The sequence below is a fragment of the Salvelinus sp. IW2-2015 genome, linkage group LG2, assembly GCF_002910315.2.
Source record: "Salvelinus sp. IW2-2015 linkage group LG2, ASM291031v2, whole genome shotgun sequence".
NCBI classification, from domain to species: Eukaryota; Metazoa; Chordata; class Actinopteri; order Salmoniformes; family Salmonidae; genus Salvelinus; species Salvelinus sp. IW2-2015.
The window spans coordinates 33531691-33639190 of record NC_036839.1 but is presented as its reverse complement, the minus strand read 5'-3'; the positions used below and the strand labels follow the sequence as shown (position 1 = coordinate 33639190).

At 43.7% G+C, this 107500-nt stretch overlaps 9 protein-coding genes across 15 annotated transcripts; 7 read left to right on the top strand and 2 right to left on the bottom strand.

Annotated features, from left to right (window-relative positions):
• Positions 1-26232: 26232 nt before the first annotated feature.
• On the top strand, positions 26233-42004 carry LOC111978731 (2-Hydroxyacid oxidase 2-like). 4 transcript variants are annotated; one of them, XM_024008967.2, is made up of 9 exons: positions 26233-26340; positions 27342-27402; positions 38218-38370; positions 38516-38667; positions 38785-39068; positions 39439-39657; positions 40100-40258; positions 40346-40415; positions 40810-42004. In XM_024008967.2, exons 2-9 carry the CDS (start codon positions 27383-27385, stop codon positions 40863-40865), a joined length of 1113 nt encoding a protein of 370 aa, XP_023864735.1. In that variant the 5' UTR covers positions 26233-26340; positions 27342-27382; the 3' UTR covers positions 40866-42004. The 4 variants fall into 4 exon arrangements, with proteins under 4 accessions (XP_023864735.1, XP_023864727.1, XP_023864743.1 ...); XM_024008959.2 differs by having other exon boundaries at positions 38785-39074; XM_024008975.2 differs by having other exon boundaries at positions 26321-26340; positions 27342-27432; positions 38785-39074.
• A 518-nt stretch (positions 42005-42522) lies between these two features.
• On the top strand, positions 42523-58653 carry LOC111978717 (kelch-like protein 9). The gene is made up of 9 exons (XM_024008937.2): positions 42523-42749; positions 43373-43426; positions 43933-44278; positions 44844-44976; positions 52348-52544; positions 52879-53701; positions 53827-53940; positions 56294-56502; positions 56995-58653. Exons 1-9 carry the CDS (start codon positions 42694-42696, stop codon positions 57280-57282), a joined length of 2220 nt encoding a protein of 739 aa, XP_023864705.1. The 5' UTR covers positions 42523-42693; the 3' UTR covers positions 57283-58653.
• A 712-nt stretch (positions 58654-59365) lies between these two features.
• hsd3b1 (hydroxy-delta-5-steroid dehydrogenase, 3 beta- and steroid delta-isomerase 1) lies at positions 59366-61146 on the top strand. The gene is made up of 3 exons (XM_024008949.2): positions 59366-59793; positions 59908-60072; positions 60221-61146. The coding sequence occupies exons 1-3, from the start codon at positions 59643-59645 to the stop codon at positions 61027-61029; spliced, it is 1125 nt and encodes a 374-aa protein (XP_023864717.1). The 5' UTR covers positions 59366-59642; the 3' UTR covers positions 61030-61146.
• Positions 61147-61514: 368 nt separating this feature from the next.
• On the top strand, positions 61515-65848 carry pla1a (phospholipase A1 member A). 3 transcript variants are annotated; one of them, XR_011481463.1, is made up of 11 exons: positions 61515-62016; positions 62233-62446; positions 62566-62743; positions 62836-62944; positions 63414-63515; positions 63693-63785; positions 64038-64193; positions 64622-64711; positions 64897-65005; positions 65178-65329; positions 65441-65848. XR_011481463.1 is itself a non-coding variant. In XM_024008884.2 (11 exons), the coding sequence occupies exons 1-11, from the start codon at positions 61947-61949 to the stop codon at positions 65529-65531; spliced, it is 1368 nt and encodes a 455-aa protein (XP_023864652.1). In that variant the 5' UTR covers positions 61515-61946; the 3' UTR covers positions 65532-65848. The 3 variants fall into 3 exon arrangements, 2 of the variants coding, with proteins under 2 accessions (XP_023864652.1, XP_023864668.1); XM_024008884.2 differs by having other exon boundaries at positions 65174-65329; XM_024008900.2 differs by lacking the exon at positions 65441-65848 and having other exon boundaries at positions 64897-65009; positions 65174-65259.
• A 359-nt stretch (positions 65849-66207) lies between these two features.
• LOC111978695 (popeye domain-containing 2-like) lies at positions 66208-78821 on the bottom strand. Of its 2 annotated transcripts, none has more exons than XM_024008914.2 (4): positions 77000-78821; positions 75659-75767; positions 74949-75551; positions 66208-67131 (listed from the first exon to the last, which is right to left on the bottom strand). In XM_024008914.2, the coding sequence occupies exons 1-3, from the start codon at positions 77488-77490 to the stop codon at positions 74997-74999; spliced, it is 1155 nt and encodes a 384-aa protein (XP_023864682.1). In that variant the 5' UTR covers positions 77491-78821; the 3' UTR covers positions 66208-67131; positions 74949-74996. The 2 variants fall into 2 exon arrangements, with proteins under 2 accessions (XP_023864682.1, XP_023864679.1); XM_024008911.2 differs by having other exon boundaries at positions 66208-67089.
• Positions 78822-78924: 103 nt separating this feature from the next.
• LOC111978708 (cytochrome c oxidase copper chaperone) lies at positions 78925-80769 on the bottom strand. Its single transcript, XM_024008925.2, has 4 exons — positions 80660-80769; positions 80049-80169; positions 79826-79935; positions 78925-79135 (listed from the first exon to the last, which is right to left on the bottom strand). The coding sequence occupies exons 2-3, from the start codon at positions 80159-80161 to the stop codon at positions 79851-79853; spliced, it is 198 nt and encodes a 65-aa protein (XP_023864693.1). The 5' UTR covers positions 80162-80169; positions 80660-80769; the 3' UTR covers positions 78925-79135; positions 79826-79850.
• A 472-nt stretch (positions 80770-81241) lies between these two features.
• Positions 81242-85583, top strand: LOC111972376 (potassium/sodium hyperpolarization-activated cyclic nucleotide-gated channel 2-like). Its single transcript, XM_023999419.2, has 5 exons — positions 81242-81970; positions 82381-82521; positions 84687-84924; positions 85139-85303; positions 85410-85583. The coding sequence occupies exons 2-4, from the start codon at positions 82462-82464 to the stop codon at positions 85282-85284; spliced, it is 444 nt and encodes a 147-aa protein (XP_023855187.2). The 5' UTR covers positions 81242-81970; positions 82381-82461; the 3' UTR covers positions 85285-85303; positions 85410-85583.
• Positions 85584-86669: 1086 nt separating this feature from the next.
• Positions 86670-91326, top strand: LOC111978670 (potassium/sodium hyperpolarization-activated cyclic nucleotide-gated channel 1). The gene is made up of 10 exons (XM_024008871.2): positions 86670-87051; positions 87306-87492; positions 88203-88307; positions 88423-88566; positions 88781-88942; positions 89031-89124; positions 89295-89422; positions 89575-89721; positions 90014-90251; positions 90574-91326. The coding sequence occupies exons 1-10, from the start codon at positions 86867-86869 to the stop codon at positions 90747-90749; spliced, it is 1566 nt and encodes a 521-aa protein (XP_023864639.1). The 5' UTR covers positions 86670-86866; the 3' UTR covers positions 90750-91326.
• Positions 91327-93918: 2592 nt separating this feature from the next.
• ska3 (spindle and kinetochore associated complex subunit 3) lies at positions 93919-98763 on the top strand. Its single transcript, XM_024008852.2, has 10 exons — positions 93919-94605; positions 94719-94783; positions 94899-95070; positions 95893-96328; positions 96501-96792; positions 96925-97107; positions 97231-97416; positions 97609-97700; positions 97845-97975; positions 98180-98763. The coding sequence occupies exons 1-10, from the start codon at positions 94500-94502 to the stop codon at positions 98350-98352; spliced, it is 1836 nt and encodes a 611-aa protein (XP_023864620.1). The 5' UTR covers positions 93919-94499; the 3' UTR covers positions 98353-98763.
• The last annotated feature ends 8737 nt before the right edge of the window (positions 98764-107500 follow it).

Sequence of the window (107500 nt, the reverse complement as noted above, 5' to 3'; positions counted from 1 at the left end):
AAAACACCCTCAATATTATAACACCTAATTTTCTCCAGTTAGAAAGCCAGAGAAGGAGTGAAGGAAAGGTCAGAATTTTTTTGCACTGTACAGATGTTCAAAACACGTCAATTTACAGCAAAGTTTCAACTGGAATTATCTAGATGAATTAGTGGTCGTTAATTGATGATTAATTAAAGATACAGTCCGGGATCTTAAGCACAAAAATTCTTAACATATTGTACGAATTGGATTCGTAACATATAATACCAAATATATATACTTTTTTTTTGTAGGACGTAACGTAGCATACGAAATGTACACAAAAATGTACACAAAAAATAGGGATTTCAAACCCAGCTGAAATCATACTAACATTCCAGAGCATCACTTTATAAAAATAAAACACAGGAAATCACGTTTTTGACTGCACTGGGCCTTTAACAAGATCTATATGAATAAGACTGTTTGGTCGGTAGAATGTTCCTGCTCCAGGCTCACCTGGTGCAAAAGTCTGGCATCACCTGGTTCATAGATCAGACATGAGTAAGCACAAATCAAGATGTAGACTGTTGTAGTTCTTTACACTCGTACCCGTGTACGGGTTGAAAATGGCAGATTTGGACACTGATAAGCGCCTAAATTGGAACTCGATGGCTGAACAGTAAGCAACATTTCCTTTCGTAGGACACCTGGAGGCAAAGTCATTCATATCTGTTGGGTTGAGGCTTCTTGGGTGGTTTCTTGGGAGGCTTCTTGGGTGCTTGACATCACTCCGAGACCTTACCAAAACACAAAACATGGCAGAAAATTTATTTTGCCTCGGATCTGAAACCAGTAGTAACCACCAACTTCAATTATAAGTTGGTGGACTAATCTAACATTCTCGCGCGCAAATAACATTGTCTCTCTCTGCATCATCAGCCTCTCTCTGCATCTTCCTCTGCTTCTCTCTCTCTCAAGGTACTGATGTGCCCTATCACTCCTAAAACTCTCCTAGAAAATGAGTATGCTTAGGTCCAACAAACACTGCCACCAACAGAAACAGTCCTACAGTCCTCCAGCACTGGCATGTAATTAGATGCGTAATTACAGCACACAATAGCCGGTTCTGAGACACACAGGATCTACCGGCTGCTTTTACAGGCCGCTTAGTTTAAGGTTCTTTCTCGGGATAATGAAGCGTAGAGGAGCCCAGGCATACCCGCCCCAGTTGGAGTTCATCCTGAAATCCTAAATATGACTGCTCTCAGATTCACAGGTTTTTAAAACAAACCATAAACATTTCAGACAGATCATTACACGATCATTAGTGGTGGCTGTGTAGTGGCGGGAGGAAAGGCAATATATACTGGTTGTAAGGTAAGAATGTCGTTAACAACGCAAACGTTGTTGTTTATGTCACCAACTAAAAGTCACAAGTTCACAGGTTGTTGTTCTTTCAATTAAAGTTCAGTCTGAAGATTTGACTTTGTGTCAGTTTTCTGTAAAATGTATATTTTGCTCTGCAAATGTATTAATTATGGAGTGGTACTGTCCACAGACACACATTTACACAGAAAAATGCTGGAATATTGAAATTATGTATTATTTAAAACATTTATCAAATTTCTTTTGAAAATAGAAAATCACAAATTAGGAAAATGTACACAATATGAGCAAATTTGTATTTATATTAATATTTTGCAAGAATGTTATTCATTTTCTGAAATTATTTGTGCAAAAATAAATATAGATAAACTGAAATAGTTGTCACGATCGTGTGGAAGAGATTCGGACCAAAACGCAGCATGAGGAAAATAAGCCATCTTCTTTTAATTAAATGAACGAAGATGAACATGAAACGAAAACACTAAACAAACAAACAAAACAACAAATGATCGTGAAGCTAAATAACGCAAGTGCACATACAAGCAACAAACGTTAAACAAGACAACTACCCACAAAAGCCTACTGCCTATGGCTACCTTAAATATGGCTCCCAATCAGAGACAAATGAATGACAGCTGTCTCTGATTGAGACCCAATCTAGGCAGCCATAGACATAACTAGACAACCTAACAATACTCTATCCCATACACATACAACACCCATAGACTAACCAAAACACACACAACATACAATGCCCACCCCAACTCACGCCCTGACCAACTAAACATAATCAAAATAACATAAAAATAGGTCAGGAACGTGACAATAGTCTTATAAAAAGCATGCTAACACACCTTTCTTTTCTCCATTGGTATTGTTATACTCTTAGCAGTATTTATTCTGTTACTAATTACTTGATTCACATCTACAGTATGGTCTCAGATAAGTCAATGAAAATCAATTTATCATTTTTATAATAATTATATAATTTGGATTATGTAAGTAGTATATCAATCATAACTAGCCACAATATCTCTCTTTGAAACTAGGAAAGTGTCATCTAGCGGAAGGGACCATCCTTTTTACATTTCAAAGCGACTGACAGTTAGGGGGATAGTATTCTCACAGAGAGCAAGACAGAGAAATGGATCCTACACATCTGCCTGATCTAAGCAGTGCCGCTTCCTAACGGCCTGCCTTTGTAACCCACATCCTCTAATGTGACTATACAGATGCAGGATCTTCATTTGACCAGCATTGTCGCAGCAAATTAATCCTGCTGCAACAGGATTTCAATGTTTAATCCATATTCACACTTTTCCACCCACCGCTGTAATGTTGCTTGATCGGCCAAAATAAGGCTACAAGAAAAGTTCAATACTGTTAATATAACTTGTGTTAGTGCGGGTTTTCAGTGAATTTATGTAAATCCTGCAGTGCAGCAACAACAGAAGATCCTATATCTGTATGTTATCCAATGACTCTATTGACTTAGCATTTCAAACATCTCCCACATTCCTCCAGGCGTTTGTTCAGCTGGGTCCATACCTCAGGTTCAACAGTTTCTCAGCTCACAAGGGATTCGCACACCCACAACCCTCTGGCCCGAGGCTCAGAACAGACTGCCTCTGCTAACTGTCCACCTTGCCCGCAGCAGCCTGAGCAAATACGTTAACAATAATTACATTTACTGATTTCCCCATTTAAAAGAGGTCACAGGTGCTCCATGTCTTACGGCTGAATAATGTGTTTGTCTTTAGAGTAGTGAATTATTTGATTCATGGAGGTATGACATCTAATAACATGTTATAGTTTAATTAGTTTAAAGAATGAGGTGTTGGCGAGAGAGGTAGGGCCCTCTACTGATTCTGATTGGTCAGCCGGTCTCTCCTGACACTACTGGGGTTGTCCAGATGTTGTACACTCAATCCCAAATCCACCTATAACCCCTACCTCCGCCACCCCTAACCCCTAAACTTTAAATGTGTAAATGTGCAATCTGGCAAATATTCCAATAGCCTATCAGAGGGCAAGGTAAAGATATAACCCATCGAATAGTTCAATATACACAAACAAAGACACATCTTTCTCTGGTATATTTTCTGGCAACAAGAGTCAGACAGAGATAGTCAGGTCATAAAAGCAGAGACATATTGAAGGTCTACAAGACTTCTACGTCCCACGTCTGCTTGTCTTCTCCTCAGTCATGTCACATTTCATCTGCAAATCTCCTCACTAGGAGAGATGCCTGAGGCCAGCAGGCTGAAGCCCTGACTCCACTCCAGGGGCAGACAGCAAGCCTTGGCAGAACACTACTGCAACTATAGCAACCCATGTCAAACAATCCTCCACTTTAGATGGTGAAAGATAACAGCTTTTATCAATTCCCAAATGGAGCAGAAGATGTACTGTATATATACAGTAATGCACCATTTATTTCACCGTTATGTTAACATTTTCCAAAAGCCCCCCAAAATTATTGTTTTCACTAAAATACCAAATGTGACTACTGAACAGAGTAAATATTTCACTAGTTAAACCTCTACAAAATATGTGGCATTCCTGATGACGTGGATGTCGATTAAGGCAGCCTCCCGCACCTCTCTGATTCAGAAGGGTTGGGTTAAATGTGGATGACACATTTCTGTTGAACGCATTCAGTTATACAACTGACCAGGTATCCCCCCCTTTGCCTTTCCCTTTCCCAAAACATGTAATGTACAAGCAGACAGTGTATCTTTCCTGTGTGAAAGGCTTCCGCCTACTGGCCAGACTGAGAAATATCTCAGAGAGCAGGGCCCCCATCCACCAGGCTCTTCCCTGAGCAGGAGAGACAGAGAAAAACAACGAAGTGTCATGAACAGAGTTAACCATCCATGACCGCTCTGAGAGAGCGATAAGGTAATCCCAACGCCGACCACAGTTTACTGGTGAACGAAGCAGAGGCGCGCTACACTAATGGCAGCAATACAGAGTGATCAGGCTTTAATGTGTTCTCAACCCAGGTGGCTTGAATATCATAGTGAGGGAAGTGTGTGAGCGCGTGCATGTGTGTGCGTGCGTGTGGCAGTGTGTGCGTATGCATGTGTGAGGGAATGAGGGGTATACTGTATTCAAGAGAAGGTGCATCAAGTGTGACACTACATCTGCGCATCAGCAGTCTCATCCCTCCATGAAAACGATCTTCAATCCTGCTAATCAAGGGCCCTGGAAGAAGAGGATTCGGGTCAGAAGCCGTGTAAATGGAGCTGGGTTGCCGTGGAAACCGAATACAGTACATATAAATTACGTGATCTATTGGTGCCATCTGGAATAGATTGGACCAGGGTGCCGTCGCTGCCTTCCTCTCTCTATATGAAGGGATTCATTACTGTATTTATTTGTGCAACTAAACCCTGGTCGGCGAATGAGATTATGTAGTGGGGGATTGAGAGTATATCCTAAACAAACAGAGCTATTAAAGCTGGATCTCAGCTATATCCTGAACAATAATGCATTTACAAGGCAAGAGTTTTCACTTTTCACAACCTCTTCATTTTCCAGAAATTGAAACCAGACCCAGAAAAAGAGAGAGTTCCCTGCTATGTGCACAGTGAGAGGGAGGGACCTGGCCAGTTTAGTTATCATAGTTTTAAAAATCTGAAGTGAGGGAGAGACGGAGATGGACTAGAGAGAGAATACTTACAGAATGAATGTACATGCTCTACCGTTCTGTCTTCATATTTTTTTGTGTTCCTCTGAACAACTCTCTTGCCTTTCTCATGCCAACTGATCAGTGTCATTTTCACTTATTAAAAAACACTCAGGCAAGCAAACTCATGTTAAACTCAATCATCTCTCAGTCAGCAGTAGCGAGGGCTTCCTACGGTGGTGGCGGTAGCTAGTGAAGACTGGCTCTGGATCTGGCCTCCTCTCCATCAACAGACCGGGAGGAATCTTTATCTACTGTTAGTTACTCACTGCATGCTTTTTCAATCTGAGCCGTGTCCAGAGGCCTGCTGTAGTGTACTGCTCTCTGCTGTGTAACCTCCTCCAGGGCCTCTGCTCTGTGTTCAATTCTCCGACCTCTACCTGAGCAGGGCCAGCTATGCTGTCCATCATGTACTGTACCGTACTGTACTGTACTGTCCATCATGTACTGTACTGTACTGAACTCAGCTACACACATCTGTGTGAGATGTACAATATGCTTTAAAAACATGTGCATATTGTATTTCTTCATGAGAAATATGTGCGTTTATATGTGTGTGTGTGTGTGTGTGTGTGTGTGTGTGTGTAACAGTACAGTAGGCCTAATGCTCAGATGTATCTTTACATTCTTCTGTTAGTCTTGGAAGAGTAAGTCAGGTCCTGTCCCAGCCCTGTGAGTGAGGCTGGTGATATCCCTGACCAGCTCTGAGTGAGTGAGACTGGTGATATCCCTGACCAGCTCTGAGTGCGTGAGGCTGGTGATATCCCTGACCAGCTCTGAGTGAGTGAGGCTTGATATCTCTGACCAGCTCTGAGTGAGGCTGGTGATATCCCTGACCAGCTCTGAGTGAGTGAGACTGGTGATATCCCTGACCAGCTCTGAGTGAGTGAGGCTGGTGATATCCCTGACCAGCTCTGAGTGAGTGAGACTGGTGATATCCCTGACTAGCTCTGAGTGAGTGAGAATGGTGATATCCCTGATTAGCTCTGAGTGAGTGAGGCTGGTGATATCCCTGACTAGCTCTGTGAGTGAGACTGGTGATATCCCTGACCAGCTCTGTGTTTGTTTCTGATTGTAGCGGACCGCCAACCTCAAAGCCTTGTCTCCATGTGTGTGTCAGCGCCAGGAAGGACCAATCAGGGTGTTGATCAGGAGCGAGGGGGAAAACTGCCAGCTATCACGCACACACTGAAGATGACAGGCCCAGATCACAGACAGGAGATAAGAGGGAAATAAAGTGAGACAAAAAACTGGACCGAGGTAGCTACACCCCCACCCCTTTACTCCCACCGCTATCTACACCCCCACCCCTTTACCCCCACCCCTATCTACACCCCCACCCCTCCACAGCTTCCACTCTACCTCTCCAATCAACACCAGAGGAACATAGACAGAGATGGAGAAGGAGAGTGAGCACAGAGTCTTTGGAACCTGTCCACAACACAGCTCAGTGGATCGAGCATGTCAACACCATCAGTGTAACATCTAAGGTAAGTCCTAAACACGGGCCTGGGATTCTGAGCTGATTTCTATTATCAATCTAGAATCCAGACAGAGACCAAGACAGTTAAGGAGAGTCTGTTTGGAATAGATACAGATTAGCACTCATGATTTCTGTTGTCTCCCTCCCTCTCCTCCTTGGTTCTCATCTGGTCTTGATTTGTCTCTCTGCATCCTCCTCCTGTCTCTTAGTGCTGCAGCGTCTTCCCTGCCAGCCAGGAACAAGCCAGGAACCAGCCAGTCAGCCAGCAACCAGCCAGCCAGGAACCTGCCAGCCAGGCCAGACCCAGGGAAAGCCGAGAGGAGGCTCTGCCTAATTGGACCTCTTCCACAGAGCCAAGAGGAAGTGGAGCTGCCAGGTTCCCTTTCCCCCACGATCCCTCACCCTGGCTGGGCACAGACCGCCCGGGGCTGGGCCCCTTCAATCTGGAGCTCTCTCCAAGTGCGAGGTGCCAGCTCCAATCTTCCCGATTTTTCCTCATCAATGCTGGGATGCCCTCACCCCACTATCTGGGGTTCTCACTGTGGTTATCCTTCCCTCTCTGTCTAAATTAGTTGTGTTTGGGTCTCCTGTCTTGGGTTACGTGTTGACTTGTTAATGTAACTTTTTTTAACAAACAGAGATATGTCTAGGAGTGCAGCTGCATCTCAATGGTTGAACAACACACACACAAACACACACACACATATACACACACTATAGTACATTCCCATACAGTTCACACACTGACACGCACATGCCTGACAGACTCCCGAGGCAGATCGATGTCCACATGAAGCCGAGCACCCCGATACTCAATGTGCTCTACAGATGTGTGTTACCAGAGTTAACAGTTCAGCACAGCATGAGAGGTGTTCACATTTTTATCTGAGACTGTGGAGCCGTCAGATTTTACTGGCGTATCTGACACTTTTGTGAAGTTTGAAGCTCGAAGACTGAGATGGCTCAGGATAAGCAGAGGATCAAAACCTGAAACATATCTGAAGTCTGGTAGATACCCACACTTACCCTATTTGTCTGGTCCATTCCACACCACCTCTCTCTCTCCCTCTCTCTCGATCGCTCTCTCCTGTTCTCTTATTCCAACAATCATTCTCTCTCTCTCTGAGACATAGTTAAAGTGTTAGTTTGTGAACCAAGTCCAGGTCTCTCTACTTCCCCTGGAGGTTTCCGTCGCTGGCACACACACCAGGGGACCCCTATGGAGTAGTCTCCACAACAGAAACAACACTCTGACATGTCTGTGTGGGTCCATTGTCTTTGTACATGTGTGACTCATACTATAACAACAGCAATAACACATGGCTGATATTTTGATATCATATTAATCAAAGATGTACTGGAGTATGTCTTTAACGGCATGTTGTGTAGAGCTACACAAACACAACATGTTTCTATATAGTGCCAATTAAGGGTTATGGCTTGTAACCAGCAGATCCCTTGAGCCTTCAGAAAGTATTCACACCCCTTGACTTGTTTCACATTTTGTTGTGTTACAGCCTGAATTTAAAATGGATTACTTTGAGATTTTGTGTCACTGGCTTACATACAATACCCCATAATGTCAAAGTGGAATTATGTTTTTATAAGTTTTTACAAATTAATAAAAAATGAAAAGCTGAACTGTCTTGATTCAATAAGTATTCAACCCATTTGTTATGGCAAGCCTAAATAAGTTCAGGAATAAAAATGTGCTTAACAAGTCACATAATAAGTTTAATGGATTCACTCTGTGTGCAATAATAGTTTTTAACATGATTTTTGAATGACTACCTCATCTCTGTACCCCACACATACAATTATCTGTAAGGTCCCTCAGTCGAGCAGTGAATTTCAAACACAGATTCAACTACAAAGACCAGGGAGGTTTTCCAATACCCCTCAAAGAAGGGCACCTATTGGTAGATGGGTAAAAAAAACGGAATATCCCTTTGAGCATGGTGATGTTATTAATTACACTTTGGATGATGTATCAATACACCCAGTCACTACAAAGCTACAGGCGTCCTTCCTAACTCAATTGCCGGAGAGGAAGGAAACCGCTCAGGGATTTAACCAATGAGACCAATGGTGACAATAAAACAGGAATAGAGTTAATGGCTGTGATAGGAGAAAATTAAGGATGGATCAACAGCATTGTAGTTACCCCACAATACTAACCTAAATGACAGCGTGAAAAGAAAGAGGCCTGTACAGAATAAAAAAGATGACAAAACATGCATCCTGTTTGCAACAAGGCACTAAAGTAAAACACCTAAAAATGTGGCAAAGAAATTTACTTTATGTCCTGAATACAAAGCGTTATGTTTGGGGCAAATCCATCACAACAAATCAGTACCAGCATGATGGTGGCTGCATCATGTTATGGGTATGCTTGTCATCAGCAAGGACTAGGGAGTTTTTTAAGATAAAAAGAAAAGGAATAGAGCTAAACACAGGTAAAGTCCTAGAGGAAAACCTGGTTCAGTCTACTTTCCAACAGACACTGAGAGACAAATTGACCTCAGCAGGACAATAACCTAAAGCCAAATATACACTGGAGTTGCTTACCAAGATGACATTCAATGTTCCTGGGTGGCATGGTTACAGTTTTGACTTAAATCGGCATRAAAATCTATGGTAAGACTTGAAAATGTCTGTCTAGCTATGATCAACAACCACCTTGACAGAGCTTGAAGAATTTTAAAAAGTATAATGTGCAAATATTGTACAATCCAGGTGTGGAAAGCTCTTAGAGAGTTATCCAGAAAGACTCACAGCTGTAATCGATGCAATAGGTGATTTTAATATGTATTGACTCAGGGGTGTGAATACTTATGTAAAATGTATATTTCTGCATTTTATTTTCAATGAATTGGCAAAAATGTCTAAAAACATGTTTTCACTTTGACGTTAAGGGGCAAAAATATCGATTGAATCCATTTTGAATTCAGGCTGTAACAAAATGTGGAATAAGTGAAGGGGTATGAATACTTTCTGAAGGCACTGTATAACCATTTTTGAAGGTTCTATAAAGAACCATGCTCATAAGGTTTTAAATAGAACCTTTATGATTCTAGAAAGAGCCTTTATAAAATATTCTATATAGCACCAAAAAAGGGTTCAACCTATTTTGGGGCTATATTGAACCCTGTTTTATGGTTCTTTAAATAACCTTTATGGAGAATGGTTATATAAAGAACCCTCAATCTCAAAGGTTCTTTCTAGATCCTTTTGAAGAACCATACAAGGTTTTTTATTCTGGTTAGCAATATTATATTGTTAAATTCCTTAGGCGTTATTGTTGTATTAATTCAGTTGAATCAGGTGTGCTGGCTCTAGAACACCTGGGGGTTCCTGAGGAGAGATTTGAGAACAACTGATTTAGTCAACAGTTCTCGATTGACACAAGGCCTTATGAGAGTCTTTCACAAGACACTGTCACGACCATTGAAAATCAGGGAATTTATGCATTGAATTAATTGTAATGAATATATTACAAATAAATACATTTCTATTAAATAGAAAAAGCGCATCAGCCCAATGTGAGAAGCCTACATGGCTATTTTAGCCCGCATTGGGCCCACATCATGCCAATGTGGGCGGCAGGTAGCCTAGTGCATTGGACCACTAACTGAAAGGTTACTGGTTTGAATCCCTAAGCTGACTAGTTGAAAAATCTGTCGATGTGCCCTTGAGCAAGGTACTCAACTCTGGCTAAAAGCGTATGCTAAATGACTAAAATGTAAATGTTTGCTGGGAAAAGATGGGCTTATTTCAGGCAAAGTGAGGGCTGCCTTCACCAGATATGAGCTGGCCACACTGGGAAAATTCCTTGGGGGCAAACGTACAGCTGATGCGCATTGGCCCAATGTTGGCAGCTTAGACATGGGGCTAATATTTTAGACCGCATTGGGCCCACATCGTACCAATGTGAACATGTTTGCTGGTATGAGGACTGTTTGTACGAAATCTCCAAGTCTGTCAACACCCATTTTTGACAAACACAGTGGCTTCACTCCAGTCCATTCTACGTTACCATACTCAGCATCAGGCTAGCAGAATACCAGAACAGCAAAGGCTCTAACCAAGAGTTAAATAAAGATAAAGATGAAGAGGGGAAGAGCCAGGAGGTTCAGGACATGAGTATCTCTGCTCTAGAGGAGCAGTGGAGAGGTTCTCTATCAAAGATGCTTTTCCTTCCGCTCATAAATACCAAGTCAATGAATAATATCCCTCACTCCAAACGACGGCGGGCATAGAGTCAAAACCTCAGATCTGGTCAACACATGAGCTCCATCCCCCCTCACTCTCTCTCAAAGATAAGTCCAAATCTTTCTCTGAGTATTGAAGACATTCAACATTTACTTACCCACAGTTCCTTTCCTAAGTCAGGCTTTGTGATCATTATTATTATTCATCAGTATAGAAATGGACCAGCTAGTCAATTTAGAGTAAGTAGGATTCTGTCGAAGAGCAACAATGAAAGTCAGTTGCTCATCTGGCGACCAGTAGTGATGCGTGGGTAAAATCACCGGGGAAGCAAAGCCATGGGGAAAAAGCCATATTACAACCTATGTGTTGTGATAATGTTGGTTATTGTTGTTAGTTCATATGCTTTGACACCGTGATATATAGGCCTAAGGCCGAGACAATAAGAAGACACAGTTGCAGAATGAATTCAACCACACCTTTGTTTCATTAGAGCAACATCTGTCCGGTCCACAAAAGTCCACAAAACATATTGCATGACCTACAGCATGGTCAAGTAAGTTAATGTTTCCGACATTTTCTGACCACTAAACAACTATTGATTTTGAACCACGAAGAGTTACTGCAAGTCGCGAAGAAAATAGGAGCTGCCTCCACTATTCCAGCACCATTTCAACTTCAACATTTCAACATCATCAAATCACCTATGCTTAGTCTAATATTTTTGATAACTAAAATATACCAAAAACGATTTAGTCCAATCAATGTAAGCTAAATATTGGCTGTGGCTGTCATGGTAAACTGATTTGTGTGTGTGTGTGTGTGTGGTGTGTGTGTGTGTGGTGTGTGTGTGTTGGTGTGTGTGTGTGTGGTGTGTGTGTTGTGTTGTTGTGTTGTGTGTGTGTGTGTATGTGTGTGTGTGTGTGTGTGTGTGTGTGTGTGTGTGGTGTGTGTGTGTGTGTGTGTGTGTGTGTGTGTGTGTGTGTGGTGTGTGTGTGTGTGTGTGTTGTGTGTGTGTGTGGATGCGTGCGTGCGTGCAAGTACAATAACAAGTTGACTCACCCTACTTGTAGAGAAACTCATTTTTTCATTTAGTAATTTAGCAGACACTCTTATCCAGAGCAACTTACAATAGTGAGTACATACATTTTAATTCATACTGGTCTCCCTTGAGAATCTAACCCACAACCCTGGCATTGGAAGTGTCATGCTCTACCACCTAAGCCACACAGGACCCCTATGCCAAACTCCAATGCCATCCTCCTCTTTCATGTTTCCTAAACGGTTTTTGACTCTGTCATGCAGTACACATGTGTAGTTTTTGTTGTCCTAGGCTACATGGCTAAAATGCTTGCTTGCTATCCTAATTTCCTGTAATGGGCAACGATGCACCAGGCCAGCTAGTTAACAATAGCGTATTAGCTACATGTTGAGCTTCCATCCACTCAGGCTCACAATGTATGAAATTATGGTTGGATCAGAATCACCGTTATAATCATTGGTCAGTACTGAGAATTAAGTAAAACCGCATGTCCAAATCCCTATCTCCGTCCATAGATAATTTAGGAAAGGGACGATTTTAGCTAGCTAGCTAGTCACCGGAAGACAATGACACAACCAGATGCAACAATTAATTTTCTGTCAATGACGTTTGGCTTCTGATGTGATGTGATTGGTGTGAAGCCAAATCCAAAACTGGCTTCACTTGACACTTTTTTTGGTGAGCCAGGACCATTCACAGCTGAGCTCACTCAGTTTAGCTCAAAGCTGATTGGCTATTATTTTATAATTGTTTTATCAAGGGAGGCCAAATGTTCGATGGCTTCCCTTCCATTCAATGCTACAGGTGAAAACAATGTCATACTCTTTTTGACCAGACAGCATCAGAAAGACGGGCTACACATACTGAGACAGAGGGGYGCKGTTTCATTCCCTGGGATGCTTTCTCTGGTGAGATACATTCAGCCTCTTGTGAATTTAAGTAMATTTATGAAACAGAGAGACGAAAGATGAATGGGGAAGGTTTCCCTTGGCATCCATCAACACACGCCACTCCTAGTGACTCTATTTCCATGCTAATGRCATAACCAGGATGTGGGCTCTGACAGACGGAAGCTGAGGTCACGCCTGACTTAGTGCAGCTCTGGCTGCAACCCCGGGGGGCTCCAACCAACCACCCAACCTCTGTCTCTCTGAGTCTGAGGAGGGGAATCCTCTAAGACGTCTTAACCAGACAAAGAGCCCAGTGGCCTTAAACACTTCATCGGAGGATTACCCCAGGATGCTCTCTGGCTGAGCCAAGACCGCGGAGAGGGGATATATTGGCCTCAAACAACCCTGCTGCTTCCTTTATTCTGTATCCTGTCTTTATCACGGGGCCAGGCTGAATAGGAGGAGCAGATTGGATTGTTTTTCTCTTTGGAAAAACGGAGCGGGTGGATGGGAGCTTTCCTTCCTTCCAACAGAGATTCAGCGCCGAGGACCTTTGCCAGCGAGCAGCGCTTTGAAAGTGAAACACTAGAGTGGCAGATCACAGAGGCCAAGAAAAATGATATTCCTCTCGTTACGACTCCCCCAGCCGATTCCTTTGTTGTGGGGGCTTCTGCTTTTAACTGGAAACAGGTCTTCCTCTGCTGTCCTGTGTTTTGGAGCAGCCCTCACAGACACAGACACACCACCATCATCATTTCTCCATCTTCTATGGCCTAGTGACAGCTTGTTAAACCTGATGCCACATGCACACTCTGTCTCTATGCAGGAACTTTGTCCTCACCTGTCAGTGAGACGTGGGGTGGTGAGGTGGAGGGGTGGGGGGTGTCGACTGCCATAGTAGGCAGCTGGTTGGGGGACATTGATTGTAGTGTACTGTATGAGACCCAAGGGAGGTCTGACCAGGTAGATCTGCTGCAGCACAGAAGGTGAGGAGAGGGAAACCAGAGAGAGAGAGAGAGAGAGAGAGAGAGAGAGAGAGAGAGAGAGAGAGAGAGAGAGAGAGAGAGAGAGAGAGAGAGAGAGAGAGAGAGAGAATATAACATCCCTTCTGAGCGTGTTAACCTGTCAGCGCCATTTTTCTCTCTCCACCTGTTACACACCATACTGGGGTCTGGTATTCAATCAAACACAACCTAAATTTGTTCTGGATTATTCAATAACACATTTTCTTTACACTGCACTAATGCGCTAATGCACTAATGCACTAATGCACTAATGCACATGTGGATTCATGTTCTCATCAATACCACGTTTAGAGTGTGAAACTCAAAACAAGTTCAACTGCATATTCATTCCAAGAGCATTGATGTGTCTCTACAGAGCAACGTGGCATCTCATTTTCACCCCCAGCAGCCTGGCGCAGGGTGCTTCTGGCTGCCTGTTTTATGGCTGAAGCTGAGCCTTCCTTTCTGGCTGTGTGACGGCGTTGGGAGGCCCGTTACTAACCCAATGGTTAAATGAAACACCCGTTCTCTGGCTCGGAATGGAAAGCCATACCAGAGCACTGCATCCTTCCACAAGTCCATCCTCCAACACTCTTTAACGCTCATGTTTTTGATTTGCCATCTGATATTGTTGATTTGGGGGATTTCATGCTTTGTTTAATAAAACAAAAAATTGTGTAAAGCAAATCTGGCGCCACTTTCTACTTGGCAAAAATGCTTTTGTCTCTGTCACCCTGGTTCTATTTTCTGGAGGGGAGAGATCGGCAGACTTCAGAGGCTGTGCCGAAGCCTGTAGCGTATGAGTGTGTAGCGTGTAGCATGTGATCGCTCATCTTTTTAGCATTAAAGGAGATTGACAGCTTTTGGTGGAAGCCGGAGGGTGGGATTTGGGACCACTTTTGGTTCAAAATACACACACACAAAACATCGACTCCCCTGTTCCCAAAGCGGCACAACAGATTTGTCTTCATAACAAAACAGCTGTTGACTCATTTCTTTTGACATTTAGGGGGGCCATAACCAAGGTCCCAAACTCATATCATCTTGAAAATCGCTGAAACAATGCCACTTTGACCCCTGACCCTTCAGTAAAGGTCACAGGACTCGTTGGTTCCTTGTCATTAGTTTTTCACTAACAGGGCCTTCATAAAAGCCGGAGTTCCCATGCCTTTCCTCCACATCTGCTGCATATCGTTAAACAGAGAAAACCAGTAAAACATATTTACTTCCCTCTGCCTCTTTGAGCTAAATATACTTGTGGAGACGTGGGAGTGATTGGGCTCTGAAAAATGGCCTTTCTGTCTCTGTGTGCAGCTGTAACAAATTGACTGGTTGATTTTCATCAGGTGGGTTTTCTCTCAGCCCTGTGATAAATTACTGTAGCACAACATCGCATCGCAACGCAACACGTGAACCGTGCTTGAGATTGATGCCTTCGCACCGCCATGAGTATAAAGCCAGAGATATTCAATTGCTAGACTATTAGAGAATGAAACGACAATGAGCTCTGTGCTTAGAAATGGACTAAAAACTCAATCAAGATCAGATTGTTATATCCCAGATGACTGCGTTCTCTCAGAGGTAGTCAGACTTCAGAAAACATTGGCAGCTCCAGCTTAAGCACTAAAGATCCCAGACTAGCCAACATGCTGGGCCAAATAAACTGTAGTTGATGCAGTCAGACCTGGGCTTGAGACTGCATCAATAATCCAGACCAAAAAAAGACCAAGACAGATGTGGACAAACAGAGCACATCACTTGTACAGTGTATGAGTTGGCAGAGGGCCAATGAGTCAAATTGTCCAGCGTATCGCATAGTAGTTTGCATAATGTGTGAGTGGAGTGCACACAGAGAGTTGATTAGGGGAGATGTCAAAGTGGATTCAGATTTCAGCAGCAACTGATTGACCATGAAGCCTCCCAAATTAGCCCAGAGGACATGGAAAGTCCTCTGGGCTAATTTGAAAAAGAAAAGAGAAAGAGAGAGAGAGACAGAGAGAGACAGAGAGAGAGACAGAGAGAGAGACAGAGAGAGAGACAGAGAGAGACAGAAAGACAGAGAGAGAGAGACAGAGAGACAGAGAGAGAGACAGAGAGAGACAGAAAGACAGAGAGAGAGAGACAGAGAGACAGAGAGAGAGACAGAGAGTGCTGGAGCATTGTTATCCTGCTCTTATTTCATAGGCATACTAAATCAAAAAATTGGGATTGAAACTTGCTGGATTTTGGATGATCTGACAGATTCATTCCAAGATATTTACAACAAACGGCAAAGTTATAACGAGTCAGGCGTCATCATGTCTTTCAAGTCGTTCATGTCTGCTTTCATCCTGTCTGTCTCTAGAGGCACGCACAAATATTCACCCCAGTAAAAAAGTGGACTAAGATAAGAGGACATAAAAGGTTTATTGTCGGCTTTATACTTTCACTTTGGATAAGGAGAGGCAGACAAATAGATTTTAATCGAGTAGAACTATAGGGAGACCTGTTCTATCTGATTTATATATAGAGGCTGGAGTAGGGCTGATGTCCAGTGTAGATAGATGCTGGCAGGACTTTAGAGAGACTCTGGCTCTGGGCCTTTGGCTCTCCTGTAAAACTAACTGACGTGACAGAGAAGTCTCCCTTGGTGTCTCAGACAGATGGCATTAACACACACAGGCCTGACGGACAGGCCTGAGAAACACACACACACCTACGGAATACACTGTACTACATTTGTCCAAAGACATTTAAAAGTTACCCCTTGTCCCGCATGAGAGCTGTCCAGAGTGCTGAACACTACCAATCAACCTTTCTTAGCACAAGAACATCAAAAGAACCCTGAAAACAACCTGAAAATATTGTGACAGCTTAGGGAGCAGTATGAACCCAGCTAGCACATAACGTTCTGAGAACCATATGTTTCTGATATCTTGTTGAGAGCGTGGTTGTCCTATGGTTATTTTGCATATAACCTTCCCACAACTTTCTGGGAATTGTTCAGGATAGTTGCTTGGCTTTGGAACAGTCTCAGCACATTTAAGGAACTTGACAAAAAAATGTTTTTTTCTTGGTGTTTCRTTACTTTAACAGGACTTTTCCAAAAAGTTCAAATACGATTACATTTAATTTCAATTTTAGGTAATAGTAATGTTCTAAGAACGTTCTCCAACTGGTTTGACATTGATAAGGTTCTGAAATAGTTCAGAGAATGTTAACAAACAACATTCTTCTKTGGGAATTTCAGCACTTCAGCATAAYGTTTCCTACAGGTTACCTCATGGTTCTATTTAAAGTCATGTTCTCAAACTGTCCCAAGAACGTTAAGACAACTTTCCATGAAAACCACAAGAAAACTTTAGTAACATTCAGAGAGCATTCTAAGAATGTTATTTAAAAACATATACAGTACCAGTCAAAAGTTTGGACACACCTACTCATTCCAGCAAAGCTGTCATCAAGGCAAAGGCTGGCTACTTTGAATAATCTCAAATGTAAAATATATTTTGATTTGKTTAACACTTTTTGGGTTACTACTTGATTCCATATGTGTTATTTCATCGTTTTGATGTCTTCACTATTATTCTACWATGTAGAAAATAGTAAAAATAAAGAAAACCCCTTGAATGAGTAGGGGTGTCCAAACTTTTGACTGGTACTGTACATTCCATTCTCAGCATCAACAAAAATCTCACTATTCTCTATCTTGTTAAGTGTGATCAGGTGTGTTGGCTGCGCCCACTAATTGGCCACACCTGATCTTAATGGGTGCTTGTTTCCTTTGAACTGGGGTCTGTTTGAATAGACTAAAATGAACATCTTTGTATGTGTAACAAAACATGGCATGCTATATTAATCTTGGTGGCGCAGTGGACTCATTCCATGGATAGAGAACAGAATATTATTTGTTTGACTCTCACTGATATCGAGTCACAATAAATAAAAAAATGTGTTTGTGTTAGGGCTGTCCCCGACTAAAATAATATATTGGTCGACAGAAAGTCGTCTGTTCTTTCAACCAAATTTTTTAAACGTGTATTTTTCCATATATAGACACACTCTATGTGTTTTAATAAATCAACAATATGCATTGACCTTGTCTGATGCTTAAAGTTTACGGTTTGATGAATAAGACAAATGCCTCAAGAGGGCGCCAGAGATCAAGATAACCAGAAGAAGAAAAAACTTCACCTGACCGAACTGTTCTCCTCCCGCTCCTGCTGGCTTCGCAGATTCTGCCATTACTCTCCTGTCATGTGGTTAATCAAAATTCTATAAAAATCTAAATGAAAATGATACAAACCTAAAAAGTAACTTCTATTGCCATTGCCAACTATGTAAAAATAGCCTACATAAAGCCGACAAATAAAAACATTGCAGCCTGCAGGTAGAAAATATCCTGATAAAAATAAATATTCTATRAATCACATTGTCTACTTATGGCCTGTCTGCAACAAACTTGAAACATTGTATCAATTATTAACTTGGGTCCGACCAGAAGCTTGCCCTAGCGAACTAACAACATTGTGTAAAATATGCTGGGCCCTCAGAGTTTCCTGTGCCAGTGAGCTCGGGACAGACACAGCTGTCGGCTATTTGCGCAAGGGATAAGAAGCAGTGCTCGACTTGGGCAGGAGCTCACCAGAGCTGAGGACCGGCACCTCAAATGTTCTACTGCTTGAGCTCCTGTTGCTCTTGTAGAATATTAGCTCAAAAGTATTGTGTAGCTCTTGCACCTGAATATAAACAGTACCAGCACCCAAAATGAGTACCAGCACCTATTTCAGTCCAAGTCAAGCAATGATAAGAAGTAATCAGGTAGGCCTGTTTTATGACGTTTCCAMTGGATCAGAGCATGACATTTTTCCCTTTCACGCTGAGTGGTTATCGAAAGAGAGAGGGCTGGAAAGATTTTTCAAATACATTGAGGAACTATTGCAATTATCAATGGATGTAAAAACAGACTTTGTTTGCTTGCTGTTTGAGGTGAAGAAAACATTACTTTGAGAAGCTACACAGGTCATTAGTCGTGGTGCGTTAAGCCGATCAGAAATACTATCAGATCCCCAAATGTACACATTTATATGCCTATGTTTAGCCTATGGGCCTACTTCTATGCATGTGCGTCCTAACTCGACATTGACAGGAGCGCTGCAAACAAAAGATAATTAATAAATTGACAAAACCCGTAAATGGAATTAAATAAATCAATTCTTTCTCACAAGTGTAGAATATGTTTTACGCTCTGCAAACAATGTGTCCACTCTGACAATGATAACAGAAAGACTGGAATAATAATATTGAGTGCATTAACAGAAATTCCCATTAACAAAGTAACAAACTTTGTAGATGAGAAATGACAGGAATTAACAGTAAATGTACTACTGGTGATATATGTAAAGGGGAATTGATATACACTAACAATCAAATACAAACAATTCACACAATGATGTTATGAAACAACGAATGTGCACAAATTGGCGGGAGAGAGCGCATTCTGGAGAGAGAAGTGCATTTTTATTTATTTTTATTTGTTTAATTTCACCTTTATTTAACCAGGTAGGCTAGTTGAAAACAAGTTCTCATTTACAACTGCGACATGGCCAAGATAAAGCACAGCAGTTCGACACATACAACAACACAGAGTTACACGTGGAATAAACAAACATACAGTCAATAATACAGTAGAAAAAAGAAAAATCTATTGTGCAAATGTGGTAAGATAAGGGAGGTAAGGCAATAAATAGGCCATGGTGGCGAAGTAATTACAATTTAGCAATTAAACACTGGATTAAACACTGGAATGGTAGATGTGCAGAAGATKAATGTGCAAGTAAAGATACTATGGTTCAAAGGAGAAAGATAAATAAATAAATACAGTATGGGGATGAGGTAGTTGGATGGGCTGTTTACAGATGGGCTATGTACAGGTGCAGTGATCTGTGAGCTGTTCTGACAGCTGGTGCTTAAAGCTARTGAGGGAGATATGAGTCTCCAGCTTCAGTGATTTTGGTTCCAGTCATTGGCACCAGAGAACTGGAAGGAAAGGCGGCCAAAAGAGGAACTGGCATTGGGGGTGAACAGTGAGAAATACCTGCTGGAGCGCGTGCTACGGGTGGGTGCTGCTATGGTGACCAGTGAGCTGAGATAAGGCGGGGCTTTACCTAGCAGAGACTTGTAGATGACCTGGAGCCAGTGGGTTTGGCGACGAGTATGAAGCGAGGGCCAGCCAACGAGAGCGTACAGGTCGCAGTGGTGGGTAGTATATGGGGCTTTGGTGACAAAACGGATGGCACTGTGATAGACTGCAATCAATTTGCTGAGTAGAGTGTTGGAGACTATTTTGTAAATTACATCGCCGAAGTCAAGGATCGGCAGGATAGTCAGTTTTACGAGGGTGTGTTTGGCAGCATGAGTGAAGGATGCTTTGTTGCGAAATAGGAAGTCAATTGTAGATTTAATTTTGGATTGGAGATGCTGTCACGCCCTGACCGTAGATTGCTTTGTATGTTTCCTGTGTCTGTGTCTGTACCATACGGGACTGTTTCGGTTGTTTGTTTGTACTTTTGTTAAGTGTTCTGTTGATTTATTAAATATCTCATTATGGACACTTACCACGCTGCACATTGGTCCGATCCTTGCTACTCCTCTTCAGACGAAGAGGAAATCCGTTACAGAACCACCCACCAGAAAAGGACCAAGCAGTGTGGTAACCAGGAGCAGAGGGTTCTGGACTCCTGGACATGGTGAGGAAATTTTGGACGGCAAAGGACCCTGGGCACAGCCGGGGGAGTATCGCCGTCCGAAAGAGGAGCTGGAGGCAGCTAGAGCGGAGCGGCGCCACTACGAGGAATTGGCGCGAGGTAACGGGCGCGAGAGGCAGCCCCAGAATTTTTTTTTGGGGGGGGGGGGCACACGGGTAGATTGGTGGACTCAGGTAGGAGACCTGAGTCAACTCCCCGTGCTTACCGTGGCGAGAGAGTGACTGGGCAGGCACCGTGTTATGCGGGGGACGATGTCCCCAGCRCACRATGTCCCCAGTGCGCACGCATAGCCCGGTGCGCTACATCACAGCTCCTCGAATCGGCCGGGCTAGAGTGGGCATCGAGCCAGGAGGGATGATGCCGGCTCAGCGCATCTGGTCTCCAGTGCGTCTCCTCGGCCCGGGGTATACTGCACAGCCCTACGCACGGTGTCTCCAGTTCGCCAGCACAGCCCAGTGCGGCCTGTTCCAACTCCCCGCACTTGCCGGGCTACAGGGGGAATCCAGCCAGGACGAGTGGTGCTAGCTCTGTGCTCGAGACCGCCAGTGCGCCTCCACGGTCCAGTGCATCCGGTGCCTCGGCCAAGGACAAGGCCTCCTGCATGTCTCCCCAGCCTGGTGAGTTCTGTGTCTGTGCTAAGCACTAACCCTCCTGCATGTCTCCCCAGCCTGGTGAGTCCTGTGCCTTCTCCCAGAGCCAGGCTTTCTGTGTGTCTCTCCAATCCAGTGATAATCCATGGCAAGAAGCCTCCATTGATGATCCATGGCACGAAGCCTCCAGTGATGATCCATGGCACGAAGCCTCCAGTGATGATCCATGGCACGAAGCCTCCAGTGATGATCCATGACGAAGCCTTCAGTGATGATCCATGCACGAAGCCTCCAGTGATGATCCATGGCACGAAGTGATGATCCATGGCACGAAGCCTCCTGTGAGGATCCATGGCACGAAGCCTCCGGTGAGGATCCATGGCATGAAGCCTCCGGTGAGGATCCATGGCATGAGGCCTCCAACGAAGGACGTCAGTCCGGAGCCTACAGCAACGCATTCTAGACCGGAGCCTCCAGCAACGCCCTCTAGTCCGGAACCTCCAGCGACGCCCTCTAGTCCGGAGCCTCCAGCGTCGCCCTCCTGTCCGGAACCTCCAGCGTCGCCCTCCTGTCCGGAGCAGCCAGAGTCTCCCTCCTGTCCGGAGCAGCCAGAGTCTCCCTCCTGTCCGGAGCAGCCAGAGTCTCCCTCCTGTCCGGAGCAGCCAGAGTCTCCCTCCTGCCCGCTGCGAGGGTCCCCGGTCCGGGGTCGGCGGTAAGGGTCCCCGCTCCAGAAGCGCCACCTAAGTGGGCCAAGACTAAGGTGGAGCGGGTTCCACGTCCCGCACCAGAGCCGCCACCGCGGTGAAATGCCCACCCAGACCCTCCCCTATTGGTTCAGGTTTTGCGGCCGGAGTCTGCACCTTTGGGGGGGGGGGTACTGTCACGCCCTGACCGTAGATTGCTTTTTATGTTTCCTGTGTCTGTGTCTGTACCATACAGGACTGTTTCGGTTGTTTGTTTGTACTTTTGWTAAGTGTTCTGTTGATTTATTAAATATCTCATTATGGACACTTACGACGCTGCACATTCTTGCTACTCCTCTTCAGACGAAGAGGAAATCCATTACAGATGCTTAATGTGAGTCTGGAAGGAGAGTTTACATTCTAACCAGACACCTAGGTATTTGTAGTTGTCCACATATTCTAAGTCAGAACTGTCCAGAGTAGGGATGCTGGACAGGGGGGTAGGTGCGGGCAGAGATCGGTTGAAGAGCATGCATTTAGTTCTACTTGCATTTAAGAGCAGTTGGAGGCCACGGAAGGAGAGTTATATGGCATTGAAGCTCGTCTGGAGGTTAGTTAACACAGTGTCCAAATAAGGGCCAGAAGTATACAGAATGGTGTCGTCTGCGTAGAGGTGGATCAGAGAATCACCAGCAGCAAGAGCGACATCGTTGATGTATACAGAGAAGAGAGTCGGCCCAAGAATTGAACCCTGTGGCATCCCCATAGAGACTGCCAGAGGTCCGGACAACAGGCCCTCTGATTTGACACACTGAACTCTATCATAGAAGTAGTTGATGAACCAGGTGAGGCAGTCATTTGAGAAACCAAGGCTATTGAGTCTGCCAACAAGAATGTGGTGATTGACAGAGTCGAAAGCCTTGGCCAGGTCGATGAATACGGCTGCACAGTAATGTCTCTTATCGATGGCGGTTATGATATCGTTTAGGACCTTGAGCGTGGCTGAGGTGCACCCATGACCAGCTCGGAAACCAGATTGCATAGCGGAGAAGGTACGGGGGATTCAAAATGGTCGGGGATCTGTTTGTTAACTTGGCTTTCAAAGACCTTAGAAAGGCAGGGTAGGATAGATATAGGTCTGTAGCAGTTAGGGTCTAGAGTGTCTCCCCCTTTGAGGAGGGGGATGACCGCGGCAGCTTTCCAATCYTTGGGAATCTCAGACGATACGAAAGAGAGGTTGAACAGGCTAGTAATTGGGGTTGCAACAATTTCGTCAGATCATTTTAAAAAGAGAGGGTCCAGATTGTCTAGCCCGGCTGATTTGTAGGGGCCCAGATTTTGCAGCTCTTTCAGAGCATCAACTATCTGGATTTGGGTGAAGGAGAAATGGGGGAGGCTTGGGCGAGTTGCTGTGCGGAGTGCACGGCTGTTGACCGGGGTAGGGGTAGGCATGGCCAGCCGGAAAGCATGGCCAGCCGTAGAAAAATGCTTATTGAAATTCTCAATTATAGTGGATTTATCAGTGGTGACAGTGTTTCCTAGCCTCAGTGCAGTGGGCAGCTGGGAGGAGGTGCTCTTATTCTCYATGGACTTTACAGTGTCCCAGAACTTTTTTGAATTTGTGCTACAGGATGCAAATTTCTTCTTGAAAAARCTAACCTTAGCTTTCCTAACTGCCTGTGTATATTTTTTCCTAACTTCCCTGAAAASTTGCATATCACGGGGGCTATTCGATGCTAATGCAGAACRCCACAKGATGTTTTTGTGCTGGTCAAGGGCAGTCAGGTCTGGAGAGAACCAAAGGCTATATCTGTTCCTGGTTCTACATTTTTTGAAAGGGGCATACTTATTTAAGATGGTGAGGAAGGCACTTTTAAAGAATGACCAGGCATCCTCTACTGACGGCATTGTGCATCTGGACGCATGGTCAATCCGACGTCTGCATTGGCCGTGCAGCATTTACGGTGATATGGCCTCAGCAGAAGTCAGGGCATTCATACTTCTTGCGCTTCGCGGAGCAGTGCTGAGCTGTTGTCAAATAAGTGAGTTTGTGTTTTCTACCGTCAACCGAGGCGCATGGCGAAGCCGTACGGAACTTGATTTGGCCTCTGCATGCCTCTGGAGGCTCTGCAATCGCATCACACCCTCCATATGGAGCCTCCGACCACATTTTCGGATCAAGCATAAATTGGCATTTAGTCTAGGCCTCCACAATGGATTAGTTCACTGAGATGGGCGCAAATATATACAGTATATATTTATTACTGCTCGACTAAAACAATCRAACAACAGCCTAACAACCAAACAATTGACCAGTAGACTAATTGGGGTCAGCCCTAGTTTGCATAATTAATGCCTAAGGAAATTAATTGAATGTGTCCTGTTTCATGTGAGTTGTCATGTGTCCTTGGAGTTCAATAAAGTATACCCAAAATAAGCTAGCAGTGTTATGAAAACTCTAATTGAAACATTCAGCGAAAGTTATTTAACAAAACTCCAAATAGTGTTAATTAAACCTCCCTGGAAAACTTTCAGAAACCATAGTAAAACATTCTCAGAACCTCCCTGCAAGTAATAGATTAATGTTCAATTTTCACTTCTTTTCTCAGAACGTTAAAACTATCAGTTTTACCAGTCAGGAAACGTATGGCTTTGTTCCCGGAACCAATTGGAAACCAAAAACGTACATTCCCACAGCTTCCAAGGAACCAAATGTGCTGGCTGGAAAGTCTCCCATGCAGTTACTGTAGATGAGAGGAGTGAGAATACAGAGTATAGATGAATCATGACGGCTCATTGTCAGTTAAACTGTGAGTTATGCTCCCTGTCTCTCCCAGGCATTAAACACTGGAGACATCCATCATTCATCCAGTACATGACATTTACAGCAACTCATGTGTTCACTTTAGGGCTTTTTCACTCTACTGTTCACTCTACAGTAGAGAAGCAGAGAAACAACTACTGTATATCTGTGCCTGTGTAACAGATGGGGCTTACACCTGCTGTCACTGCATTGTGGATTTCTGTATAATGTGTTTATTTTGATTGCTGCATTCTTAGAACAGGTCTCCAATATTTTTTTATTTTTTTATCAGAGTAAAAATGTAAGAACTTTTATTGGCCTAAAATCTGACCGTCTTTCGTTCCCAATTTTTAGCCTCACAATTTAGTCAACTGCATGTACAGTTCACAACGCAATCTGTTGGGTGGGAAATCTGCCACACATTTGACCCCTAGTCCCTGGTCACATACTGCTTTCCCCTGATCTAAGAACTGTGAYCAACAGCCAGCTTTATGGMCTCAATGCAAGGTGGAATGAAACAATGAGACCCAAACACCTGACACTACAAACCTACAAAGTAATTAATTTTTTTCTCAGACTGAGAAAAAGAGGGCAACTTCGACAGAGGTATAGAAAGAGTTTATAGAAAGAGTTGAGGATGCTTGTCAGGGCAGGAGAACACCTTAACAATTCAACAAACATGTTCTGGGCTAGCCGAGCAATAGCCTGAGGGAGAGACAGCATGTGGAAGAAGTTTTCTCCCCTCCTCTCCTAACGCGTCTGAGGAGTTGGGAGCGAGATAGACGCAGTGATAGGCATCAGAGCCAGCTGTGGAATAACACAATTTACACTTCACTTAGAGCAGGTAACAGAGCCACCTCCCCATGGCCCTCAGAGGGGCCGCCAACGTGTGAGACTTGGCCAAAGCTTTAGAGTCCCAACCCCAGTCTCAACCCCCAGCCCCTGGCCTGCACCTTCACAGTCTTCCAATTAAAACAAAATAAAACACTCAGCAAAGAGCTGTTTTAAGAGACCTGGCTCTGTTACTGCAGCGGTAAAATTGACTAAGAATGAACCGAATTCCAAGGTAGTAATGAAATAGAGAGACAAAATCTAATGTAGCACCACTACACCCACTGCTGTTTTAGAATGCTKGAACAACATTTCGGGGAGTTTTGTTACGTTCGTGGCAAGTTCAGACGCTGTGACATTTATTGAATTCACTCTTATTTTCTCACTCTCTCTCTGTGTCAATCAATCTCTGTTTCTCTCTCGCTCTCTTTCTCTCTACTCCATCCTCCTTTCTATGTAGTGAAAAGATGTGTAGTGTGGGTATACAGCCTACTTTGTAGGACATTTCCAGAGGACTTTGACACTAATGATTTACAGTCAATGGGGTACTGTGCACATGAAAAGATTAAGACAATAATGAATCAAGAATCCAAAAAGCGGTAGTCATTCAACTGTAACCAGGAGGACAGGATACACATGAATGCACACGGACACTGTCTCGTAAGTAATGTGACTGTCGGTCACTCACCCACTCACTCTCACTCACTCATTCAGTCACCCACCCATCCATCCATACACCCATCAATACAATTGAAGAGAAGGGTTGCTATGCTATCCTATCTGCCCCCCTTTATCAGGCATGTACAAAGAGAGAACAGGGGCCCCATACTGCTGACAGGGGAGGTTAGTATTGAGCCAGTGTGTGTGAATGAGTGGTGGGCGGTATCAAAGGAATTCTCCCAATTGGAGTGAGTGGAGCTAGAGTTGCCCTKCCCCTGACACTGTCCTGCCCTGCACACTTGTGTCATATGAGAGGTGACAGGCTACGAGAGCAAACTAGGACAGGTTAAAGGACAAGGTAAGACACCTCACATTTTCCTCCTGTGTGGTTGCCCCCAGGGCCTTTTTACATCAGCTACTGTAGGACTACATCTATTAACATAGTAGAGAGAGGGAGAGAAAGAGAGGGAGAGAGGAGAAGACACTGTAAACAAAATGTACAAGATGTACATTGCTCAGTACCACCATCACTGCCTGATTCTTTGGAAACTGATATGTAGCTGCTTTCTTTGATAAATATCAAAACATCTGAAGTCATAATCATTTACATGTGATGTGATCTACAGTAAACCAAACCTTGATTTTTTTTTCAAAAGGTCATTTTATTTTCTGTTATATGTATGCTATTTTCCATAGACGTTTATTATAATACACACAGCTGGTCTTCTAGAAATGTACCATAACAATGTGCTTTGAACTCCCATTGAGAGCGCCTAAATGACCAACATTGACAGGTGTAGAGAGGGAGGTAATTTATCATTCACAATCTATAGGACACAGGTTAACATTCCTTTAACATCATGTTCATGGAACTTGACTGATATTTGTGGAGAAACACTTTAGAACTGATCGGATCTGAACCCTACCTACAAGTCTATCTTGCAARTTCTATAGAAGACATAATTGATGGGAAATAGTATGATCATTGTTTAATCAACTAATTTAAAGGTTTTTGATGTCACCTCATCTAAAGGTTTTTAATGAAGGCCTCAAAATTCAACATAAATCATTTTACAGTAGGCTGCTATGCATTTGAGATACAGTATTATGTCAACAGCCATTTTCATTTGAATGGCAGCTCAGTATACAGTATACTGTTGCTGAACAGTAGGTATTGTATATGTCATGTTCTCTCGTTGAATGTGTGATAGCCTGGCATATTATACAGGTAGAGATTGAACAGCTCTGTTTATAATCCCTTTATTCTGTATTGCACTGCCCTCAGGTGTTCATAGATCACATTGTTGTCAATCACAGCATGGGAGATGTACAGTCATTTGTATCTTAATTTTCTTCCAGGTTATGACTCTGCCAGGAGTATTGAAGTTCATTCAGAGACAATGAGCACCAGCTGTAATCGGTGAGTGGTTCTCCATGGATGGCTACTCAGGTCAGCAGGTGAACTCAGCGACTGTCAGATACAGTCACATACAGTAAACTCAGATAAAATTGCACAATAAAAATCTCTGTCAGGCAAACTCAAAGATAAACCTATGTCAGTTGAGGAGTCACTAACAACCCTGTGATAATTTGGTATGTAGACTACAGTAGTCGTTCAAGTTATTGTGTGCAATGTACTCTAGGTCTAGGTCACTGACCACCCTGCTATACATGTACTGTAGTGCTGTGTGTTACTGACCATAGTGCGGCTTGCCACATTCTGTGTGTTTTATGTGTAGGCCTAGTATGTATGTCCCCATCTGTGCTGTAGTATGTAATGTGCGACCCCCCTCCCTTCTCTATGGCTTGCTGTGCCATCAGCACAATTCCAGCCTCTGTAAGCACAATAACTCCAAAGGTCACAGCGGGGTCACACTCACTGCCAGTGTTAATCTCTATGATAGTTTTATTTAACTCACACAAAAGCACACAATCACACAATTAGAATAGATCTAACTCTGAGCTGCATTGCTCTGTTAACCAGACATTTCCGAATGGATTTGTGTGTGTCTATGTCACTGAGGTCTAGAGTGATTAGTTGTATCAGAATGATATTAGTAGACCCTTCATAATGTAATTTGACACGTTGCTGTGTGTGTTGCATGTCAGCTGCTTTGCTCACATGAGCACCTCTATTGATGTGAGTTTTTTTCATTTTTTTTCATTTTTTTCGCAGATTGACATTTCATGAAATGACAATGACTAGATGAATACATTTWTTTTTTTWWATGTATACTGCCTGTTAAATGTCCAGACCAGTCTAAATCCACTTTTTCTCACTGAAAGAGGATGGCCAGAACTTACCCATGCTGTTGCACAACGATTTAAATCAATGAGTCATCGTTTTAGTCAAAGTATGATATTTTTTCGCTTTGAGTGACAAATCCGACCTGCCCACTTCCTGCAAATCCATGTGAATGCAGTATTTTTTCTTATGCTATTACATCCAAATTCTTTTCAGCCTACATTTAGTTTCAGGGCTGAGTTTTATTTGAATGTTACCATCCACCAGCATGGCGTTGTTTATTAGTCAGAAACAGCTGCAAAGTTCCTCTTCATGACTGAGATGAGCCAAACAGCCTTGTGTCCACTTGGCCGCCTGAGCCATGGAGCAAATTAAAATAGTGGGTGTAAACTTGTGTTTTTGCACTAGGGCTGTTCTAGTCACAGTATTACCGCAACACCACAGTCATGAGTCAACACCACAGTCATGAGACCGCAGTAAAATTCCATGTGACCATTGAGTCACAGTAATCTCCTGTTATGCACTCTGGACATCCATTGGTAGTACGTACCCAACTTACTAACTACCATCAGGTCCTAATGGCCTGGTACTCAGCACTCTATTGTCCCTCTAACCACTCTGATGTCAATGCAAATGCAATCAAAAGTCACATCAATCACTTGTCATCAAAACAGTATCACACTTTTAAAACTCACCTTACTGTGATGACCAATTTGAAGAAAGAAGTTCAACARCAGGTTGAAACTGAGTGGAAAACATGGTAATTGTGAATGTTGTTTTCAAGCCTAACACAACGAAACAGATTTGACTTGGTTTCCCAAATTAAGCACTGGGTAGATGCAGGAACAAGGTTGGAGAGCCCATGGTATACAGTTTKGGCGGAATATAACCAGTAGTTGATGCTTGGATTTAAATAAGTGTTCTCATATTTATTTGTCAGCTTGCTCATATTAAGCACATGATCTGCTATAAAACCGAAGTAGCCTACCAGGCATCATTGAAAAACGGACGACGGGAAAGCGGGAAAGCATCGACGGGAAAGACGGGAAAGCATCCATTCTCTATTCCAGTGCATACAGATGACATGTATTTTTTCTCTGCCCCTGTTCCTGACCATTTGATAATGGGTCATTCTAAATTTAAACTAATTGTACGTATTAGTAAAGACAAGATTAAATTGAGAATAGTCTGATCCAGAACATCCCAAACATGCTTAGTGGGTGACATTTGTAAGCAGGCCATGGAAGAACTGGGACATTTTAAGGTTCCAGGAATTGTGCACAGATCCTTGCGACATGGGGCCGTGCATTATCATGCTGAAACATGAGGTGATGGCGGTGGATGAATGGAATGACAATGGGCCTCAGGATCTCGTCACGGTATCTCTGTGCATTCAAATTGCTATCAATAAAATGCAATCATGTTCGTTGTCTGTAGCTTATGCYTGMCCATACCATAATCCCACCGCCACCATGGGGCACTCTGTTCATAATGTTGACATCAGCAAACCGCTCGCCCACATGATGCCATACAAGTGGTCTGTGGATGTGAGGCCGGTTGTACATACTGTCAAATTCTCTAAAACGACGATGGAGGCCGCTTATGTTAGGGAAATTAACATTAAATTCTCTGGCAACAGCTCTGGGGGACATTYCTRCAGTCAGCATACCAATTGCACGCTCCCTCAAAACTTGAGGCATCTGTGGCATTGTGTTGTGTGACAAARCTGAACATTTCAGTGTGGCCTTATACTGTCCCCAGCACAAGGTAATGATCATGCTGTTTAATCAGTTTCTTGATATGCCACACCTGTCAGGTGGATGGATTATCTTGGCAAAGGAGAAACACTAACAGGGATGTTAACAAATTTGTGCACAATATTTTTGAGAAAAAGATTTCGTGCGTATGGAACATTTCGTGGATCTTTTATTTCAGCTCATGAAACATGGGACCAACACTTTAAATGTTGCGTTTATATTTTTGTTCAGTGTATATATATAGGAACATTTTATAAATGGTATAATTGGGTGAAATGATCCCGCCGTCACCCCAAGATGAATGGTTTTGACCACCAAAGTTTTGCTTCACTATTCGCTACCCTGCTTTGATTGGTGTAACAGGTAGAAACGACAAKTGTGTAAAGGGTGAAATGGCACCCTTGAAAGAAAATTCAAGGAACTTACAGTATATAGTGCCTTCAGAAAGTAGTCATACCCCTTGAATCATTCTATTTGTTGTGTTACAGCCTGAATTAAAAATTGATTTAAATAAAACACACAATAGCCCATAATGACAAAGTGAAAACATGTYTTTAGACATTTTTGCAAATGTATTTAAAATAAAATACAGAAATATCTAATTTCCATAAGTATTCACACCCCTGAGTCAACACATGTTAGATTCACCTTTGGCAGYGATTACAGCTGTGATCCTTTCTGGGTAAGTCTCTAAGAGCTTTGCACACCTGGATTGTACAAYATTTGCCCATTATTCTTTTCAGAATTCTTCAAATTGGTTGTTGATCATTGCTAGACAACCATTTTCAAGTCTTGCCATAAATTTTCAATCAGATTTAAGTCAAAACTGTAACTCGGMCACTCAGGAACATTCACTGTCTTCTTGGTAAGCAACTCCAGTGTAGATTTTGCCTTGTGTTTTAGGGTATTGTCCTRCTGAAAGGTGAATTAATATTCCAGTCTCTGGTAGAAAGCAGACTGAATCAGGTTTTCCTCTAGGMTTTTGCCTGTGCTTAGCTACATTCCATTTCTTTTTTATCCTGAAAAACTCCCCAGTCTTTAACAATGTCAAGCATACCCATAACATGATGAAGCCACCACTATGCGTGAAAATATGGAGTGTGCCCCAAACATAACACTTTGTATTCAGGACAAAAATGTATTGCTTTGCCACATTTTTTGCAGCATTACTTTAGTGCCTTGTTGCAAACAGGRTGCATGTTTGGAATATTTGTATTATGTACAGGCTTCCTTCTTTTCACTCTGTCAATTAGATTAGTATTGTAGAGTAACTCAAATGTTGTTGATCCATCCTCAGTTTTCTCCTATCACAGCTACTAAACTCTGTAACTGGTCAGGTTTTGGCCAAGACTGTTCGGGTTTTGGTCACTAGATGTCCCCATTGCACCTTTTTTGTACCTTTTGTTTTTCTTGCTCTAATTATTGTTTGCACCTGTAGGTCATTCCCTTGTTAGTATTTAAACCCTGTGTGTTCCTCAGTTCCTTGCTCAGTGTTTGTAAGTTACACCCAGCCCCAGCCCAAGCCTTGTTTTATACAGATATTTCTCTTGTTGGATTTTCCAGAGGTTCTCTGGTTTAGTTCTTGTGTATTATTTGAGTAGTCTTTTGAGGTGTTTTTCCCTGCTGTTTTTTACCACTTTGGAGTTTCTTTTGTATTTTGGAGATTTCCATTTTGTGCCTCTTGGCTTTATTTTTGGACATTGTGGATTTAGTTTCTTTGCCTGAAGATTTTGTTCTTTAATTAAACCACCATCTCTAGTACTGCTGTGTCTGCCTCATCTTCTGGGTTCTGACGATTATTAGTGACTGTTTCTCGCACCGGGTCCTGACATAACTGTTTTAAAGTCTACATTGGCCTCATGGAAAATCCCTGATCGGTTTTCTTCCTCTCCGGCAACTGAGTTAGGAAGGACGCCTGTATCTTTGTAGCGACTGGATCTATTGATATTCCATCCAAAGTGTAATGAATAACTTCACCTTGCTCAAAGGGATATTCAATGTCTGCTTTTTTTACCCATCTACCAATACATGCCCTTCTTGCGAGGCATTGGAAAACCTCTCTGGTCTTTGTGGTTGAATCTGYGTTTGAAATTCACTGCTTGACTGAGGGACCTTACATATAATTGTATGTGTGGGGTACAGAGATGAGGTAGTCATTMAAAAATCATGTTAAACACTATTATTGCACACGGAGTGAGTCCATGCAACTTATTATGTGACTTGTTAAGCACATTTTTACTGCTGAACTTAATTAGATTTCCCATAACAATAGGGTTGAATACTTACTGACTCAAGACATTTCAGCTTTTCATTTTTAATTTATTTGTAAACTTTTTGAAAAACATAATTCCACTTTGACATTATGGGATATTGTGTGTAAGCCAGTGACCAAAAAATCTAAATGGAATCTATTTTAAATTCAGGCTGTTGTAACACATCAAAATGTAGAAAAAGTCAAGGGGTGTGAATACTTTCTGAAAGCACTGTAATTACTGAACATGTCATTTGCGGCGTGCATGATCATGAGCAAAGTCATTGTAGTCTATAATTTAACTTCCCCTGTATGAACCATGAGCACGGGCTTGCTTGGTCCTGTGTTGCTCAGTTAGTAGAACATGGTGCTTGCAACGCCAGGGGTGTGGGTTCGATTCCCACAGGGACCAGTACGAAGACGTATGCACTCACTATTATAAGTTGCTCTGGATAAAAGTGTCTACTAAAGTATAAAATGCTTTACTGCAGCCTACCTACMAAAGGTTGCACCATGTCCATTACAATGTAGAAAACACGTATCTTTCAATAGTTATCAATATGCCCAGAGTTTCATCTTATTCTTTTTAACTCTTTCAATGACAGATTCACGGCTGCAATTTATGGAGGATGCCAAAACTTAAAATAGCAATAGATGGCAAAGACAAAGATAGACCAGTGGTTTCCATCTGTGGGAAGTTTTCCCCATGACAAATCCAGCTCCAGAACCAGTCATAGAGCCAGCTGGCTAATCCTTTGAATATGGAGTAGTAAAACAAAACACAGCGACAACAGATAGCATTCGCTAGCTAGATAAGATTAGCAAGATAGCTAGCTAGYTAGGTTTAGATTTAATTTATTTGCACCAAAGAAAATAAGTGATAAACAACAATACAGATAAAAAACAAATAAATAAAAAACGGTGTGCGGGTGGGTTTGGAAGCCCAAAGGCTTAAATAAAAACCACAAAACAATATACAATACAKAAGTACAAAGATAAAACAGATAACAAAACCCACCAATCATAAATGTACAAATAAACCGATCAGCAATCACAAAAAATAATAAACARTATGTGTTTTGTTGAAATGTGTGTGTGTGGTGGTGTGAGTGTGTGAGAGTTGGGCTATATGGAGGAGATTACTGAGTAGTTTGGTTCATCAGGCTGACCCCCAGTCTTCGTTATTGAGGGAATTCTGGCAATGTGAAGATAAGAATTCCAGAGTATGGTACCTCTGTATCTGATAGAGAATTGACTATGTGAGGTGCGACAGAGGGGAAGGTGAAGGTTATCGCAGCGGCTTGTGTTATATAGATGGATTTCAAAATGAACCTTGAAGAATCCATGGAAGGGTTTAGGTAAACTATTTTTGAGGCATGAGTATTTGTAGACGAAAATGCATAATTGGCGTACATTGATGTCGTATATAGGCAATATTTTGAGTTTCTTAAACAAAGGTGCAGATAGAGCCAGGTAATTAGAGGAGGTGGCTAGTCTTGCAATTGTATTTTGTATGATGAGTAATTTTTGTATGTAGGAGGCATATTTACTGGCCCAGACAATATAACAGTAAATGAGATATGGGTCAATTAAGCTATAGTAAAGAGTAAGGAAGCAAGACTGATGAACCAAACCACTAATCTTCCTGATGACACCAACAGATTTCATCACTTTGCTGCAGACCAACTGAATATGATCTTTCCAGGACAACTTTTCATCAATAAGAACTATGAGTAATCTAGTGGATGTGACTTGATCCATATCAGTCCCACCAATTGGGATTCTGGCTTTTTCTTTTTTACAKTTCTTGTTCTTACTGGTGAATACAATAAAGCTAGATTTTTTTTAACATTTAAAGATAATTAGTTTATCTGAAACCATTCAGGAAATTTGGTCATGCCTGAGTTGGCTTCATTAATTAGTGAATCAAAATTCTTGTGTGRTAAAATCTAATTGGTATCATCAGCAAAGAGAATGGGAAGTAAGACATTTATTTTGTATGATTTTTTTATTGAAACTTTATTTAACTAGGCATGTCATTCTTATTTAAAATGACGGCCTACCCCAGCCAAACCCGGACGGCGCTGGGTCAATTGCGCGCCGCCCTATGGGAAATAACTATATAACCAATTATATGTATAATCAGCTATATACGGTTAGCATGCTAGCTAGCTACACTGACAGCTGTCAGTGCCCTATTTGTTGATGTTTATCAACTACACATGAAAATTCCAACACCTAATTTGTGAATATGTATAAGTAGCCTTCGTCATTCTTCGGAGATGAAACCTAAACCTGCATTTCCTCTCTAGGACAGGACATTACATTGAAATACTGGCGTACACCCTATCCTATCCAATGCCGTAGAGAAAGAGATAGGTGAAGTCAAACTAGCCCGGTTCATTGGAAAAGGTACATTGTTAATATTTTGTGGTAGCCAGGCTCGGCAAGGGAAGATTCTGCAAATGGAAAAGCTTATTTGGAAGAAGATTAAAAGCCATGTCCCTTGTGCTTWTGCTAGGTTGAGGATAGTCATCACTGGGGTCCCAATATCTATGTCCACAGATGATATTAAAAAACATGTGAAGGGAGGAAGAGKGATAGAGGCCAAAAGGTTGATCTGTAGAAAAGAGGGTCAAAGAAGTGAAAGCTTATCAGTGCTACTGTAACGCTCTGGGTGTCGGGGGTGTGAAGTCAGGCGCAGGAACAACAGAGARTTCAATATAGTGCTTTTAATGCACACACGGTAAACAATGTCCCCACGAAAACACTGGGTGTACAAACAAATGCCCCATACACGGGGGACAAAAAAACAGTCCAAATACACTCTACGAACGAAATAAACAATACGTTCGTCTACTCCCGATACCAAGGTACAACTGATCAATCCCGCACAAAGAAACGTACGGGCTGGCTGACTAATAAAGCCCAACTAATTATAATCACCTCAACACAGGTGTAACAAATAAACACATAAGGAGGRGGRGGAAAAAGAGTCAGTGGCAGCTAGTAGGCCGGCGACGACGACCGCCGAGCGCCACCCGAACGGGAAGGGGAGTCACCTTCGGTCGGAGTCGTGACAGCTGCTGAGGTTTGAAAAGGTTTTACCTGGAAAAGTACAGATAGTTTCAATGTCAGAGAATTTGTCCCATCCCCATGGCAGTGTTTGAATGCCAAAGAATGGGTCATGTAGCTGTTCAGTGTAAAAGAAAGAAGAGATGTGCCAAGTGTGGAGGGGAACATGATTATGGTGAATGTGGAAGCAATATGAAGGTCAAGTGTTGTAATTGTGGGGGGGGAACATAGTGCAGCATTTGGTGGATGCCAGGTGCAGAGAGAGGCTCAGAGATATAGAATCATTCATGATGTATCATATGCAGAGTCTGTAAAACAGATTGGTGGAATGAATGTGCTGTGTCTCTTTGACACTTTGATAGCGAACATAGTTTTCATTGGTAAGGTTATCAACACGACTCGGTTTGTGGAAAGCACAAATGCCAGGTTGAAGGTTATAGTGGATACGACAAAATAGTTATTGGGGGTAACATATGTTACTGTTGAAATGGTAGAAGTTAGTAGGGATTTATTTGGTCTTTTAATGTTATTTTCTTAGTAGTACAGAATTAAGCAGACCATGATTGATTGCACACTCCAGCAAAGTAGGTGGCGGCATGCACCTTAAACGTTWGTTTGCGGACCGTGATGTCAACTTCCTCTGGGGGGGTCTATAATAGTTAAACTACTCAAATGAAGACAATGAGATTCATAGGCTGCTGTAATTATTTTTTTGAAAATAAAAAATAATATGACTGCACTGTTATGTTTTCTGGCATTTTGATTGTGTAGATTTGTTTCTCTGTTGTGATAATTGCTTAGTATTGTACTAGTCCAGTAGGCATATTTACAAAAAACATGGGTGTTGACAAGTTGGCTAGTTTTGTATTGTGTCCTTAATTAACTTTAGGTTATTTGAGGTCATCTCTGTGCATACAGATCCAAGCCCAGCTGTATTTCCAATGCAGTGTGTAATGCAGTGTAGCTTAGTTTTATTCACCATCCCAGCAGCGCAAAAGACTCGCTGTTGAGACAAAATCATTTGGGTCGAAAGCTCCGAAAGCCAGGTTCTGGTGACACCACAAAATGTTCCACACTGTATTCTTGTGAAAAATGCACCAGAAGCTGTTTGCAGTTATTGTATGTGTTTCAATTGCACAATTTACAACTCCTTTCAGCTCACAATARAGTACAGTGTTTTTACTGTGTTAAATCTCCATCAATGCCATAACTATTTCTCCAGTTCTGCTTTTAATACAGGCTTACCTGGTAGTGTAATTGACATATTGATGACATTGCTTTACATCTGCTGTCCCTGACAGTGATCATATACAGTGGGGCAAAAAAGTATTTAGTCAGCCACCAATTGTGCAAGTTCTCCCACTTAAAAAGATGAGAGAGGCCTGTAATTTTCATCATAGGTACACTTCAACTATGACAGACAAAATGAGAGAAAAAATTCCAGAAAATCACATTGTAGGATTTTTTATGAATTTATTTGCAAATTATGGTGGAAAATAAGTATTTGGTCAATAACAAAAGTTTATCTCAATACCTTTGTTATATACCCTTTGTTTTGCAATGACAGAGGTCAAACGTTTTCTGTAAGTCTTCACAAGGTTTTCACACACTGTTGCTGGTATTTTGGCCCATTCCTCCATGGCAGATCTCCTCTAGAGCCAAGTGATGTTTTGGCTGTTGCTGGGCAACACGGACTTTCAACTACCTCCAAAGATTTTCTATGGGGTTGAGATCGGAGACTGGCTAGGCCACTCCAGGACCTTTGAAATGCTTCTTACGAAGCCACTCCTTCGTGCCCGGGCGTGTGTTTGGGATCATTGTCATGCTGAAAGACCCAGCCACATTTCATCTTCAATGCCCTTGCTGATGGAAGGAGTTTTTCACTCCAAATCTCACGATACATGGCCCCATTCATTCTGTCCTTTACACGGATCAGTCGTCCTGTGTCCCTTTGCAGAAAAACAGCCCAAACATGATGTTTCCACCCCCATGCTTCACAGTAGGTATGGTGTTCTTTGGATGCCAACTCAGCATTCTTTGTCCTCGAGTTGAGTTTTTACCAAAAAGTTCTATTTTGGTTTCATCTGACATATGACATTCTCCCAATCTTCTTTTGATCATCCAAATGCTCTCTAGCAAACTTCAGACGGGCCTGGACATGTATTGGCTTAACCAGGGGGACACGTCTGGCATGCAGGATTTGAGTCCCTGGCGGCGTAGTGTGTTACTGATGGTAGCGTTGTTACTTTTGGTCCCAGCTCTCTGCAGGTCATTCACTAGGTCCCCCCGTGTGGTTCTGGGATTTTTGCTCACCGTTCTTGTGATCATTTTGACCCCACGGGTGAGATCTTGCGTGGAGCCCCAGATCGAGGGAGATTATCAGTGGTCTTATATGTCTTCCATTTCCTAATAATTGCTCCCACAGTTGATTTCTTCAAACCAGCTGCTTACCTATTTCAGATTCAGTCTTCCCAGCCTGGTGCAGGTCTACAATTTTGTTTCTGGTGTCCTTTGACAGCTCTTTGGTCTTGTCATAGTGGAGTTTGGAGTGTGCATGTTTGAGGTTGTGGACAGGTGTCTTTTATACTGATAACAAGTTCAAACAGGTGCATTAATACAGGTAACGAGTGGAGGACAGAGGAGCCTCTTAAAGAAGAAGTTACAGGTCTGAGAGCCAGAAATCTTGCTATGTTGTAGGTGACCAAATACTTATTTTCCACCATAATTTGCAAATAAATTCATAAAAAATCCTACAATGTGATTTTCTGGATTTTTTTTCTCATTTTGTCTGTCATAGTTGAAGTGTACCTCTGATGAAAATTACAGGCCTCTCTCGTCTTTTTAAGTGGGAGAACTTGCACAATTGGTGGCTGACTAAATACTTTTTTGCCCCACTGTATCCCACAGAGAGGGGATCCGCTGTGCTGAGATGGCTATGGTATGTCTCACAGACTTTGAGGAGTATGCCAAAGAGCACCTCTCCAAGGCAACCTGGGACTACTACGCAGCCGGAGCAGATGAGTGCTGCACCAGGGACGACAATCTGCTGGCCTACAAACGGTAGGTACCTCTCCCTGTCCTGTAAACTACAAGATATACAATTTTATGTCACAAAAACCACTCAACAACACCACACGTCAAACTAGAGTGCTAGGAAGAACTGGTAACAATGTGACTCAAAAAAATCAATTTGTCTCTGTCCCAGGATCCGTCTGCGACCACGGATTCTACGGGACGTGTCGGTGAGTGACACCAGGACCACGGTGCAGGGCACAGAGATCAGCTTTCCTGTGGGCATCGCCCCCACTGCCTTCCATTGCCTGGCCTGGCACGAGGGCGAAATGGCTACTGCCAGGGGTGAGCACTAGAAGGGGTTTAACAGCTGTAGAGGTTGAGCTCTGCAGATCAATAGCTTTGTTGTCACTGAGTATCCTAGGGGTGATCAACTCAAAATCTCTCTCTCTCTTTCCTCAGGTACGGAGGCAGTGAACACCTGTTACATCACCAGTACCTACTCCACCTGCTCTGTGGAGGAGATCGTGGCTGCAGCACCTAACGGCTACCGCTGGTTCCAGCTCTATGTGTACCGGGACAGGAAGCTGTCTGAGTCAATCGTTCACCGTGTGGAGGCCCTGGGCTACAAAGCCTTGGTCCTCACCGTCGACGTGCCCTACACTGGAAAGCGCCGCAACGATATACGCAACCAGTTCAAGCTCCCGCCGCACCTCAAGGTCAAAAACTTTGACGGGGTCATCCAGGTAATGGTAAAATAAACATATTTTTTGCTTTCTTTTCTAGATTAAATATTTTTAACAGTAATGATTTAACCGTAAAATCATATTGGGACTATTTCTCAGACAAAGATTCATCATAATTTTGGACTAAGAAGCACTTTCAATGAAGAATCTCTATTGAACATTTAGTCCTTTTTAGTCCAGGACTAGGCTTAATCTGTGTCCAGGAAACTATCCCACAGTGCGCATAGCAGAGAGACAGTAGCTGCTTTTGAATGATTTAATAAATCCAACGAATGCATTTCCCCTGAGGCGTCCTTCTGTGTGTATATGTTACTGTACTGTATATGTTACTGTACTGTATATGTTTGTGTACTGCATTTTATGTCTGTAGGAGGCTGCGAGTTCTGAAGAGTATGGTATCCCTTCCAACACCCTGGACCCCTCCATCAGCTGGAAGGACGTATACTGGCTGCAGTCTCTCACCCGCCTGCCCATCATCATCAAGGGCATCCTGACCAAGGAGGATGCTGAGCTGGCCGTGGAGCACGGCGTCCAGGGCATCATCGTGTCCAACCACGGAGGACGCCAGCTGGACGGAGGGCCCGCCACGGTAAGAACGGGGACAAATTACACCACCTCGTCCTCATGTCCCCTCTATTTCACTCTACAATCAGCAAGCCAAACAATATTTAGTTAATGAAATGGTGATATTAAAGGACAGTTCATTTGAGGACTCCTACTGTACAACAATGTAGGTTGAACTCTAAGGGAAGATCTCAATTGCATACTTCTCGCATTCTCTCTCCTTGTCTCCTTCTCAAAACCCATTGGATGAAATGCCAGTTCCTCCTCTCTGACCTTCTTCAATGGGTTTTGAGAAGGAGGCTAGGAGACTAGGAGAGAGGACGCGAGGAGTATGCAATTGAGATCTTCCCCTAGAGCTTAACCTCCATTGTTGTACAGTAGGAGTCCTCAAATTAACTGTCCTTTATGTCATGGCTAAGTAGGCTTTTCTTCTCTACCTCCCTCTGCTCTCTCTATCTACCACACAGATAGATGCCCTATCTGAGATCGTGGATACGGTGCAAGGGCGTATCGAGGTGTATCTGGACGGGGGGATTCGCACCGGTAGTGACGTGCTGAAGGCCGTGGCTCTGGGAGCCAAGTGTGTGTTCATCGGGAGGCCAGCCGTGTGGGGCCTTGCCTATAAAGTAACTATTAACGTTGTGTGTCATTGACCTATTAAGTTTAGATACTGAGAGTAACGACTGTCTTGCTGCCTGTGTTTGTTTACTCAGGGTGAGGAGGGGGTAAGGGAGGTACTACAGATCCTCAACGATGAGTTCCGTCTGTCAATGGCTCTGTCTGGTGAGTGAGGAACAAAACTTCTTACATATAAATGAAGGATATTCATTTGAGCCAGTTTGCTACAACAGGAAAATAATTCTACAGCAATAGGAAATGTGAATTATTATGTGGATTATAATTAATGGACATTGTTGTAAGGATTGATCCATTTTTCGTTGGAGGAAATCAAGTCAGAATTTTCTAAGTGGAAATGACTAACTTTAGAAGCCTTTTTAAACCTCCAATACACTACACATTTGCATTTCCTGCTGTGCAAAAAAATTCTTAGCAACAAATTAAGATTCTACATCTGTAATTATATTTTTTCCAGTCTGAGATTAAAAACCCTTAGCTATCATTACATCAACCTCATAACAATGCAACACTAATGTTTTGTTGATCTTTCCTCCCCCAGGGTGCAGGAACGTGGCTGAGATCAACAGGAACCTCATCCAGTTCTCTAAACTGTGACTTGACAGCAGGGGTTGCCAGAATCAGCCAGACAACTATGACGACGCAGCAAAACGGAGCTATCTTCTCAATCAGTATAACTTCGAACTAAACCGGAATTTGGGACAACAAAACAATACCTGTCACATGAATCATAATGAACTTAAACTGAATCTGACATCAATCTAAAACATCCTCAACATTAATAGTGGAATCCAATGTGGCTGCCCGAGTTCTTGTGGGGAAATAACTGGACATTGCAATACAAGCAGCTTCCATATGATATAACCAGCAAAATATGGTTATCACTCAGCTGAGATATGTTGACATGATATAGATCATGCCGTTTACCCTATTCCTAACTCTCAATGGCTGCAGGCCCAGTGTTAACGCATGTATGAGTGAGAGAGGCCTGATATTGTGTCTCTGATATGGTGACTAAAGTTTAGTGAATTGTGAAGGTGGTCTGCCTTTAGATCAATGTCTAACAGAGATCCCTCAGTCAAAGCAGATCTGAAGGTGAAATGATTGATCCCTTCTGGTTTGATTGTAATAACTGTTCTGGATGGTGAGGTGGAATACGGTTGTGAATGCAGCAGTGAGAGGAGTGTGGTTGATTGGTAGATAGAGTGATGTAACATGGCCGTTTGGCATTCCAGTTCCTAATCCTCTGAGAACAACAGTGTGATTTGATTCAGAACCCTGGAGACACAATGACATGAAAACTCATAGAAATAAGAATTAATAGAATGGACTTGGAAGCGCTAACCCTGGCAATTGACTGGTAAACTCATGGGTACACTCGCAATGGCTGCCTGGTGTTATGATACAATAATTTCCATGGTATTTTGGAATGTTCCATCAACTGATTCTGGAGTGCCGTGGTAATGTAGAATGTTCATTAAAATGATGCTAACTGATGTGGCTCATGCAATGGAGTGTGTTTTTATAATGTCATTTGAATTGACTCAACAAATCATAGCACAGATTGAAGGGATTCTTCCTGATTTTACATCCTGGGATGGGTACACTCAAAATGGCTGCCAGTCCACCCATTATGCCATCATTGACTTGAATTGAGATGCCCTTTTTATTTATTCTTATTTCTGTGAGAACTACTGTAAAACCACATTGAGAGTAAAATATCATATTTTAGAAGACTTTATGCCTCGTATCTTTCATTCAGTTTGTTTGTGTGTTTGTTATGGTGTTTGTTTGTTATTTGTTTCCCCGTACAATTGAACTCACATTTCTTTAGATACTAATTATTTGAAACATGATATTATAAAAAAAAAATTATAAGAAAAATAAACTTATGACACTGTAGTGCCACATTTGACACTAAAGAAGTATAGTATAGGAGTCTCTGGAGTTTGAAAGGATGAGCAACAAGTCATTGTATACATCTGTCAAAGATGGTGGTTAAATGAAGATGTCCCAGCCAGGTCGTTTACCATGAAAGAAAATGTCAGTTTTGGTCTGCTTAGGGGGGGGTGGCTCTCCCATAGGCACCAATGCATTAGCAGCTGAGTCTGGTCTGCTTAGTTCATTGTCTTTATATGAACCAGAAAAAAATTGCATGTGGGATGTCTCGCTTTCTCTTCCATCTCTGCATCTGTCTTTACAACACCTAATGTGTCAAAATAAGGGTGGGGAGGGTTARACGAAATGAGCAAGAAAGAGAACTGACACAGGAAGTGGCTGAGCTCTCGGTTTGCTGTGAGAAACTGACTGTGCTGCTGTTTACCACGCTCTACATAACGGTTCCACTTTGCATCCAGCTGCTGCAGGAAGACATTTAGTGATCTGTAAAGCATTAAACAGATTGCTGTATGTTGGTTATGTGTGTATGCCGGAAGAAGGCCGYCCGGTTAGGGAGAACCTGTTGAAAATAATAACTTCAAGGTAGGTTCCTTCCTTTCCTCTCATGTTTGTTAATGCAAGTGTAAAGTGTGTACACTTGATATAGAGCACAAAGTCTTGCACAGAAACATCCATGATCCAAAAATAGAATATAAACAGAAATTATGAATATGCAGTGAGGTGTAAGTTCAGAGTTCAGAGGCTACTGTTAGATGTAAAAAATACTATTGTAATCCACTAGAAACATCAGAAAATGTATTGAAGTATTGAAGTTACACCATAGCAACATACTGCCACATAAATGTTGAAGTTACAGGAATGTGTGAAGTTACAGGAATGTCTTAACATTTACAGCGTACACGTACATGTATACACTAACACAGAGACAGTATGGTAACGATATGATCAAGAAAGCCCCACATTGCAAACATGCACCTCTAGCCCTGGGCCTGTTCTGATGAAGTGAGTCATACTATAGAGCATTGAGTACCAGACAACCTATGTATGAAACAAAGACATACTCAACTGTTTCATTTCCCAAATTGTAGCTTGTTCAGAGTGAAGAGGCTCTGAAAGAGAGAATAGAAAAGTATATTGTACTGACAGACTAAACATCAATTTAATCCTGCCCTGTTTTAGTTTTGTCTCATCTCTCTGTTTCTAAGGAACCTTTCACAGAGGGGCAGCAGGAAATCCAGCAAGACACCAACAGAGATGGGGTAGGCTGATCCGAATATTTGTCATTTTTAGGTTTAAGTATTTTGTCAGGGGCACAACTTTCACTGGGGACGGGAGACATGTCCCCACCACATTCTGAAATTCAATTTTTGTCCCCCCCCAGTTTTATAACTGGAATGTGATACAAAATGAGGCAACGGTGTGCTTTAGGGCCATGCAGACGCCTCCGAGCGGTCGGGTAGGCTGTTTGGAGTGTTTATCCGACTGGATAAAAAAAWKTATTATAATTATGCCCCCCCCACTTCTAAAACCAAAGTTGCGCCCCTGATTTTTGTATATGAATCAATGTGAGAATACAAAAGACGAGCCACTGTAAACCTTAATGTAAACGGACAAAAATCCAATAAATGCACTTTTCAGCACTGAAGATATGAGTTTATGTGAAAAACAATGTCATAGAAAGATGAATGTGATAAAGGGTGGAGTTAACTTATACTGTAGCTGAGGATGATACAGCAGCTCTCAGACCCCTGTCGTTGTGTTCCAGGGGCAGTGGAGAGGAGAAGGAGAGTGTGCAGGGGAGGTTTCACAGGAGACTGTCTCGTCTGGGGAGCAGAGGCTCTCTTAGAGAGCCACCCAGACCTCCACCACAGCCTGTCCAACCCTCAGCCACATCTCCGCCCCCAGCCCCGGCCCCAGCCCCGGCCCCAGTCACGGCCACAGTTGACAGTCCCACTCCCCCAGCAGCGAAACCTCCAACCCCTACAGCCCCAGCCCCTAAACCCTTGGAGCTTCCCCCGAAACCCACTGATATAAGCCTGAAGCCAAGCCTCCCTCCAAGGCCTCTAACCAGGTGGTTCAGCAGCAATGAGCATGGCACCACAGTCCTACAGGTACAACCCAACCAGCCCTCATACACCAGGCAGAGATATTAAAGGTGTAATAGGGTTATCCCACATAACAAATAATACATTTTACTATAGAATACTATCGTACTTACTATAAAATTCTATAGTGTCCTGTAGTAAACTGTAGTATACTGTGAAATACTATACTATACACTGTCGTATCCCTCGATCGTGTAGTGCTTACTGTAGAATTGTGTTGTATACTGTAGAATACTATACTACACACTGTACTGATACGCAAATGTTTAATATGCATATACCCCGCCCATTTCCCTCCCCAATATCCATATCCCAACAAATACACTACAGTAAATACTACAGTATACTACAGTCATATCCGCAAAAACACTGCAGTAAATACTACATATAAAAAATATTATAGTATACTATAGTCATTTTTTTGTAGGATTATTTAGCTGTGAGGGTTGCCAAGATGTATAAGAATCCTAGGACGATTATTTCAGTAATCTATCTGAATGGTTGCTAAAACCATTTAACATGGAGCGGATCGAGACCATTGATGGAAGATGAATGTTATTCTTCCTTCCAGGGGTTTGAGTTGTTCCGTGGTGATGAGACTCTCTGTGATGTCATCCTGGTGCCTGGGGACAGCAGTGACACCTTCCCCGTGCACAGAGTCATTATGGCCTCTGCCAGCGACTACTTCAAAGCCATGTTCACTGGTTAGTCTGTGATAAATAACATTCAAAGAGGGCTTTCAATTCATGCAATATGTCAATATATTTTTATATGTCAAATTATTTGGTGATTGTTTTAAAATGAGAAAAAAGAAGGAACCCGCACACTGCTCTTGATAGTATCACTGCTCTTTAATAAGCTTAACGTATTGGCCTCACGTCCTTCTCAGAGATTTTGTGAGTTTTTTWAAATTAGCACACTCAACCTAGCCCCACCCACATCCGTTCCACGCATCGAATGGGGTTGGAGTCGGAGGAAAACAAATAAGTGCTACCAAATATAACAATATGCATTTCATAAATATTCTTATAAAGTGTGGACATAAAACACGTCTGTAAAACCACAATGACCTACCAAGCAAGTTTTCATAAACCATTGGGTACAGCGCGAGAAAAACGTCAGGGTAATCTGAAAGCAGCACAACAAGGCTCCACGAAGGAAAAGATGTGGGAGAGGCAAGTGGTCAAAGAGGGGACCAGGAACACAGGCTGTGGACACGGAGCTACAGCAGGACGCGGTAATTAACCTCTCCAAAAAAGTCTGACACGCAAATCTCAGTCTTATCTAAGGACCTCTCTTTTGTACCTACATGTACAGACCAACCATTTGATACGAAAGTAGATCTGTTTATATTCTTTCGCAAGAAGTAAACTTAAGCACGTGTTTTCTCAAAACACTGTTTCGTGCCTAGAAACTCAACAAAGAACTGGTACCCATTTTAAGCCCAAAAGCAAATTCTGTCCTATGGTTAACAACTCCTCAATTATAGTCGAACAAGATGCCATGTCAGTGTAACAGTTTAGCTTCCGTCCCTCTCCTCGCCCCAACCTGGGCTCGAACCAGGGATCCTCTGCACACACCGACAACAGCCACCCTCAAAGCATCGTTACCCATTGTGCCACAAAAGCCGCGGCCCTTGCAGAGCAAGGGGAACAACTACTTCAAGTTCTCAGAGCGAGTGACGTCACCAATTGAAACGCTATTAGCGCGCACCTCGCTAACCATTTCACATCGGTTACACTCACCCCCCTTTCGACCTCCTCCTTTTCCGCAGCAACCAGTGATCCGGGTCACGGCACCAATGTAACAGTTTAGCTTCCGTCCCTCTCCTCRCCCCGAACCAGGGACCCTCTGCACACACCGACAACAGCCACCCTCGAAGCATCCTTACCCATCATGCCACAAAAGCCACGTCCCTTGCAGAGCAAGGGGAACAACTACTTCAAGGTCTCAGAGCGAGTGACGTCACCGATTGAAATGCTATTAGCGCGCACCCCGCTAACTAGCTAGCGATTTCACATCGGTTACATCAGTATGTACGAGAAAAACAAACTACATTCAGAAGAACCTCACTAGAACAGAAGAACAGGCACTTAATGAACTAATGAAAGATTCATCTTTGGTTATTAAACCTGCATACAAGGGGGGTGCTGTTGTCGTTTTAGACTATGAAAAATACAAAGAAGAGATTCAGAGACAACTCAGTAATGAACGTTTCTATAGAAAACGGAGTGTTGATTCCACACAGGTGTTCCAAAGGGATATATGCTCTAATCTGGAGCAAGCCATATTAAATAACCTTATCTCAAAACCTGAATATGAATACCTTTGCTGTAAATGTGCCACACGTGCCTGTACATTTTGTCAAAATTACACAAACCTAAAACACAACAAGGCGATTATCCAGGCAGACCAGTGGTTGCAGGAATAGACTCAATGCTAGAGCCATTGTCGAACTTCGTGACTCTTTTTTTTAAATTTATGTGCAAGCATTGCCATCATATGTGAAAGACTCTGTAGACTTCATAAACAAGATTTCACTAATAACGGGTTTAAGAGAAGACTGTATTTTGGTCACATTAGATGTCGAGAGTCTTACTATTTCAGGTCTGATGATGAACACTATCTCCAAACGAATGGAACATAGATGGGCTCCACAGTCGCTCCGAGCTATGCTAACCTTTATGTACCGAGGTAAAGACAGTTTCAGGTTGGATATTCAACGGATATTTGTGCTTTCAATCCTGAATAGCTCTCAAACCACTTGAGCCACAGACTCCAAATAAATGTCATGATGTTGAAAAAATTGCGCACAACATTGCACAGGTCTTATGTTCACTATTTGACCCTTAATTAGCTTTGAAAAGCTAATAAACATGTGGAAATGTGAGCAACATTTTCTATTCCTAGTTGAATTAGAGAACGTAAACGAAGTACAAACTTTTTTATATTTGAATTTCAATAGCTCCTTGGTCATGTGACCTACTGACTTCAAACATGGTTCAGAATGTACACTCAGTGGGCCTGCACACCCTTAAGTTTGTCCATTTTCATCTCAAGCAATTTTACATGAATTTTCTATCTTTTCAAATGTTTCTAATTTCAATAGCTCCTTGGTCATGTGACCTACTGACCTCAAACAAGGTTCAGAATGTCCACTGACCACCCTTCTATATTACACACCCTTTAGTTAGTCAATTTTTATCTCACACATTTTTACATTAATTTTTAATCTTTAGAATTTCAATAGCTTCTTGATATTGTGACCTGCTGGACTCAAACAAGGTTCAGAATGTACATCAGTGGGACTACACATTGCACACCCTTTAGTTTGTCCATTTTCATCTCACATGAGTTTACATTAATTTTTCAAAATGTTAAATTTCAATAGCTCCTTGGTCATGTGACCTACTGACTTCAAACAAGGTGCAGAATGTCCACTGACTACCCTTCTATATTGCACACCCTTGAGTTTGTCCATTTTCATCTTGCACGTTTTTACATTCAATTTTTCTACTTTCTAATTTCAATAGCTCCTTGGTCATGTGACCTACTGACTTCGAACAATATTCAGAATGTACACTCAGTGGGCCTACACATTGCACACCCTTTTGTTTGTCAATTTTAATCTCACTTGATTTTACATTAATTTGCCTGCTCTGCCCCCGTGAAGGACAGTGTCACTCACACACCTATTCACTTGGGACTTCTCCCTGGGGCCTTCCTGACCTCCAGGCAGGCCCCCATTGACCTAGTGACCTCTGACTCCTGGCCTCTAGGCCTACACTCCCTGCACGCCTGCCTGCCCTCTCCTTGGGCCTGAGAGTGTATAGCTTTCTCCCTGGAACTACAGCCCTTCAGGCCTCCACACCTACTCTCCTTACCCGGCCAACACCCCTCTCCCTTGGCCTTAGAGTATAGCTTACTCCCTGGAATTACTAAAACGTCTATTGTCCCGCTGTCAGGAACCACGTGCACCCGGTAACCCGTAACAGGCTCTGTGCTCCTGGTGACCCACCCTCTTTTTTCTGCTCACAGACTAAGTCCCCACTCCAACATCCATGGCCTGAGTGCTGCCCCCAACCCCTGAGTCCGGGCCGCCCCTACTCGGACTCTGAGTGCCCCCCGGCTTGGGGGAGGCCTCCTCGTGCACCTGGTGACCTTTTGACTTCCACAGCGAGTCCCAACCTGACTCACTGTCCCACCAGAGGACTGCGCATCATTAATTAGGTGACGAGGCATTTGGCTACCTCGAGACTCTTAATTATGTCTCGCCGTTTTCCCCCGCTTCATCGAATTTCCTCAATTTGACATAAGTGGGTCACAGCCACCCCGAAGGTGATTTGAGTGCGAATGTGAAGGGTTGCATGCTACGGTCAGATATCATCAAATTTACATCCATTCAAGTCACGACCGGTGGTATCATCAGAGGCTTTTCTGTCTTACAAACTGGACATCAGTTGCCGCTATTAACCTTCAGCGGACTGTAACTGGGTTTATACACCCAATCAACATCAAGTGCCAGCGCAATACTTATAGGCTTGAGAAGCAAATACTCCTCGCAGTATCTAGCGGCACCATCGACCGGGTGTCGGAAGAAGCAACAGAAAATAATCATCCCCTTTAAATCATTTGCTTGCCCAGTCAGCCCTCCGGGACAGAGCCATAGGAACCACCTTCACCAGCGCTTCATTGATATTCCTCACTTTGACATGAGGGGGTCACAGTCACCCCACGAGTGATTTGAGTGCGACCGCGCCAGGTGGGTACGCTCCTTTGAATTTCATCAAGTTGACATTCAGTGATCCGTGCCCAGTGGGAACCAAGGCTTCTTCCGTCTGTTTTATGGTTCCACAGCAAAGCAATGGGCGTGGATGGTACCACATCAGATATAGGCCTCCCTCCCCAGACAAGCTGGAGATACCTCTCCCCACTTCGTAGGGCATGAGCCAGATCCATGCAATGCCCTATCACTGTGGGACCAATGGGTTTAGTCTCCGCCTCAAGTCTAGTGAGCGTAGAGGAGACCTCCCCACCTACAATGTGTGGGGCCGGCGAGCGTCGTAGCTAGGGAAATCCGCGAGAAGGGCCCGGCGTGTGTCCAGAGTTGCCGCCGCCGGACCCAACCCCCCACCGGTCCGCCTTCGGTCCGCCGACGGGCACCACCCTGACGAACCCCCGCACGCAGCCCCTTGCGAGACCACACGAGAGACCGTGAGATGGGCCGAATAACAAACTTCCAATGGTGCTGAGAGGAGGGCGACGGAGCGACTGCTCCCCTAGCCGCGGCTCTAGCCCAGCCCTGCTTCGCACCCCAGCCCGACCAACCCAGCCCTTAGAGCCAATCCTTATTCCGGAGTTACAGACCTTTTTTTGCCAACTTCCCTTACCTACATTGTTATAACATTCCAGAGGCTGTTCCCCTTGGAGACCTGCTGCGGATATAGGTACCGCCCGGGCGTGAGATTTGCACCGTCTCCCCCGGATTTTCAAGGGCCAGSGAGAGCTCACCGGACGCCGCCGAAACCGTGACGCTTTCCAGGGCTTGGGCCCCTCTCTCGCGGCGAACCCATTCCAGGGCGTCCTGCCCTTCACAAAGAAAAGAGAACTTCTCCGGGATCGGTTGTGTTACCACACTGGATGCCTCGCGGCGCCCATCTCAACCAGTCCGTGGACATTCTGAAAGTAATTTGAGGTCAGTAGGTCACATGACCATGGAGCTATTGAAATTAGAAACATTGAAAAACATTGAAAATTCATGTAAAATTGTGAGAGATGAAAATGGACAAACTAAAGGGTGTGCAATGTGTAGGCCCACCGAGTGTACATTCTGAACCTTGTTTGAAGTCAGTAGGTCACATGACCAAGGAGCTATTGAAATAATTTAAAATAGTGTGAGATGTAAATCGACCAAAAAAAGTGTGTGCAATATGTGTCTATGCCATCGGGTTAGCTAGAACCAGTTTTGAAAGTTTTAAGAGTAAAGGTTAAAGAGCTATTAAAATTTGAAAAATGAGATTTGTCACTATGTTGACGGTCCCTAACTGCTGTTGGTGGACGTAAGGAAAACTACAGGCGAATATCCAACCAGAGTCTGTGTTTACCTCGGTCCTTTATGTGGGTCTTTTTTTATTTTGTTAATAATGAAAACGAACATCTATTTTTGAATAAAGTCCTGAAGTGGTATCGATATATTGACGACATTTTTTTGCATATGGGGAGGAACGGGAAAAGAGCTGTTAGACTTTATGGCATTACTCAATGACATTGACCCCAATCGCAAATTCACTATTGAATGTGACACTAAACGTGTTCATTACCTCGATATGTGGATTGAGAAATCAAATGGAACCCTGTTTACAGCTATGTATAGAAAAGAAACRGACATAAATACTATATTACAGGGGGACAGCTTCCATCCTGAGCCATTAAAAAGAGGACTTCCACATAGCCAGTTTTTCAGACTGCTCGGGATATGCCACTCCACAGAGGACTATCTAGAAAAAGCAGCGGAGATGCGCAATACGTTTCTAAGAAGAGACTATTCTCCACAATGTGTGGATGAAGCTCTTAATTTGGCATTGGGGAAAACACGAGATGAACTACTACAAAAAAAGACCAACTAGAGCTAAAGAACACTCTGTAATGTTCACAACCACATATACTTTGAACTCGCAAAACGTGGGAGATGCTGTCAAGAAACACTGGCATGTTTTATCATCGGACCCAGCTTTGCCTGCTGAATTTAAGAATCCACTACTTGTTGTATATAGGAGAGATCGCAATTTACGCAATAAATTGGTCCATGCCAACTGAACCTCCAGCCACAAAAGAAAATCAGCCAGGCTCTTTTACGCCCTCTTCCGAACGGAAGCTATAAATGCAGAGGTTGCGCACAGTGCAACAATATGATGAAGTGTTAATATTTCTGCCACCCACACACGGGAAAACGGTTCCAAATAAATTACATTATTACGTGCTCCACCACCCATGTTATTTACATGATTAAATGTCAATGTGGGCTCTGCTATGCCGGTAAAACATAAAAAAAAACATAAAAGTTAAATTAGGAGAAACGACAGGGATTATCCAGTCGCAGTACATTTTAATGACCTAAAACATGACCTTTCTACCTTTTAGATTTTGTGGCATAGAGAAAGTTAAGATATCAGATAGGGGACGTGATATAAATAATACTCTGAGCAAAAGATGATGTTTTTGGATGTTCACCCTCCGGACATTATTTCCTAAAGGTCTTAATGATGAAATGCCAATGTATGTTATGCTGTAAATTTGAACATGAATTATGCCCCTATTTCAGATTACACTGACGTTTTTCTTGCGCTGTACCCAATGATTTATGAAAACTTGCTTGGTAGGTCGATGTCCTCATTGTGGTTTTACAGACGTGTTTTATGTCCACACTTTATAAGAATATTTATGAAATGCATATTGTTATATTTGGTAGCACTTATTTGTTTTCCTTCGACTTCAACCCCATTCGACGCGTGGAACGAATGTGGGTGGGACTAGGTCTACATAAGGGCGCTAATTTAAAAAACTCACCAAAGCTCTGACGTAGACCGTGAGGCCGATACATACAGTTTATTAAAGATCAGTGATACTATCAAGAGCAGTGTGCGGGTTCCTTCTTTTTTCTCTCATTTTATTCAACTGTTACCATGCACCTGCCAAAAAGATAGCTCAGATGTGCGAGTGCCCTTTGAATTACTGGTGATTGTTTTACAATGTGTGGTGGAGAGGATTTGTCAGGGCATATGCTCCCAAAGGATCAATGATCCTAAGTATGTAAGATTGTTTCACAGACGAGTTCAGGGCTGAGCTAATGAAAGTCTCTCTCTTACTGTACTTGCACTCATCACGTCCACTCAGACCAACCACCATAAAGGTGAATGTGGTAAGGAACAAATTCCAGACAAGGACACTGACACCTTGACTTAAAACGTCCTCTTTTTACATCTCACTATGTTAAAATATACTTGCACTCTTACACCATTAACTGTAACAGCATCCACACTCTATATCTCTCCCTTTTCCTCGCTCCCTCTCTCTAGGGGGTATGAGAGAACAGGATATGAGGGAGATTAAGCTCCATAGTGTGAGTAAAACAGGTCTGAAGAACATCATAGAGTTCATCTACACATCCCGGCTGAGTCTGAGCATGGCCAACCTGCAGGACACTCTGGAGGCTGCCAACTTCCTCCAGGTCCTCCCCGTCCTCGGCTTCTGCAACAAGCTGCTCAGCACTGAGGTTAGTGAATCCGGTTACCTACTGGTACTGAAACATATTTTTTTACATTTTTCATTTAACCTGTATTTAACTAGGCAAGTCAGCTAAGAACAAATTCTTATTTACAATGACCGCCTACCGGTGAACAGTGGGTTAACTGCCTTGTTAACCCACTGGGGATTCGATCCAGCAATCTTTCGGTTACTGGCCCAAAGCGCTAACCACCTGCCGCCCCACAAACAATGGGCAGGTGGATGGGTGGATTGAAGAGACATTGGAAAGTTTGGCCAATGTAAAGACAGGAGACCCTTCACAAGTTCATCCAGTCTTGTCTGTTTACCTGTTTGTGTGGCAGATCACCATTGATAACTGTGTGGAGGTGGAGCGCATCGCCGGGGACCTGCTCCTGGAGGATGTACAGGCCCACATTGGGAAGTTTGTATGTCAGAACCTGTCAGCGCTGCTACAGTCTGGCCGCTACCTGAAGCTCTCTCAGCCCAGCCTGGCCAATGCCCTGGCCAGTGACAGCCTCAAGGGCTTCTCTGAGATGGAGCTGTACCGCATCGCCCGCTCCTGGCTGGACCACGACCCCCCCACCCGCCGCTCTGCCGCCTACTCCCTGATGCGCCAGGTCCGCTTCCCCCTCATGACCCCCACTGAGCTGCTCGAGATCTCCCAGGAGGATGAGGGACGCGATGACGGCGGAGCGGCCATGATGCGCTCGGACACGGCCTGCGTCAACCTCCTGCTAGAGGCCAGCAACTACCAGATGATGCCCTTCCTCCAGCCTTCCTTACAGACGGAGCGCACACGCATCCGGTCGGACGCCAAACACCTGCTGGCGCTGGGCGGGGTGATGAGGCAGCAGCTGGTGGTGAGCAGGGAGCTGAGACTGTATGATGAGGAGATCGGCCATTGGAGGGCGCTGAGGCCTATGGAGGTTCCCCGCTACCAGCACGGCGTGGCCCTGCTCGGGGGCTTTCTCTATATCGTAGGCGGCCAGAGCACCTACGACACCAAGGGCAAGACGGCGGTGGACAGCGCCTACCTCTACGACCCGCGCTTCGACCGGTGGCTGCAGGTGGCCTCGCTCAACGAGAAGAGAACCTTCTTCCACCTGAGCACCCTGAAAGGGAAGCTGTATGCTGTTGGGGGCCGGAACGCCTCAGGAGAGATCGGTGAGTCACTAAGTGTACTGGATAGGTTTTTACTGCAATCTGTTACACAGAAATATCAATAAATTCCAAGGGATTAGGATCTTTAAGGTGTATCTTGAGTGAAGTTATGTTTTTTACTCCTTCAGACACCGTGGAGTGCTACAACCTCAGAAGGAACGAGTGGACATTCGTGTCGCCCATGGTCGACCCCCACTACGGGCATGCTGGGACAGTCCATGGTGACCTGATGTATGTCTCAGGTGAGTTTCTCAGACCACTGGTAGTTAGAATACAAACTTACCAAACTGTTAAAACCTACAATGTGAAGGCCTGAATTGACTGTGATTGTTGTCCTGATAAAATCAGCTCAGACTGGAGAGGTTTTGAGTTAATGAATTCAAACAAAGGCTGTGTTGTTTACATGTTTTAATCCACTCTTGTCAATTAACAACTTTGATAGACTTTAATAAAACATAGTAGTTCTGGAAGGTTCTCATTCTCATCTTGGTCGATTTCTATGTCGGTCTCCTAGCAACTATGAAGGCCAGGAAACACAAAGACCTTTGGTTGAAATGGGTCAGAGTAGACTTATTTTCCGACGAGGTTAACCGCAGCTCTCTGAAGAGCAATTGTGTAAATTTCTTGCACACAGACAGCCAGAAAACAGCTTATTCTGAACGCATGTTTTGAAAGTGCATGTAGAAAATGTATCATTTTTAATCTGCAATCATTTAAACAGTGGTTTAGTAGTTTGAGCCCAAAAAGCAGGTGGATTCCATTGGAGGTGTTATGGAACATGTAGAGGAGGGTGTAATGTGCAGAAGAGGCTGGTGGGAGGAGCTATAGGAGTACGGGCTCATTGTAATGGCTGGAATGGAATAAATGGAATGTAGTCAAACGTGGTTTCCATATGTTTGATACTGTTCCCTTTATTCCCTTCCAGCCATTACAACGAGCATGTCCTCCTATAGCTCCTCCCACCAGCCTCCTCTGGTAATGGGTTAATGGCATAGACATTAAAACCAGTAGATAGTGATAGCGCTGACGCCATCCATGTATTCCTATGGAAAACTCCCGATTGCGCATAAAGCCGGAAGTATTTGAATTTGAAGCCACCATATTGCTGAATGGGGCTGAATCAGTGGAGGCTGCTGAGGAGAGGTTGGCTCATAATAATGGCTGGAATGGAGMAAATCGAATAGCATCAAACAAATGGAAACCATGTGTTTGATGTTGTTAATACCTTTCCACTTATTACCTTTCCACTTATACCTTTCCAGCGATTACCACGAGCCCGTCCTCCCCAAATAAGGTGCCACCAACCTCATGTGGGCTGAATGGCACCAAAAAAATCGCAAAGGATCATGATGAAAGTGGCCCTAGCAAGCAAAGGATCATGGTCAATGTAGTCGTTTTCATCCTGCCTGAGAGAGTCAACCGGGAGTCTCCTCGTAGCCTGCCTGCCCGTGATTGTTCTGTTTCAGCATGTGGACCTGTGTGACTACAAATGTAGTAGTCAGAATGGATCACCATTTAATTAAATATCTCRATTTCTAGCGAACTTTAAAATAATTCACAGTGGGGATCAAACTTGATCATAATAAACACATTTTAGAGGCCAAAACGGTCATCTACATTTTTTGTGTTTGGCCGTTCTGGCAATCATAATTTACATAGGCTTTCTAGGGCAGACTAGGGCTTTCGGCACTGCTACATTGCTATACAGTAGCCGACCAGCAGAGCTCGTTACTTCACACTCCAGACCGGACACTGGGAGCCTGGGTAATGGCCACAGCTCTCTGCAGCTCGCAGCACCAGACCACGTCCTTCCTGTTCAGACCCAAACATTTCTGGTTTTCACATTACTGCTCCTATCCCACTCTACGCTGGTGGTTGACAGTATGTGTAGGAAAACACCTGACCACCGGCTCACAGTTCAGTTCCCTACATCATCATTCTTTCCTTCTCATGGTCCATCCTTCACATTTACTACCAAAGTTACACTGCCTTGCCCTTGAACTCCATGGATCTGTTAAAGTCAGGGGAAGTGAGCTGGAGTCAACGACCTCGTTGGAACTTCACATGATTATGCATAGTATTGACGTCAGACGCAAGCAGCAAGGACACCGATCGTGTGAAACAGTGTGTCTTCCTAATGTTGTGAGATTTTCTGTTGTTTACAGAACACTGGTGCTGTGAGAATAGAATATCAGGGCCTGCTTAGAAAGTAGGAGAAAAAATGAATGGCTGCAGTATTGCCGTTAACATTGATGAGTATGAGCATATGATGCATGGAATGTTAAGGCATACTTATATGAATGTATTCTTATTTTACATTTATGTAGTTCTGTCCTTAAGCTTTTCTTGTCTATTAATGCTCTGTATTATGTCCTGTTTAATGTTTTGTGTGGACCCCAAAAAGAGTAACTGCTGATTTAGCAGTAGCTAATAAACTCTCTCTGACCATGGTTTATGGATTGAAATTAAAATGTTTGTCTTATTAAAACCATAGTATACTAGTTTGTAGACATAAAATAATATTTTAGTAAACATGTTGTCATAGTATCTACAGTATCTAATAATGAAACCAATGTCAATTCACTGATCCAACAGGCGGAATCACACGGGACACGTTCCAGAAGGAGCTGTTGTGTTATGACCCTGAGACTGACGCATGGAGTCGCCGTGCCGACATGATGGAACTGCGTGGCCTACACTGCATGTGCACAGTGGGCGACCGGCTCTATGTGATGGGAGGGAACCACTTCCGGGGCAGCAGCGACTATGATGACGTACTTAATTGTGAATTCTACAGCCCTGAGGTGAAACAAGGCAAAGGCCCTGATTTTAGTCCCAACAATATGATAAGAAATTTTACCACTTTCCCGAAACCTTACTCTAATCCTAACTGTTACTTAACTAAGTCCTGAGTTTGATGGTCAGGTAGCCTAGTGGTTAGAGCATTGGGCCAGTAAACAAAAGGTTGCTGGATTGAATCCCCAAGCTGACAAGGTAAAAAATCTGTCATTCTGCACCTGAGCAAGGCCGTTAACCCACTGTTCCCTGGGTGCCGACGACGTGGATGTCGATTAAGGCAGCCCCCCGCACCTCTCTGATTCAGAGGGGTTGGGTTAAATGCGGAAGTTGAATGCATTGTTGTACAACTGACTAGGTATCCCCCTTTCCCTTAAAGTTTTAGGAACTTTCTGGGTTGTGTGAAAATTACGACCTAACAAGGAACCAATGGCATTTGGAGAAATGCGGACTTCTGAGACCATTTAGAGCTCAGACCTGCGTTTTATATCTTCCCCCAGGTGGACCAGTGGACGGTGGTGGCGGCCATGCCACGGGGCCAGAGTGATGTAGGGGTGGCCGTGCTCCAGGGCCAGATCTACGTGGTTGGGGGCTACTCCTGGAACAGCCGCTGCATGGTGGACATCGTGCAGCGCTACGACCCAGAGAAGGACGAGTGGGACCGGGTGTTCAACGTGCTGGAACCCCTGGGCGGCATCCGGGCCTGCACCATGACCGTGCATCTGCCTGAGGGTGCCGTGGACGACGGCCAAATGCAGGAGTGCCCGCTGGACACTGCCAAGAACTGAAAGCTGAGATCAAGAACATATAGATTTAGCTTCTCTGTGTTTGTGATGCTGGAAAATGTGACTTTTTTGTGGGAGAAGTGGAAAATGTGCAGTAGAATTTCTCAAATAGATCCCACAAGGGGTTGGAACCGGTTCAGGAAACACAACAGAAAACCGGAAAATAACAAAACATTTAAAAGAACAGAAATGGAACCGGGAACGAAAGTGATCCATACTGTTCCGGAACTGAACCGTTATTTTTTAAGGCATGGCAACCGGTTAATAACGTTATTTWACTTTCCTGGCATTTTTTTCTTGTCCCACAAAAAAATGCAACAAAGTGTCTATGCAAAGCCCTCACTCTGTCACTAAGAAACATATTCCAGTGTCTCCCTGCAAGATAAATCTTTGCCTGTGATTTTGAGTGTTTAGGCTACCTGCCCCCCCCCCCTTCCCCCCTCTGACATTACAAACGTGATTCAGAAGACAGGGAGAGATTTTTTTAAGTTAGAGGAGAATGGATTCTCTTTTTCAATGCTAGTTAAGGATACTATAGACCCAGTTATCAAGTTTCATGTTGGATTTATTAACTACAAAAAGGTAAGATGTTTTTTATTCTGGTGCCGCTCTGCGCACACGAGTTTGTTAGCTATCTAGCTCAAGCTTGTTAGCAAGCTAGCTCAAAGGACAGTCAGTTTCTCCATACAAGCCGCTACTCATAGGTATAATTCTGTGGACCTAATTCAGATAATGCATGTCATAACAAGATGCCCAGATCTTCAAGCCTCCTCCTCAACCCTCTCTCCCCACCCGTAAAATATCAGTTGCATCTTCCGTTATAGGCTGCATTTCTGTCCATCACGCATGTAAACAACTAGTTTGCCTGTTCTATCCACACTGATTGGTGAAGTAATTTAATGAGCTAAATGTAAAAAAAAACTGTTGATTTCACAGGTTAAAAAAGAAACGAAAGGAATGATATAAACCAGGACTTTTTGGGGGGGTTCAAACCAGTTCAGATTTTATTTTTCTGGTCAGAACAGTGTAACGGAACAACAACAAAGTGGTTCTCTTCAGGACAAAATGATTGGGAAATCATTTTGGTTCAAATCCCTAGGTCTCACTGCCTCCTTAGCTATGTGGTTGACTGACTGTACATGTAGTTGACTGACTATTAGTTTCCACTCCTTGAGTCTATTTTGTTGGAACTATCTTTGTATCTGAGTGACTTCTGCTATGCTCTTTAATGTGAAACACTTATGTTTTTAACTTTTGGCATTGTATTTTCAAACTGTAAATGATGGCTTAAATTATGTTTGATTGATAAAATAGTATTTTGTATTGTATATGAATGACTAGTGTATTTTAAGAAATTAAAATGCATACTATGAATCATCATTTTCAAGTCAAACCAAACACCACACAATCTAACATGTCATCCCACTAACTAGTCTAGAGGGGTTGATTGAGTTGAAGGGATGTGAGTTGAACATGGAGGTCTTTGCATGTTTCAGCTGTGGCCTTGGCACAGTGACATTATCCTTAATCCTCCAGATAAGACAGCAGAGAGGGAGGCCCTAATACCAGACCAAGGTCTACTAACACGTCTGCTATCACAGGGAGATGGAGAGCTTATGAAACTGGAAACAAACTCAACAGACACCTAAACCATCTTTTTAAAACCCTCCCATAACAGACATGTCCAGTATGTTACTCTAGAATCTTGAGCTGTTCAAAATGTCACAAAACCACCTGCAATCACATACACTTGGCAGTTTATGAGAGGATAAAACTACTTCAACATATGCTACTCATGACCAAGCTGATCCTAATGCAGATCCGGATTAGGTTTAAAATCTGGAATAAATGACACAGGATGAATATATAGATGTTTTATAGAGCATGTAGAGAATCAGTGGCCAAGCCTGTCAAAATAAACCAGCCAGAGCCACTAAATCTGATAAACTGACTCTGGTCAGTTTATCACTGTCAACAGGAGACAAAAACAAATTGTTAGTCAGACGTCGCCTTGACATTCAAGTCTTTTGTTTTCCATAGCTGGTCTGGGACCTGTAGCCTTGGCGTCCGTCCTTGGCAGATACTGGGAAATAAAACATCCCYGTCCTCCCTCCCTCTCTGCGTATGCCTGCCTGTAGACCTTGCCTCACTTCTCACCCCAGAGTGGCAGTTACCGGCACTTCTAGCACATTCCCTCAGGCTAGAAAAGGGGAGTTTTCAGAGAGGGGTGTTAAGTTAGTGTCTGCCATGCCCCCGGGATAGCAGAGGAGTTTTAGGACGGGACAAAGAGCATTGGTCATTCCCAGTGCCTAGGAAAGGGAGTTTTCTGAAAGGGGTAGTAGGTTCAGAGTTTGGACTGGGCCATGTCTCTGCAAGGTGATGTGTGTGTGGTGACAGGAGCCTGTGGGTTCCTGGGAGAGAGGCTGGTCCGACTGCTGCTGGAGGAAGACAAGCTCACAGAGATCCGTATGCTGGACATACATGTCCGACCACAACTCATACAGTGTCTGGAAGGTAAATACTTTACCAGCTCTCCTTCTTTTCTCTCTCACTACTAGGGTTAGTGTAAATATTGATATTTTACAACTTTTCTTTGGTTTGTTTCTTCTCTGATTGGTTTGTTGTCAGAGATCAGAGGGGACACGCTGGTAAGTGTATTTGAGGGGGACATTAGTGATAGTGAGCTGCTGAGGAGAGCGTGCAAGGGAGCATCGCTAGTCTTCCACACTGCGTCCCTCATAGACGTCACCGGGAAGGTGGTCTACAGTGAGCTTCACAGGGTCAACGTCAAAGGTATGATCAGATTTTACTGRAGCTTTGGGTTGGGATTGGCAGCAGACCTGAGTGAAATACACATGTCCAATGCTTTCAAATACTTGAGCTGCGCTTGAAAATGGAATTGACCCTGCTGATGTACTCATTCATCTGATATCTTCCTCAGGAACCCAGCTCCTTCTGGAGACATGCGTCCAGGAGAATGTGGTGTCCTTCATCTACACCAGCAGCATCGAGGTGGCCGGCCCCAACGCCAACGGAGACCCCATCATCAACGGTGATGAGAACACACCCTACACATGCTCCCTAAAGTTCCCCTACAGCAAGACCAAGAAGGAGGCCGAGCAGGTCACACTGCAAGCCCAGGGTGAGGTGCTCCAGAATGGGGGCCGGCTGGCCACCTGCGCCCTCCGACCCATGTACATCTATGGAGAGGGCTGCCGTTTCCTGCTGGGCCATATGGGAGACGGGATTCGGAACGGGGATATGTTGTACCGGACCTCCCGCCCGGAGGCCCAGGTGAACCCTGTATACGTGGGGAATGCGGCCCTGGCCCACCTCCAGGCCGCCCGCGCTCTGCGAGACCCCCAGCGGAGAGCCGCCATCGGAGGGAACTTCTACTACATCTCAGACGACACGCCGCCTGTCAGCTACTCTGACTTCAACCATGCTGTGTTGTCGCCGCTGGGCTTCAGCATCCAGGAGAAGCCTATCCTGCCCATCCCAGTCCTCTACCTCTTCTGTTTCCTCATGGAGATGCTGCAGATACTGCTCTGCCCCTTCAAGCGCTTCACACCGCCCATAAACCGGCAGCTCCTCACCATGCTGAACACGCCCTTCAGCTTCTCCTATCGGAGGGCTCAGAGGGACATGGGGTACGCCCCACGGTACAGCTGGGAGGAGGCACGCAAGCGGACCATGGATTGGGTGGCTTCCCAGTTACCCAAGGAGAGAGAGAGAAGTAAGGCAAAATAATTGCCCCACGATCTGCTAATAACACATAGCATATAGCTCACCATCCCCAGTCCAAGTGTCTAATCCTCATTACTGCACTCTGTAAAAGTTTATATTAAAGTTGTGTGAAAAACAATCTCTGAACATGTTCTTTCTCGGTCTGTTCTCACTTATGACCACTCAGCCTGACACATTTGATTTCATCAGAAATAGATGGAGACTGACACTGTATTCTCAATCCCAGACACAATAGGCCTACATGTCCTTGACCTAGTTCTCCAGAGAGGAGGATTATTTTCTTAAATAAAAGCTGAACTACTACAGTCTGATTAGAGTTGCAGGTCCATCTCTATAGTCACATGGATGAGTATAAGGGTAGACTAGTATGAATCCATTGCTGAAATGAACTCACCATGAGACACAGTGGGATTGTCACTCAGACAGCGGAGTTTAGTATTAAAACAAACAGGCATTGATCACCAGTGAGGTCATGGATCCACGACCCCCCATATAGACTAAGCACTGGGTCCTAAACAACACACTGACGAACGACTGGAGCAGGAGAGGTATGTGGGTACATTTTCATAAGGCTAGTTTACTGTGCCAGCTGAGCTTTGCAAGAAAGCAGGGAAGGAAATTCTCCCAACCCCCATCTCTGTTACTGTGTAACTAACTATTTCAATGCCAGGCATTGTGAAATAACGTTGTGTTCAACTTCATTCTTTTAAGTAGATTCCTGCCCTTTTGTGGCCACTGTTGACCAGTAGAGGGTTGAATGACATTTCTAGAACCAAAGTGAGTTATTGCATAGTTATTGCATAGCTACAAGGACTGCTGAGAGGGAAAAGAGAGTTTCCAACGCTGAGGATCTGAGGCACAGTTCACCAACCTAACTGGTAAAGCCAAGTTACCATTCTTGATACTCTTCTTTCAAGACAATGGGCTGGAAACTGAAAACAGTGCAAACTATTCTCAGTATTCTAGCCTTCTACATTACATCTGCAGTAGGTAAGTACAACTCATCTCTATTGCAGAAGCTTTTTCCTAATACATTTCTATTAAATTAATATACTAACCTTCCTCTAAGCATATTTATTATAGCATATGCCATGTTACTGTAGATGTAAAGAATTATAAAAAATTGTGCAAATGGTGCATCTGTCATTGTTGTTGTTGGTGTTGTTCTCAAGGTTCTTTATGGACATTTCTCCTCTGAACCTGCAGGGGAAGATGAGGATCCCAGATCAGAATGTGCTGACTTCAACAACACGACCTGGCTGGAGTACCATCAGCAGGGCAGCAAGCTACAGGTGCAGTACCTGCTCTTGACACGCAAGAATACAGACTGTGCCAGCCTCTTCAGTCAGGACTTCCTCAGCAACAACACCTCCTACTTCAACTCCTCCCAACCCACCAAGATAATTGTCCATGGATACAGGTAAGGAGAAAGGGAGGGAGGTCAAAAACTTGCCAAGGTATATTCATACTCTACACATAAAACATATAAGTTATCCCTCCCTCCCTCCCTCCACCTCCCCTTTCCTCCCTCCCTCCCAGTGCTCTGGGCAGTAAGCCGTCCTGGGTGAAGCAGCTGGCCCAGGCTCTGCTGCGGGTGCAGGATGCCAACGTGGTGGTGGTGGACTGGGTCTATGGGGCCTCACTCGCCTACAACATGGTGGTGGAGAACTACAAGGAGGTGGCCATCCAGATCTCTGTCCTCATCAACCAGCTCCAGGTCAGGGAGCTCCTCATTTGTTTATGTTTACTCTGACAGCAAATTAAGTTAAAAGTAATGAAAATAAAGGAGGTGTGATGTCAGTCCCACAGAACCATGGATGCAAACTGGAGTCATTTCACTTCATTGGGGTTAGTCTTGGGGCACATGTGTCTGGATTCGTGGGGACCCTGTTCAAGGGCAAGATAGGAAGAATTACAGGTGAGCTCCATCTGTGTCTGACCCATTAACAGTTCCACAGGGCACCTTCTGTCTGCAGAACAAGGCTCAACAGGGCCAGACAGAGACTGGTCACCACAAAGCAGGCTAGTCACTCACAGACCGTCTCATCTCTGCCAATCTGACTGAATTAGGTTTTCAAAGAGAGAGACAGCTCTGGAAAACAACAACAGCTGATATTGAAAAGCAATGAGCTGAATTTGTTAAAGAGGGAGACGTTACCCTTCTGAAGTCGGAYAACGACACAATAATACATACGATTGTCTGTCTGTACACTATCACTGATGTTTTTGTCTGAGTAGAGGCCTTCAGTGCTGTGATATGAAGTAGTCTGAATGCTTTAGTGCAGTAGTTCACAGGCGCTCTGTGTGTGTGTATTTGTGTTTGTCATCACTGTCTCTGATGCAGTACTCTATCTATCCCCTACTGACCTCTGTATCTCCTGCTGTAGGTCTGGACCCGGCTGGACCCATGTTTAAAAGAGCCGACACGTTTGACCGTCTTGACCCCTCAGATGCACTGTTTGTGGAGGCCATCCACACTGACTCCGACTGTGAGAGAATAGGCTACACACAAATAATCATTTTTATTGCAAAGAGATTTCTGCTATCATTCCATCTTTTCCTCTTAGGCCTACTCTATTTCAAAAGTCTCACTGTTCACTGGAATGACAACATGACAATGTCCTGGTATCAGCCATTCGACATCAATTATCATCCTTTTCTCTCAGATTTCGGCATCTCCATCCCTGTCGGCCATGCAGACTTCTTTCTAAACGGCGGGATGGACCAAGCAGGTTGCTCGCGCTCCAGGTTTTTGTCAAGTAAGTACGTGTTTTTGCCGCCAAAATGCTTCATTGGCAAAGAGGCCTAACCTAAGTGTGTATGAATTTCAATATAAACTTCAGACATATCAACTTCAGACATGTCTTTCAACTTAAACAACTGTTGATGTTATTTGATTATTCACTAACTAAACAGTAAGCACTATGTTTACTAGCCTATAGGCTATTTAGTGGTAAGCTTCTGGCTACCTGAGAATCTTCGTTTGTGATCAGTTCTTGTCTACTTTCCAGTGTATGGCTATGTGATCTGTGACCACATGAGGGCGCTCCACGTCTACATAAGCGCACTGAACGGGACCTGCCCACTGACTGGCATCCCTTGTTCCAGCTATGAGGACTTCCTCAAGGGGCGCTGTTTAGGCTGCCCAGGCAGATGTCCACAAATAGGTAAGGACATCATCAACATTACACTATTTCCCCAGATATTAAACCAACCTGCTGTCTGTGAGTATGTTGGTCATGCAAATGTAAATATTATAAATAGCCACCTTTTACATGTAGCCTAGAGTAGACTATGCACAAACGATTTTGATCACGTGAAACGTAGGATATTTTGGTAATATTCAAACTTTCCAGCACACTTTCCATGTTCACTTTAGTCAGGTTTCACTCAATGAGAGATAGGGCAACTGTCTGACCTAGCAAGTGTCATGTCTGGTCTGGGCGCACTGGCGCTGCTGATGCAGTGACAGACTGATACAGATAAACCAGTAAATGTACTCTGGAGGCCTTTCATCTGTCATAACTGTGATAGGAAGGGCTACTTTACATCTTACTCTGTCTTTTGTAGGTGCATGTGTCCTTGTGTGTTTCAGGGTTATTGGAGAACAGTAGTTTAACAGTCTTTCCTCTTCCTCAACTAAAGAAGCTTTTCCTCCTGACAACCTCTGCACCTCCCTTCTGTGGTGAGTAGCCAACATTTACCTCTATGTAAAAACACAGACTGGCTGTCCATCAGACAATTGTTGGATGCTCATTATGACACATCCCCACTACTTTGACCCCACAGTTGAATGGTTAAATACAGCAATATCTCATGTAATGATGATCAAGTTACATCCCGTCCCCTCCTCCTCCTCCTCTTCCCCAGCCCATCACATCCTGGTGCAGCTGGAGGTGTTCCTCCTGGACAAGAGTGCTGAGGTGCAGGTGATCCTGAGGACTGGGGGACATCCTGAAACCAAGCAGAGACTCAGGCTGTAGGTACAACCACTAACCCTCACTGTTAGAGACAAAAATGTATACGCAGCATGATTCACAGCTGTTCACAGTATGATACGTAAACATGGATTATATTCTCAGTCACAGACGTGTGTGTGTGTGTGTGTGTGTGTGTGTGTGTGTGTGTGTGTGTGTGTGTGTTTCAGACAGACAGACGGCACCATGTACAGGAGGGTGATAGCCCACCCAGTGCCACTGTGTAAGATAGACTCCATCCAGCTGAAGAACACTGGAGCACACTTCTACAGGCAGGGAGACATCCACGTTGTGTCTGTCTGCATATCAGAATTCCCCTCTGTCGGGTATAAGTCCTTTCATCTATTTAACACACATGCTTTCACACACTTACCTACACCACACACAACATTCCTGTGCATGCATATGACACTGTAACTCATTTGTTTCTCTTTCAGAGAAGTGGTGCCATTGTGCGTGAACAAGATAGACGTAAGGCGAGGATCTCCATGGAACCATGATTTCGTACAGCTGTGTGAGAATTACTGATGTAGTAAACACACACAGAGCCTATGAACCAGCATGTTTCTTTCTCTCTGGCAACCTCCCAAAAGTCTGAAACTGTGTCCTTTCCTCGTCTCCTTTCCTTCATCATCAATGAATGCTTTGAGTGCTTTGATAGGTCTAAGCAGTAAGGAGGAAGCCTATCCTTATAGTTATCATTGGGCATGAAGGAAAGGAAATTAGAAGAGTTTTACTGGGACTAGCTCACACAGAAACGCACACATGCAGCTAATAGCTCCCGTTGCAAACAGCTACACACAAACTTTGCCATCCTATAACCCTAGTCATATGTTACTGACGGACCACCTACAGCCAAACAGATTCCAGAACAGTTCCAAACTACTTCTTTACATTTCTTTAGTATATTCTAACAGCATTAGTATTGATGTACATAATCATTCCGACGCATCTGAATGTTACTTTATTCAGAGCTTCTGTTGAAGCAAAACAATAAAAGGGGAACTCTGGAATGTGTGACTTTTGTCTGTACTCAAAGGCTTAACTCTCTGAGTTCTGATAAGCAGGGGTGAGCAACATATTCAGCAACAAATGTGCAACTGTGATAACTGATTTTGAGTGCCTCGTGATGATAAACTTGGAGACAATATTATTTCTGACAGAGGATGAAGGAGAGAGGAGATAGACAATAAAATGACAGTAATGCATTTTCACCAAGAGCTTTATCAAGAAACATTGGCCCCATGAAAATATATGTATATGTAGTCCCATTTTTTTAAACAAAAACATAACACTCTTGTTCTATGTTAATGACTAAATAAATGTACAATGTGTGAGACATATCACATTCACATAAACAAATGCCTGTTCAATTTGGAATCATGTTTTGGAAAATGTGAGTATGAAGATAAATCCCTTTCTAGCATGCTGTCTGTCAAACTTTATTCTCTCAGATTATGTCTGCACAAACAAACACGATTAATGTGCCCCTAGCTAGCCAGCCCAACCTCGGCTGTTAAAAAATAAAATACACATGATTGCTTTAATGTTGAATCATAATCCTATCTAACACAATATCCACATCAAAAGGCTTTCCATCCAGATGAATGGGAGACATGTGAGTGACATAATAAAAAGAGGTCTGTGACCTTAACTAATAAATTCAGTTATATAACATAATTCTGTTCAGTGTCCAGGGTTTCACTCTTTCCTATATTGTCACGGACAGATGACACCAGAGGAAGTAAGGTAAGGTGAGAGAGTGGGATCTGGTGTTGGGTAGGTCTGATTCCACCCAGGGCAGTGATGGTTGTGTTCCAGGTCATCTTTTTTGCAGTCGTGCTGCTCATCTCAGAAGAATGCTATATGATATTAATGTGGTTCCTGAGATGTTAAACACTTTGCCAGGTGTTGTGACATCTGATAATCCGCATAGCCTGACTGTAAAAAGACCTGGAACGTGTCCACTGTTTCCAATCCGGTTGAAACCATCACAGCATAGAGGTGTCCGTGGGGGCCAAGGGAGCTCTCCCTCTCTGGTATCGCATTGGTAGACTCCCAGTGGTTTCCTCTCCTGTGGAATCAACTGAGAACACCGGTCATTGACAACTGGTCGGTCTATCATGAACTGTCAAGAAACACAAACTGAACTGTTACTACGGCAACATACCTAATGGCAGGCAGTTCATATTCACCTTGTCCAAGTATAGAGAGAGTTTAATCTTCCCCTAAATGTTATGTACACGCCTCACAGCTCAAATACAGTATAGTGTCAGGTTGCAAGATGATCTCACAACGAAAGCTCCCATTGGTCGAATTACATTTGCATAGTCTTCACATTCCTGACAGCCGAACTGGTTAACAGTAAGAGATGAGGGATATATTGACCTGTGATGTGACACTTACCTGGTTTCCATCCAACCATTTAATGCAAATGAATTACTTGACGCATGAAAAAAGTCACAACCGGGCTGATGGAAATAGGAAATGCCGATACAATTTTATAAATGTTGACAGAAGGATTAAGGTTAAAAGTTGGGTGAAAAAAATATGAAATGTCTTTTTGCAAATCTGATCAGTTTTCCACATTGATTTAATCTTTTTTTTTTAAATGACGTGGAAACAATGTTAATTCAACCATTTTTTGCCCAGTGGGAGGGTGGTTAGATTGCACGGTGATGAGCTTCATGCTCCTTGCCAATAAATATCGAGGGTCTTATTCTGGTGACATAATGATCATGCTTGGCTGCCATTTGACAAAAAAATTCTCTCGTTATTATCCATAATAATCTCATCATGTAAGTAGCCTGCCCGCACTTTATCTGCTAGCTGCTGGATATAGCACACGTGTCAAGACCAGAGTGAGCATATTTGCTATATAACACAACACTTTTTGTGACAAAACCATCAGTAGAGATAAAAATACAATAGAAACCCATTTAACTTGCATTTTTTTATTTAATACGAACAGCCTTTTATCCACAATAAGTTTGTTTGATGGAAACATCTCTGGTGGGAGAATCTTTTATGCAGATTTTAGAATATTCGCATGAAAATCTGTCGCCAATTGGATGGAAACCTAGCTAATGATAGTGGAGTGATGGGCTGTTCTCTAAGCGTGTCTGGTCTCTGCTTTCACATGATCCACATCCCTCTCCCCTCTTTCATACCTCACCCCTGTCGACCCTCACCCCTCTCGAAACCTCACCCCTCTGCTTGCCATAGCCACTGGCTAACTGACCATAGACTGTACATGAAGGTCAGCAGCTATTACAATGACAGCAGAGCCAGAGCCCTCCACCCTCTACCCAGCAACTATCCTAGAATCCAACCCCCCTCTCCGCCCGAAACACGATCTGACCCGCGATTGGGTCAGGGAGGATTTTGGGATAGCTAGGGAGGGGGCAGTGGGTAGGCACGTGGATTAAGTGCATGGCACTGGATCTCTGGCTGCCAGGATATCCCAAAAGTTTCCAGCAGGCTCTAATCCTTGTCAGACAAAAACACACAGCTGACTGCCAGCATCCCACCCCCACCCTGCTGTCTCCCCTTCCTGTTCCAAACTACAAACCTCCAACATACATACAGATGGTACCCCATCTGTCTGAACCAACATAAGCTATCAGGGTCACTGTGAGGTAAACGGCTTTGTAAACGGTTTCATAAACTGTAGCACAAAAGTATCTTTCATCTGGCCTGAATACAGACGGAAAAGGGCAGTCTAACCTAGGAAAACGAACACAATCCAAACACACACACTCTCCACCCATCCTCAGCAGGACGTTAGCTACTAAGAGGGCAGGCCACACACTGGGAGAGGAGTTAGGGAGAAGCTGCAGTATACACTTCCCTACGTATTTATTTGGACAGTGAAGCTCAAACTTTTATTTTGGCTCTATATTCCAGCATTCTGGATTTGAGATCAAATGTTTTCTACAGTGCATTCGGAAAGTATTCAGACCCCTTGACTTTTTCCACATTTTGTAACGTTACAGCCTTATTCTAAAATGAATTACATCGTTTTTTCCCCTCGTCAATCTACACACAATACCCCATTATGATGGCAAAAAAAAGATTGTTTGAATTTTTTTGCAAATGTATTAATGATAAAACTGAAATAATACATTCACATAAGTATTCAGACCCTTTACTCAGTACTTTGTTGAAACACCAATGCAGCAACTACCACCTCAAGTCTTCTTGGGTATGATGCTACAAGCTTTGCACACCTGTATTTGGAGAGTTTCTCACATTCTTCTCTGCAGATCCTCTCAAGCTCTGTCAGGTTGGATGGGGAGCGTCGCTGCACAGCTATTTTCAGGTCTCCAGAGATGTTCGATCGGGTTCGACTCGGGGCTCTGGCAGGGCCACTCAAGGACATTCAGAGACTTGTCCCAAATCCACTTCTGTGTTGTCTTGGTTGTGTGCTTAGGGTTGTTGTCCTATTGGAAGGTGAGCCTTCGCCACAGTCTGAGGTCCTGGGAGCTCTGGAGAAGGTTTTCATTAAGGATCTCTCTCTACTTTGCTCAGTTCATCTTTCCCTCGATCCTGAATAGTATCCCAGTCCTTGCCGGTGAAAAACATCCCCAGAGCATGATGCTGCCACCACTATGCTTCACCGTAAGGATGGTGCCAGGTTTCCTCCAGACGTAACGCTTGGCATTCAGGCTTGGCATTCATTCAATCTTGGTTTCATCAGACCAGAGAATCATGTTTCTCATGGTCTGAGAGTCCTTTAGGTGCATTTTGGCAAACTCCAAGTGGGCTGTTATGTGCCTTTTACTGAGAAGTGGCWTCTGCCTGGCCACTCTACCATAAAGGCCTGATTGATGGAGTGCTGCAGAGATGGTTGTCCTTCTGGAAGGTTCTCCCATCGCCGCAGAGGAACTCTGGAGCTCTGTCAGAGTGACCATCGGGTTCTTGATCACCTCCCTGACCAAGGTCCTTCTCCCCCGATTGCTCAGTTTGGCCGGGCGGGCAGCTCTAGGAAGAGTCTTGGTGGTTGCAAACTTCTTCCATTTAAAAATGATGGAGGCCACTTTGTTCTTGGGGACCTTCAATGCTGCAGAAATGTTTTTGTACCCTTCCCTAGATCTGTTCCTCGACACAATCCTGTCTCAGGGCTCCACGGACAATTCCTTTGACCTAATGGGTTGAGTTTTGCTCTGACAACTGTGGGACCTTATATAGACAGGTGTGTGGCTTTCCAAATCATGTCCAATCAATTGAATTTACCTCAGGTGGACTCCATGTTGTAGAAACATAAAGGATGATCAATGGTGGCCTCCCAAGTGGCGCAGCGGTCTAAGGCGTTACTACAGATCCGGGTTCGATACCGACCTGTGACGCAACCGGGAGACCCATGAGGCTGTGCACAATTGGCCCAGCGTTGTACGTGTTAGGAGATGGTTTGGCCGGCCGGTATGTCCTTGTGCCATCGCGCTCTAGCGACTCCTTGTGGCGGCTGGGTGGATGCACGCTGACTTTGGTCGCCAGCTGTATGGTGTTTCCTCCGATACATTGGTGCGGCTGGCTTCCGGGTTAAGAGAGCAGTGTGTCAAGAAGTAGTGTGGCTTGGTGGGGTCGTGTTTCGGAGGACGCGTGGCTCTTGACCTTCGCCTTTTTCCGAGTCCGTACAGGAGTTGCAGCGATGGGACAAGACTGTAACTACCAATTGGATATCACAAAATTGGGGAGAAAAAGGTGTCAAATGTAAATATAAAAAATAAAGTTATAAGGATGATCAATGGAAACAGGATGCACCTGAGCTCAATTTCAAGTCTCATAGCAAAGGGTACTTACACTACCGTTCAAAAGTTTGAGGTCACTTAGAAATGTCCTTGTTTTGAAAGAAAAGCAAAAAAAAATGAAATATCATCAAATTGATCAGAAATACAGTGTAGACATTGTTAATGTTGTAAATGTGTTAGCTAATCCAAGTTGATCATTTTAAAAGGCTAATTGATCATTAGAAAACCCTTTTGTGATTATGTTAGCACAGCTGAAAACTGTTGTCCTGGTAAAGAAGCAAGTGTGAAGCAAGTGTCTAGTTTGAGAAACAGACGTCTCACAAGTCCTCAACTGGCAGCTTCATTAAATAGTACCCGCAAAACACCAGTCTCAACGTCAACAGTGAAGAGGCGACTCCGGGATGCTGGCCTTCTAGGCAGAGTTCCTCTGTCCAGTGTCTGTGTTCTTTTGCCCATCATAATCTTTTATTTTTATTGGCCAGTCTGAGATATGGCTTTTTCTTTGCAACTCTGCCTAGAAGGCCAGCATCCCGGAGTCGCCTCTTCACTGTTGACATTGAGACTGGTGTTTTGCGGGTACTATTTAATGAAGCTACCAGTTGAGGACTTGTGAGGTGTCTGTTTCTCAAACTAGACACTCTAATGTACTTGTCCACTTGCTCAGTTGTGCACCTGGGCCTCCCACTCCTCTTTCTATTCTGGTTAGAGCCAGTTTGCGCTGTTCTGTGAAGGGAGGAGTACACAGTGTTGTACAAGATCTTCAGTTTCTTGGCAACTTCTCGGATGGAATAGCTTTAATTTTGAGCCTAAAATCGAACACACAAATACTGATGCTCCAGATACTCAACTAGTCTAAAGAAGGCCAGTTTTATTGCTTCTTTAATCAGAACAACAGTTTTCAGCTGTGCTAACATATTTGCAAAAGGGTTTTCTAATGATCAATTAGCCATTTAAAATGATAAACTTGGATTAGTTAACACAACGTGCCATTGGAACACAGGAGTGATGGTTGCTGATAATGGGCCTCTCTACACCTATGTAGATATTCCATTCAAAATCAGCCATTTCCAGCTACAATAGTCATTTACAACATTAACAATGTCTACACTATATTTCTGATCAATTTGATGTTATTTTAAATGGACAAAAAATGTGCTTTTCTTTCAAAACAAGGACATTTCTAAGTGACCCCAAACTTTTGAACGGTAGTGTATGTAAATAAGGTATTTCTGTTTTTACATTTTTTATATATTTGCAGACATTTCTAAACACCTGTTTTCACTTTTTCATTATGGGGTATTGTGTGTAGATGGATGAGGAAAAACAATTATTTTATACATTTTATAATAAGCCTGTAACGTAATAAAATGTGAAAAAAGTAAATTGGTATGAATAGTTTCAGAATGCACTGTATGAGGAGACAGTACAGAATGTCACCATTTATTGGAGGGTATTTTCATATGTATCTGTTTTACCGTTCAGAAATTACAGCACTTTATGAATCTTGTCCCCCCCTTTGAAGGTATCATAAGTATTTGGACAAATTCACTTATAGTGTATTAAATTTGGTCAAAAGTTTGGTATTTGGTCCATATTCTGAGCACACAATGACTACATCAAGCTTGTGTCTCTACAAACTTGGATGCATTTGCAGTTTGTTTTGGTTGTGTTCGGATTATGTTGTGCCCAATAGCAATGAATGGTAATAATGTATTTTGTCACTTTTATTGAAGCAAAACATGCTAACCTCTCACGGTTACCAATAACAGGGTCAGTTAGCATTTTGGGGGATTATATAGATTGTTTTCAGCCATCTACACACAATACCCCATAATAACAAAATGAAAACAGGTTTTTAGAAATGTTTGAAGAAAATGTATTGAAAATGAAATACAGAAATATCTTATTTACGTACGTATGCACACCCCTTTGCTATAACGCTCCAAATTGAGCTCAGGTGCATCAAATTTCCTTTGATCATCCTTGAGATGTCGCTACAACTTGGAATCCACCTGTGGCCAATTCAATTGTTTGGACTAGATTTAGAAAGAAACACACCTGTCTATATAAGGTCCCACAGTTGATAGTGCATGTCAGAACAGAAACTATACCATGAAGTACAATGTCTGTACCTCTCCGAGATAGAATTGTGATGAGGCATAAATCTGGGGAAGAATATAAAACAATTTCTAGAGTCCTGAAAGGTTCCAAGAGCCCAGTGGTCTCCTTCATTGGGAGAAAAAAAATTAAATATGGAACTATCCAGACTCTGGTTTGAGTTGGCCGTACGACCAAACTGAGCATCTGGGCAAGAAGTACCTTGGTCCTTGGATGAGATGGGAGAACCTGCCAGAAGGACAACAGTCTCTACAGCAATCTGGGCTTTATAGGAGTGGACAGACGGAAGCCACTCCTTAGAAAAAGGCATGTGAAAGACTCGGAGCATAAGGCAAAAGTTTCTGTGGTCTGATGAGACAACTGAACTATTTGGCCTGAATGCAAAGCGCTATGTTTGGAGAAAACCAAGCACAGTTCATCACCCGTCTAACACCATCCCTACCGTGAAGCATGGTGATGGCAGCATCATGCAATGGGGATGATTTTCAGCAGCAGGAACTGGGACACTGGTAAGGATAGAGGTGACAATGAATGGAGGCAAATCGGGCAAATCCTTGATGAGAACCTGCTTCAGAATGCAAATAACAGACTGGGGCAAAGATTTACGTTCCAACAGGACAAGGACCCCAAGTTTACAGCCCAAGCAATGCTGGAATGGCTTCAGAACAAGAATGTGAAAGTCCTTGAGTGGCCCAGCCAAAGCTCAGACTTCAATCCCCTTGAAAATCTTTGGAAAGACTAAGATTGCTGTTCACCGCCACTCCCCAACTATCTTAAGAGCTTGAGAAAATCTGCAAGGAAGAATGGGAGAAAATCTCAAAATCAAGATGTGCAAAGCTGATAAGACACCCAAGACAACTCATAACTGTAAACGTTGCCAAAGGTGCTTCTACAAAGTATTGACTCAAGGGTGTGAATGCGTATGTAAATAAGATATTTCTGTCATACATTTTTCTATATATTTGTAAACATTTCTTAAAACATGTTTTCACTTTGTCATTATGGGGCATTGTGTAGGGGGGGGGGGGGAATCTAACCCATTTTGAATTCTGGTTGTAACAAAATGTGGAACAAATCAAGGGGTATGAATACTTTCTGAATGCACTGTTTGCCACTAACTTTCTCACGATTCATTTATGATTATCCGTAATCATGGTAGCATCCACATTAATGTAGAGGTGTTCAGAAACATATTCTATTCTTATTTACACTAAAAGTGACTCAAATGACAACATTATTTATCATTCATTTCTATTGGGCACAACATAATCCAAAAACACAACCAAAACAAATTGCAAATGCAGCCAACAAGTTTGTAGGGTCATGAGCTTGATGTAGTCATTGCGTGCTAGGAATATGGGACCAAATTTAATACACAATAAGTGGATTTGTCCAAATACGTATGACACCTTCGAATGGGGGGACTAGATACATAAAGTTCTTTCATTTCTAAACGGTAAAACAGATATGTATGAAAATAGCCTCAAATAAAAGGCGACATTCTGTACTGTCACCTCATAAAACATTTGATCTCAAATCCAAAATGCTGGAGTATAGAGCCAAATAAAAAGTTGCGCTTCACTGTCCAAATAAATACGTAGGGGAGTGTACATGTAAAGAATTAAAACAGCTAAAGTTTTGGGGGTGGAGAGTTTGAGACTTCAGATCTACATTGAGATGGAGTGAAGGTAAACTTTAGAAACAAGAGACAGAGGCCTTTGGGGTTGGGTGGGTACCCAAGAGGCGAGGTGTCCCAGTTCTGCCAACTCTTTGATCAATCCAATGTTCTTCCTCTCAGGCTCATTAATTTTTACCAAAAAATGTATCGATTTTACTAACTCACTCTCTAAACTTTCATATAATTTTAGAAGGCGAAAGAGCAAGCAGTGCATAGCCTCTGTATAAGATAGATTGAATATGTAAGATAACAAACAGAAAATCATTGCAAAGTTTAAATGAGGTTCTTTACCACATGGCATGGCCAGACCAAAGCTGGATTAGTGAGTGGACACAGCAAGCAAAACACACACGCATCCCCTGCCCAGCCCACCCTCTCACTGCACGCAGGTGTACTTACATGTATCTTAAGTAGTGGCCAACTGTGTTAGCTCCAGCAACCTGCCATCTACCTCAAATAATCCCTCTCACTCCCATAATCCATTAAGGACCCGGTCATATCCGCAAAGTCTTCCAGGACCAGGCTGGTAGAGTCCTCACCAGATGGCATCTCCATGTCTGAGGGCTGGCGCTGGGATGGTTGGCAGGGGGTTGGCCGAGATGGGGTGGGGGTCTTCTCTCGGATCTGCAGCCGGGGGGTCAGGGGTGTTGGAGGCTCTGACCTCTGGTAGGCTGGAACCGGGTCCACATCCACCACTGCTGCTTCCTGCTGCTCCACTGGGGCTACCTGGTCCCTGGCACTCCCACTACCACTATAGACCTCACCCTCGCTGCCCAGGGAGGAGGGGGCCAGGACATGGTAGAGGCTGGGCAAGCGGATGTCGAGGCGCACGCCGCTCTTTGCGAAGAGCTTGTCGTTGAGTGAGTAGAGCTTGTCGGCGATGTCGCTGCCCAGCATGATGGAGAAGAGGCGGGCAATGTAGCGCTCCTTGGACAGAAGCATGTAAAGGCGGCACCGACGCCATGAGATGTAGCGGCAGTCCGTCTCCGCTGTCAGGGTCACCTGAGGTTCAGGGTGATAGATGGTCAGGGTGAGAGTGAAGGGAAAGGCGGAATGTTCATAAATCAATGAATGACTGGATGAATGAATGGCGAGCATTTGTCCAGTACCTGAAAGTTCCCCTCTTCGTTGGGTCGGAGAGACTCCCACTCAGGAGAGTCCAGGAACTTGTGGGGGAAGATGTAATGGAGGAACTGTCCATCCAGAGACACACGGATCCTACCAAGGAGAGCAGGAAAGGACAAGGTTAGTAAGAGAGAAGGAGAAGGGAGAAAGCATGAATAGGTGATGATAAGAGAAGAGAGAGAGGGAGAAGATACACATCACTAGACTTGATCCAAAACCTTGAAACAAGTTAAACTCAAAACTCAAGGGAAGTGATCCAAGAGAGAAAAACATCTATTCTTGGTTTACAAGTCACAGACATTCCCTCAGTGCTCTTTCAGGTATGACTTCACGTTTATGGCATTCGTTTGAAGTCAGTGAAACCTGGAATTGTTAGTCATAAAAATGGCATAAACAGACGTCATCTTATAACACCAAATGTTATTTGCAAATGTTATTATAGTGTATGAACATTTAATTTTAGAGGTCGTATAGGAGTTAGTTTACTGTGTTGGTACACAACCTCAGGAGAGCACCAAATATAAAGCTTTCACAACAACTTAGCAGCAGCCAACAGACCTGGGTGAAATACATCATATTGTTTAAATTACTTGAACAGCGCGTCATTTAATTTGCCTGGTACAATGGAACCAATGGAATAGTCCCAAATGAGCTAAATCAGGTACACCTCAAATACTTGAAAGTAAAGTATTTGACCCAGCTCTGGCACCCTGCCTCTAAGGGGAGCAAGTACACTACAGTGAGTCAGTGACACAAATACTCTGTATTTTACAACGTCTGGGGCTCGGATAATATAACCACACCTTCCCAAACCCAACATACACACACTAAATTCAATCTTAGCCAACAAGCAACGGAGTCACTCCTTAGGACACATGACCTCTTGAAAGTGTTCCATGTTTAATTATATCGTTGGTAAGTAATATCCCTCTCTCAGGTTTCCATGAGCCCTAGTTTGGGTCATTGTCGTTGTTTGACAGACAGATCAAGAGATAAAGCACTATGCGGGGAACACTAACCACACTCAGAACATTAACTTCTTGGAAAAGACTGGAGTCTTGTTTTAGTTAAGTTGCTGGAGTAACAGTAAATTGTAGTTTAGTTAAATTGCTGATGTCAGATTGCAATTGTCACTAGGAACACTCACAACAACATGACAATTGCAATCTGACATCAGCAATTTAACTAAACTACAATTTACTGTTACTCCAGCAACCTAACTAAAACAAGACTCCAGTCTTTTCCAATATCTACAGTAGCATACTACCAAGAATGAACACTGGAATTGGGACTTACACTGGAATGTACACCTTTCCCTCACTCACCTCCCAGACAGCAGAAAGGAGAGCTGGTCAATGGGCGTCTTGCCCTCCACCGCATACGTCTCCTCTACCCCTAGCACTTTGTTCTCACAGGCACCCACAATGTCTTTGAACACCTGTACGGGAACGTCCAGAGGCTGGTAGACGGCTGAGTAGAGTGCCAACAGCTCCTCGCTGGCCAGGCCATCCTGTTGCAGCCTGTATACGAGGTGGCAGATCTGGAGCACACAGGCCACCAGCAGTAGCAAGTTCCAGGTGCACACATCCACCCCACACATGGTCATCCAGCCCCACAAGGCCAGGCAGGTGAAGGCAATCGTCAGGAAACCAAATATGAACAGGCAGCCATAGGCGCCGCTGCCTCCCATGTACCCAAGGAACAAGACTGTGTTGCCCAGGTGGTAAAAGGCCCCCTCAGTGTTGTTGGTCCAGCCATCGCATGGTGGATGGCCGTAGAGAACCGCCTCCAACAGGGTGGAGTTGTCTGCACACATGGTAAGGGAGGCTGTTATTCCAAACCAAACATCTAGTTGTTCAATAAGTTTTAAAAAGTGTGTTATATTCCAAAGTTTACAAAAGATACCAGAGGTCAAAGCTGGTAGAAAAAGGTTGTCCTCCACTGAAGCTTGAAGTTTTTGTTGCTTTATCAGTGAGACTGAACAATTGTCACTGGAGTTGGTCTACTTCTCAAAAGTTCAGTCAAAACTGAGAAAACGTTGAAAAAATTATGTTCCCTTACATATAGCCGGAGTACACGATGTGTCTTTATTCGGTTATTACACCATAAATACAATTGGAATGGATTTCTCACATTGTGCGTCTCTCCCTCCCTCTCGTCCCTTCAATGATTTGTCTGTCTATAGATTTTCTTTCTATTTCTCCTCACCCATTTGTTTGCTCTGGAGTGCTCACAGTTGGCAGCAGAGAGAGAGAGAGAGAGACCCCTAGAAGGATAACCATGTTTGGAATTGAAACCCAAGGAGTAGAGCCACAGACAGAAAGCAGACCAGCTACTTAACATAACACTGCTGGAGAGAGGGAGGAGTGAGAAGTGACAGAGTTTATTAGTCACATGTGCAGAGCAGATGTAATTGCAGGGTACAGTGAACAGTTTATGCTCCGGGCTCTACTGGGTGCATATAGAGCAGCTCTGGTCATGCCTCCAGGTAAGTCACACCAAGAGGAACTCTCCCTTCTGCCAGACCTAAACAATGTTTTCACCAGAATCACTATTTGCCCCTAAACCTCACTGGGCCAGAGTGTGGGTGCATATTTAGAGATTCTGAAATAGGTAGAATTACAGAGTAGATCAGGTTTACATAATGAACCCCCTTCCCCCATAGTTGACATACCATGCCCACCAGTCAGAGGACTAGTCCAAGTGTTACTGGAATAGGGGTCGTGGTGAAGTGAGTGGCTTTGATCATACCCCTTGGGATATCAAGACACAAAAAGTTGTCAGACTAGAACGTGCCTTCACACCACATAAGATGCGTGCATTTGCTCTGACCTCTGCTGTTAAAATAATACATTTAAAGGTAAAGAATTTTCCAGAGTGGACTTTTCCTTTCTTTAAATATATGCCTTTTGGAATCCAGCACCCAAATACTTTCTACCACAAACATTTGAGCACACCAATTCCTTTTAAAAATTCAGATGTGCCAAGTGTTGGCTGGAGCAGAAGTTATTAGAAGCCAAAGTGCATACCAGAGCAGTTGTCACCAGTCAGCCTTGAACAGTAAGAACATCAAAGGCCCGTCCTACCAGGACGTTTTTGCAGGGTGACAGGAAGTATAGCCGGCCTTTTCTCATGTCTAGTTATGTCTATGGTTCAGCATAAAATTAGGATAGTATTGCATCCTTAACACTTCCTACCTGTACAATTCATTCAATTACGTTTCATCCTGTCATAAAATCAAGTACTCGAGTCAAATTGCATAGGATATTTATGTCACTTAAATCAGCAGAACATTCACATAATTCTGAAATTCAGAGCATTAAAAAAACATGTCACTCAGTGGAACATATCTTCCATCATGACCATCTGTGCAGCGATCACATCTTCCTTTCATGTTGAGGTATAAATAAAAACACGTGGAATATCCCAGGTCCCTTTAAGACAGCCAGCCAGCAACAACACTGCAAGAGGAGAACAGTAGTGTCAACTTTAACAGAAATAAACCAGGAAAGGTCATGAATACAGATCAGAATAGAGAAAAACAATGGTAATACACAAGCCTGTCCCCAATCCTGATGCAAGCATCGTTTATTTAATTACATTTAAGTCATTTAGCAGACACTAAGAGCGTCATACAGTAGTGAGTGCATACATTCACACTTTTTCCCCCTTCCATATTGGTCACTGTGGGAATCGAACCCACAACCCTGGCGTTGGAAGCACCATGCTCCCACCAACTGAGCTTCACGGGACCTCCTTCAAGTCAATCCTAGAGAAACAAGTTCTGCACCAACACCAAAAGTTCTTTGCTGCCATCCATAAATAATAAACACAACAGCAGTTGTTCACATGAGCAGTTTGATCAACTTTAGCAGAAAAGACATCAAAGGGTAACATGACCCTACAGAGGACAGTGAAAAACATGCAAAAGACAGGTCTGCAGTCGTTGAGTCACTGCAAGCTGAACTGCAGCATACAAGTAAAACCACTGTAGGATCCATGATAAACCAGACAAGCAAATTCAATACATATTCCCCTCTAGTGCCACACCCACTCCTATTGCATTGAGCTGCATCTAGGACATAATGTTCCTTTCACAACACAAGAGACAAAATTATTATGACAGTTCTGCTCCAGGGCATGACACTTACCAATGACTCATTATATAAAGTTATATTAAATCTTGAATCCAAGTGCCCTCATACAATCCTTATGTGCCTCGATGAGATCTGTGCAACTTTCTTCGCCTTTCTCAATGATGCTAAAACATAGGAAATGGTCATCAGCAACTGCATACTCCAAAACCAAAGAGTCCACGAAAAAACGTTCACTTTACACTAATGCAATTCAAGTTCAAATAAATTGTAAACATACCACGCATCCCTAACTTTCTTAGTCTCTGGGCACGCACAACAGGGTTTCATTGGTTTCTTCTCCGTGCCCTCAATTGCAACGGGCTCGACGCTGGCAGCAGATATGGTGGACATTTTTCTGGCTGTAACAAAGTGAAAATGGGGGACAATAAACGGGGAAACAATGTAGCGAGTCAGCGTTGCACGAGGGGATACTAATAACGTTACATGCATTAAATTAACATTCCTAAATATATTATAGTAGCTCCCAATTTGATGGCAACATTGTAGCTAGCTATTAACTCAATACTAGCACTTTCCTATAGTAGCTGTCAGTTTGTGTTAGATTAACTAGCTAGCTATAATATCACGTTGAAGTTAAAGTTCCAAAATTATAGCCAACTAAGTTAGCTCTTTGCTAGGCTCTGGCTTATAAAACAGCACACGTCAGGGATGCTAGCTATAGCCCACCAGCTAACAACTACTGTTAGCTAGATGTTGGAAAAATATCACTCATACTGAAAACTCTTTCAGTTCTCCCACAACGTTTATTAACGAACAGCGCGCGATGAAACATTCACGAGAGAAACTATTAAACAACACACTAGTGGAAATAATACTTATGTAACATACTTAACTAGCTGGTAAGCCTTCTTGCACAGCGACTCCGATTCACGTATGTCCTACTCTGTCCTTCCTTTTCAACATGGTTGAACCAGCATGTCTTTAAATGGTTGCGCTAAGTTTCTGGGACATGCAGTTTTAATTTCCGAGCTGCAACAAATTCAATTGACAAGTGTAGGACATTCTACACTTACCCTGTATAAATATCCCAAATGGAATTAGCGTGTATTATGTGGTGTTGACGTTTTCTCATGCACAAATATTGTGGAATGGTTTAGACTTAATTTTCCAATGAGGAAATGTAATATAATTTAGGCCTACATGCTTTACCTGGATCGCGTTCAGCAGGACGCAACATTTTGTTACATTCAGATATAAATATGGTATGTAGAGTAAGGAATCACGTCCATAGCATTTATATCTGCAATGTTCCAAAACATTTTCGTACTGAACACGGCTCTGGCATGTGTGTGTGAGTGGCTGTGTTGGAAAGCATCAAAACTGTATAGAGCAGCACAGTGGAGGTGTCGTAATACCCATAAAACCTAGCGGTCAAACAGGGAAATGGTTCCAATCGTTTATACACCATTCATTTTTCCCATAGGCGATTTTAGAAGTACTTAAAATAAGGTCTGTGTTTTGTGTAGCCTTACCCTGGCGTGACGTTTTGATAACCATGTAAATCTCTCCCAGACAAGGTAACTTTTATCAATATATTCGGCTTCTATTTACTCTCATATTTGAAAATGATACTTAGCATTGAAGTAGACATCATGCAAAACTACAAATCCCTGCAAGCTCCAAGCTCCCGCATGTCATCTCTAGCTGAAACCTTTGCTAAACAGGTATTGTGTCAATTTAAAACTGGCATAAGACAGTTAACAGAATTGTCCATTTAAAGACATTTTGCCAATTTATTAATTATTACATTTAGCTAACATTAGATTGTTAATCCAGAGATTCTAACCTTTGCGTCGCTTCAGCAGTCTCGTCCAGATCACCATGGTATTTGGAGTTCTTTATGATAGCCACATTAGCAGCTAAATAGCATAATTATTGGGGGGGTAAATACAGCTGAATATATTGATAAAAGTCACCTCGTCCTAGAGAGATTTACGCGGTTATCAAAACATCATGGCAGGGTAAGCCTACACAGCCCTTATTTGAAGTGTTTCTAAAATCCCCTTTGGGAAAAATGAAAGGTGGAAAAACGATTCGAACCATTTCCCTGTTTGACTGCTAGGTATTATGACTCTATTATAAACTGGGTGGTTCGAGCCCTGAATCCTGATTGGCTGACAGACGTGTTATATCAGACGGGTATGACAAAACATATCATACCACGGGTATGACAAATAATATGAGACAAATAATATGATCTACAAATAAAAATGAGTAGTTATTTACGGTGCAAGGTGATTTCTAGATCAGTCAGTTGGCAGTTGCCTGCACTATCGGCTGCAATGTCGAACAAGCCGCGCGTGTGTGTGCGTGTGTGTGCGTGCGTGTGCGTGCGTGTGCGTGCGTGTGTGTGCGTGTGTGTGCGTGTGTGTGTGTGTGTACCCTTTACTGGTAGCCAACGCTGCTGCCATGATTACACACGTAGATGCCTCTGCAAAGGCCTTCAAGGACATTGTGTTCACTGAGGAAATAGTGTTAAACGAGGCGTGGACAGAACAATGATTTCAGTGGATTTATCAAGGGTTGTTGTCATGTCCTATCATATGCAGAATTTCACAGGTGAATCATCTGAAAGACTACCTGTCCTACAGAAAGCTTCCCAAGGCACTGAGGCTTTGCATCACTACTACATGGAGGGAAATGGTTTGACGAGAAGGACACGCTATTTGTTGTCCAAGTCTTTGAAAGAGGTAAAGGTGTACAGTATGTCTATACAGTACCAGTCACAAGTTTTGGACACACCTACTCATTCCAGGGTTTTTCTTTATTTTTACTATTTTCTACATTGAGAATAATAGTGAAGACATCAAAACTATGAAATAACACATATGTAATCATGTAGTAACCAAAAAAAGTGTTAAACAAATCAAAATATATTTGAGATTCTTCAAATAGCCACCCTTTGCCTTGATGACAGCTTTGCACACTCTTGGCATTCTCTCAACCAGTTTCACCTGGAATGCTTTTCCAACAGTCTTGAAGGGGCGGCAGGTAGCCTAGTCATTGGACTTGTAACCGAAAGGTTGCAAGATCGAATCCACAAACTGACAAGGTAAAAATCTGTCGTTCTGCCCCTGAAAAAGGCAGTTAACCCACTGTTCCTAGGCTGTCAATGAAACTAAGAATTTGTTCATAACTGACTTGCCTAGTTAAATGAAGGTAAAATTTTTAAAATGTAACGGAGTTCCGGCACTGGCTGCTTTTCCTTCACTCTAAGGTCCAACTCATCCCAAACCATCTCAACTGGGTTGAGGTCGGGTGATTGTGGAAGCCAGATCATCTGATGCAGCACTCCATCACTCTCCTTCTTGGTCAAATAGCCCTTACACAGCCTGGAGGTGTGTTGGGTCATTGTCCTGTTGAAAAACAAATGATAGTCCAACTAAGCGCAAACCAGATGGCATGGCGTATTGCTGCAGAATGATGTGGTAGCCATGCTGGTTAAGTGTGCCTTGAATTCTAAATAAATCACTGACAGTGTCACCAGCAAAGCAACCCCACACCATCATACCTCCTCCTCCATGCATCACAGTGGGAACCACACATGTGGAGATCATACGTTCACCTACTCTGCGTCTCACAAAGACATGGCGGTTGGAACCAAAAATCTCAAATTTGAACTCATCAGAGCAAAGGACAGATTTCCACCGGTCTAATGTCCATTGTTCATGTTTCTTGGCCCAAGCAAGTCTCTTCTTATTATTGGTGTCCTTTAGTAGTGGTTTCTTTGCAGCAATTCGACCATGAAGGCCTCATTCACRTAGTCTCCTCTGAACAGTTGATGTTCAGATGTGTCTGTTACTTGAACTCTGTGATGCGTTTATTTGGGCTGCAATTTCTGAGGCTGGTAACTCTAATGAACTTGTCCTCTGCAGCAGACGTAACTCTGGGTCTTCCTTTCCTGTGGCAGTCCTCATGAGAACCAGTTCCATCATAGCGCTTGATGGTTTTTGTCTTAAAGTAATGATGGACTGTTGTTTCTCTTTGCTTATTTGAACTGTTCTTGTCATAATATGGACTTGGTCTTTTACCAAATAGGGGTATCTTCTGTTACCCACCCCTACCTTGTCACAACACAACTGATTGTCCACAAATTAACTTTTAACAAGGCACACCTGTTAATTGAAATGCATTCCAGTTGACTACCTCATGAAGCTGGTTGAGAGAATGTCAAGAGTGTGCAAAGCTGTCATCAAGGCAAAGGGTGGCTACTTTGAAGAATCTCAAATATAAAATATATTTTGATTTGTTTAACACTTTTTTGGTTACTACATGATTCCATATGTGTTATTTCATAGTTTTGATATCTTCACTATTATTCTACAATGTGGAAAATAGTAAAAATAAAGAAAAACCCTGGAATGAGTAGGTGTGTACAAACTTTTGAATGGTACTGTATATAAGTATAAAATAATTTCTGGGTAATAATTAAGTATCTTACTGTAATAGTTTTCCATTAAAATTTACAAAAATAGTTTTATCAATAAATAATTTTGCTAGGACTGACTGGGAGTGTTCTCAGTGGGGAGAGAAAACTGAAAACTAGCTGTTATTGCCAGAGAGTTTTGGAACACTAATTGTTATTGGTCTGTTAACCAATTTACCACCTGGTGCCAAAACTCCTGCCCATGCAAACATGCTGATTAGAAGGTCCTGTGTAGATTGTATTTTCAACCAGCAGATATCAGGGAATAACACTGATTTAAAAAAAAAAAATAATAATCAGCTGTTGTACAATATAATACAAAACACAGAAAAACTGAATTTTGACTGCACAGAGCCTTTAAATAAGGATGGAAAGTCATTGTGACGTTGTAAAGCTAATTGGCTTTTCTTGTTGTTTTGTGTTATCCAGGAGATCCTGACAGTGATGTGTGCAGCCTTGATGAACAACACGCTCATGTTGAAGAACCGAGATGTCAACTTCCTGAACGCCGTTCTCACCCAGCTGCAGTTCGAGGTCTTCCAGGAGGCTGACATCATCATCAGGCAGAACACGTCCAGAGACCGCATGTTCTTCATCGAGCACCGCCAGTTCCTGGTGAAGACCGACTTCTTCCAGAAGGAGCTTATTGAAGGAGACTACTTTGGAGGTGGGCTGGGAAAAAGATCCCTGGCCATGTGTGTCTGTCTCTAGAGTTAAATTTTCTTCATAGAGGAAGACCATGATTAGCTGAACCAGGGCTGGAACAAAAGCCTGCACACTGTAGCTCTCCAGGACTAAAGTTAGTACAGCTGCTTTGAAATGTGAGTCAGACTGGTCTGACGGCAGCGACTCACTGCTTTGTCTGTCTCTGTCCCACAAAGATCTGCCTCCTGACCAAAGGAAGCGTTTGGCAACGGTGCGAGCTATGACCATCTGCCAGCTCTTATCCCTGCACGCAGACAGCTTCCAGCAGGTCCTACAGGCCTTCCCTAACGTCAGGAAAGATCTGAAGATGACTGCCCAATAGCGCCAGGAGGACCTAAAGAGTGAGAACATTTTGTCTTCATTAAAGCCCCTCTTCTGCTGCTTTATGTCTCAACAAATGTAATACTCACTCTTCATTCAAAGAATATATACCTTTCTTCTTTTCAGAGGCACAACAACAGAGTGAATCCAAACCTAAAGATATGCAGAGTGAAAACTGAGGAGATAACTGAGTGAAAGGGCCTCGCACAACACCATTCACTAACACTTAGTTTAAAAAACAATGTAGAACGAAACAATGTTACACATTTTTTGTAAATAACATGAACAGATGCAGGTATATTTTAAACTGTGGATTCATTTCTTACATTTATAAATTTTTTGACAATATAATAAAAACAATTTGAAGAAGAAAATGCTATATCCATTCATATTGTTATGGAAGATTAAAACAAGACTGCATGTAAAAAAAATCCAACATTCTTCTTGTATACTAAAATAACGTTTTCATAAAGGCAAACCAACACGAGAAAATTCAGTGTAACTTTGGATGTGGCATGTCTTGAAATTAATTTTTGATGTACTCAGCAGTGGAGGCTGCTGAGGGGAGGACGGCTCATAATAATGTCTGGAACAGAGTAAGGGAATGGCATCAAATACATGGAAACCATGTGTTTGATGTATTTGATACCATTCCACCGATTACGCACCAGCCATTACCACGAGCCAGTCCTCCCCTATTAAGGTACCACCAAAATCCTGTGGCACTCAGGTTGCATCAAAAATAGAATGCATAAAAATACATTAGGCCAGTCGATTGATATCGACCATGTTATTTAGAATGAGTGTAATTTTGTCTTGTGTGACCTTTACTTAAATCGGATTGGCAGGAGTAAATTCCTTTTACCGGTTACACTAGTAAGCTTTCATTTCTGACAACACTGTGACCCCATCTGACACTCATCAAGCATTTACTGGGAGCTTAGCCAGAAGAAATGGCATTGTAATATAATATACAGACATACACAGATCCCATGAGATAGCATCCCAGATTAGTAGGTGTGCACAAAATATGTTAAAATACCAAAACCAACAAAAAACAAGAAAGTTGTTAACCTATAATTTATAACAAATTTGCTGTTATAGTTTTAACATGTAACTATTGTCCTGGTTAAATTACTATTTTAATTATTCAATAGTCTACTGTTACCATTACTAAACCTCACCCTGTGCCCTGCTAGTTGTGTAGTTCAGATGACAATAATTGTGATATTCAAAACCACCCATTGTATTCAGTATTAATGTGATCCAGCCTTGTCTTTTGACTGGGCTTGATTCATGCTTGCATGAAGCGGAGATACTGAATAGTTGATGAGCCGGGAGGGAGAGAGAGAGAAAGGATGAGGGGGAGAGAGAGAGAGAGAGAGGGAGAGGAAAGTCTGGCAGCCGCTCTCCTCCCACCACACGACTCAATAAGCCCCRTCCACAGGAGCTGTGATGGAAAATTACCCTGTGACCAAAAAGACAGGTCAGTTTAGAGCAAAGTTAGACTCTACTCTTCAGCAGCCCAGAGAAGGATGGCCAGCGCAGTCAGCTGAACAGAATAACCGTGTGCTGCTTCTGGCATGGAGAACTCCCAAGCCCCTGTCGGCAGACGCACAGCCAGCACCTGTGGTTGGAGAGCTGTCTTTCTGCCTCAGCTGAACAGGCAGTCTCTATCTGTGTACGGCAGCGAGATAGCTGTGGAGAAGGAATGTATACGCCAGCTGCAGAGTGGAGTCTGGGTCATCCACCCATTCAGCCCCATAAGGTATTCTTCTCCAGCTACTGTTTGTGCTGCCTTGGCATTTTGTCTGTCCTAGAACAACACAACAAAGTTAGACCTAAGGGAGGTCTTGGCATTTTTGTCTGTCAAAGAACAACACAGCAAAGTTAGCAAAAACAGCAAAGAGCTTAGGTATATGCCAAAGAAAACACTAAAGGGTGTTTCTAACAGTGATTCTAAGAAATGCGTGTGTGCATGACTTTAATCATGTACATACCCTTTGTTATTGTGTCTTGTAGGAGTTACTACATCATGTGTATGGTTGCCATCACATTCCTGAATTTGATTGGGATCCCCATGGAGATAGCTTTCTTAGACGGGTACAGTGGAGTGGGCTGGGAAGGTTTCAATGTCTTCTCAGACACTCTGTTTCTGATGGATGTGGCTCTGAATTTTCGCATGGGTATCATCTCTGAGGACAGTGAGGTAATGAGGCGCTGACTTTACTCTATTTTCAGACCAGACCCAATCTGCGATAGTTGTATAATCCCTTTCCACGAGCATGCAAACCCAATCTGCCCTTTCTGTATTCGTTCCAGTGCATGTAAAGGGCTGATTAATTGAAGCCCTGGCCCATGTGCTAAACCTGCAGCTGTTATTTGCAAGAGCGAATTTCTTTTATTTTTAAGATAACGATTCAGAGATAACTATTTATATAGATTAGGTTTGCTTTTGTGTTATATTCTCACATGAAAATAACAGGCGCAAACTTTACTGGGGAGCAAGATGCTTAGTAAATATGTTCTGAAGTGCACTGTGCACAGATGATGAAACATGATGAAACATGACTGTGGACCCTTTTTATTTCATAAGAAGGAAATACGCATGTAAGGAGGCTGATCAAGCACCAGGTTGTGTCTTATTCTGTTTCAATTTCATTCCAAACTGGTGTAAAATATTAATGTGAAAGTTTGGCCAATTGACGACCCTGTCAAGTTTATATTAATGCACTTCTCTATTAGTAGCTTCTGACGTACATTCTGGATGGCATCACTGTCTCCTTTCATTTTGGCCAGAATCCCCAAACATTTAGCTTCAGTTGCATTGTTGAAGTATTCATTCATTTGTCTGAGGAATGCTGCCAAGCACTAATAACAATCAACTGAAAATCTACTGTCTGTTTTTCAATTCCGTAGGTGGCTATACTGGATATCAAAAAGATCCGTGTGATTTACCTAAAGAGTTGGTTCATACCAGATGTGATTGCAGCATTCCCAATTGGCTACATACTATTAATCGCGGTAATGATAAATTATGATACATCCAGCATCACGCTGTTATACAGTAGTTCCAGTCTATTGTAAGATCAATACATTTAAAAAATATTTGTTTATTTCTGTATTTTTATTGTGACAGGAGTTACAATCCCACAGTGACACCTCCACCTCAGGTTCCAAAGCCAGTAGAATGGTGCGGATCCTCATGTTTGTCCGAATCATCAGCCTTGTTAGGCTCCTCAGAGTCTCCAGGCTTGTCCGCTTCTTCAATGAAGTAGAAAAGGTAAATTCTGTTATGCTACCATCTCCCAATGCTGAAAATACCACAAAGTCAAACCTCGTACTACAAATACATTTGGCTAAAAATGAATACAAAGAAGGACAGGAGAATAACTTTTGATTGGTGTACACATTACTTCTAGATTATCTTTGCAGTCCAATTAGTTCATTTTTATTTCCATCATTTTAATTGAGTGCCTTTGTTTCTTTCTCCATAGGTTTCAAATGCCAACTTGGAGTATGTTCAGCTGTTCTTCCGCATACTGTCTTTGTTTATGATGATGTTTCTGCTGTGCCACTGGAACGGCTGTATCCAGTACTTTGTCCCGATGCTGGAGGAGTTCCCTTCTGACTGCTGGGTCAGACAAGAGAAGCTGATGGTAAGCCCCACACCTACTGAGACGTGTAAGGGTTTGGCTACATTTAAAGGGTTAGTTCACCCTATATAAACAATGTGATATTTTCCAGAATGCCACGGTCGGTGAGAAGTATTCCTTTGGAGTGTTTCGTGCTCTCTCTCATATGATCCAAATTTCCTATGGCTCCAACGAGTCACCAACAAGTAAGGACTGCTGATAACCTGTTGATATTCTGTTGGCACAATAGAGCATGTCTTTCATATATACTCATACAGTATATTAGACCCGTGCTATTCCAAGACTGTAGTGCCCGGAGTTCAATAGCCAAGTATTACACTGTATTTATGTGTGTACCGGGTGTTTTGCTCCCTAGATGAGGTGGAGCTGTGGGTGGTCATGACCAGTATGCTGTCTGGGGCTCTAATGTACACTGTACTGGTGGCCAACGCTGCTGCTATCATAACCAACGTAGACCAAGCAGCAAAAGCCTACAAAGATAAGGTATACTACGTATAATGGAAATGTAATGCCTTGGCTTTAACACCGACGACTCGGCTTCAAACTCGATCACATAAGCAAGGAACTCTATTGATATGTCACTTTTGATTGTAATGGCATGTCATTCAAAGTCCACCACGTCTGATAATCCACAGATGAATCATCTAGACGACTACATGACCTTCTTGAAGCTTCCTAACGACCTTCGTCTTCGAATCCAGAAATACTACGGGGCCCGCTATGGGGGGAGATGGTTTGACGAAAAGAACTTTCTAATTTCAGTCTCCTCAGCTTTGAGAGAGGTACTTGAATCAATCATATTCTATTCTATTTTATTCTATACAATTTAGGTTCTACTGTACATTACACAGACCTTATACAATAGTTACACAAATGTACCACTATAAGTATAAGTACATAACTACATGAAGTACGTAACTACATTCTACTTACCTATGGTTTCCTTTGGTTAACACACCTTTGTTTAGTAGTGGGACCTGCCTGTCTATTTGTGGAACTTCTGTTTGTCAAAGTTCTATTTGTGGAACTTTATTATGAAACGATCTGAAAAAAAGCTCTGTGTGTGTGATACAGGAGATTCTGACAGTGATGTGTTTGAGCCTGCTGAACAACGTACCCATGTTCCAGAACCGAGACGTCAACTTCCTGAACACAGTTCTCCTCCAGTTTCAGCATGAAGTCTTCCAGGAGGATGATGTCATCTTCCAACAGAACGCGCCCGGAGACCGCATGTTCTTTATCGAGCATGGCCAGGTCCTGGTGGAGACAGACTCCTTCTCGCAGGAACTGGCTGACGGAGACTACTTTGGAGGTCAGGCTCAGATCCGAGTAGCTCAATCCAGCATCATTCATTTATTCCTTCATTCATTTGTTCAGACTATCATTCTCTTCATCACACAAGAGATTGGGTAATCTAGAAATTCTGATTGTCAAACCTCATCCCCCATCCGTTTTCTTACATAATTGAAAAAGACCCAACCCCCCACACTTGTTATTCTTATTCTCCTGTTCTACATTGTTTTGCTGATTTAATCTCTTGGGACTATGCAGGATATGACAAGGAACAGTGGGCTTAGCTGATATGCTGTGTAATAAATTTAAATTGTGTTGTTCTATGCTGTACTGGTTTACAGAGACCTGCCTCATGACCAAAGGAAAGCGTTTGGCCACGGTTCAAGCTCTGACCACCTGCCAGCTCTTCTCCCTGTCCTCAGAACGCTTCCAGATGGTTCTACAGGGCTTCCCTGATATCAGGAGAGACATGGAAAAGTTTTCACAGCAGGACAAGGAATATGTGCTACATCTCTAGTACAGTGCGGCCATTTATCAACAGTAGTGGTCACTAAGCCTGGTTCTGGAGAGGTACAGGATGTGCAGGCTTATGTTCCAGCCCAGCACTAACACATCTGATTCTGTTAGTAGAACTAGGTGTTTTAGTCCTGCGCAGCCTGGAGCTCTCCATGACCAGGATTTGTGACCACTTATGTATTGTGTAGCTCAGACTTGGTATTGTGTAGACTGGTCTAAAATTGTATTATACTTTATATATATATAAAGATTTCATTGTTATTTATTTGTTCAACTGTGCATCATACAACCCTTAGTCTGGATTACTAATAGTTATACTCTAGATCCTCTCTGGGTGGATCCAAAACAGTATATGATATTGTTGCTTTAACTAAGAGTGTATTTCAGGACATGTAATGATTAAAATATTTTTTGGGTTTTTGAAAATGTATTTATTGTGAAGAAATATTATTAGAACTGTTTTTTGTTTTTCTAATTTCCTTTATCGTGAAGAAATGTCAATTACATAATAGAAGGGCAATTCAGTTATGAAACTACCGGTATGAAACAGCAGAAATAAAGAGGAAAGCATGGTTTCAGTTGACTGTGAACATCTGGAGTTTTTTTAAAGTAGTGCATTCATGTGTGTCCAGCCTCAGCAGATGTAGCACTGCAGCAGCTGAGCCTCAGCCCGCAGGCCTAGCCAGACACCGTTTCTCTTATCCAAACACACACACGGTGCCCGAGGCCAGCCTGTGTTTGTACCCGTACAGGTAGTAGGATGCTTGGGGGAAGTTACACTTCATCTCCATATTGTCTGGCACCACGTGGATGTCCACCGCGGAGCACAGCCCCTCCCGCAGCTTCTTCAGCATGCGAGAGGCCATGTACCGTCGGGCCTTCCCCGGGTCTTCCTCGATAGAGGCGTACACCTCTGGAGGCAGGTTGGGGATCTTTCACTTTCAGGTCCACGATCAGCTGGTGGATGCGACTCTTATCCAGCAAGCTGGGCATGTCACCGTAGCAGGGTGCCTCAGACAACACGGACAGGAAGTGATTGGGCTGTAGAGTGGTCCTCCAGACCTGCCCCCGTCCTCATCCAAGGGCCCCACGGCAGAGTGCACCATGACAGCCCAGCGCAGCCAGTCGTAGTTCTTCTCCAGGATCTTAAAGATGCCGGCTGCTGCCTCCTCGGGGGCTGAACGCCTCTGCATGACCTCCTGCAGCTGCTGACGCACATCCTTCTCCGCCTGCTGCAGGAAGTAGCCCGAACAGCGCCCCCTAGTAGTCTTCACCTTCCCGTAGAGGGCGCCAATGCGATCAGACCAGGTCTTCATCAGCAGGGCCTGGTCTCGGCCTGTCAGCAAGGCCTGGGTGAAGAGGCACAGCAGACCCGTGCCCAGGACAAAGTTCACCTGCAAGGAAAGGGAAGAGAGGCTGATAAAACAAAACCCATGTTCTATGCTGTGACTATATGACTCGTGTTCAGTAGATTCAAAAAATGGTAGAGTGTTGGCCCACTTGGATGATTGGTGCTCTACTATACTGAACAGACTGCATTTTGTAGAATCAGCATTTGGAGAAGCATAGCACAGAGCTATTTATGATTTAAAAAATCTGCTGCAACAGCAGTGGCTGGGATGATTCTTCAAGATCATAGCAGGTATTTAATTCCAAAATAGCAGGTATTTAATCAGTATCATACATCATACATTTTGCTGCTATGTTTGTGCCTGATAAGTTATCCAAGGTTAACATAACAGATGTGGTTGTATTTTTACCAAGGTGAAATAAGGTTTTCTCTCTACACACATTTTCTGCTCGCTAGGAGAGGAATGCAAACAGACATCTGACCTAATTTTGCGGTGTGACGTACCAAGTGTTGGACGAGATAGGGGTGAGCTTTGGATATGCAACTGCATTACAATTATCGCTATATATTTTGAATAACAACACAACCTGTAACTATTTTAGTGTAAAACATTTAGGGTTAAAATCATTAGCCTGAGTACCAGTCTGTTTGTGCTATCATGCCAAAAAAATTTGGCTTGACAATGACAGCAATGGAGTTGGCAAGAGAACAAACATATTTGGGACCAGGCTAGAAAATCATTAACTTCATGTCTATTTTACAAACTATTTTAGTCTGACAGTTGGATAAAGCATGGCTCCCAGGCAAACTATTTTGTTCTTTGAACTTCATGTCTAATTTTGTTGAACTCCATACACTGTGTGCAAATGATTTACACATTCAATGGATAGAGATATTGAGAGTTGAACATAATGATAACTGTTGCCTGTTGGACATTGTGTGATGGCTGACCACGCCCTGACCCCCACTGACCTGGACACAGAACTCCCTCATCTCCCAGCGGTTGAACCTGCTGTGGAGCATCGTCAACTGCCTCTCCAGCCGGTGCTCCAGGATGTACTGGAGGACACCTCTGTCTCCCGCTTGGTGAACTCCTGCTGTGCCCTGACGGCCACGCCCAGCTGGTAGTAGACCACGGCCAGGTCGTCCTCCAGGAGATGGACCTCTTGGCCAGTCAGAAGGCCCTGCCCTACAGCACCCAGCTCCTGGTCTATGTAGTCCAGGTTCTTCATGGCCAGGTCTGTCTCGTTGGCTAAGGCACTGCCACCCAGGTAGGTACAGATGCCCTCCACAAGGGTCATGGTCTGCATTACTCATCTGTCAGAATGTTTCTTAGTGCATGTCTGTAGTGACCTTCACTGTTTCCTAAGTATTTATACACTCTCCAGCATAATCAGGGATCTGATAAGGTCCCTCCACCTCCCAGCTCTAACCTTCCTCTGCACTCATCCCCATATTGTTTTTATTTACTTTTCTGCTCTTTTGCACACCAGTATTTCTACTTGCACATCATCATCTGCACATCTATCACTCCAGTGTTAATTTGCTAAATTGTATTTACTTGCTACTATGGCCTATTTATTGCCTTTCCTCCTCAGGCCATTTGCACACACTGTATATAGACTTTATTTTTTTCTATTGTGTTATTGACTGTACACCCCAGTATCTCTACTTGCACATTCATATTCTGCACATCCATCAATCCAGTGTTTAATTGCTAAATTGTAATTATTTCTCCACTATGGCCTTTTTTTGCTTTACCTCCCTTATCTTACCTCATTTGCACACACTGTATATATACTTTTTCTATTGTGTTATTGACTGTATGTTTGTTTATTCCATGTGTAACTCTGTGTTGTTGTTTGTGTCGGACTGCTTTGCTTTATCTTGGCCAGTTCGCAGTTGTAAATGAGAACTTGTTTTCAACTAGCCTACCTGGTTAAATAAAGGTGAAATAAAAAATGTTAAAAATAAATAAGCAAAGGAAGTGAGTCTAATGTAAATTTAAAGAGGTATAGAAAAATTGTTACTCATGGATGTTACAAATGTTAATTTGGAAGTGTATTACAAACTCTTGGCTTTGAAGTTTGCTTATTGATTATTTTGTGAGTCCACCACACAATTATTCTAAAATTATCTCTTGACCATATCGTTAAAAAAAGATACTGTATATATCGAAGTCGTCAAGGACGGCAGGTGGCAGAATTGCATTTAGCTCGAGATGCTTTCTCTTCTTCGGTCTTGAGAGCCCTGAATAAACCTACTTCCGTTAGATTCCGGATGTGGCGCCAAATTTGAAAAATATTCCTGTTTCAACTTGTATGAATTTAAACAGACAGCGAAAATTTATTAAATTGCCGTTCAAGATAATACTACTTTTAGAAACATATCTGCAAACAAATGGACTCGTCGGCACGTTTTTTCACTAAGTTGCGAAACCTAGCCGTGAATTTGGAGACCGAAACTGCCAGTCTTCAACAGGCACACCAGAACTACGACGATGAAGGTAACGTTATGAAACAGACTTCCACTCAAATTTTATTTCGGCTTACGTGTCTAGTCAGTCAATTAACCACCAGTGACTAGTGTATTCCTGTATACTGTAAAATTGTGTTTCAGATCATAGCACTGAGGGTGCGGTGCGAGTTCTGCAAGAGCTGCACTCCGAGGTCAGGGGACTCAAGGTGACTGTCAATTTAACACCTGCTGAGTTGTTTGAACAGCGCTGTGTAGCTTATATAGCTATGTGATTCATTAGTATACAGATATTTACATAACTGGCTTGTTTTGCATGCCTAGGGCCAGGTGAACGAGCAGCTGGTGCGCCAGCAGGCAGGGGAGAATGATGTGAGGAGCTTTATAAAGACGTGTATGGTGCTGAAGCAGAGGACCACAGAGGACATCCAGAGACTGAGGAGACACTATGAAAAATATGGCTACAGAGCGCCTAAGAGCACACAGAAACAGTCAGGTAGGAAAGTATCTCTATTTAACACTTCACGTAGTATGGCAATCATTCAGTATTTGGTTTGGTTTACTTGATATGCACTCAGTGTACAAAACATTAAGGACACCTGCTCTTTCTATGACATAGACTAACCAGGTTGAAGCTATGATTCCTTATTGATGTCACTTGTTAAATCCACTTCAATCAGTGTAGATGAAGGGGAAGAGATGTTAACGAAGGATTTTTAAGCCTTGAGACAACTGACCCATGGATTGTGTATGTGTGCCATTCAGAGGGTGGATGGGCAAGACAAAATATTTAAGTGCCTTTAAACGGGGTGATAATAGGTGCAAGGCGCGCCGGTTTGAGTGTGTCAAGAACTGCAACGCTAGTGGGTTTTTCACGCTCAACCAGTTTCCCGCGTGTATCAAGAATGATCCACCACCCAAAGGACATCCAGCCAACTTGACACAACTGTGGGAAGCATTGGAGTCAACATGGGCCAGCATCCCTGTGGAACGCTTTCGACACGTTGTAGTCCATGCCTGACGAATTGAGGCTGTTCTATGCACAAGGACTTGTAACAATTTCCACAGAAAATTTGACATAAACATATTTACTTGAACAGTGCAGATGCAAAGTTTGGTAACAGAATGACGGCACAAATTAGTCCTTATGCGTAGAGTTGTATGGTTTTTAACTTTGCAATCACTGGTCTTTGTTTGACATTTGAATGTGTAAAATCTGAGTCAGCATCAATCTGTTACTGTGGAATTGCCCATTTCTATCTGAATGTTCTCCTCCTGACCTGTTGGTTTATCTAGATATCTTGTCTCTCTCCCACAGAGTCGAACGGCCAGGAGGCAGAAGCTTCAGAGAAAGAGGACGAGGATGAGACCGAGGGAGGAGAGGAGGACCAGGAGGAAGGAGAGGGATACCTCACCTCAGTGACCCCTCTGAAGATGCCCCCTCCGCCCTTCATTGACCCCTTGCGCACCCCCCAGCTCTCTGACTTCGGCCTGTCGGAGATTCACCTGAAGAGGGTGTTGGGTGGCACAGTGTTTTCCAGCGCTGAGGCCCCCATGCCTCTCCCTCTGCCGTCTCTAGTCCTAGCCATGCAGCCGCCCATGCCCAAAACGCCCAAGTGCACCTTGCGTATGGATGAAGATGACGACCTCTTGACCCCCCGCATGGTCGACTTTGGCCTCACGGAACACACTGTGTGTCTCAACAATGACTTCACCATGGACCTGCAGCGCAAGAAGCCCACAAAACCTCTCAGGTGTGTAGTATAATACTGTTCTGTCTGGCTCTGATTGACTCTCAAATCCACTACTTGGCTGGTTAACAGCTTCCAAAGTTTCACCCAAGTTCCTACAAAAATTAATAAGTCAGCCTTCTTAAGTAGAATGTCCTGTGCTCTTAGTATTATGATGGTGCTGTTTTGTTAACAGCTCAGCAGTGTCCTTGGGCTTGGGAGCAATGTCACAGAGACCGGCACATGTCCTCTCCACCCCACCATCAAACTCCATGATGTACAGCCTGGCTACCATGGAGTCCCCCGAGCCGCCTGTGTTTTGCACCCCAGGTCTGAAGATCACAAAGTCTCAGCGACACGCTCTGTCCCCTCCTCTGCGGGGAGAGATTGACCCAGAGTCCCCCTGTTGCCTTGGCAACCACCAAGCCACCCCTGAGGTCCCAGCATTTGAGACACCATACATCAACAGACTCCTTAGCACCAGAAAGGTGTGTGTTACTGTCAGTTGGTCAACGTGTCTGTTTGTTTATGCATTTATCTATTTATGGAGGCATATGGACCATAGACAATAAACTACAAATTGCACTCAAATATAGTGAGTAACTGTCATGTTGTTACAGGGTGAGAGAAACACACAGGCAGATGAAGACCAAGATCACTCAGAACTTCCAACCTCCAATAGAGGCTCCAAACAAGCCTGGTCATATAATGTGTCAGAGATATCAATCATTGGATGTACAGAGGAAAAACTTACACCAGAGATGCCAAGCCTAGAGTCCTTTCTGAGCAGCTCTCTACCCTATGTAAGCTGAAACCGCTATAAAGGACCTTGGGTGTTTACTTTCCCCCTGTTGCTGAGGATGTTGGTATAGTTAAGTTTGAGTGCATATATTTTGCCTCACTGTCTCCCATCTCCCTGACTGTAGAGGGGTGGTGGTGGAACCAGTGGAGAGCAGACTATGGGGTCAGGAGAGCCCCCTCTCTCTGTCCTGGATCAGGATGGTCCCACCCAGACATTCAACCTGGGGACCCCACGGGTCAGAGGGGACTACCCCGAGCCATCCACTCCTGAGATGCCGGACCTAAGCTCTGTCACACAGGACATCTTTAAGGTGAGTGGACTGGAGACTTGTGGGATTCAGAGTATGGAGTAGATATTGGAACTGTGCCTTCTCTGTCCACAGACAGTGGAGAAAAATGCTTTGTCTGTACTACTAAGTGTGAGTGTTTGAAACTTTTAGATAGCGTTGTGATTATAACTACTGTGCTGACTGGTTCTGATGGGTTTGTCTTTCATCTTGCAGCTCATTTCCCAGAGCAAGAAGCTCCCCACAGCAGTAGTTCAGCCACACCTCAAGCCTTCAACCTTCCACACTGCAACAGGGAAAGAGAACAGGTCAAATCTTACGGTGTCAACAAAGAATGTAGAATATGGTTATTATTAGCGTATCTTCAAAAGCTAAACTGTCCCCAAAATCAATAGATTACTTGACTTGAAATTACTAGTCATACCTCTGCTCTCTCTGTGTCGTTCCTCCAGGACTCAGAGTCTGGCTGTGGTGTCAGAGAGGGAGTTCCTGAGTCTTCCAAGCTACCTGAGACAGATTCCTCTGTCCAGCCTCAACCAGGCCATTCAGAAGATCAACGGTGCCAAAGAGGAGCGAGGCCACAGTCAGTCACGGCTTACTGCTTTTGTAAACCATTAAAACTTAACTCACTGAAATTATGTTTTCATATCTCAAGTGGAGACACACAACTATGCCCTCTCAGGATGCCCTTTTAATCTTTTTTCATGCATTCCATGCCACTCTCAGGAACTTAAGTGACTGTTCTTCTGAAATTCATCTTATTGTGACACTGTTGCTCCTCCTTCAGGTGGTGATGCGGGCCATGCATGGTTTCTGATGGAGGAGCTGAAGAGGATCACGGGGGTGGGCACCAAGGCCCCCATGTACTTCCTGTGTCTGACTGAGTTAAAGAGGCTGGAGCATGTGCAGGGAGTAGGAACCAGCGCCATGTACAAGGTCCTGTCAAAGACACGTACCTGATCTGAAGTACAATGACATTCCCTACCTTCTTAAACCTCCCAAAGGGCTCAACACTACTGAGTGAGGTCCTATGTATTGACTCCCCTTAATAGGCCTGGATGCCAGTCTGTTTAGCTATCATTCACTCCTTGCCACTCCTGTCATGCTAAACATTGGCATATGACAGAGTACAAGGAGTGAAATGTTAGCGAAACAGACTGGTACTCAGGCTAGAATAGGCCCAAAATGGATTCATTATTTTATTTTCATCTTTGAGAACTGTACATATGTTTTGTCTTGGTCTTTTTAATTGTGTAGGTCTTTCTGCTCACACGGCATGAATACTCAGTCCATTTAGCATTTTCGTAGTTTTCTATGTGTATAATTGGTCTGTATGTAATCTCACTAATAAATACATAATTATGAACATGATGGCTTAGTTCAGGATTGAGTGATCTTTTTAACAATATAGCAATCAATTATAACAAGTGAGACAGTTGAGCATTATAAAATGCATACACAAACTACAAAAAATCCCAAAGAAAGACATGGTAGTATGGTTAATTTCTACATAACAATTTGATGATTTAAAAAAACGTCAGTAAATAAAATAACACTGATCTCCTACTTCTATGCAATTGGGGGACATGTTGAACCCCAAGCAGGCCTTCTGGTATCAATAGGGTCTCGTGTCCCAGGAGAAGGGTGCTCTGTTAGGAGGGGTGACGGTGATGTCCAGGTAGTCTCCAATCTGAAATCACTGGGACTGTAAGGTCATGGCATCATCTGGACCCTTCCATCTGGACAGTGCGTTGCCTATATCAAGTTTATTTTATTTTATATAGCCCTTCGTACATCAGCTAATATCTCGAAGTGCTGTACAGAAACCCAGCCTAAAACCCCAAACAGCAAGCAATGCAGGTGTAGAAGCACGGTGGCTAGGAAAAACTCCCTAGAAAGGCCAAAACCTAGGAAGAAACCTAGAGAGGAACCAGGCTATGAGGGGTGGCCAGTCCTCTTCTGGCTGTGCCGGGTGGAGATTATAACAGAACATGGCCAAGATGTTCAAAATGTTCATAAGTGACAAGCATGGTCAAATAATAATCAGGAATAAATGTCAGTTGGCTTTTCATAGCCGATCATTAAGAGTTGAAAGCAGCAGGTCTGGGACAGGTAGGGGTTCCATAACCGCAGGCAGAACAGTTGAAACTGGAACAGCAGCAAGGCCAGGTGGACTGGGGACAGCAAGGAGTCATCATGCCCGGTAGTCCTGACGTATGGTCCTAGGGCTCAGGTTCTCCGAGAGAGAGAAAGAAAGAGAGAAGGAGAGAATTAGAGAGAGCATACTTAAATTCACACAGGACACTGGATAAGACAGGAGAAGTACTCCAGATATAACCAACTGACCCTAGCCCCCCGACACATAAACTACTGCAGCATAAATACTGGAGGCTGAGACAGGAGGGGTCAGGAGACACTGTGGCCCCATCCGATGATACCCCCGGACAGGGCCAAACAGGAAGGATATAACCCCACCCACTTTGCCAAAGCACAGCCCCCGCACCACTAGAGGGATATCTTCAACCACCAACTTACAATCCTGAGACAAGGCCGAGTATAGCCCACAAAGATCTCCACCACAGCACAAACCAAGGGGGGGCGCCAACCCAGACAGGAAGATCACGTCAGTAACTCAACCCACTCACGTGACGCACCCCTCCTAGGGACGGCATGAAAGAGCACCAGTAAGCCAGTGACTCAGCCCCTGTAATAGGGTTAGAGGCAGACAGGCCAGGCAGAGACAGCAAGGGCGGTTCGTTGCTCCAGAGCCTTTCCGTTCACCTTCACACTCCTGGGCCAGACTACACTCAATCATATGACCTACTGAAGAGATAAGTCTTCAGTAAAGACTTAAAGGTTGAGACCGAGTCTGCGTCTCTCACATGGGTAGGCAGACCGTTCCATAAAAATGGAGATCTATAGGAGAAAGCCCTGCCTCCAGCTGTTTGCTTAGAAATTCTAGGGACAATTAGGAGGCCTGTGTCTTGTGACCGTAGCGTACGTGTAGGTATGTACGGCAGGACCAACTCGGAAAGATAGGTAGGAGCAAGCCCATGTAACGCTTTATAGGTTAACAGTAAAACCTTGAAATCAGCCCTTGCCTCAACAGGAAGCCAGTGTAGGGAAGCTAGCACTGGAGTAATATGATCAAATTTCTTGGTTCTAGTCAGGATTCTAGCAGCCGTATTTAGCACTAACTGAAGTTTATTTAGTGCTTTATCCGGGTAGCCGGAAAGTAGAGCATTGCAGTAATCTAACCTAGAAGTAACAAATGCATGGATAAATTTTTCTGCATCATTTTTGGACAGAATATTTCTGATTTTTGCAATGTTACGTAGATGGAAAAAAGCTGTCCTTGAAACAGTCTTGATATGTTCGTCAAAAGAGAGATCAGTGTCAAGAGTAACGCCGAGGTCCTTCACAGTTTTATTTGAGACGACTTTACAACCATCAAGATTAATTGTCAGATTTAACAGAAGATCTCTTTGTTTCTTTCTTTCTTTATATCCTTCAACCTGAAACAAATCAATAGTAACAATATTTACAGTGTTGTCTGTGGCTGTTCATTGATATTACAGGGCAGCTCTGAATGACAATCATCAATTACCTGTAACCTTGTCGTTTTAGGGTCTGTGTAGACTATAGCAAAGCCAAAATATGCTCTGTTATTTTGCTTCAGGGTTAGACCTTTCACAAGACTTTCAGTGTGGCGTCCAACCTGAATTAAATGAAATACAGTTTCATAAGCATACAAGGGAGGGACAGATTCTGAATGTAATTTAAGGTATTCTGACTGACCTTTTCTAGTGTCTATTCTGTACAGCTGGAGTGTATTCATTCCGCCAAACAGTTGCAACTAAAATTAGTTTCTATTGGACATTAGGTAGGTCCCTCTGTTTTGTTCTGCTTGCTTAAGAAATGTTTTGCAACAKAATTGGCTGAATGAATACAGCCCTGGAGATAGTTAGTCTTACCAGGTATAAATCTGGAGCTCACTCGAAGGAATGTTCCCATATGGCGGATGGCGTTGGAGAGGTTGTCCAGGGAGAAATATTTGGAGAACGGGAGCGATTTGGAGAAGATGGCAGATAAGGAAGAAAGTGGAGCATATTATGAATAAACATGGAGTTTGGGATTACACAGGCCTTCTGAAAGATCTGGTGAAGGAGAAGATAATGGAAAAGGAAAATAAAGAAACTGTAAATGGTTGAGGGAATATGGAATGAGGGATTTTACAGAACTTTTGGTAGAACTTGAGGAAATGGAGAGTGAGGATGAATTAGATGCAGTGGCAGGTGTAGTGATAACTGTTGAGAAGAAGTTGAGTGTAGAGGAAGGTTGCAAAAAGAGGGATACATGTTCCAGTAGCTCAGAGATGGACCCTGACTAGAGAGTGGATGAAGTTCCTGCAGTGAGAACCGCCGAGGTCGGGCCTTGGTCCGAGGATGTAAAGGATGATTCTGGCCTAGTGGGAGTACAATTTGTGGAGAGAATGGATCCTTGAATTTTGGCTGATCCATATGTGGTGGTTGGGTAGAGAAGAGGTTGGGAACTGTTGAGTTGGTGAAGGTAACTAGGAGTGGACTAGTGATGATTTATTGTGTTTCTTCAGCCCAGAGGGAGCGGGCGGTCCAGATCACGCAATTGGGGACAAGAAATATGACTTGTTTTGCTCTCCAGAGCTGGACACCGTTGAAAGGAGTGATAACGTAGGTGGCATTAAATGTTGAGGAAGATCAGTTGAAAGTGAAGATTTCCGGTGTCTGTGACGATTCCCAGTGTGCGGAGCGTAGGTGTTGGTAATGTTCTCTAGTGCTGTGATTGGCTCAGTGTTCTGTCCAGTGGCAATTTAAGAATGTTAATCTTGGTGGGGCAAACAAAACAAAAATGTGGGATGCATGCCAGTGTAACGGATGTGAAATGGCTAGCTAGTTAGCAGGTACGCGCTAGTAGCGTTTCAATCAGTTACGTCACTTGCTCTGAAACCTAGAAGTAGTGTTGTCACTTGCTCTGAAACCTAGAAGTAGTGTTGCACCTTGCTCTGCAAGGGCCGCAGCTTTTGTGGAGCGATGGGTAACGACGCTTCGTGGGTGTCAGTTGTTGATGTGTGCAGAGGGTCCCTGGTTCGCGCCCGTGTCGGGGCGAGGGGACGGTTTAAAGTTATACTGTTACACCAGCAAAGCCACTACACTACACAACACAACACTAAACAATACATTAATTGCACTATAACGGTGACAAACGGTGCCCACAAACTGTTAGGGCCTTCATAAAGCTGTCCCAACAGCAGAGTCCCAACAGCAGTCCCAACACCTTACCACTGCTACACCTGGCTATCAGCAGAGCCTTGTCTGGCAGCGAAACAGTTCATTCAGCCTCATTTACTGCCTTTAAAAAAAACATAGCTGATATGGCTGACTTGCTTAAACGAATATGGTTTCTACTGACAATTGAAATGTACAAACTATGGCATAAGGGGACGACACGTGGATAAGAGGCAATCCTTAATTTCGATTAAGACATTAATGAGCGAGCTAGGATGGACGTAGTCATTACAACTATTTGTTCAGAACTTTTTAAATGTACAGCGACAGAATTCAGAACATGGGCCGTTCTTACAGTGTTCTCCCTGTACACCAAGTCAGAACCGTAGGATAAATAAAGGGGGCATTTAAGCAGACAATGAAAGCTCTTACAATATTAACTGATTACATTTCTCAAAAACAGGTTGTAGGCTACATGTGCACCACCAAGTCAGAACAGTAGGTGAAATTAAGAGGTGAAAATAGACCAAATTATTAGGGTGAGGCACATGGGCTATTAACAGCTTACTACACAACATACACAATTGATTGGACATGATTTGGAAAGACACACACCTGTCTATATAAGGTCCCACAGTTGACAGTGCATACCAGAGCAAAAACCAAGCGATGAGGTCGAAGGAATTGTCCGTAGAGCTCCGAGACAGGATTGTGTCGAGGCACAGATCTGAGGAAGGGTACCAAAACATTTCTGCAGCATTGAAGTCCGAAAACACAGTGGCCTCCATCATTCTTAAATGGAAGAAGTTGGAACCACCAAGACTCTTCCTGGAGCTGGCTGCCCGGCCAAACTAAACAATCGCTTCCTATTTCCAAAAGCTTCCTATTTCGCAACAAAGCATCCTTCACTCATGTTGCCAAACACACCCTCGTAAAACTGACTATCCTACCGATCATTGACTTCGGCGATGTTATTTACAAAAATAGCCTCCAACACTCTACTCAGCAAATTGGATGCAGTCTATCACAGTGCCATCCATTTAGTCACCAAAGCCCCATATACTACCCACCACTGCGACCTGTATACTCTCATTGGCTGGCCCCGCTTCATACTCGTCGCCAACCCCACTGGCTCCAGGTCATCTATAAGTCTTTGCTAGGTAAAGCCCCGCCTTATCTCAGCTCACTGGTCACCATAGCAGCACCCACCCGTAGCACGTGCTCCAGCAGGTATATTTCACTGGTCACCCCCAAAGCCAATTCCTCGTTTGGCTGCCTTTTCTTCCAGTTCTCTGCTGCCAATGACTGGAACGAATTGCAAAACTGAAGCTGGAGACTCATATCTCCCTCACTAACTTTAAGCACCAGCTGTCAGAGCAGCTCACAGATCACTGCACCTGTACATAGCCCATCTGTAAATAGCCCATCCAACTACCTCATCCCCATACTGTTATTTATTTATTTTGCTCCTTTGCACCCCAGTATCTCTACTTGCACATTCATATTCTGCACATCCATCAATCCAGTATTTAATTGCTAAATTGTAATTATTTCTCCACTATGGCCTTTTTTTGCTTTACCTCCATTATCTTACCTCATTTGCACACACTGTATATATACTTTTCTATTGTGTTATTGACTGTATGTTTGTTTATTCCATGTGTAACTCTGTGTTGTTGTTTGTCACACTGCTTTGCTTTATCTTGGCCAGGTCGCAGTTGTAAATGAGAACTTGTTCTCAACTAGCCTACCTGGTTAAATAAAGGTTAAATAAATTAAAAATTAAAAAGGGCCTTGGTCAGGAGGTGTCCAAGAACCCGATGGTCACTCAGAGTGAACTTCAGAGTTCCTCTGTGGAGATGGGAGAACCTTCCAGAAGGACAACCATCTCTGCTACCTTTATTGTAGAGTGGCCAGACGGAAGCCACTCCTCAGTAAAAGGCACATGACAGCCCGTTTGGAGTTTGCCAAAAGGCACCTAAAGGACTCTCAGACCATGAGAAACATGATTCTCTGGTCTGATGAAACCAAGATTGAACTCTTTGGCCTGAATGCCAAGCATCACGTCTGGAAGAAACTTAGCACCATCCCTACGGTGAAGAATGGTGGTGGCAGCCTCATGCTATGGGGATTTTTTTCAGCGGCACGGACTGGGAGAGGATCGAGGGAAAATTCATGGAACAAAGTACAGAGAGTTCCTTGATAAAAACCTGTTCCTATCAGGTATGAAGGTAAGACCCAGATGCAGACAACATCTGCCTCGGCGCATACCTGGTTGACCGGGGTGCCGGCGGTGGAAGTTGGCGATGAGGGCTGGGTCCAGGATGTCTCTAGCGGGGACCCAGCACCTCTCCACCGGGCCATAACCCTCCCAGCCAACCAGGTACGGGAAACCCCTCGTGATCCAACACTCAGGAGGCGTTTCACCGTGTATGCTGGATGGCCATCGATGACACATGGAGGGGTGGGCCTGGAAACAGAAAACAAAGGGCTGTGAGACACGGGCTTAATCCTAGACACATGGAAAGTAGGGTGAATACGCAGGGTATGGGCTGTCTCTTATACACATCTAGATGTGTATAAGAGAGCGGGCTGATGAAACAGTGGGAAAGTTTACGGGACTCCACCCGGAGGGGCAGGTCCCGGGTGGAGAGCCATACCCTCTGCCCAATCCGATAGCATGGAGCAGGGGTCCGGTGGTCCGGTGGCGATCCGCTTGTCGCTTATACCTGGAAGTGGTCTTCAACAGAGAGGCCTGGGCTCTCTGCCAGGTACGGCGACAGCGACGGATGAATATCTGTGCAGAGGGATTGCTGACTTCCTCCTCTTGCTCGAGGAAGAGCAGAGGCTGATATCCCAAGGAACACTCCAAGGGCGAGAGACCTGTGGCAGAGCAAGGAAGGGTGGTGCTAGCGTACTCAACCCATACCAGTTGCTGACTCCAGGTGGTAAGGTAGCGAAGCGTCGTCTCTAAGTCCTGGTTGGCTCACTCCGACTGGCCTTTGGACTGGGGGTGGAATCCAGGGGGACAGGCTGGCGGACGACCAAATGAGCGTGCAGAACGCGTTCCAGATCCGGGACGAGATTGTGGAACCCGGTTGGAAACCATGTTCACCGGGAGTCCGTGGATCTGAAAGACGTGCTGTACCATAAGCTGGGCCGTCTCCTTGGCCGAGGGTAGTTTGGGGAGAGGAATGAAGTGGGCGGCTTTGGAAAATCAGTCGACCACTGTCAGGATGACAGTGTTGCCCGCAGACGGGGGGAGACTCGTGACGAAATCAAGGGATATATGGGACCAGAGACGGTGAGGGACAGGCAGTGGTTGGAGAAGACCAGCCGGAGAATGCCGAGGAGTCTTGTTCTGTGCGCAGACCGTGCAGGTGGCGACAAACACGGCAACATCCGGAACCATAGTAGGCCACAAAAACAGTTGTCGCACGAAGGCCAGGGTCCGACAAGAGCCCGGGTGACAGGCAAGCCTGGAGGAATGAGCTCACTCCAGGACCGCAGAGCGGACAGTGTAAGGCACAAACATCCTGTTATCTGGGCCACCCCCAGGGTTCGGCTGGGACCGCTGCGCCTCCCGGACCAATTTCCCTATACCCCAGCAGAGTGCCGTTGCCAGGCACGAGGTGGGAAGGATGGTCTCGGGCTCAGGGGTGGTAACCGTGGGGTTATAGCAGCGAGACAGGGCATCCGGCTTGACGTTCTTGGACCCCAGCTGGTAGGAGAGGGAAAGGTTGAACCTGGGAAAACAGCAGGGCACATCTCGCTTGCCTGGTGCTTGGTGGTGCGGAGATACTCCAGGTTTTTGTGGTCGGTCCACACAATGAACGGATGTTCCGCCCCTTCTAGCCAGTGCCTCCATTCCTCCAACACCATCTTCACCGCGAGAAGCTCCCGATTCCCCACATCTTAGTTCCTCTCCGTGTCATTGAGGCGGTGGGAAAAGAAGGCGCGGGGATGCAGCTTAAAGTCCAGGGCAGAACGTTGGGGCAGAACAGCCCCCACTCCGACATCCGAAGCATCGGCCTTCACCACGAACTTCCGGCGCCGATAGAGATGGCAGCCTCGCTTCGCGTTCCTTGGAAAAATGAGTATTTTGTTTTTTTAACGTGTTATTTCTTACATCGGTACCTTCCGGGTAATTTAGGTTTCATTACATACAGTCGGGAGAACTACTGAATATACGATTAACGTCAAACTCACCATCGTCCTTACCAGGAATATGACTTTCCCGAAACGGATCCAGTGTTTTGCCTTCCACACAATACAATGGATCTGATCCCAGCCGGCGACCCTGTGCGACGCCGTAAAAGGGAAAACGTGCGGTCTCGTGGTCCAGGCTTTCGGAGGACGGGCACAATCGCGCTCCACTCCCTAGCATACTACTCGCCAATGTCCAGTCTCTTGACAATAAGGTTGATGAAATCCGAGCACGGGTAGCATTCCAGAGAGACATCAGGGATTGCAACGTGCTCTGCTTCACGGAAACATGGCTAACTCAAGGGACGCTAACGGAGTCGGTGCAGCCAGCTGGTTTCTCCATGCATCGCGCCGACGAAAACAAACATCTTTCCGGTAAGAAGAGGGGCGGGGGGTATGCCTTATGATTAACGAGAAGTGGTTGTGACCATCATAATAACACACACAAGAACTCAAGTCGTTCTGTTCAGCCTGATCTAGAACTCCTCACAATCAAATCGTCGACCGCATTATCTACCACAGGGAATTCTCGTCAATCAGTTAACACACGCTCGCATATTACACCTAACCCCCGCCCATAGCAGAAGTCACATCGGGATAGGCCCCTTGCATACGAAAACTTTATCTTGTTACGGTGC

What these genes read in the sequence shown, in the direction of transcription:
- LOC111978708 (XM_024008925.2), bottom strand. Translation starts at nt 80,161, where the DNA reads ATGTCCACCATATCTGCTGCCAGCGTCGAGCCCGTTGCAATTGAGGGC. An exon ending in AAGAAAGTTAGGGATGCGTG is followed by an intron (nt 79,936 to 80,048) that starts GTATGTTTACAA and finishes CCTATGTTTTAG; the next exon opens with CATCATTGAGAAAGGCGAAG.
- LOC111972376 (XM_023999419.2), top strand. Translation starts at nt 82,462, where the DNA reads ATGGAGGGAAATGGTTTGACGAGAAGGACACGCTATTTGTTGTCCAAG. An exon ending in TGTCCAAGTCTTTGAAAGAG is followed by an intron (nt 82,522 to 84,686) that starts GTAAAGGTGTAC and finishes TGTGTTATCCAG; the next exon opens with GAGATCCTGACAGTGATGTG. An exon ending in TGAAGGAGACTACTTTGGAG is followed by an intron (nt 84,925 to 85,138) that starts GTGGGCTGGGAA and finishes TGTCCCACAAAG; the next exon opens with ATCTGCCTCCTGACCAAAGG.
- LOC111978670 (XM_024008871.2), top strand. Translation starts at nt 86,867, where the DNA reads ATGGAGAACTCCCAAGCCCCTGTCGGCAGACGCACAGCCAGCACCTGT. An exon ending in TCATCTCTGAGGACAGTGAG is followed by an intron (nt 87,493 to 88,202) that starts GTAATGAGGCGC and finishes TCAATTCCGTAG; the next exon opens with GTGGCTATACTGGATATCAA. An exon ending in GCTACATACTATTAATCGCG is followed by an intron (nt 88,308 to 88,422) that starts GTAATGATAAAT and finishes TTATTGTGACAG; the next exon opens with GAGTTACAATCCCACAGTGA.
- LOC111978731 (XM_024008959.2), top strand. Translation starts at nt 27,383, where the DNA reads ATGAGCACCAGCTGTAATCG. An exon ending in AATCTGCTGGCCTACAAACG is followed by an intron (nt 38,371 to 38,515) that starts GTAGGTACCTCT and finishes TCTCTGTCCCAG; the next exon opens with GATCCGTCTGCGACCACGGA. An exon ending in TCTGTCAATGGCTCTGTCTG is followed by an intron (nt 40,416 to 40,809) that starts GTGAGTGAGGAA and finishes TTCCTCCCCCAG; the next exon opens with GGTGCAGGAACGTGGCTGAG.
- LOC111978695 (XM_024008914.2), bottom strand. Translation starts at nt 77,490, where the DNA reads ATGTGTGCAGACAACTCCACCCTGTTGGAGGCGGTTCTCTACGGCCAT. An exon ending in TCCTTTCTGCTGTCTGGGAG is followed by an intron (nt 75,768 to 76,999) that starts GTGAGTGAGGGA and finishes TCTCCTTGGTAG; the next exon opens with GATCCGTGTGTCTCTGGATG. An exon ending in ACGAAGAGGGGAACTTTCAG is followed by an intron (nt 75,552 to 75,658) that starts GTACTGGACAAA and finishes CCTGAACCTCAG; the next exon opens with GTGACCCTGACAGCGGAGAC.
- ska3 (XM_024008852.2), top strand. Translation starts at nt 94,500, where the DNA reads ATGGACTCGTCGGCACGTTTTTTCACTAAGTTGCGAAACCTAGCCGTG. An exon ending in GAGCACACAGAAACAGTCAG is followed by an intron (nt 95,071 to 95,892) that starts GTAGGAAAGTAT and finishes TCTCTCCCACAG; the next exon opens with AGTCGAACGGCCAGGAGGCA. An exon ending in TCACACAGGACATCTTTAAG is followed by an intron (nt 97,417 to 97,608) that starts GTGAGTGGACTG and finishes TTCATCTTGCAG; the next exon opens with CTCATTTCCCAGAGCAAGAA.
- pla1a (XM_024008884.2), top strand. Translation starts at nt 61,947, where the DNA reads ATGGGCTGGAAACTGAAAACAGTGCAAACTATTCTCAGTATTCTAGCC. An exon ending in CATCCACACTGACTCCGACT is followed by an intron (nt 63,516 to 63,692) that starts GTGAGAGAATAG and finishes CTTTTCTCTCAG; the next exon opens with ATTTCGGCATCTCCATCCCT. An exon ending in CTCTGCACCTCCCTTCTGTG is followed by an intron (nt 64,712 to 64,896) that starts GTGAGTAGCCAA and finishes CCTCTTCCCCAG; the next exon opens with CCCATCACATCCTGGTGCAG.
- hsd3b1 (XM_024008949.2), top strand. Translation starts at nt 59,643, where the DNA reads ATGTCTCTGCAAGGTGATGTGTGTGTGGTGACAGGAGCCTGTGGGTTC. An exon ending in ACTCATACAGTGTCTGGAAG is followed by an intron (nt 59,794 to 59,907) that starts GTAAATACTTTA and finishes GTTTGTTGTCAG; the next exon opens with AGATCAGAGGGGACACGCTG. An exon ending in TCACAGGGTCAACGTCAAAG is followed by an intron (nt 60,073 to 60,220) that starts GTATGATCAGAT and finishes TATCTTCCTCAG; the next exon opens with GAACCCAGCTCCTTCTGGAG.